The following is a 118,229-nucleotide window of genomic DNA, read 5'->3' as shown; positions in this document are numbered from 1 at the left end:
GAGCATGGCTATGTGATATTGCGGGGCTGTACTTGGGATATATGAGGTTGTCATGGGGTTGGTTTGCTCTTATTATTTAATGTTATTGTGAGCTGCCTAGAATTATCTGTTCTAAGATAGGCATCCATGTAAGTTTCTAAGTTAAGTAAATGATGTGGTCAGGGACAGCAATCTGCTGAACTCCAGTTGGCCCAGCAAGTCTTTTGTGGAAATGCCCCTCCATGGCCATTGTGACTTTGGCTGGTCTTTTTCTATTTACACTGGACTATCAAAATCCCAGAAAACTGATAGATCTGTCATCAAGAAACCCTACCATTTGGTATGTTTATGTTTATGTTTATGTGTTGTGTGTGTGTGTGTGTGTTGGGAAGACTGTAAAGTATGGAAAGCACATAAGACACACACTCACATGCACACACAAATGTGGGGTGGGGATCCCAGGATTAAAAAGAGGCTCTTTGCTTGAGCAAAAATGAGTCACAGGGAAACTGACTTCAAGAGGGAGAAGGGGAAAGAAAAGGAAGAGCAATAGAACAGAATAGCACTGAGAGATCTCTGGTTTGGGGTTCTCTGCTTTGTAGCAGAATTGGGTCTTCTGATAATTCAGGGTTTTTTCCTGGAGGGCGCTTGTTTGATATAGATTTATCGATCTTCTGTTTATTTAAGAGGACTATCCATCTCCCAGGTCCTGCAATAATCCTGATAGCCTCTAGATGGCAGCATCCATAAAGTAATTTCATAGGACTATCAGTCTCATGGGAGATCAATAGTTGTGTCAAAATAAGCATACAATAGTAAAAGTTAAGGCTTGGATCCCCAATTCTGCCATAGCACACGTTCAGAAAAGCAATTCCTGTGTTTGGTGACATTGGGTGGGTAGGTAAAAGTTGCCAGAGAATCCACTAATTGTAATCCTGCCCCACATTAAATTGAGTGAGAGCAACCACAGTCTGGTTTCATTGTGGAGGCATGGTAAAGATAGGCTCTTGGGGCAGCACAATTTATATTGATACATTTCCTTTCAACCAAATGACAGAAGCAAAACACATTCATGTGGCCATCGAAAGCAGTCCATCATCTTCACCCTAACACTGCAGCTGGCAAGTCTGCATAATAGATTGCTACCTACTCAAATGAGTATTCCTATACATATATGTCTCTTTTTCCATGTGTAAGGATTTTTAAAAAATGCATCCAATCTCACAATTCCTCAGTCTCAATTTGAAGTGGTTTATTTTCTCATCTGTGAAAATTGCACCGAAAATTAAAGTTCCTAGACCCTTGAATGGGAACTTTTAAAAAACATAGAAATGTTTTTTCTATGTTTTTTAAAAGTTCCCATTCAAGGAGCATTCAGTGAACCCAGGCATGTGAGTTGGTCTTCGTAGCTGGCCTTGTGGCTTATATTAAAAGTTCCAATCAAATGAAGATAAATCAGCAGGCTACAGGGTGTTCTGAGAAGCTGCTGTGTTCATAAATGGCTTCTATAAAAGCCATCCATTTTAAATAGGGGACATCTGGTATCCTGTTTCAAAGTTGCTTTCAGTCAAATGATCTCCCATGATGAAGTTGTGTCACTGGGAGACAAGTGACAAAATTTTTAAGATCAGTTTGTGAAGCCTGTTCAAAAGGCTTTTCCTCCAAACCACATTGTAATCAATTCCACGGCACATTTGCTGTTACACAAGGCCAGCTGTTGCATCTGTTTGTCTTCTCCCTTAGTATCCTCACACAAAAGCAAATAAAGAAAACACACACACACTTTCTGAAACTCCACATCACCTGATACTTCTTTCTTTCGTGTATGTGTGGGAGGGAAAGGATATGGCTTGAAGGTTAAATACCAGATACAGAAAGATATAATTGTTGCATCATGTTTATAGTACACCATGTACGTAACGATTAGGTCTAATTCATGTTACATTACACTGTAATAGGTTTAACAGCATTTAGGAATATTTATGCAAATTACATTAATAAATATGCCACTAAAGAAAGGAGAGAAATAATGAAAAAACAATCTCAATTTCTTTACAACATTCTTTGTGGATGTTAAAACCCATGTAGGAGATTAGTGATTATACTTTTCTGGATAATATTGGATAATAAAAAATGTATTATCTAATATTATCCAGAAAAATATAAGGCAAAAAACAAGGCAAAAATACGTTTGTGTATAATTTTATAGCCCTGACAATTGCCAGAAGAACTGTTTCATTCTAATCTTTTCATAATTTTTGAAGCCAACTAAGAAACAGTAATTCAGAGGCACGCTCTCTCTCTCTCTCACACACACACACACACACATCATAAAAACAAGAATCCAGAAAACACTGGAAAAGCCTTGTCCTACTCACTTCTACTATTGTATAATTCGCTTCGTTTTGCAACTCAAAGGGTTCGGACCTTACCTTGCACTTTCCTCTGGCCCAAGGATTCCAGACTTTTGAGATGCCATCTAATCATACAGTGTCCTTACCTAACCTTGGAAGGGCCAGGAGACAGTAACCGTCCCAGCCAACTCCTCTGGTTGGCCAGCTGCCTTATCAATATGAAAAAAGCTTTCTGGCAGAACAGAAGGCAGTCGAGACCCTTTTCCCAATGATGATTAATGAGAAGGGGATGTTGCAGATTCACAGTGGATTCCAAAGTATGAGACACAATAGACTGCCCTATGTTTAGGAGCAAAGGAAGCGACTTCAAAAGCTGGCTGATGTTGGTAATTTCAGAATGTAAGGACTCCAATTCTATTCTGACTTGAGCAGCTGGGTGATAGGGAGAAATTTAGCTTCCTCTTTCTCAGTAATTGCTATCCTACTTCAGACACATTATGTGAAGACCCAGCTGTCTGGAAAAGGCTCTAATGAGGGAAAGGTGGAAGGAGACAGAAGATGACAACGACCAGTAGCAAGGTGCATGGACTCAGTTATGGTGGTGTTGAGGGCACTGTTGGGAGACTTGAAAGAACAAGTTAGCAATAGACCATCATGGAGAAAATCTGTCTATGTGATTACTAGGAGTCGAAAATGACTTGATGGTACATAATCAATCAATCATCTGTAGTTATAAGCCATCCCCGCTTTCTGAACCTCATCTCTTAGTCTCTGCAGAATGCTGACCTATTTGCAAGCCCAGAAATCTTCTGGTCGCTCCAAGCAAACTTAATAAAAATGGTTTGAAAACAAATGTCCCATTTCATAATTGCACTAGTTTGAGTCTCCTTGGAGCACGTACATATGGAGCCGGGATGGGGGGGGGGGTGCACATGTCTTACCTATCAGAACAAGCTACCTGGCTGCCCTTCTCCAAAACGCTTGGGCGTTTTTAAAGTAAGTACTGAATTATATCTTGCAGTGACCCTATAACGCTTGTTCCCGGCGCATAAGAGGCAGGGATTTCGTCAGCTCCACATTTTAACTTTTGAGATTCAGTACTGGGGTCGGGAAGAACTTCCTCTGTTGCATTTCTTCCGACCGAGCAGCTTTCGAAGGCCGAAGAGCTTTTCCCGGAAAGAACCGGGTTTAATCCAGCTGGATGCTCTCTGGGCTCAGCACCAGTAAATTTCTTCGAGGGCCGATGAAAGGGTTAATTTTAGAAGAGGGAGGAGAGGGGCGAAGGCTGGAAGAGTTGCCTCGGCACCCGCACCCGCGCGTGCGGAGGTGGCGCGCGCGCGGTCGGGGGGGGACCGGGCAACCTGGCTTCGCCTGTTGTTCTCCGACGTCCTAGCCCAGCCTGTGCAGCCTCGGGGCAAGAACGAGAAGAAGGCAAGGCCGCGTGCGCTCCCGAAGAGCGCTCAGCCCAGCTGCTGGCAGCAACACATGCGCATTGCAGAGCGCCCTCTCACCCCGCTCAGTTATGCCAAGTATGTGAGCCCGAGCAGCAGCGGCGGCGGCAGCAGTGAAGAGCGAGAGGCGCCCAAGGACCAACTAGATCATGGCGTGCTCCAGCCGGCCGTGCTCCAAGCTGCTGCGCTTGTCGTTGCCGCCGCCGTCGCCGCCACCGCCTCCGCCTCATTCAAGGCGCCACCAAGCAGCAGCACCCTTGCACTCGACGGCAGTTAACTGAGGGAGACGACCAGGCATGGCTGACCCTCTGCGCAGGACTTTCTCCAAGCTGCGAGGTAGGAGGTCGCAGCGAGTGGCGACCGGCGCCGGTGAAACTGCCGGGGACCCGAGCGAGAGCGGTAGCAGGGGCGTCGGAGTCCCTCGAGGGAGAGCCCAGCAGAACCTGCACCACCATCGCCCCTGCCGAGGAAACGGAGCGGCTACAGAACCGCCCGCTGGGCTGGAAAGCCAGGTGGGCGGCTGTGAGGTCCTCCTCATGTCCCCACTGGAGGAGCCGGGTCTGCGGGCGTCGGCTGCTTGGTCCCGGTGGGGAAGGGCGGAGATGCCTGGAGAAAGGTTGCCTGGAGCCGCCGTAGCCCGGGCTTGCCCTCCGAGAAAGCGCGCGGAAGGCGCTGCGCTGCAGAAGCTTAGCCCCCCGGAACTCCGTGCGCCTCCGCTGGCTGCCGAGCTCTGCTTCTCCTCTTCCTCCTTTTTCCCGAGGGGCGCGGAGCCTCGACCGGCCCTGGAGTGCGGTGGCGGGAGCGAAGAAGACGATTACTACGATAACCAGAGGCTGCCTGGCTGGGTCTGCCAAGGAACGTCCAGAGCGCCAGAAGAAGCAGCGCGGGGAAACAAGGAAGGCAGCGCGGCCGCCGTTCCGGGCGCTGGCGGTGGCGCCAGGGCCAGGGCCAGAGAAAGCACCGGCAAACTGCGAAGCCAGCTCCAGGAGGCCTATTACCTGTTGATCCACGCCATGCATGACCTGCCTCCAGCCAGTCCCACCATTGGAGGTCATTCGCCCCAGCCTGCTAGCCACCCACCCTCCTCTGAGGCTTCAGGGAGTGATGCTCTATGCTGGTCTTTCTCCTGCGGGGACAGATGCTCCCAGCTGCAAAGATCTGATCCCGGTGCCCAAGGCTCAGCCAAGAATCCCATCTGGCGCCAGGGCATCAGCAAGAGTCTGGAGAGCCTGTGCTTTGCCCAGCCTTCCACCTCCAAAGTGCTGTCTCTGCCAAGATGTAGGAGCGATGGCGCACTCCAATCTCTGCCTCAAGAGCCACTGGAGCCCCGCAGCCACCTGCTGCTTGAACCTCAGGAACTTGGCACTGGGCAGGAAGCCTGCTTCCTTGCAGCTGCCACACATGGCTCTGGCGACAGCAGCTGTGAGAAGAGCCTCAGTAGCCAAGGCCTTTGTGAGCTGCATCCATCAGGGCTCCGGGAAGACTTGGAGCAGCTGTTGGTCCCAGAGTTGTGTGCTGCCCAGGGCAAAATGGTGGATCCGGCAACAGCAACCAGGTGTGGCCATGAGGGAAGTCCCCAGCACTCCTCAGCAGATGTCCCCCCAGGCACCTTCAAGCCACCCACTGTGACGGTTCGGAAGCTGCAGAAGTGGATGTACAAAGGACGCCTGCTCTCGCTGGGCACGAAAGGCCGGGGTGGGACAGCTGGGATGTCCTCCCCATCTTCCCCCGCCAAAGTCACCGGAGACTGCAGGCCACTTCTTGGCAGAGGAGAGGGGCTCACGCTTTCGCCCCCTGCCCACCTGAACGGCCCAGGGGGCAAGGTCCCAGTTTCCCCTTCAGACCAAAGAATCTTGCTGACAGGTAATGATTTCTGTGCTTTCCTGTTTTCCTTTCAGGGGCCTTGTGAGCCTGTGGGCTTTCTCCCATTTTTACTGTTAAGAGTTTCCCTCTTTCTTGTGTCTCCTTGGTTGTGAAAGAGTTTGCTTGTTGAATGACTGCTAGGCTTAGGAAACCAGCCATTTGGGAAGCTGATAGCCATACCGAAGCCTCATGTAGTCTGTGGTCTTTTGCCAATTGGCTTACCTCTTCAGTAGCCTCCAGAGGCAAAAGATAGCCTCTCTTTTCCAGTCTGTAATACATGACTTATGCACTGAAGTTGATTGAACCTTGTATGCACAGTATTATACAAACCCCCTAAATTTTAACCTAGAAGTCATGCAAAGTTCTATGCCAAATCCTAAACTGCAGATAGCATGCTAAGTTTGCAGGAGAGAAGATGACTCAGAATGTTTGTAGAGCGCAGCTAGATGTTTTCTTTATGGAATCTCCCACAGTTGAGTTACTTCGGGCATAACTTGCTGCATGATATAAACTGGCTAAATGTTAATATTTGTGTAAACTGCTCTTATTCAATTTTGGCGGTTTAAATACGTTTTTCTTTGGCTGCATTATTATAGATTTTTTAAAAAAGCATATGGTATCATGCTTCTGGAACTCTTACTGCTCAGAGTGCAAGTGAGGATGAGAAATCAGCGTATTTGAGAATCCTTATGCAGTTAGTATCATTACCTGTGAAAAATTGCCACGACAGCAACGTATTCTCTCTCCAACATGTATCATGTGCAGAAGTTGCTGTTGTTTTAGGAATTTGCATACGAGGTAGAGGGAGTTAGGGTTTCCGCACAGTATTTGCTATACAGCAGCTCATGTAGTGTGCCTTAATTCCCTCCATTAATATGAGTTCACAAATGATTTCTGCGTATGGATACTTCAGCCTTCCCTAATTAGATGACCTCTAGATTAAACATACTGCAGTTAAATGTGGCCAATGGCCATGCTGGCTAGGCATTCTTTGACCTGCCATTAACACACTTGGGGGACAGCAGATTGGAAAAGGATGGTGCTGACAGAAAGCTGCATTGCCTTGTGCATTCTTCACAAGCGGCCGAGAAAAAAAGCAGCTGTGGTAACAGGTTGCCCTTGTATTGGACTACAACTTACATCACTCCCATGGAAGCTGGTGATAATGAACATTATAGTCCAACACAGCTAGAGTGTGTCTTTCACATACAGTTAGGCAAGTGGTTTTAGAAGTTGAAATAAAGGCTGCATGAATGCTTGATTTGCAGGTTCAGTTGAAAAAGCTGATTTGGATCAAACTGATTTGTTTTGAATTGATTTTGATTATTTTGGACCTTCTGCACATCCATACAGGAACTTGTCAAGTATGTTTCATAACAGAATATACAATTAGGCAAGTAGTTTCAGAAGTTGAAATAAAGGCTGCACGAATGCTTGATTTGCAGGTTAAGTTCAGAAAGCTGATTTGGATCAAACTGATTTGATCTGACTCGGTTTTGATTATTTTGGACATCCTGCACATCCACATAGGAACTTTTTAAAAACTGAATTGACTTTTTGATTTTCATAGCTACTGGAAGTATCAGTGGCATATAAATAAAGACCCTCCTCATCTCCTTTTTCTCAAACCCTCTGCTTCAAGTAGCAGTAGAGATTTTAAAAACTCTGGTGAAGCCCTGTGGCCTCATTTTATTCTATTTCTCCTGAGGGGTGAGACGTTCCAGGAAGAGTTGCCAACTCAGCATGGCCATTTCTAGAAAATGGCTCCCTTTATATATTAATTGTGGATGTGTGGCTAAAGTGAGTTAATAACTCACTTATTCAAGTACCCATATGTGAAGCAATCTTTCTAAGTCTCACTGCATTTATTTCTTTTAACCCAACATTATTGCAGTATTTCAGCATAAGCCTGAATCTCACCAAATGTTAACAAAGCAGGATGGGAGAGGATGATGGGACAAACAAAGTAGGAGGAACTTTATCTCTTCTTTTAATGATGAAATTACAATGCAGAAAAAAAAATTGGGGGAGAACCTTCCCAACCACCTCTTGACTCCAGGTCTGGCCCACTATTATGTGCAGAAATTAGAAGTGCAGGGTTTTTTATGGCAATCTGCTTAATTGCTAGTTGGGATAATGATTTTTATTATGCATGCTTATATCATCATCATCATTCTGAAACAGTCCATTGCAATATGAAGATGTGTTCATTGAACTTTATGGACTGTAATCTATAAGTCTAGTTCAGTGCAGATTGTTAGACAGATGTTTGTTTGACTTCATAGGTTAGGGCTGAGAGAGAGTGACTGGCCCCAAGTCACCCAGTCAGCTTAAACTGGCAGGCCTAGTGTACTCTTCGCCTTTTTTTCTACAGCAATCTGTGACACAGGTTGGGCTGAGCTAGAGTGGCTGGCCCAAAGTCATCTAGGAAGTTTCCATAGCTAAGGGTAGGCTTGAACCTGGGTCTCCCCAGTGCCAGTCCAACACTTTAACCACAACACCATAGCAGCTTTCACACTGGAGTTAAAACTGAAAATATCCAGAGGACATCAGATTGATTGATTACTGTATCCACATCTCAGAAGCATTCATATTGCATTTGCTTAATCCATCATGCTTAATCGTAAAAAAGGTTAAGTAATAGATGCATGGGTGTCCCATATCCACACTCTTATTCCTTCTGTGATTGAGTAGAGAAATATGGCTTCCAAGCCACCTTAGCTTGGCAACGATAATGTATTTTCTGGGGGGGGGGGGCTGATACTACAATACTTTTGGCCAATTTGCTTAGCTTGCCCAAATTATGGTTACTTTCTTCATAGACTAATTGGAAGCAATACTCAATGGTTTCAGTGAGGTCTTCCAAATAAGGTGCTTAGAGTTGTTGCTATAGGGCTGTTGCACTGCCTTTAGCCTGGAAAACTGTATAAAATTAATAATTTTATTTAAGAGAGCAGTTAGAAAAAGGGACTAGAGAAAGGAAATTCAGCTAGTGCACCTGCCTACAAAGCTTACTGAACTTCCAGGAATTTTATTCACCTTTGTATAAATTCTCTCAGGGTGTTGCTGGAAAATCCAAGTGCTTAAGCAAACCTGCCGTATTATTCAGGACCCTTCCCCCAACATTACTCTGTTCAGGTGAAAAGGCTCCTTAGCAGGTGTTTATGCTTTTCATAATGTTTGAAGAAAGACTAAATTACATTAATAGGCATTCCTTATCTTGCCCTTTTAGCAGTGTGTGGTCTCTGGTTAACCATAGAAGCAGTTTTAATATGGTTTCTTTTTCTTTCATGTTACAACTTTTCCATGTCAGTACATACTAAATTACTGTAGTAGAAAATGCTTTTCAAGCATGCACCCACATTTTGTTTTAAGTTCTGTTTTAGGATTATACCAGGTTTAAAGTTTCATTGCTTTAAATCCTCCTAGATTTATTACAAAACGCTCCTTCAGAAAAATATAATTAGCAAAAGCAATCTAAGTGTTGGTTGCAAAATATTATTATATTCTAGGCATTGTTTTACAGGCATAGGGAGGTTACAGTGCATATAATTAAAACGTATCTTTTAATTATACAGACTTGAATAGGCACAGTGAAAGAAGCATTCAAGAAGTAAGGGTTGCTATGTTGTGAACAGTTCTTCTTGCCATGTAGAGTAGTAGCATCTTGCTTAGAATTACTACTTAAAGCAGAATATGAAAACTAGCACAGTGAGCAATTAAAAGATAAAAAACATAAATACGTTTTTAAAAATTTAGTCTGGATTATATTGAAACAAGGAGTTCTCTACCTTTAAAAAAGACTTAGAAGAGCTTATTATGAAAATAAAAATGGAAAGTGAAAAATCTGTGTTAATGTTAAATAGAAAGAAGGCAAAGGTAATATCAGCATGCACAAGCTTACTCTTGACAGTGAAGACATGAAGATGGAAAATGTTTTCTTAAGCTGAAGAACAGATAAAGATGGGCATTGAGTTTGGGAAGCAGAGGAGCTTTGTTCTAAGGAAGAATGGAGAACAAATGAAGGCAAGATCAAAAAGGATAAGGACATTTTAGTAAGAATAAAGATTAGACTGGTTAAAGCAGGGGTCTTACAATGGTAATCTACAATTGTGAAAGCTGTTCGCTGTTTACTCCAGATTATGGTTTTGAAGATGGCTACTACAAGTATCGTGGTGAACAAGAAGGACCAATCAGTCAGTCCCAGAGCAAATGATGTCAAACTGCTCTCTTGAAATCAGCAAGCAGAAACTTACATATATTGGGCATATAATTCTGCCTGTATCATGTGGGCATATAAATCATCCTGCTAAAGGGAATTTGAAGAAGGAGACAGAGCTATAAGTTATTACTAAAAACAGTTCATGACAATGAGCATGGTCGATACATTCATCAGGAGTCATTCATTAGCATTAATATATTGGAATGGATTGAATTTAAATTCTATTGTGAATAGAATATAATGGAATGGAATGGAATGGAATGGAATGGAATGGAATGGAATAGAATAGTTTATTGGCCAAGTATGATTGGACATACAAGGAATTTGACTTCGGTGGAAGAGCTCTCAATATATTTACATAACATTAAAAATAAACAATAGTAAAGTAATGTTATTTACTAAAACTATACAATCAAGAAAGAAAAAAATGAAGGGAATAATACTACAGCTATTAACTAACACACACTCATATTTAAAAGGAGAATTAAGGGACAATATACTGCATCTGTGGTCTAACATATGTTCACCTTTAACAGAGCATTACCAGTCACATCTTAGCAGTCATGTCTTACCATACATTGTCAATCATTATATCATGCTACATTAATTAGGAGTTCAGCAGAGCAATGGCACGAGGGAAAAAACTGTTTCAATGTCTGTATGTTTTGACATACGGTACTCTGTAGCGCCGTCCTGATGGTAGAAGTTGAAACAGTTTATGTCCATGGTGCGAAGGGTCTGCAGGTATCTTCTCTGCCCTCCTTTTGACCCTTGCAATATACAGGTCTTCTATAGAAGGCAGGCGGATTGCAATAATTCTTTCTGCAGACTTAACTACCCGTTGAAGTCTACATTTGTCCTGCTTGGTTGCGGAACCAAACCAGATAGTTATAGAAGAACAGATAACAGATTCAATAAATCCTCTGTAAAACTATACCAAAAGCTTCTGAGGTAGATTGAACTTCCTGAGTTGACGTGGGAAGAACATCCTTTGTTGTGCTTTTTTGATGATAGTTCTGATGTTAAGCATCCATTTCAGGTCTTGAGAAATTATGGAGCCCCAAAACTTAAAGGACTCTACTACTAATGCTGGGCTATCGAAAATGGTAAGAAGAGGGAAGTTAGAAGGATTCTTTCTAAAATCCACAACCATCTCTACAGTTTTGAGCGTATTCAGTTCCAAGTTATAACTACACCACAGGGGCAGTTGTTGTACTTCCCATCCATATGCTGACTCATCACCATTCCGAATGAGACCAATAACAGTTGTATCATCATAATTAAAACCTTAGCTTTGATTGTATGGTGAAAACTATTACTTGAATTTCCCTCTTAGGTAAATGCAATCATTAAACCTTAAGCTTTGCAGTTAACAAACTTCCTTTGTTGTAAACCTCCCAGAGTCCCCCCTTTGGGGGGAGATGGGCGGTGGCTAAATTTAATAAATAAATAAATAAACTTAAAGGAGCTCACTGAATTGAATATCTGAACAGTGGCAAGGTCTCAATTTTGTGCTTAAGATACTGAACTTGAAGGATCCAGATTCAAGTCCTTGATAAACCATGGAGCTCACTAGGTAACATTGAACCAGTCATTCTCTGCCTAACCTGTCATGGAGATAAAATTACAGAAGATCCATCATGTATGCTACCTTACCCTTCCAGAGGAAATGGTAAAAGTTATGCATTCTATTCATTCAAGCATGATTCTTGATGATCTGATGGACATATCCAGATAGTATTCTTGGCAACAAAGTGGAAGGGATTTGCTAGTGCCACCTTTTAAGATTTTTTTTTTCTTTCTAGTCTAGCCCAAATACTTGAGATTTTCTTACTGTGTCCCATCAGAATCCTAATCAGGTCTGAACCTGTTTAGTTTTATTTATATTATTTTATTTATTTGTCATATTTCTCTACCGCCCATCTCCTATTACGACAACTCTGGGCGTTTGAGATCAGCCAAGGTCAGCTAGGTGCTGCTTAACAGAGCCCACATATGTCTGCATTGGCTTAAAAAAGGTTGTCTAACCCTGCTGTACATGGTTATACAATTTTCTTTGTCTATGTTTTGTGTGAATAACAAAGATTTTTAAATGTTTCTAAAAGTGATCTGTTCCTATATTTGTTTGATTAGAAGCAGGAGGAATAAATTTATTAAAAATACATCTTAAAAATATCTAGTTTGGTAAGAATATCTTTCTCCCAGAAAAGTGAAAGCCACCGCAGTCAAGAATCTTGCTGTTTTGTTGGCTTTGGTGGCTGAAGCAGAGCATCCTTACCGAATGAGCACTTATTGAGCATTTATTAAAGGATATAAAGGACTTCTAATATGCATTGTTGTTAGTAAAGAGGGAGGGAGGGAGATCCCCCGTTTTTTGTATTATCAGTATTCTTGGAAAATGATACAAGTTCTGACATTATCATAGTATAATTCCTAGTTACTATATATCATGCCTATTACTGCTGTCAGTGTATCAAATTATGTAGTTTATTTCCTATCTTTCTCTCCTTTTGCTGCCACCCCTGATGCTGAACCTGCATGATGGAGTTCCTGTATTGTGAAATATGTAGCATATATAATAATACATATATAAAATGTGTATTGTTCTTTAATAAAAAAGAAGAGATGAAAAGTCATAAATTAAGAGATTGCATCTCTTGAGTCAAGCTTGTCCTTTCTCAGCTTGGTGCCTTCCATAAATAGTGGGATTAGAATTACAACCATCTTGGATTTATTGTTTTATATGTAAAACTGGCATTTTTAGACTTTCTAGGTAGATGTGGTGTGCTGTTTCTCTTATCACTGTGGGTTGATTTTGCCCTCCCCCTCACCATTTTTTAAAAATCCTTTCCAGCCTGTATAATCAATTAAGTAGCATTTATTTTAAATCCTGAAGTGGAACACAAGTAAATGCATATACACAAATAAACTATACTGTATCCATAGTGACCAGTGGTAAGTAAATATGCTGCATGAAAAGCATGTCAAATACAATGCACAGGTGCAATATGTTGATTTGAGTATTCATTGGCTTCTAATATACTCCTTTTCGTGCTTTACTTTACATGCTGTTTTTCAGTTTACTCTAAAATTTAGATGTCTTAAATTCAGTGCTGTAAGTTTATGCATAGTCTGCCTGTGATAAGGCTTTGTTGGGCACATCAAGGCTTACTTTTGATTAAACATGTCTAGCATTAAGCTATAGTTTGATATAATCCTCACATACAGTATAGTATATCTAGCTAAAATCAGGCTGACTTCCAACTAAACATAGAGTGATTTGTACAATCTGTGCTCTGTATATTTTTGAAATGAATTTCCTGGTAGCTTCAGGCAACATATGCAATGGTGAATATATGGGGATATCTGTACTTTTGCAATATCATTCAGGCCACAGATTTTTCACTCTTGGATTACAGATATATATATATATCCTTCTTATTCAATATTTCCTTGGAATTAAATCCCAATGAGCTCAATGGCATTTAAAGGACTATTAATCCTTTTAAAGGAAGCTGAATTACCCTCAGATTAAACATACTTTGCAATTGCTCACAACAGTATTGCACAATTTTAAAATAATTTTAGATAGGGAGAAATAGAAATAAATCTATGTAATCAGCTTGTGATGTATATTATCAGGCAGTTGAGAAATACCTACATGTATTGGGTTTTAGCTAGATTTAATCAAATTTGCCATAGATTCATTAAAATGGATAGGTATAAAGGTAGTCAAGGTTAAGACTGGATCCAATGTGTTAAGTTGACCATGTCCTGAAAAAAAATCTATACCAAATATGTAAATGTTTTTGTGTAGGATTCTATAACATATGAGCGAAAAAATACAATGACTCTACCAGCCATGCATAATGGAGCACCTGAGAGTTAATAACTGGTCTTTTTGACACTATAAAGTTGCATGGATGGCTGTAGAGAACGCATTATCATGATCTTGGTGACAATTTGGCCATTGTCTTGATGGGCAGCTAGCTTTGCAAGTTCCTTGTCTGTCGTAGTTTACATTTCGTAGTTGTCTGTGGTTCATTTGGATTTTATCTTTGAAACGGCCTGGTGTATTTCCTTTAGCACATTTTATCATGCAGTATTTATTCATACCACACTTGATCCCGTTACGCAGTCAGATTAAGTTTGGCCATTTTGCAGCTGGACTGTTATTGTCTTCATGGATGAAATCTGATTGCATTGTGTCATGTTATGGCTCTTGTTTGTGTCACAAAATTTTATGTACACTTGATACCAGTATGAATACTTGAAATCTGGAATAATGCTCTAGTATTCTCTTTTCTCCCCTCTTCCACTTCACAGATCTGATCGAAAATGTTTACATACCTTCTGTGAGCAGAAGAGAACTTAAGAACTTGAAATCCAGTGAAGTTTCTGAGTGCAGGCCTCGGATTGCTAGCATTACTGTGTCCAAGAAGCGGAACTGGTTACATCAAAGTTCTCTGAGAGTACCTAGTTTGGAAAAAGGAAACTCTTACAAGAAAATTTCAGGAGAAAATTACCAGGTACTGAAATCTCCCAATCCTTTCTTTGAGCCAAAAATGCCTCAGACTTTTTCCAAATTTCTAGGGCAAGAAAGCCCTAAAGGAAGAGTCAGTTCTGTACATGCTGCTGAGAATGGAACGAGATCCTTGGCACTACAAAACTGTACTTTAGATTTTGGTGAAGATAATGATGCAGATGATGAAGGAGAAATATGGTACAATCCTATCCCTGAAGATGATGAGCCTGAGTTCCCTTGTTTTCTAAGTGGCAATACTAATCATTTGGACTCCCAAGCCCTGAATTACAAAATAGCACCTGGGAATGATTTAATCAAAGTCACAGGGCATAATGAAGATCTTCCTCAATTCTTAGACTGCTTTGGAAATGGTCAGCCTAGGGAAATGAATCAAATAGATAATGTGCATTCAATGGAATATTTGCAAACACACAAGCAAAAGCCTGTATGCAATACTCTGACTGGGTTTGCTGTGGAGGAAGGTCCGCTTAAAGCTACTACAGGAGGTAAGAGCAATGTAAACATTTAACTTACAGTTATGTTTGGCATCCCTACCAATGTGATACTAGATACGTTTTAGAGAGCTGAAAATTCAAATCTTAATGTGGAACTAGTTATGTGCAGATGTCTGATTCATATGAGTAGCATATTCAGCTTAAATAATTATTTGTACATCTAATGATATATGCATCTGCTAATAATGTGTATGCATCAGGGTACACATTTTTAAGATTCCACTATATCTCAGACCTGTGGGAAATCTTGATGTCCTACTCTGTCAGACTGGACAGATAGCAAATCTGTGAATCACAACTGGTTTCCTAAGCTTCACTTCAAGTCCTGGCTTCATTTTTTTTGTTTGTTTAAATTGCACATAATACTAAGGTGCCAAACTATAGTTTAATTTGTTAGTATTACAAAAATCATTAAAATGTAAATGTTCTGAGAGCTGGAAGGCAGTTTATTTGGTGCCATTACTGTGAAGTGGTTCATTAAGAATCAGTAACTGCTGCAAACATGCTGATCTTTTTTTTTTCTACCATGGAAAAGGTAAATCGCATTTCTAAAATAGGTTCTGCAGTTAAGAAATATTATGCCTACCTTTAACCTGTACAAGGAGTCCTCAGTTACCAATGATAATTGGGACTGGGACTCCGTCACTAAGTGATGCAGTCATAAGGCGCAATGTCATATGACCTACAACAGCAGTATCGGCAGTCCCGGTTGCCATTGTTAGGTGAATCCTGTGCAGTCACAGCATCCCATGGTCACATGATCACCATATGCCAGGTCCTCCTGCCAGTTTCCCCATTGATTTACTCATTGGAAGCTGGCAGCGAAAGTTGTAAATGGTGATAATGTGACCATGGGATGCTGAAACGTTGTAATTGTGAGCTGGTTGCCAAGTGCCCGAATCACAATTATGTGACCGTGGGGATGCTGTAACGGCCACAACTACAAAGACCCATTGTAAGTCTCCCTTGTTCAGTGCCGTCATAACTTTGAACAGTCGCTGAACAAGTGGACATTAAGCAAGGACTACCTGTATTCGTTACTTACAACAGAATGGTACAACTTGGTGTATTGACAGCTTCCCTCCAAAATTAAACTGGATTTCATTTTACCTACATTTATTTAAAATATATTTATATTTAATATGATTATTCTCTAGTCATATATTTAATCATTTCCCCTTTCTGTAACATTACAGATTATAATTTAATAACAACTTTAGAGGTTTCAGGGGTCTGTACCCAAAAATTTCTGGCCCTACATGGAGCAGCCTTGAGGCCTCAAGTGGTGCAGTGTTGACACTGTGGTATACAGAAAACTCTGAACTCCATTAAAATGGGAAGCATTTCTCCTTTGGATTCATAAGTCATAGAAATGGGAATATTTACAGGTCAGCACCACAAGTAATGCTACTTACATGCTAGTCATTTCAAAGGGATATGATGCTCTTTAAGAGGGCAGTTCTGTACTTGTTTAATCAAAAATGTATCCCATGAATTAAATGGAGCCTATCTCAGGTCAATGGGCATAAAACCAAAAGTCTCATTTTCTGTCATGATGAGTTGGACATTCTCATTGAGAACAATATTTAACTATTTTGAATTAGGATTTTAATGCCACTGGTAAGTAGAAAGGTAACATTTCCTGAAATTTTGAAGCAACAGGGAAAAAATTCACTCAAGTTTTCCCTTCTGAAGAAAATGGAGATGGGGGTGGGGGATGTGCCATTCTTATTTTTTAGCACTCTTTACAGGTAGAAAACATGTTGGGATTTAAAATGTTTTACTGAAAATGGAGCTGCAAGCTGTTAAAATCTAGATTGTACTATTTAGTAAATGTTACTGTTAAAGTGAAGCAAGAGACAAAAGTCTGTGTTGAACAGAGAAGAAACCATAAACATTGTCATGAAACAAAATAAATTAATATATCTTGGCCCTTGTCCTCTGCTGTAAGAAACAGATACAGGAGGTTTCTGGGAAAAAAATTCCCTAGCTCTAACCCTGAAAAGTGGTAAGGGGAAAAGGCTTAGAATACATATATTATTGCATGAAACACCAACTAGCCACTCTCTCTTTTTGAATCTTAAATACTATTAGGAATCTGTCCTTCTATTGATTTATTTTATCATTTTCATAGCTTGACAGTTTACCTGCCTTGAGATAAGTTTCTCTACCCTTTTACATGTTAATTTGTCTTCAAGCAGAGACCTGTTTTTTTACATTTTAAGCAATTGAGTTATAATCTTAAAATAATTAGGACATATTTTTTTAATTTGATTTTTCGGGAAACCCCACCTCCCCACCCCCACACAAAAGCCCTGGAAAAGAGTAGAGCCGGAATTACTCATTTTTATATTGACTTATTACTCAGGCTTGAACTTACATGCTATGCCAATCACAATTTTGATTTATTTAATTTAAATTGTGGCTTTGGGGGCAGAGTTTGAAGGAGATCACATCTCAGTAGAGATTCCATTGTGTACTTAAATGTTATTCCTATAAGTTATATTAAGCCTGAAGAACTTGATATATCTGTGAACTTCTGACTTCAAGTATGGAAGTTCATGGACCTTAAATTTTATCTTACAATATTAAAGAGAGGATGTCCATGGAAGACGTATCAGGATAATTTACATTATTTTCTACATGTTATCCTCATTGTCCGATAAGTAAATCAGAAAGAAATTTGCTTAATACAGTCTAGTACACATCACAATTGTATAAAGCGCTAAGCCACTCTGATCTATTTTATCTGACTTCTAAATGCTTCATATAAACAATAGATCTCTGCAGATCTTTCAGAAAAGATATGGAATACATACTGTAGATACAGCCATGTCTTTTTCCAGGCTCATATGACTGTTTTGGAGATTGTTCCAGACAGTCTGCATATATGTGTGCATGAATTGCCACTTCATTTTTTTTTTCCTTAGCAAAATGTCTGTACATGTACTCATATGCATAGAACAGCCAGGACTGGTTTCCAAGAGTGGATGTGGCACCTTAAATGAATCCAGAAGAGAAGAATCCTTCTCATTCCAAAATACCTCTTTCAATACATTATTTAAATCAGTTATAACTTTGGTAAGATTGAAACAATTTTGTGGGCATCATACTTCTGCTGTTTCTTATTCATTCTAAATTTTCATGTCATCTTTTTATAGTTATGTAATGGTCTCTGCTTTATCTTTAGATGTCTCCTCTTATGTAAAGGCAAATGAAATGTCTTTTAATGAGTCTTCAAATTGTTTTGGGGGGAGTACTGCATCTTTTGTCATGCTTTGAAACTGAATAAGGTTTATAATAGAGGTTGGACTCAGTGTTATTACTCAATATATTTCTTCATAAGCTGGCAGAAAGTGTATCCAATACGTGTGTGTGTTTTCAGAAGTAGGTCTCATGAAGTTCAGGGAAACTTTACTCCTAAACAATGAATATAGCACTGTAGTCTCAGGGTTGGTATGTTTGAGGGGAGATGATTAATTTTAAGGAGACTCACATTTTCTGTAGCTGCACTGTTACATTTTTGTTGGCACATGGTCATTTTTATGGCTTTTGCTAAAATGTTAATGATGGATTTTATTTGCTAACTGGGATATTGTAAGCTGCATGCATTTATATTGCACTGTACTTCAGTGAATATTCTCTAGTTTTAATGGAGGCCTGTAACGCATCCCTGCCTTTACCTAAGATTACTAGAGAAAATTAAATAGGAGCTTTCATATCATAGGTGAAAAGTCATTGCTTTATTGAATGTTTTGGTTATGATACTGTAATGAACCCTGGTGACATTTTTGTGAGTTTATTCTATACTGTTTCTTATGTATGGAGTTAATGAAGCTGTTTTAAGTGCAGCTTTGCCTCTTGGGGTTTTGTGTATGTTGAATAAGGATCACAATGAATAAAATAATTGATGAGGATACTCCCCACTGTTAAGTAATTGGCTTTATTGCTAAGGAGCACTTAAGATTTCTTTTAATCCTGTTAAGCTATCTTCTGTTAATTTTAGTTAAACTTAAAATGACAGCTCATCCAGGCAAAATGACTACATAAAGGACATCAGGCCAAGCAAGCTCACATAGTATGAATGTGAAGCAGTGGCAAAATATGAAGCAGTGTTAGGCTTATATGGATTTAAGCTGTAGCTGATAGTTCTTTTTGCTACAATGATCTTTTAAACAAAATAAGGTAGAATCATTCTAAGATGAGAAAAGAAGTGCTAATATCAATTTGTATGCTGGGTTTCTGTGATCTAGAATAATTTTGTAATCCTGCTTCACCATTCTAGTAATATCACACACACACACACACATACCTGTGCCTTGGAGTCCGTGTTGACTCCTGGCGACTGCCTGAATGAGTCCCTGCAGTTTTCTTGGCAAGATCTTTCAGAAGTGGTTTGCCATTGCCTTCTTCCTGTGGCTGAGAGAAAGTGACTGGCCCAAGGTCACCCAGCTGGCTTTGTGCCCGAGGTGAGAATAGAACTCATGGTCTCCAGTTTCTAGCCTGATGCCTTAACCACTACACCAAATTGGTTCTCTAAAATAATATATACTAGCAACTATATTACTGAAACTGTTTCTTCAAATTTAATCAGTAATAAAAACCTATGTCCTGTGTTGATGAAGAGCCAGTAAATATGTTCACAAGTACAGGCAGTCCTCAGCTTATGACGGCATTTGGGATCGGAATTGCTGTCACTAAGCAATGTAGTCATAAAGCACAATGACGTGACTGTGTTGCTTAGCGATGGCAATTCCTGCAGTCCTGGCTGTCATTAAGTGAGGACCTCATGTGACCATGACTTCTGACTTTCTGCTGGCTTCCCCACTGGCTTTGCTTGTGGAAAGCCGGCAGGGAACATTGGAAATTGAAATCACATGACCACAGGACGCTGCGACAGCCGGAACTCTGACAGCCCGTCATAAGTCCCCCTCATTCGGTGCCGCTGTAACTTTGAACGGTCGCTGAACGAATGGTTGTAAGTCAAGGACTATCTGTATGGTCCTTACTGCTGCTTTTCCACAAGTGTGATAGACCTTAGGGCAACCATAAAAATTAATGTGCTATGTCTGGTTTTTCATCCTACACAGAAACTCACATACATTGGGCATACCATTCTGCCTGCATTATATGCCCAAAGTCATCCTGATAAAGGGAAGTTGAAGGATGGGAAAGAGCTTTGAGCTGTTAATAAAAACAGTAGTTCAGGACAATGAGAATTTGTCTATACAGTAATCAGGAGATAACCCAGAGTCAGGGCATCTAGCAACCAATGGAAACATTAATATATTGGAATGGATTGAATTTAAATTCCATTGTTCATTATAACCTTAAATTTGATTTTGTGGTGAAAACTTCTGCTTGAATTTCTTCCTTGGATAAACTGATAATATAAACTGTGCTGTATCTGGTTTTTCATCCTATGCAACATACAAGGAAATCTATTCCAGTTCACATACTGTACATTTGCCTGCCGTATTTGTTGGTAGAGAAGTAGGAAAAAAATGCACTGTGGAGATATTAGGGCACCTGAAAAAAATTGTTAAATACAGGTAGTTCTCCTTTAGTGACTGCCTCGTTTAGCAACTGTTCACAGATACAACAGTAATGAAAAAGTAACTTTATGATCAATCCTCGCATTTATAACCTTTGCAGGCCTGTAAAGTGAGTGAAAGCTGAAGTAAGATCATAAGCACAGTCGTGGTTTCACTTAGCAACTCCTTTGCTTAATGACCAAGTTGCTGGTCCCAATTGTGGTTGCTGAATGAGGACTACCCGTATTATAGAACAATGAACTCAACATGAGAATGCTCTCATCGTGCTTTCCCCATTTACTCTATTCCACTTCCCCCCCTCTCCTGCACTATCCCCCGTTCACAGCCAACTATAGTAATGACGGAGTAACAAAAGGTGCACTGGTGACATCATGATGCAAGCTCTGCCTTTTTTTTTTTACTCACATTGCAACATTACATGCAAGTCCGGAAGGGGCAGTTTGTTTTGCAATGTCACAATGCATGTTTCATCACTTGCTCTCCTTTGTGACTTCTCTGCTGATGCGCATTCTCCACCCTCCCCCCCCCAAAAGTTCTGGGTACTAAGGTGACTTACTGACTCCTCTTTATAAAGAAAGTAGATTTGTCTTTCAACGCTTTGACTTTGTGTGGATATCTAAATCTGGTACCAGAACTGTTCCTCTTGAAGAATTACTAAAAACAGGTCTTGAACTATGTGGCACTGAAGTACTTCATGAATTCCATTCCCAGAAGGTGGCACAATGCTTAAATTGCTGCAGAGTCATAAGTCCCTTAGAATTTATTGTTTTATTATGCCTAATGCAGCGATTTCGCATAACCTGTGCCGTTAAAAAAAAATTCTAGAGTGAAGGAACAGCTTTTTCTTATCACAAAGTATAAGCACTGCTTGTCCTAGCAGAACCCCCTTTTTAGGCAATTGCAAGCCTTCTCAAAATAAGCTTGTCTTTTCATTGCAGTTGCTATTTCCATCTTAACTACAGTGTTTAATGGTGAGGCTTTTGGAGATAATGTTTATAGAACTATGCCGAGTTCCTTTCAGACTTCCTTTAAAAAATAGAGAAGGTAGTATTTTAAGTTAAGGGAGAGACTAAAATGAACTGGAGTCTATCTTGAACTTCCTGAAGTTTAGTAGTTCATATTTGGATAAATTGCCTGTAATTTTTATCTTAGGTAAAGGTAAAGGTTTCCCTTGACGTAAAGTCCAGTCGTGTCCGACTCTAGGGGGCGGTGCTCATCTCCGTTTCAAAGCCTTGGAGCCGGCGTTGTCCATAGGACACTTCCGGGTCATGTGGCCAGCATGACTCACGGAACGCCGTTACCTTCCCGCCGAAGCGGTACCAATTAATCTACTCACATTTGCATGTTTTCGAACTGCTTGGTGTGCAGAAGCTGGGACGAGCAACGGGAGCTCACCCCGCCGCGCGGTTTCGAACCGCCGACCTTCCGATCGACAGCTCAGCGGTTTAACCCGCAGCGCCACCGCGTCCCTATTTTTTATCTTACTGTCTCCTTTTTTTGTATAAGAGTTGTGGCTCTCTTGAATTTTTAAGGCTTTTGTAGTGGGAGGAGAAACATACAGCTTTGGCCTTCTGAAATAATGGGAAAACATTTTTGGCCACATTGCCTCACTGGAAACTTGTCAGGAGCTGCTTGCTCACAGTGAGGACAGCCGGAGCCCACGTGCCTAGAATGATTACACATAAGTGGATACGCATAGAGACAGGCAAATAGCATTCACATGTGATTCAGGTGCCTGGAGGTGAAAGTTCCTTATGGAGCTGACTCTTCTTATAGGAAAACCCCTATTCTGGAAGCATTGCTCCAGTTACCTGTTGGCAGGTAGGGCTGTGCAGTATTTTGGATTCAAAGGTAAAAAGTTGGCAGCACTTCGTGGATGGGGGCATAACACCTGTCTGCAAATCCTTAAAACAGTGGCGTCTTTTCCTGGGATTGTATGGCTGTCCTCTGCAATTGCAGTGCAATTCTGGGGAAAAGACAGTTTAAGTAGCTGAAGACAGGTGCTGCATGCACAGTCGTGGGCACCGCAAAGCACCTCTTTTGCGTCTGTGTGTGTGTGTGTGCAGTCAAAGGGCTGCACAGTTGTTTGCCTGTAACAGGGCCATGGGATGAGACTTCAAAGAAGGGAGGGACTGAGCTGATCAGACAAGACCTTTTAGTTCAGAGCTTTCTCAATGTGAGCTTACAGACTTCTTTTGAAAGGAGAAAAACTTGTTAATAACACTTTTATATGCAAGTTTAAGCTAGGCAAAATAAAAGTGCTCAATTCAAGGCAATAGATCTATTGATGTAGTATTACAGAGGAAGATTATTGGCAATAGTATTGACTTACGAGATTAATTTGAGCATGTCCATCTCTGGGCAGCATTGGATAACGTTAATTGAATTAGAATTGGTTTGCTAGATTAAATGGACTTTCATTTAGTAGATACAGGAGGAGATTATTTATTCATTTAGCAGATTCCAAGCTTGCATGAAAATAGTCAGTCTAAGTGTCCTGATTACCAGGAAATACACTGAGACAATGACTTGGTCTCTAATATTTATTAGTAGTACTTAACAAGAATCCTAACAAACTGAGGAAGCGTGGGAAAACCCCGCCATATAAACCCCAAAGGTTAAGGCGGTCCCGATCTGTGTCTCTTTGAATGGCTGAACAGTTCCTCAGTGCTACGCATGCGCTTGACAGTCTGGGTGGGAGCCCCCTGCTCTCCATCCTTACTCATGACACTAAGTGTATGAAATACTTTGATTCCTAAGCAGGCATGACAAAAATAATGCATATGTGTATGCATGCAATTATCCTATTGCAAAAACCTTATATTTTTTAACTACATAAAGCAGACATAATTATGCAACACAATATATACTCTTTGAAAAGAATTGTCATCTAAGAAAGCTTTAGAATATCAAACAGTGAATTTAAACTGATCACCAAAACAGTATTTTCTTTCTCCATTTTTTTGTGTATAAGTAACTGTATGTGTCTTCAGCAAAGGATCGTTACCTTGTCGTGGTGCTAGAGCTTGAGCACCTCAGTGATGCCATGAGCTAAACCGTGAAGGGCTACCCAAGACAGGAAGGTCATGACAGAGAGGTCAGACTAAATGCGATCCCTGGGGAAGATAATGGCAACCCACCCCAGTCTTCTTGCCGTGAAAACTAAATGGATCAGTACAACCAGAGATATGTCGGTATACCATCGGAAGATGAGACCCCCAGGTTGGAAGATGGTCAAAATGCTACTGGGGAGGAACAGAGGATGAGTTCAACTAGCCTCAGATGTGATGACGCGGCTAGCTCAAAGCCGAAAGGACGGCTAGTGGCCGACGGTGCTGGTGGTGAACGGCGAATCCGATGTTCTAAGGATCAACACACCATTGGAACCTGGAATGTAAGATCTATGAGCCAGGGCAGATTGGATGTGGTTATTGGTGAGATGTCAAGATTAAAGATAGACATTTGGGGCGTCAGTGAACTGAAATGGACTGGAATGGGCCACTTCACATCAAATGACCACCAGATCTACTACTGTGGACAAGAGGACCACAGAAGAAATGGAGTAGCCTTCATAATTAATCGTAAAGTGGCTAAAGCAGTGCTTGGATACAATCCAAAAAATGATAGAGTGATCTCAATTCGAATTCAGGGCAAGCCATCTAACATCACAGTGATCCAAATATATGCCCCAACCACAGATGCTGAAGAAGCTGAAGTAGAGCAGTTCTATGAGGATCTGCAGCACCTACTGGACAACATGCCTAAAAGAGATGTTATTTTCATCCCGGGAGACTGGAATGCTAAGGTGGGCAGTCAAATGACACCTGGAATTACAGGTAAGCATGGCCTGGGAGAACAAAACGAGGCAGGACATAGGCTGATAGAATCTTGCCAAGACAACTCAATGTGCATAACAAACACTCTCTTCCAGCAACCTAAGAGACGGCTTTATACATGGACTTCCCCAGATGGACAACACCGAAATCAGATTGATTACATCCTTTGCAGCCAAAGGTGGCGGACATCTATACAGTCGGTAAAAACAAGACCTGGAGCTGACTGTAGTTCTGATCACGAACTTCTTATTGCACAATTTAGGATCTGACTAAAGAGATTAGGGAAGACCCACAGATCAGCTAGATATGAGCTCACTAAAATTCCTAAGGAATATGCAGTGGAGGTGAAGAATAGATTTAAGGGACTGGACTTAATAGATAGGGTCCCGGAAGAACTATGGACAGAAGTTCGCAACATTGTTCAGGAGGCGGCAACAAAATACATCCCAAAGAAAGAGAAAACCAGGAAGGCAAAATGGCTGTCTGCTGAGACACTAGAAGTAGCCCAAGAAAGAAGGACAGCAAAAGGCAACAATGATAGGGGAAGATATGCCCAATTAAACGCAAAATTCCAGAGGTTAGCCAGAAGAGATAAGGAATTATTTTTAAACAAGCAATGTGTGGAAGTGGAAGAAGACAATAGAATAGGAAGGACAAGAGACCTCTTCCAGAAAATTAGAAACATTGGAGGTAAATTCCAGTCAAAAATGGGTATGATCAAAAACAAAGATGGCAAGGACCTAACAGAAGAAGAAGAGATCAAGAAAAGGTGGCAAGAATATACAGAAGACCTGTATAGGAAGGATAACAATATCGGGGATAGCTTTGACGGTGTGGTCAGTGAGCTAGAGCCAGACATCCTGAAGAGTGAGGTTGAATGCATTGCTTAAGAAGCATTGCTAATAACAAGGCAGCAGGAGACGATGGCATCCCAGCTGAACTGTTCAAAATCTTGCAAGATGATGCTGTCAAGGCAATGCATGCTATATGCCAGCAAATTTGGAAAACACAAGAATGGCCATCAGAGTGGAAAAAATCAACTTATATCCCCATACCAAAAAAGGGGAACACTAAAGAATGTTCAAACTATGGAACAGTGGCACTCATTTCACATGCCAGTAAGGTAATGCTCAAGATCCTGCAAGGTAGACTTCAGCAATTTATGGAGCGAGAATTGCCAGATGTACAAGCTGGGTTTAGAAAAGGCAGAGGAACTCGGGACCAAATTGCCAATATCCGCTGGATAATGGAAAAAGCCAGGGAGTTTCAGAAAAACATCTATTTCTGTTTTATTGACTATTCTAAAGCCTTTGACTGTGTGGACCATAACAAATTGTGGCAAGTTCTTAGTGGTATGGGGATACCAAGTCATCTTGTCTGCCTCCTGAAGAATCTGTATAACGACCAAGTAGCAACAGTAAGAACAGACCACGGAACAACGGTTTAAGATTGGGAAAGGAGTACGGCAGGGCTGTATACTCTCACCCTACCTATTCAACTTGTACGCAGAACACATCATGTGACAAGCTGGGCTTGAGGAATCCAAGGCTGGAGCTAAAATTGCTGGAAGAAACATTAAGAATCTCAGATATGCAGATGATACCACTTTGATGGCTGAAAGCGAAGAGGAACTGAGGAGCCATATGATGAAGGTGAAAGAAGAAAGTGCAAAAGCTGGCTTGCAGCTAAACCTAAAAAAACCCAAGATTATGGCAACCAGCTTGATTGATAACTGGCAAATAGAGGGAGAAAATGTAGAAGCAGTGAAAGACTTTGTATTTCTAGGTGCGAAGATTACTGCGGATGCTGACTGCAGTCAGGAAATCAGAAGACGCTTAATCCTTGGGAGAAGAGCAATGACAAATCTCAATAAAATAATTAAGAGCAGAGACATCACACTGACAACAAAGGTCTGCATAGTTAAAGCAATGGTGTTCCCCGTAGTAACATATGGCTGCGAGAGCTGGACCATAAGGAAGGCTGAGCGAAGGAAGATCAATGCTTTTGAACTGTGGTGTTGGAGGAAAATTCTGAGAGTGCCTTGGACTGCAAGAAGATCAAACCAGTCCATCCTCCAGGAAATAAAGCCAGACTGCTCACTTGAGGGAATGATATTAAAGGCAAAACTGAAATACTTTGGCCACATAATGAGAAGACAGGGCACCCTGGAGAAGATGCTGATGCTAGGGAGAGTGGAGGGCAAAAGGAAGAGGGGCCGACCAAGGGCAAGATGGATGGATGATATTCTAGAGGTGATGGACTCGTCCCTGGGGGAACTGGGGGTGTTGACAACTGACAGGAAGCTCTGGCGTGGGCTGGTCCATGAAGTCACGAAGAGTCAGAAGCAACTAAACGAATAAACTGTATGTGTATTTACAAATGAAAAAGCTAGCAAAGTTGGTTTGTGAAGATACTAGTAGCTGCAGATATTTCATTGCAGATTTTCATTGCAGATATTTAATAATAGGCACAAACCCACTGAAACAATGAGAATGGATTAACTGCAGGCAGTTTCCATTAGATTTAATGAGGATTGTGTAAAATAATTCTTACATGTACATACACACACATACACAGGCAAGAGAACCATACAGTGCTTTAGAAATTATTTGGAAGAACTTCAGGTGTTTGCACAGCTGCATTCTGCAGCTGCCAGATGTTTCAGGGAAAAATGTGGCTGCTTAAAGAGTTGCAGACCAGTGCTACATTTGTCTTTTTGGAATTGATTCTGAAGCATTGCACTAGAGATAAACAGATAGGCATAGACAGACAGACAGATTATAGATATCACTTATGCAGACTTCTGTCAATACATTGGACAAATTGGGGCTTGTTCGGTAATAAAGTTATAGGACTATATGACAAATGGCTCTTCACAGTTATTTTTTCAGGGAAATTTTAATATCTGGGAATGCAAATGTGAATTATTCCAACAAAGCAGTACTAAGAATGCTGAACCATTTCATAATTCTCCATTCTGTCTGTATATCATTTTTATTAATTACTACTTTTAGTCATTAAGACTTTTGGCCTTTAGAAGCTGTGGTGGATGTAAATCCTTAAAAAAATAGGAATCTATTGAATAAATGCTATGGAAGTGTGTACAGAAGGAACAGGCACACTTGTTACAAAATTTTTAACATGCTGTGTTCAAAATTGTTCATGCTGTAAGGAGATTTTCTGAATTGATCAGTAATGACCATATGACTTAATGGAGAAAACACCTATTTTCTTTTTAGTAGGATTTAAAAATAATTTGTATAGTAGAATACAGAGTTAGAAATACCAAATGCTCACAGCCTATAGTGATAATATCACTTACAATTGCTGGTTGGTAAAACAGTTTCAGTGGATCACAGAAAGTTGTCTGTGCCACCCGTGTATGTAATATATAGTTGCTATACTGCCAAGAAAGATTCCAGTGTCCTTTTGAGATCATTTATCATTCTGCCAATTAAAGAATAGGAAGACTTGCTGAAGCCACCGGAAGTTAGACGTAAAATGTCAGGAATGTTAGATTGACTTCGCAGTTTTTAATATTTTGGCTTGCTTTTCTAAGCCTTTGCCAGAGGCTTCTGACAGAAAAAGAAGATTAATGTTAATTAATTAAAACTTTGCCCTGATGACTATGGAATGCTTCAGACCAACCCACCAGTGAGACTGTGCTGTGATTTGCAGCACAAGGGAAGCCTTTGTCCAGTTTTATCAAATACCACATTTTTTATGAACTGCTTGCCAGAAAAGCACAGCGGGTGTGCTAGAAATAGTCTATTCCATGTAAGGAAATAACCTCAATAGAAGCATAGCAGCTGAGCAAAACAAGAACTTTCACTGAGGCTCTGGAAAACATACTTTGTCCAGTATAACCATCTTCATCATCATTTTTAAAAAACAAAATGTTGTGAATTTCTGTCAAGGAAGAGAGTTACCTAGCTTCTGTTTAAGAAAATAACAGGGGTTCTGTAGATGTGGATGGATGCTATTCCTTTGAGCCTCAGTTTCTAATTGGGTGGGGTGCGAGAAAATGGAATGATTTGTGTGATGTTGTAGAAGCACAGTGCTTGCTTAGTCACTAAGTAATGTCCCTTAGTTCTCAGTAATGTCCTAAAATTTATGTGTCTCAGTAGTTATAGGAGTTTTGATAGTGTTTTCATAAGCACTCACTTAGATTTTGTTCAGAGTTTTTTTTTTCTTGAGTTGGAATATCTAAGCTAGGCAGTCAGACCTGGTTGGTTGTTGGTAGATGACACCCAGAAAGACTGAAAAATCAAAAAACCAGGATCCTAGAACAGTGTTTCTCAACCTCAGCAACTTTAAGCTGACTTCAACTCCCAGAATTCCCCAGCCAGGATTTGGAAACTTTGTAGAAGTGTCAATGCAGCTACCAGGAGTTGAGTTCCTTCCCCCACCCCACCCCTTTACCATGAAGCCCAGGGAACGAAGAATTGAAGGAAGTGGTAGATGTATGACTGCTTTATTTTTAGTGAGCAAATGTAATCATTGTAGTATAGGGTATGGATGAGCAAACGATGGTCTTGAGGCCCAGTCCAGTCTCTTTAGTGATTGATTATGCTAGGATCTGTGCTTTCCATATATTACTTCTTGTCCCTTTGGGCATAGTTTAGAATGCTAGAGGAAAAAGGATATATTAAAAGAATAATTCTTCCTTGTTTTCTCCTAATTCTACAGGAAAAAATGGCTTCATATTTTGAGGGTTAAGGTGAAATGTGTCCATAAAGCATTCTGTAGTCCTTTTATTTTTGCCATACACACATAAGATACCTTCTAGAAAAACTGCACTGCTGAAAGTCTGCATTTCTGTTCTCCATATGGTGGTAATGTGGTCTGGTGATGTCCTGTTGTCTCAGAAGTGATGCTAGGGTAACTGCCTCTGAGCTGTAGCGCCCCCCCCCATTATAATAAATTACAGTTTACAGTCTGCCCTGAACATCTGTTTTTAACACTTAGATATATGAAATTGCTGAATTTTTAACACAGTTGAGACATACGACTTTGTAGAATTATTGAATATTTCTAGTAGAATTAGAATTTCATAGACATATTGGACAATAAACATGGTTATGATGTGAAGATGTCTAGGTGAACCTTAGGTTTTGTATGTTTTCCACTTCCCCAAGGTAGGAACCATGAACCAAAGTTTGTAGAGGCTCACCATGATGTATAAAATGCTACTATTATATGCTGTATTTCAGTTTTATATTTTTATTTAATTTTTTTAAAAAAAATACCTTGAATAAGCAAATAACTAATTCTTTATGAATCTAATGTCTTATTTCCTTGGTGGTTGTTCACGATGTTCAGTTTTCTTTGATTAAATATAACAAGCATTGTGTAAGAAAGGAATTATTAGGGGGCTCAAAGAGATAAGCCATGCTGGAACTTTGGGGAGAATTGATTCCAAATATATTGTAAGCTCACTCTGCCATAATGAGAAGAGGTACACATGTTTGTTTGCCAAGGAAAAAAAACCCAGAAAAAAGCAAATTACTGTGAAATTAAAACCTGGACCACCTTTGAAATGATAGTAAAAGGCCAGGGCACAGCTATTAAACATGTAGATGCTAAAGCAAAGTGGTTCCATTTATTTTCCAATCTTCCAGAACTTGGGAGTGTAGACAAGACATAGAATTCCATTTTCAGAAGAGTTGCTGAAACAAAGCAGTTGCATTCAACACCTTCTCCTTTGAAAGACATCAGTTTAACGTATGTGAGACAACAAAACAGGCAGCAGGGATGTGTCAGTGATTCCTAGGCAGCATCTGCCTCCTTTGTCTCCTAAGGAAAGGAAGAGACATGTTCTTAGTTGTTCTGGCTAGTGCACACAGGAAGGGGTGTTTATGGAAGTAGTGTAGCTGATGATGAGCACCTTTCTAAATAGACTACTTTTTCAGATCATGAGAAAGAAGCAATTTCTTATTTCCAAGTATTCTTTTTTGATATTTCCTTTCTTTTCTTTTTTCAAAGGTCTTGGAATCATGTCTGCAAACAAGGCTGAGACAGGAATAGCAGAATATTCTCCTCCAAGCCCAAGTCCATTGAAAAAAGGTGGCTCGATAAACTGGCCTTTCCCTGATAAAATAAAATCCCCAAGAACCGTCAGGAAACTTTCCATGAAGATGAAAAAATTGCCAGAACTCAGCAGGAAGCTCAGTGTCAAAGGAAATTCAAGCCATAATAGCTCAGACAATTCTTTGTTGCTTAAAAATAATTGCCAGGAGGTAGGCCATGTACCATTAGCTTCTTCTGGGAATGTAACGGCAGCTGCTAGCAGGAATGTTATAAGCCGGTATCATCTTGATAGCAGTGTATCCTCTCAACACAGCTACAAAAAGAAAAACAGTGGGACTTCCAAATCCTCCAGTAAAGGGGGCTACCTCAGTGATGGGGACTCTCCTGAGCTTATAACAAAATCAGGGAAATATGCAGCTGAAAGCAGGGCTGGGAAAGGAAAAGAAGTATTCCCAGGTAACATGGGTAATAAATCAGAAATAGATATTGATGCTTTTCGACACTACTCGTTTGCTGACCAACCCAAATGTTCGCAGTACATATCTGGACTCATGAGCATTCACTTCTATGGTGCAGAGGATCTTAAACCACCACGGATGGACTCAAAAGATGTCTTCTGTGCAATTCAGGTAGATTCAGTAAATAAAGCAAGGACTGCCTTGCTGACTTGCAGAACAACTTTTTTGGATATGGATCACACTTTCAACATAGAAATAGAAAATGCTCAGCATTTAAAGTTAGTGGTTTTTAGCTGGGAGCCCATGCCAAGGAAAAATCGGGTCTGCTGCCATGGTACAGTAGTTCTTCCTGCCCTTTTTCGAGTGACGAGGACTCATCAGTTGGCAGTAAAACTGGAGCCTAGAGGTCTTATTTATGTCAAGCTAACCCTTCTGGAACAGTGGGAGAACTCCCTCTGTGGAACAGATGGAGAACGAGAACCAATACTCTTTGGAGTTGATGCTCGGAAAGTTGTTGAGAAGGAAAATGAAGGTTTGATGGTGCCTCTCTTGATGAAGAAGTGCATTACGGAGATTGAAAAAAGAGGCTGCCAGGTAAAATCTGCCTCTGTCAGTGTTGCATTTTTGTTGTGCTATGCAGTTATTTAAATACAAAGAATAAAACATCCTGTGGTCCTTCATTTTCTTCATTTGGATAGCTGGCCATCATTATTGGCTTCATAACATTAGGGTACAAGATGCAAAGGAATAAAAAGAATCAGCACTTTTTGAGAAGCCTGCAGTCCTATTGTATTTGCTAAATTTTAGGTGGCTGGCATTTAGGATTTCTAAACCTTTAGTGTAATGGTGGCTTTGTGTTTATAAAGATAGAAAATCTCAAAGAGGATATGAAAGTTATACTGTAGTTAAACAAAACTGAGGGTAGAGGGCTTTTCTTATAGGGTAACTTTATATGTTGCTTCTGTGGGAATTGTAGGCATTGTCTCCAAATGTTGCTGCTATCACAGCAGGCTGTTGCATCATTCAGTCATAATAGGCTGAATTTATATCTGATTTTTCCTCCATCTCAAATGCTCAAAGCTGCTGAAACCATGAAGCCCATTAGACTTTTTTAAAAGTCTCTCTCTTTCTTCTCCCTGACTTCCTGAAGCTCATGGAAGGCCAACTGATTTTAAAAAGATGTCTAACATGGTTATAGAAAATGTTTGGCATGAGATGTAGGGAATTCATTTCTAAGTATAACAGCCAGCCTGTCAGCCACCATGTGGTTGGAATCCCAGTGTGGATGCTTGATAGGATTAAGAAGATGCTCCTGGGCAGCCCTAGGGATAAAGATATATTCAGCATATACACATGAGGGTTAAAAATATAAGTGGGTAAGAGGGTCCAGGAACACCCACAAACCCTATCCCAGTATTCAGTACATGGGTACCACTGAAAATCTTTATGCATTAAGAGCAAGATTCCCTATTATGGGAAAGTTAAATACCTTGTGTGTAGATCTTTAGTATTCAGGTTGTAAGAGCAGCCAGATTTTCAATGTTCTTTACCTTGTCCCTTAACCCATGAGAATTTACTGCTTTTAAAGACCATTAATCTAGCAATTTCCAAAAGGGATTGAAAAAAATAACAAAAGACTAGCAAATACATTGTGGTATGAACTTTTGTGCACTAGGTTCTGGGGGAAGATGTAATAAATGAGTTAGGTATTTATAGTACCATAATACTCTTTGGTATTTAATGTTGACGACTGAAGCTTTTTCATACTGCTTTAGTTTAGATTACAAAAGAATTGTATATCCATCTTCTCCATTTGTTAGAGAAAATGTAATCCTGAATTTCAAGTAGCATGTAAACATTTTGTTCTGGTTTGGACTCTACCACTGTAACAGGATGCTTTTAGATGAGAAATATTTGGATTTTTAAAGAATTAATACCAGATATATTCAGCATCTGACTCCCATACATTGCATCAGGCAGTAATGATGCTTTGTCCTATAACTGAAGTAACATTCATTTGTATTAATGGTGCATCCAAAAAGAGGGCTACACATAGTTTGCACATGAGGTGCTATTGTTATTGATTACATTTCTATTCCACCTTTCCATTAAAAATGCTAAGACAATACAACTTTCTTGCTGTAACTTATTTTCTCTTTTATCTTACCTGTAATGAAATTGCCTTCTGAAAAAAACACTTAAAGATTAATTCTACTTTTGCTATGAAAGAAGCAATGACACCCTTTCACAGTATGATTTAGAATTTTGTTTATTTTGGTCTATGTTGGTCCATTCCTTAAGGCATATCTGTTAAACTTTTGAATAAACTTATTTAAAAGATCCTTTTAAATAAGTTTTAGTGCTAGCAAATTGCCTGCATGAGATTTCTTGAGGATTATGTTTGGAAGGAAATACTTTGTGCGGAAGGAAATCTTTGCCTCTATAAAAACTGACCAAGCATCTTTGTAAAACCAAGTTGCAATAAATGCATAACCATCATTTAATTAATATAATTAATTTATTATTAAGAAGACAATGCACCATTTTGTCCCCACATATCAGGTGTGGTAGGTCAAGGGATCAAGACTGGGTTTGCATATTGTGGTAAGCCATGGTTTGTTTAGCCCATAGTTTGTTTAACCCCAGTTTATTAAATAACCCACAAATGTCTAGTTTTGCATAGCATATTAATCCATAAACCATGTTTTACAACTCACATTCAGTGCATACAACACTTTAAGAATGGGGAAGGGGCCACCCTCATTTCAGGAGTAAAGCTATTCCAAAGCAAGTAGCTGTTCCCAGGAAAGCCCCTCCAGGATCTTCCTCCTTGACCTCTTGGGGAGGAATTCAAATAGAGTAGGCAGGCAGACTCTCTAGGTTAGATAATGCTGAAGGTAAGGAGGACCTGAGCCATTAGGGCAGTGTTTCTCAACCATGGCAACTTTGAGATGTGTGGACTTCAACTCCCAGAATTCTGTGAGTTGAAGTCCACACATCTCAAAAGTTGCTAAGGTTGAGAAACACTGCATTAGGGTGATGACTAGTACCTTGAATTGAATGTGAAGTCACTCTGTAAGCTTCTGTGGGTGAATATGAATGAACTTGGGTCTCCCCTGTCACATTATTAACACCTTATTCATTACAATTAAAATAGCTATCACCCCTACATCACCACGTTTGTTTAGCACAGTCAATATACTTTATGCAACATGGATAATCTTGCTTTCTTTTTCTGGTAAAAGACTTTATTTCATAAAGATTGGCTTCCAGTCCTTTTAGAGTCTTTCATGGACACCTTGGTAGTAAAGGTAAAGGTTTCCCTTGACGTAAAGTCCAGTCGAGTCCGACTCTAGGGGGCGGTGCTCATCTCCGTTTCTAAGCCTTGGAGCCGGCGTTGTCCATAGGACACTTCCGGGTCATGTGGCCAGCATGACGACACGGAACGCCGTTACCTTCCCGCCGAAGCGGTACCTATTGATCTACTCACATTTGCATGTTTTCGAACTGCTAGGTGAGCAGGGGCTGGGACGAGCAACGGGAGCTCACCCCGCCGCGCGGTTTCGAACCGCCGACCTTCCGATCGACAGCTCAGCGGTTTAACCCGCAGCGCCACCGCATCCCTTGGACACCTTGGTACATTGAGCATATTTAAAATTGGATTTTCTGTATGATATTTGCTTTATTGATATTCTAGAGGTGACGGACTCGTCCCTGGGGGAGCTGGGGGTGTTGACGACCGACAGGAAGCTCTGGCGTGGGCTGGTCCATGAAGTCACGAAGAGTCGGAAGCGACTAAACGAATAAACAACAATTTGCTTTATATTTTAGTATTCATTGTACTGAGGTTGCTCTGGTAAGATCTATATTTCGTTTCTAGGTTGTGGGCCTGTACCGTTTATGTGGGTCGGCAGCTGTGAAGAAAGAGCTCCGAGAGGCATTTGAGAAGGATAGCAAAGCAGTTACTCTCTGTGAAACTCAGTACCCAGATATAAATGTGATAACAGGTAACAAATTTGCTTTTTATAGAAGAGATAAATAAATGCCCCAAATGCTCAGAATGTCATTAGGGTTTATGTACTGTACTGTATAAGCAAATCCTGAAAATAGTTTTTAACAGTCAATGTCCTAAAAGAGAGCCTTTTGCACTGGCATCTGCCTACTAAGGTAACCTTGTCACTAATACATGTTGAGGGTGTTTTTGTCTTTGTAAGAGTAATAGTCATTTTTGTTCTAGATTCCAGAATCATTCTTGTTCTAGATCAGTGCTGGCTGGGGAATTCTGGGAGTTGACAACCACGCGCCTTAAAGTTGCCAAGGTTGAGAAACACTGTCCTAGATTCTAATCAATATGTATGAATGGAACCTGAGCATGGGCACAGGGACAAGAGCATGGGAGGTGCCTTATTGTAGCATTATCTGCTCTCAGATAATGCTCACAGCTTAATAAAAAAGCACGTAGCAATTAATGTTTAATGGCTTCTGCATCTTGATGAAAAGAATAAATCGGCTGTAAGATCCTTATGAAAGATATTTTTAATGAAGAAAATAGTGATTTGTTATTTTCTTAATAAGAGCAGAAATTCTAAAGGTATGAGCCAATGAGTCTTCTGATTTCAGTTGCTAACCCCCAGTACAGCAGATGGGAAGCTTCTCTGTACATAGCTTGTCTATTACATATGTATAGCCTTTGCTTTTCCCCCTAAGGCTCTGGCCTCAGATTGCTTAAAGTGTGCATGGAAGACTTAGCTGAAGAGGAGAAAAGGTGGCTACTTTAGGGCTCCAATTAAGTGCTGTGACTGTTTCTTTGGACTATTTCCCAATGTCTCACCCCTTTCCTCTCCCCAGTTCCAAACTGAACAGTGTCTGAGGGAGGTAGCTGCACACAGGTTGGTTCAGTTTTCTTTTCACAGCTAGGAAATGAGCTGGCTCTAGTGAACAAAGAAACCAATGTAAATTATTTTCCATTCTTTTCTGTTGAAACCAATGTAAGCTTTGTGTAAATCCAGAACTATTTTGCTTAAGAAGGTCTTGGAGCTATGAATTAGTAGGAATACTGGAAAACCTCTTTCACATCTAGCAAGGTTAGAATTTATTATTTCTCTGAGATGCCTAACATATAAGCCACACGCACACTGAAAAATAGTACATGTTCATAGTACCTATTGCCTTATAAATCAGAAGGGGGAAATTTAAATAATCCTATTCCATATTATGTCCCAAATAGCTTCCCTACCCTGTGCTATAAGTTTGCAGGAGTCTTATTTAAGTATTCATTATGCCTGAGTTTATGCAGTGGTACATTTGTTTCAGGAAAGTGCACATTCTTTGTTTCTTATGCAAGAAAGTTAATTATTTCTGCCGTTTGAAATGTTCAGACTGTGAGTACCATTGCTTACGTACCTCAACAATGTTCAAGAGGTTTTAGAGAGCTCATAGATGTGCAAAGTTCAAAAGGTCTTGGTGGGGAAATGTCTCAATAGGATTTTGCCTCCCAGAAGAACTCAGGACTGAGCATGCACTGTTGTAATGAAAAGTGGATACGTGTGCAGGCAAGAAACAGAGGTGGAGGATCTGCAACCCTGAGCAGCAGAACTCTGCCCAGCAGTATAGATGAACAGAAATGCCTTCCTTGGGATACCATCTTGAGTCATCTGCTAAATTTTCTTCGTGTTTTTACATTGTCACACTGTTGAATAAAATGCTCATAGCTTCCTTTTTATGGAAAATTCCTGTTTTACTCTCTTTGGATGACAAGAAGGTCTCAAGAGTGGAATTTCCTGTGGGATGGACAGTTTCAAGCAACATTGTATGAATTACAGCTGTTTTGGAATTAGAAAGTCTCTTATAATCTTGCCTCTTTTAGTTTGAGTTGTCGCAGCTGCTTTTATTTATATGCACAGATTTTGCGTTGTAGCGTTCCCCATAATGAGGAGTTTTGCTCTCTTAGAACAAGCATTCATCCCTAGAACTAGTATCCTATTTACACCAGTGGCCAGTCAATTGCTTGTGGGAAGCCTACACACAGCACTTCTGAGGAACAGAACATGCTCCTTGCAAGTCCTTAGCTTCTGTTACTCAACTCTGAACATGACAGAGTTATTAGACATACAGCTAATAACTCTTGATATATAAGACTTCTAAAAAAAGGCCCTGAAGACTAATGGCCATAATGTAATATGTGAGGGTTAATGCAATTATTTTGGCCCTTTAAAACCACGGCATAGAAACATTTGGCCCAGTCAGTGAGCCCTGCAACCCTCAGAAGTAAAACAAAGAAATCAGTCAGTGCAGATGGTTTCCCATCCTTATATCAAAATATGATTTTGTAGCCGAGAATGGGTGAAAATAGCACATTTTCTGTCTGCCACACATACTGAAGTGTCTGAATGCTTAATATATAAGACTACTGAATTGTTAATCTTCAAAGCCAATTATTTATGGTTTATTTTGGGCATGTAGCAATGCTAGGATAGTTTTATGCAGTAGCAAGAATAGAGGCTGGAATCAGCTGTAGAGTTTCATGTCCTAAAAACCTCAGCTTTCAAGTTTAAAAAGATACCTCTCAGTCATCATTAATCTTAGTTTCCAAACAGCACCTGTTGAAAGCTCAAAAACTGGAGGGAGTTGACTTTATTATTTATTTGTCATAGCAAGTAGAGTTCTGCTCTTTGGTGAGAATGCCAAGCAATCAGACTTTTCCCAACTTCAAAGCTGCAGAGACTTTCCCCACAGTTCCCACCATTCCCTAATATCAGAGCTGGAAAAAAGGGCATGGATTGTTCAGCAGCTGCTTGGCTAATGCACAAGGTGCCTCTGCCTTAGGGGCCAAACTGATAAACTCCCCATCCAACCTTTTCTGCTTTGGAATAGGATCATTAGTAATGAAATTTACTTGAGTACTGCTGCTCTGTGGGTGGCAGAGCTTTTGTTGGCATTGCTCATATGGGGCCCTCTCTCCTGACTTTCCAGCAGAAAAAGCTCATGAGATGCTTGGTAGGAGGGAAGAGATGACAACTTGATTTTTTGGTTTGGTCTTCAAGACTAATTTTAAAAAACCCTGTAATAAAAAAAGCAGAGAACCTAAACACTGAAGCATATACTGTAAATTGTACTGGAAAAACAAGGAATCATGATAAGAACTAATAGTCAAGAAAGTGATTAAGGAGTCACCCTACAATTCCTTCAAGATCCTGGTTAGTTTTTGTTTGAGTTCTCAGCTTTCTAGACACTTTCTAGGAATTGCAGAGGTGCCTGTAGGGGTGTCAAAAAAGTAAAGATGGTGGTCTCAGCAGCAGAATCTAAAGCCTGCCCCTTTCTACATGCATGTGTCGTAGGTGCACATACAAAAGGAATGGGGTTTCAATTGCTATTTTGATTTTTTTTAACTTTTCCTGCAGATGCTACTAGAAGTATAGTAAAAAAAGGCTAGAAGTGTGCCTTGTAAACACAAGTATCTGGCTCTTTGGATGCCTTTGGATAAATCCTGTTCTTAGAATATGTCTCTAACTGACTTGGGCAAGTAAGAGGGAAGAAAATATCTCTGTTGATCTAATTAAAATAAGAACTGCTGGGGAAAGGACATTTTAATGTCTACATTGCAAAGGTTAGGCTGGAGTATAGTGTTAGGTCTTTTTTTTTGCCTGCTGTCCTAGGAGGGCTTTGAAGCAGCAGATCAAACAGTGGCTTCTGGGCATCGAGGAAGGTCTCTCAAGGGGCACTTTGCTGAAAGAGAAGCACCTTGTTAAGTGATTTGCACCACTCCTGTAAACAAAGTAATGGGCACTGTTCTTGGTACCAGTCTTGCCGAATTGTCAGAATTCCTCTTTGCTGAAAAAACACTTACCATTTTCCTTTTAAAGTCAAATATCATAGAAGTTTACTGACCATTTTTCCAAGACTTGTCTCTAAAAGTATTCTTTTGTTGCTCTTTTGAAGAACTATTCTCCTGGTCAGGAAATGCACATTTAATTATTAAACCTTGATTCAGAAATGCTTCTGTGGCTGGCACTGGCTTACATACAGTGAAATGCACATGTCATTCAGAATAATGTGCCTTAGCAAATTTAGCAGCTGGCTGATTTCTGATATTTCTGCATCATGTCTGCTTCCAGCCATGTGAACTCTCTTGTAGTAAAGCATATCATATAGTTGACAGTTCAGTGGGTTAGGAAAATGAGAAATTAATGAGGTGGATTGGAAAAGTATGTGTTTTCTGTTGCTGCCTATATTAGTTCTGTGCTAGCAATGGTTGGAACAAAAAAAATAGAGCTGTCAGGAGATGTCAGTCCATAAAAATAACTGCCCTGTCTTAGAGGGCTTGGTTAGTAAGAGGAGACAGTGGAGGGTCAGAGGGCTCAAAACTTATTTTGTAGAGGAATGAAGCAGGAGAAAGTGTTTTGAAAAGGACAGACCAGGTGACTTGATTGCATAGCTTAGTGTTGATTCTGTTACAAGACACTTCTAAAAGTGGCTTCCTATTGAACACTTCTAAAAATCTATAGCAGGATCCTTTCCTCTTGTTTAGGAATTTTGTGCTGTCTGCAAAGCAGATCCTTTGCTATCAAGGTGGTAGTTGACTAGTTCCCCTCCTCCAGTCTTCAAAATATCCCAGCCTGGATGTATTCTCTACATTTCATCCTGCTGTTGATTTGGGCACTTGCTAAATTGGGATCCCCTAAACTTTTGGATTATGGAATGTCTGGGGAATATAGGGGGGCTAGCTGAAGCCATCTGCAGGGCATCAGGTTGAGGAAAGGCTGGTTTGAGTTGCTGGTTTGTGGACTACCTTTGCTTGAAATACTTATAGAAAAAGCAGCCTTTTGACCTGCAAGATTCTGAGGGTGCCCCTGAAATTATGCAGTCCTTGGGGCTTTTTGAATTCCCCTTTCTGAAGAGTAGAAATGGAGCCCCTTGCTTTACTCTTAAAAATTCTGTTCTTAACAAAGTCTTCAGTTAACACAGTTCACATTACAGTTGGGTCACAGGGCAGGATTTGTGGTAGGCACACTAAGGCTTACAACAAGTCTTGCTTTGTTAAGAAACATTCAGCAGTGGTATTTCTGTCATGGTTTGGGGATTAACAAGGCCTTTATTTGGCAGATACTTAAATTGGTATCTCAGCTTCCTACTTTCAGCTCTTTGTTTTCATTCTTCATTAAACCGTACTATTTATTAAGGCATAACTTACGTTCAGCGGGTTGCATGAACAAAATGAAAGCAAAGCAATTAAAATCTGAGCTTAGATTTTAATAATTTGTGAAAATGATGTAGCTGTTTTTGTGCCTTGACATTTTATAGCACAAAATGTAGCATGGGATTGAAGAGATTCCTGAAAAATTTAATGGAAATTAAATTAACTAAATCCAGTACATATGACAACTCCCTGTGTAGTTAATAATTTCTAACTTCTGTTAAATTAAAAATTATAATTCATTGCAACTTTTGGAGATCATGCCCATGGTTTGAGAGGGACTGCATCTGATCCAGGAATTGTTGGTTAAGCACTGGAGCAGGCTTGCACAACTTGTAGAGGAGAAAGGGCCAGGCTGATAAATTAAAAATAATCGTGGGCCACAGAGGAATAGCTGGTACACTGATCAGCTGTTTGGCAGGCAGCGGCAGTGTTGGTGAGGCTTGGAGGCACTTGGCAGCATGTCTTTTGAGGTGCCAGTGGCAGATCTTTTTTAGGGGCTGTGACGTTTGGCAACAGTGAATGTACTGAGTTTTTAAAAAATGCCAGTGAGCTGCACAAGGCTGGTTGGTGGGCTGTGTGTTGTGCAGGCCTGCCCTAGAGGAACCAGAATAGATGGGGTGTGTGAAGGGAGGAGAGTTAAGATTTTCCAACAGAGCGGGGGGGGGGGGGAAAGCAGCTTTGTCCTGAATTTCCAGTTCTGAAGATAAATAAGAGTCAATAGAATATTTGCAACAGTTCTGAGCTGGGGAAGAGAGAAACCTTTACTCGCTTGTGGTAATGGTTACAGCGATGCATTATACTTAAAATACTTTGATAATAAAATGTTAAGTATTATTAGAATAAGAAGTGATGTAATGCTATGACTACTGTTCTCAATGAATTTATATTGTATTGATGTTGGCATTTCCTCTAAGGAGCACACCATGTAGATAGAATAAAAGAAAGAAGAGTTAACATTCACATTCACATTTGGAAATGATTTTCAGATTTGAGAAACAGAGTAAATTGCCATATCTATCTATCTATCTATCTATCTATCTATCTATCTATCATCTATCTATCTATCTATCTATCTACAAGATACCCAATTTTGAGATAATTTCTGCATGAGCCCAACTGATTGTCCTGCTGAAATGTGACTTTCTGGTAAATTCATTACATTTTGTTTGCTCTGCATGTCTTATTAAGGTGTCCTCAAAGATTATTTAAGGGAGTTGCCTTCTCCATTGATAACCAAACAACTTTATGAAGCAGTGTTGGATGCCATGGTGAAAAAGCCTTTGAAAATGACAGCAAATGGATGTGAAAATGATTCTAATGATTCAGAATATACAGTGGCACTTTTGGATTGCCTGCCAGAAGTTGAGAAAGTAAGTATTGTTGGCCCATTGATCTAGTTCATGGTTTAAGGAATATCACATCTCTTTCTTCCTCCTCCTCTCCCTCTTTCAGTATAAAAGTTTGACTTGACTTTTGTCTAACGTTGGCTAAGTAGGCTTAATGGATTTATTCACAAGATGTTAGACTACATGAGGGATTCTCAATATTTATGATACCATGATCTCCTAAAATGATAAATGCATTTGTGTGCCCACCCTCATGAATAACACTAATGATTTCATTGGAGTTAGTTTGGCAAGAAATAAATATACCACTTACTTTTAATAATTAACATTTAATCTCTATATCACATACTACAATGATAGAACCTTGCAACTTTATAAGTAATTTTTTTCATTGAAATAATGAGTGACATTAAAACCCTATTTTTAATAGGAAAGATGAATTTGGTTAATTTTTCATCATTGCTGAAATCTGGGCTTTATTTTTGAGAAAGTCACTCTCATTTCATGTTCTACATTTATTTTGGATTGATTTTTGCTTTTTATAACAGCAGTTGTAGAAAATGAGGACTCTGCTGCCATCTTGTTGAAGGGGCAAATTCTGACAATGATCTGGACTTGCATGCCCATTGCTGGATCCCTGTAAGAATTTGCTTTGGCTTGTCCAGGAAGTACTGCCAGTGATTCAGTTTTGCACATGTAAGCCATCAGACCATATTCAAAGCTTTGCTCTATGTGTTGCTTCAGCAAGTTGGCTGCCAGCTTGTCCAAGCAGAATGGGGGCAAGTTCTGGTAATAACTCAACTTTGCAAATATAAGCCATTAGGCTTGCAAGGTCACTCTGTTAAGGAGATTTGTTGGAAATATTCCATAACTAAGCCAGTCTATATGCTATAGCAGGATATAGGGCATGTCCTTACAGACCCAGCCCAAAACTTGCATGCAGTTGCACTGAAAGAAGGACCACTCAAATATTCCTTTAAAACGATTCACCAGCCTGCCTAAACCTAATCCTTCCAAACCCTCAGTGAATTGTTTAATTCCCTTCTCTCTAACAAGTACGATTTAAGGAAGTGAGGTGAACAGTGAGATTTTGGGATTTTCCTTTACTGCGGTTGTCTGATGCCAGCTGAAGGTAAACAGCTGTGTAACCATTCCTCTCCTTGAACTGTTTGCTGCTGCAACCTCCAGAAAAAAAGGTACAGATTGACACTAAAACATTGCCTGAAAGTCAGGGTTGTCTTTGATAATAGCACACTGGCTGGCAGGCCACTAAACACAGTTGTTCAATTATTGAGGCAAATTGGATTTTGTTGGTAAATTAGCAAAGGTTACTAGCTCTACAAAGATCCAGATGACCATGATATAGCCTAAAACTAATGCTTTAGTTTAGTTTTACTTTAGTCTTCCAGTGTCTTTGTGTGGAGAATTGCAACCCAGATCTGATAGCTCCAGTTAGAACAGATTGTGAGCTGACTATCTGGGGTGTGAGCTAGTGTGTGTGCATGGAAAAACAAGAAAGTAAACTTCTCTTTGGCGTAAGAGATGAAGTCAGCAGTGGCCATCAAGCAAATACAAAGACGCATTATGAAGATTCCCCCACCTCATTTTGGTAAGCAATCTTACTTTGGAGGCACTTCACTTGACCTCCTTTGATGTTAGAAAAGTGTAGATATGCTGGAGGTGAGCGAAAGATGCATCATTAATGGCCCAGGACACCATGAATTAATATAGGTATGAGGTTATTCTCCCAGATTGTGGATGTTTAATGTTTTATATCCCCTGAAAGCTAGGCTGAGGGGAAATACCCATTTTAGCATTTTAGCTGGCTGTGGAATTTTGGAAGTTGAAGTCCACACATCTTAAAGTTGCTACGGTTGAGAAACACTGACCTAGAGCCATTTCTCCTCACTCCTTCAGCCTGTTTGTGCAGCCTCTTTCAACCCTGTTGCTGAGCTTATTCATTGCCAGAAATCACAACTTTTCTGTGCTTCCATGTCTTCACACCGCAGGTCCCACGTAATAAGCAACGGAAAGCACATGAAAGGGACCTTGTGCCTTTAAGAGCTCCTGCTTGGCAGTTCTGATCAGGAGTCCAAAGTGGGGCAAGCCTTGTGGATTTGGATTAGAGGGCATTTATCCTGGACAGTGTGGGGAGGACAGATTTGCTATGCATGTGCAGAGCAGTCAGATGATCAGATCAGTTTGGAGGTAATAATTTGATCCAGCAAGTTGCTGAAATCCAATCTCCAAAGCATGTCTTTGCACTGCTTTATAATACAGAAGGTGCACGCTTGAAACAAATGGTTTTCAAGCAGAGTAGAACACAGTGAATATTTAATGAATATTATTTAAAAATAATGCTATTAATTTGATAATAATAATTTATTAATGTGCTGCCTGACTCCCAGTGACTCTGGGCGATAAGTTACTATACACATGCTTTTTATCCTGGCGAGCTACCAGTTTCAGGCAACTCTACCTAAAACATGCTCCTTAATTAATTTTATATGCTGTCATAATATGCTGAACTACAATGTGGAAACTTAACCTTCTGTCAAGGAGAACTCAGTGAAGGAAACCAGCTGTACCCTTTTATGGGCAAACAGCTAGACAAAACATTTTTCTAAGCAGAATTGGTTCCCTCAAATCTTACAAAAAGGTGGTTTTATTTATCATCAGCACCTTTCCCATTCTTTTTGACTATGCTTTGACTTTAATCCTAGACACGGTTACTTGACAATACATTCCTCTTTCTCAGTAATTTTGGTTATGACAGGGCACTTCATAAACTATTGCTTTCAGCTGATAAAGACTAAGTGGCTAGCTTGCTTAATAGCAAAAAACTCTGAATGTTGATTAAATTACCTTCTGGCTTTGCAATGGAATGCCAACATAGATTTTATATCTGCTTTCACTAGAATGGTACCTTCAAAACAAGAGTGAAAATTTATTCACCTGGCAGTCTTAAAGATCTTCAATAGCTGTTGCAAATAAAGGACTATAAATCACAGTAAAGCAAAAAAGAAAAAAATCGAATTGGGCTGAGTTTTTCTGAATCTCCAGAGTGCCTAATCAGATAATAATTTTGAGCTGGATTGTTCAGTATTCTGATTTTGGTAATGCAGCTTCCTGTGTTCTTAATTAAATGGTGGAAATCTCTTACGATGTTTGTTGGTTTTGGCACAGCAAAAATTATCTGATAGTATCTGAGAAAGGGAAAGTTTGACTATGATCCCAAAAAGCAAACAGATTGGGGGAAGGGAATGTTTTTGCAGAAGAGATGAGCCCAACCAAATATTGCCAGCCATTTAATTCAATACCAATGGTGGAGCAGAATTTCTGTGCTATTTAATTTTATTGAAATGTTGTGCTATTAAATTGGTCCATTGAACCAGGCTGATTGTTAAAGCCTTTCTCCAAGACTGAAGATTGGTATTTTGTGTGGTTTACTCCCAGGTAAGTATGCAGAGAATTACAGTTCATTGGCCTTTGCAAAATATTTCCTTAAGGATATGTACAGAATATTGATCAGCTGCAAAATTCCCAGATCTGTGTGCTCTTCTGCTTCAAAAAGATGTATTCTTGAAATATCATCTTCTGTGGACACTGCTACTGGGCATGAATGATGATGTTGTGACTGCATTAAGAGGACAAGGCCTTCAATATTACTGCCCCCATCTTCTTAATTAAACATTTTTTTCCTGTGGATAAATTAACCAATGCCCCTCCTTTCTTCTTTATTTTAGGCAACCCTAAAGATGCTCTTGGACCATCTGAAACTGGTGGCTTCATACCATGAAGTAAATAGAATGACTTGCCAGAATTTAGCTGTGTGTTTTGGGCCCGTCTTACTTAGTCAGTGGCAGGAAACTACCAGCCACAACAACAGAGTGTTCACGGATTCAGAAGAGCTTGCCAGTGCCTTGGATTTCAAAAAACATATAGAAGTTTTACATTACCTGCTCCAGTTGTGGCCAGGTAAAAATTCTTGGTGGAGTTGTAAATGGAGAACATTTAATTTCTTTCAAAGCAATCTGTTAATCTGTTGCACTAAAAGCAATGGATCTTGCATTTAACCTTTTACTGTAGCATAAGCTTACAAAGACAAATTTATTATGCCATATTATTTGTACCTATAATTATGGCAAATCAATTGTATTATAACTTTATGCTGCTGTAACCATTTCTTCACTTCATTAGATATATAAAGTATTACTTGCTAATGTATCCTTTCATTTTTGCACCCATTCCAGGCTTGTGTAGTTTATCTTTAAATTTCTTTGAAATAAAGATGGATGAGATTTTTTTTTTGCACCCATGGTAAGAAGATAAGATCCACCCATCCAAAACATCTAGAACTGCATGTTTATTACCAGTGCCCTGAAGTGTCCCTGTTGACTTATTCATGGACTATACTCCTTGCCCCTGTGGCTCTGTATGTCCAAAAAGCATCTCCTGTTCATGAACCTTGTTTCCCTCCCTCCCTCCCTCCCTCCCTCCCTCCCTCCCTCCCTCCCTCCCTTTTGTCTCTGGTATTGGGAGCTTCTGCCATTCTCTTCTTTTCCTCCACTTCTTATTTGATAACCTTGTTCTAGCTGCTACTCCTCTCAGGGAGATAATTAGGGGCTTAACTTTTGGCCTTGCGTTAGCTTAAGCAGCTAATTTTCAAACCGATATGAACAGGTTAGACTGAAAGGCCCGAAGTGTTTTTGGAGCAGTGGATCTCTGCTTTAGCAATAGCATCTTCTGGTGGTCAACATGTATAATTCCACCGTTTGGAAAGACAAACTTACTTGCAGACTTACTTTGAAGACTTGCTGCTATCCTGATGGCCAGGTTGTCAGTTGAATGAAAGCCGAGATTTTTTTTTTTGCAGTATGTGGACAAATTATATTGTCTCTCAAGCAAAACATATAGAATTAAGCAATATAGCTGCTTGACTGGTGATTCAGAATTGAGTTATTAACAATTAGGTCCTTAAGGAAGGTTTTTCTCTATATAAGTATCATCTGAATGACCGGGTGTGTATTGTCAAAGAATTGAACTAGCATAAACTTAAGAATTTCAGCCCCATCTGTAACTACAGGATATCATGCCAAGTCCTTTGACTTTTCAAAAATTTAAACATTGAACTCTGTTCTTGTGAATGAGTAAAGCCAAGCATGAGCTCTCAAAAATTAATCCACTGATGAATTTGGAAAACTTGATAACTATGCTTGTGACCAGCTTCTCATTTATTTATTTATAAATAGAAAACATAATAATGCTGGCACTTAAGGTTTAACACACGAGCCCTTTGTTTTAAAGAATAAAGCCTAAACAGAAGAGCTTTTGTTGATGTGTGTGTTTTCTCCTTTTTTTTTTTTTTAAGCAACCCAGAATTTAAATAAGATATACTCACTTCCAGGAAGATATTTGAGCCGTAGTGAAAGTTTACTCATAGGATTATCTAAGGAAGTGGCAGGTCGCATATGTTGGCTCTTACCTTGTTATGTGCAGGAGTTAGCTTTTTATATCACAGGATGTTCCCTTAAGCTTCTAAAGGAAAATCAGGATTAAATATAATGAATACATAAAATAATACGATAACATCTGGCAGATACTATTAGAAATGGCACAGCAACTGCAGTCTATGATGGGGCTTTGAAGAGAGATCCCACATAAAGCCTCTCAGGATAGACAGGTCAGCCCAGTAGGAGAGAGAGGTCTGGTAGACTAGATATTTTCCATCTCTAACATAAGAGGCTGAATATATAAGTTTTAAGTCTTGAAAGTGCAATCTTCTTTTGTGAACTGTCCACCCATTACAATGGCACTTACTCCTTACTCGTTTTTTCACCTTATGGCCTCCATGTCATACAGGATCTTGACTTAGCCCCATTATCTTCCTTCTACATTCTTTACAGTAAGCTTCCCCTGCACATTCTTCAGTTTTTGCATCTTCTGAAAAGACTAGCTAGGGAGATACAACTTCCTCCACTGAGTACTGTGAGACAGTTCAAAGGTCCCCCAGCTTCTTTTGGACCTTGAGGACTTTCCATTAGTCTGTGCTGCCGTTTTCTTTCCATTCCTTATCAAGTCTTACTGACAGAGTTAAGCCTTTTTGGATGGAATGGTGTCACTTCTGTGTTCCATGAAGCAGCCAGAATATTGCTGTAAGCAAAAGTAATAGGACAGAACCATTAGTGCAGGGAAATGCACGGAACAGAAACTTTTGCAGTTGAAATATGTAGCGGTTGGTGAATAAAACATTTGTACTGTTTACCATAGGAAGGCGATAACAAGAGGAGACTCTTAGTTTCTAGAGCTGTAAAACCATGAGTTCAGGTAACAAAAGTACCGAATGTGTGTTTGTTCTGCCTGCTTTTTCTTACATAGTTGATTGTAGATCGCATTTGGAAGCTCTTCTTTGAACTGTACTGTGATTTTGGACTGTGATTAACTTGCAAAATTAACTTGCAAAGTTAATCAAGGGACTTGCAGTTTTAATAGATTCCTCCAATGGCAGTAGACAAAGGCATGGTAGTTTTAAGATGAAATGTTTACTAGTTGGCTTTTCCTTTTCAATATAACTTGACTGGCTGGTACCAAAATCAGTACAATAGAATTATTGGCTGTTCAGTGTGCATGCATAAACGCATATTCCAAGTCATTGACCAGTGGAAAAAAATAATGTTATATTACCACTTCCTTTTAAGACTTACTGCTAAGCTAACATGAATTCCAATTATTCTTTATCATAGTGCAACAGTCATCTGTCGAAGAGTCAGTGTTGCTGGAGCAGCAGTCCTCCGTGAACTATCTGAGGCCTAAGAAACAGCGGCCTCAAATGTTAGATTTAAGCAGTACTGAAGTGTCAGGGATCTTGCGATCCAGGCCAGCCAGACTGGACAGCCCTTCAAGCAACCGCTATGCAGGAGACTGGACTGCTTGCGGGGAGAACTACTTCGTCAGTCCCAGAGAAGCTCTGAATGAAGCAGACTATGATGATGTCCCTTCTGAAGAGGCAGAAAGTGGGGACGATGGCAACAAAGTGGATGCTTCCAGAACGCCACTCCGGCGGCCCATTTGTGTGTCCAAAGAACATACCTTTCAGGCCTATCTGACCATGCAAACAATGGATTCTGCAGTGAACCATCAAGTTAACCTCAAAAACTTGCAAGAAAGTATTGATACTCTGATAGGAAACCTGGAACGGGAACTCAATAAAAACAAGCTTAATATTAGTTATTGATCATGTTGCTCCGCCATGGCTCCTGTTTAGTACTGTATGTCTCTTCCCTTGTTTTTCCCCAAGAGAGAATAAGGAAAAGGATGAGGTTTGGATGGGGGTCTGTATTGTAGTAGTTGTGCTGGGCAGTCTTGGAGTCACCGTATAGGTTAGTGCATTTGTATTACAGTCTCTGCTTTCTCCACCATTTGAAAACATGTTACTTTTTATGAAATGATTCTATGATATTCAGTTCCTCGTCAACGTACTATGCACTTAGGAAATTTGAACAGTTTATCGATGTATAATGCACCATCTCTGTCTTTGTTACACAGGAACAGCACAGTTTGTTCCTGAAACCTTAGCCCTGGTACGGATGTTCTCCCAGAAGAGAGAAAATTAATGTTGCTATGTATGTGATAATACGTGGCACAAACTGTAGGTAGATCATGTTCTGTTCTATTGAGACGTTTTCACTTGCAGTGCAAAGGCTGCTATGAAAAAAAGGCTTTTGATAGTTAAGTTGTATGAATATACATGTATTCCTATATTAACACCTTGAAGCAACTATTTAAAACTGCAAAAATATTTTTCTAACTTTTGTTTTGTACATATTTATATGTGAAAAAGATTACGTGTGATTTGGTCTATTCTAGTTGCAGCAAGTCTTGTACAGCAAAACAGTTTCTTCTCTCTTCTTCAACCTGTGCTCTGAAGATACCTTAGGTTACAATTCTGTCATTTCCCAGACAGCATAGTGATCATGGTGTGTGTGTGTGTGTGTGAGTGTATATGTGCATGTGAGAGAGAGATGGAAATTATAGTCCAGCAGGTGGGGGTGGGTTAGCATAGGAAATATCATTCCTTCCTAGAGAGCAGATGCTTGGACGCAGCCCCTGGTACTGTATCAGATGGTTGTGGAAAATGAGATGATTGTGCACCACTCCTATACCTTGCCCAGCCTTCCCCATGCCAGTCAAGCAGAGCTGCTGGTGGGCGGTTCATGTTTTTTATTCCCTATGGGAGATGTTATACATGAGAGCACTGTAGAAGAGAATATCTGTAGCTCAGGGTTGAACTGTGGAGTCCTTGGTGCTCTCTGAGCTTGGTTGTTTGCTTGCAGACGTTTCATTACCCATTACAGTGCTGATGTTACCTAGGCGGGCAATGAAACATCTGCAAGCAAACAACCAAGCTCAGAGAGCACCAAGGACTCCACATGAGAGCAGCACTGTGCCTGTCTGGGACATTCTAGATTTGTGTAAGGAGAGCTGAAAAGAGACTTGTCCATTGTGGTGTCTGATTAAACAATCACATAAGCAGTTGTGTGATACATGGGACAAGAGAGTGGTTGTACTGAGATATTTGAGGGCTGCAACTAAAAACGTACAGATTTCTTTAAGGCATCTAAAATCAAAAATTGTCTAGACAGCATGGCCTGCTTGTCACACCTTTCTGCAATTCCCATTGTGAAACTAAAAATACATGCTTCTAGAGATGCTTTGGAGCTTGATTGCTTGGTGGAGTCCATAGTAGCTATTCTACCCAACTGTCCACATTTTTAAAAAATGTAATGTCCTTAAGTGCAGATCTGTAGCCTGATCAGTCTAATGTTATCATTGTGCATGAACAATAATTAATGCACAGTCAAGGGAGCTGACTTTGTTAACGCCTCCCCAGATACGGTGAACCATGCTTGGGCGTTATCATGTCAGTGCCCTCGGACTGGAAATGTAGAGGCCTAACTCTGTACATGGTTGCTGTGTCCCTTCTCCAATTTTTTTCCCTGCATAGAGAGTTTTGCCTTCTGCCATGCTACTGGGAAGCTCCTCAATTTGGACAGTTTTGCTGCTTATTACCACCTATTATGTACTTTAGGCCTGTGTCCCTAGTTCACTTCTACAAGTTTCTCAACTGTAGGGAGACCCCAGAGAGTTCACCTCTCTTTCGAAGGCTGGCAAGAATGAAGAAAGTGCCTTTTAAAATAATGTGTTCCAACGGCCTGAAACGTTTTGAAGGTCTTCATTCCAATTGGTCTAGCTGCTTCTTTAATCCCAAGAACGTTAAGTGCTAAGATGATCAATTTATTGTTTGTCTTGCCGGTTTCCTTAAATGAGTATTGGCAGCTCCTCAGGCCTGCTCTAAGAAGGGTGAATGTAATAAATGCTGATTGGATTGGTTTGCAGATCTTTGATATCCACCATGAACCAAAAAGCCTGATGCAAATTTAAGTCCTGTCTGCAGTCACTAAGACCCAAGCAATAATGAATACACCCAGGTGCCTCTTAAAACACAAACACTGTTAGCAGTGTAGTAGGGTACTCTTTAAAATACCAGTTAGCAAGTGGGGGAAGCCATTATTATTTTGAATCATGTCTATTTGCTTTCAATCCGCCTTCACCAACTGATGCCTCCAGTTGTTTGGAGGTCACAACTCCCTGCATTCCAGCTAGGAATTCTGGGAATTATAGTCTTAAGCTAACTGGAGGAAAAGGAAAGGGTACTCTGTATTATAGATCTGGTTTTCTTCTGTTTATTTACATTATCAGTTCTCAGTGTTTTCTTCTGGACCTGGTATAAGTGCTATTTAATTTGTTCCTTGATATTCTTTATTATAATTATTTTAGCTATTTATTTACACTAGGATGACTGAGTTTGGTGCATGATTTTTGCCACATTTTTCCCTAAAGAAATATTTCAGCATTTTATACAGTCTTATTAATTTATTATGATGATGATTATTAGTGTGGCAGTACACAACTACAGTCATTTCAATATAGTGGTATAGTTTGAAAAACATATATTTTAACCTGAATCATTTATTGATAAGCTGATGTATTTTTTTAAAAGCATATGTACAGGAAGTGAATTATTTTTGAACGGTAAATGTTAATTCTGAATAAAACCCAAAATATGAAAAATAACTTGATCGTATTTTGTAAAATGTTACCATTATTTTAAGAAATACGTTTTAAAGATAAGTCTGTTAACTTGTGTTTGTAATTTTGGTTTCAAATAATAGATTGGAAAAATTGGAAAAAGTTGCCACAGGTGTGAAGAATTTATATTTTCAGGGTTGTTACTATGAAATGGGAAGAACACAGACTTAATCATATGCATAAGTTTGGATGATGACTTGGAGGGGCAGAGCTTTCACAGTTAATAAAAACAGATGGCTCTTTTATCAGGTCAGAGGTCCATTTTGTCTAGAACCCTGTTTCTATGGAGGCCAAGCAGATGCCAATGGGAAGATCACAACCGTGACTTAAGTACATATTTTCCCTCACCTGATTTCTCCAGCAAATGTTTGGAGGGGGATAAAAAGTGGAGCCAGGTCTCCTTCAGGTCTTCTTGACTTGGGGGCGCCCATGTTGTTTCGTGGAGCAGCAGTATGGAAGCACTTTGTCATTGTATTCTTCGGACTTCTTTCAGCTTCCCTGAGTGCTCAAGTCAGGGTGGTGTTTAGGATCCCCTACTTCCCTCTGTGGGTGATTTACCAACTGCAGTTTTTTTGGAGAGGGCTGACCAGCCATGTGTTGTTAGCCATGTGTTGGTTACTTCCCAATTAGTCTATTACAACGGGCTCTAGGTAAGGATGCCCCTGAAGCAGGTCCAGAAATAGCAGTGGATCCAAAATGCAGCAGGAAGGGTTCTGCTGGAATATCCCAGCTGGAGCATATAATAGTTGCCCTGGCTAGGCTGCATTGGCTGCCGTTTGTTTTAGCCAAATTCAAGGAGCTTGTTATTTATATAAATCCATATATGGCTCAGGCCTCTTCTAGTGAAGAGATTCCTCCATATGTTGCTACCTACTGACAAGGACCTTTAGCATGAGCTACCTTAGATAATCCCAAAATGATGAGATATGCATCGTGACATCACACAAGCTTCTTTTGATACTTGTGTTGCAAGTCAGTGTGCATGTGACATTGCAACACATTTCGTCATTTATGTCCTTTGTCTCCTCCTCGTCAATGCCCATAAGCTAGGGACTTTTCAGTGGTGATACTAACACTGGAATTTTGAACCATGGTTAATTTGCTGCCAGTTATTAATTACTGACACCTTGTAACTTCTATGTACTTTTAATTGCTTTTGGTTCATTGTTTTGATTTTCTAGCTTTGTAATAGATATGATGCTATATGTCAGTATTTTATTTTGGGATTTTAATTTTTGATCATTATTTATGGATTCTATTGTTAACTGCCCCAGATGGGCCTGTAGGTTGGGTGTTTGTGGGTGCATAAGTGAACTAACTAAATACCTCCAGTATTGAACATTACAATACATGCACATACACACACATGTGCATGTGCACCTCTGAGTCTCTACTCAGATGTAAGCTCCACTGAACTCAAAAGAGTTAGTCTCAAGCATGCAGCCTAAATTCATCAATGTTATAGCACATGCACAAAATATGTTGAGTTCTAACATAATGTAAAGGAGGAAAAGTCTCTCAAATGGGAATTTGTATAATCACATAAAATGCAATGATGTGTTTGTTAAAATGGAGTTATTGGAACAAACTATATTTATTTACTTCAATGAATATTGAAGTTTTTTTTAAAAAAAATGCTTGGTATATTCCTACTTCAGGACAGACTGTGTCTGCATGTCAACTTAAGTAGGTGGGGAATTTAAATGTGTGATGATTCACTATGATGCTCTGATGCTTATTTGCTTTTTAGAATATTCTGTCCATATAAAATAGTGTTATTAAGATAAATGCCAGACTTTCATGCCTGCTAAAGCATGCTGCATTTTGCAAAGATAAATGCATTGCTTGCTGGCAGTATAACCTTGAAAACAGACTGATTAAATATAGGAATACATAATGGAGTCTTATATTTCTGACTGTCGTATTTTCTTATTAATTGCATACAAATGTTATTTTTAAAAAGTATGATAGTGTATAATAATTTGTGATATTACAGTGTGGTGTGGTGATTAAGGTGTTGGAGTAGGACTAGGAGATCCAGGTTCAGTCATGGAACCTCACTTTGGCCTTTGGATGAACTGGTTGGAAATTGTGAGGATTGAAGTCAAGCGCAGCTGTGGAGGAGGCAAAGAAATGTCAAGGTGGCAGCCATGACCATGTGATTGAAATCCCACCCCCTTTTTAATGAATGTGATACATGTATGGATCTAAAAAGTAGTGGGGGGTTAATTGTGCAGTTGTAGCTACCATCTTAACTTTTTTGATATCCTCCAGTGGTTGAATGCTCCTTGAAGTCCAACACATCTGGAAGGCTTCTGGTCTTTGGAAGTGTCACAGTATGACAGGGTTCTTTTTTGAACTGGAGATACATTGTGGAAGCTGTTAAGCTTTTTGTGACATTATTTGCAGCAATATTTACTGTACAACAAGTATATAGAACACAGTCCCTGTGTTCACCCAGTGTCAGGTTTCCTCTTAAATCTCCCTCCCAGGGACTATTGCTCTCTGGCTATCCTGCTCCCTCCCCCTTCCTCTCCATCTCCCTCCCCCATTTCTGGGCTTGCCAAGAGAGTGTGAAGAGAAAGGAATGGGCTGAAATTTACTGTAGGGTGCTCAGAGTGGCTTGACCTCTTGGAACCACTCAGCTGAACACCTGCTTCTCTGCTGGGGGGAGAACGTCTCTCACAGCCTTCTTCCCAGGGCTTCCCCAGAGACCAGGGCTTCCCCACCAACAGGGGATCCCCTCCTTTCCTTCTGCGGTCTTGTGTGAAGCCGCTGCCTGCAGCCAGCCAGGTCTCTCATTCTTGTGTCTTGGGTGGAGTTCACGTCCCTCTGAGTCTTCATTTCCCTTCTTCCAAGGAAGCCTCCACTGGACCTTTCTTCTCCCTTCCTGATCAGGAACTGACAACTGCTCTGCACACTTAACTTTTCTAACCACTCCATACACTCCATTTTCTTTTCCTCTCCTCTCTTTTCCTCTCTCTGTCTTCACTTTTTAGTCAGACTGGCAGCATGTCCCCCAGGAACTGAAGAGATGGGTGTCCCATCCCCAGGGCTCTAATCCCCAACACCTATATACCAGGCTGGACCAATGGGACTGCTGTCTCCACTTCTCACCACACCAGCCCTGGCTAGCGGCCAGGTCAGCTCATCAGGCCTTGTGACAGCACAGCTGCCCTTCAAGGTCAGAATTGTGCTGCTTTTTCTCCTTTTACTCACTCCAATGCAGTGTTTCTCAGTCTTGGCAACTTAAAGATGTGTGGATTTCAACTTCCAGAATTCCCCAGCCAATGGCTGGCTTATGCCAGCAGAACAGCAGCCATGCCAGGCCCCTAAAACCTATATGCCACAGGAGGCTAGCCTACATTAAATCTCTCTTCCTTTTGATATGATAGCAATTCATCAGAGAGATTGTAAAAATAATGCTTCACAGGATGCAACTACAGTGGTGTTCACATGAGTTTATATACAGCAATGAATCTGCGTGCTAAGTGCTATAATTGTTACGTGAAATAATTTTTTCAAGTATCTCTGCTCCAATGCTGCAAAGGCCAGATTTATTTATTTTTTATTTCATCAAAAATGAATGGATGATAAGCTCTAGCTTTTTGTTAGTAGCCTCTCTTGGTGTATATATCTTGTTACTTTTTCTTCAGCCTTCCATCCTTTGACATATACAGTAAATAGTACATTTTGGGACAGGAAAGCCAAAGGCTAGTTACTCTCAAGGCTGAAATATTAGGGAATACGTTGAAAAGGAATACTGTATATTTTTGTGTTCACCGGATGTGAGTGAATTCTGTTTTATGATGGGGTATACAGACGAAGGCGCCAGTGCTACATGTATTCCAGTAATGCTTCAAATGAGCTTCCAGAGCCCCATCAAACTGTAATTCTTAATGGACCAAAGGGAGAAGTTATTGAATAAACTGTGAGCAATCATATTAACAGAATTTTAATTTAATTTAATATTAAATCAAGACTAAACCAAAGTTTTGCCTTCATCTTGATCACATTTGAGAAGTCATGTCACAAACATATATGGGCCTCGGTCTTTGTTGGGCATCATCCCTGTTTCAGAGGGCAACTTATGTATCTTTCCAACATTTTAAAATAAGTTTTCAGAATGGTGCATGATACTATGAGCTTCCCAAATGTGAAGCCTTCTAGATTTGATAGACTATAACTTCTAAAATACCATGGTAGTGTTGTAGTCCAACACATCCAGTGGGTACTAGGTTAAGACAGAGTTATAAGCTTCAGTATTCCCTGCCTTCCTCGTGATCCGTTCATGTTTGTAGGAGAGGATACATCTAAAGGATGTTACTTAAAGATGCTATTTGCATATCTCTTATGAGAGACAATATGGTGTAATGTAGGGAAACTCTTGAGTTCTAGTCCTGCCTTAGGTACAGAAGCCAGGTGGATAGCTTTGGGCCAATCACTCTGTCATTCCTAGGAAAAGGGCAATAGCAAACCACTTTTAAAAATCTTGCCAAGAAAACTGCAAAAACTTGTCCATATAATCGCCAGGAGTTAACTGACCTGAAGGCAAAAAATATTTTAACAATACATAAATTTAGTCATCAGCCTTGTTCTCATAGCATGTTTAACTAAGCTAATGGCAGTGCTGGGGAAATAGGGTAGTGTTAGGAACTCAGAAAAATCTAGATTTAGAGTTAGCCCTAAACAGAACCAACCATTCACAGAATTGCCCCATGATGACCCATGTTGCATGATTAACTAAACCTTACCCAAAAATCAGAGTGACAGCCTAATGAAAAAATGGGGTCTCTCTCAAAGTACCATACTCAGTCTTGCTTTGGTCTTTACCAGTGTCTTGACTGTAGAAATGGTGGGTGGGAAGTAACAACATTCCCACTCCCCAGATCTATCTATTGTGATGCAGATCCTGATTGCACTACCATTTCTTTATTTGTCTCTGGGTTGGGAAATAAACAAAAAATGGGGCAGGCAATGAGTGCTTCCCAGCCTCTCATGTGACAAAAAGAAGGACTATAAAAGGGAACTCAGTCACCTCTGATTGGATGCTGCTGCTGCATGATGAGTCTATTGACTGGAAGAGGGTATAACAGGTTTGTTGACATCATTGGAACAGGGTCAACTTTTTTTAGAGTTTAAAAAACTATTTTTAATCATTACTTTGTTATAAATCAAGGAGGATGTCATATCTTGGATTATTGGATTCCTACAATAACCATTAACCTCAATCAAACCAGGGTAGGATCCCTAGATATCATAAATGGGCAAATCTACTTTTAAAAAAACAGGCTTTTTTCTTAGCATTTTGATTTACACTATTGCTACCACATGGGAACATTTGACAGGGCCTTTTCATCCATTTTAATCAATTCTCCAATGCTATCCTTTGATTTCTATTTGATGGCCTCTGCTTGGTTACAAGGTGTCTGTCCAGGCCCTGGAAACATAGCAACAGGCGGTATCCTGATGAAGGAGCTGTGTTAATATTGAGGAGTAACTCTCTATTGATATAGGAAAATACTGAATCTGCTAGATACCAACTTGAAGATAATTGCTTTGAAGCTATAATATAAAGTCGACATCCGCTTTGGTGTGTGCCAAGACTCCTCCCAGTGATGTTTGTTGACAGCCTGGAACATAACCTGTATCCAGACTTCACAATAGTGACATTTCATTGGCTACTGATGCAGTTTATAATTTGATTAACAAAACGATGGCATCAGTTCAGCACGTTTTAAAAAATCCATAATTGTGGTTGAGGTTGGGTGGGAGAACACAGAAGACAGAGTATGGTCTTGCTGAAGCCATTTTATTTATAAAAGAGTTATCCAGTCTGAAGTCAGCAACCTTTATGATTGCAATTTTGAAAAGCTCTATTTAGTTGCATGGATTCCCTACCCACCCATTTCCTGAGGATCTAGGGAAATGATCTGCGTTTTCATTTAAAAGAAAGAATATTTATTTTTAAGAATTGTGCAATATACCAAAAGTCACATGAAGTTAAATTAGTTAAACTGAACAAACAATGAATTATCAATGCACTGGATAAATACAGGAGTCAAACTGTAATTTAAACAGTACTAGGTGATTAAATTTACCTCCCACATATACCTACTGAAAGCTATCTTAAGGCTAACAATGTGCTTATTCATTCTGTCCAGCAGATGTTTACAAATAGTCCCCTTCTTTCTTTTCAGCAAAGCCAATATTGTAAGTTGTAGCTGAAAACTTAAAAGGTAAATTTTATTTTATGAGCTCAATAAAACACATTTGGATAAAAGACCTAGAATTTTAATTAAGCTATTTGACTAATAGTCCAGCTGGTTGTTAAAGTTTTCATTTTAGTTTGGCTGATGGTTCTTTAGCGTCCTGCCCCCAGATTCTGGACAAAAGGCATCTTCATTCAAATGGTAGGCAATTCATACTGATCATGACCCTGAAATTTGGCCATTTCCCAAGGAAAGTCACTATTCCCCGCTTAAAAAATAGTGGTGTAATTTTCTGTTTCCAGACAAAAAAATTCACTACTTCCACTCAGGGAGATGTCACTTTATATCAATGCCCCACATGTTGTAGTCCTTGGTGTCAAATAGGTGCACCTGATGGCTTGAACAAAATTGGCAAGTCTACTTCAAATTGTCCTAGTGTTACTGAATGTTCTTTAAAAAGGATGGTCTTGATTCATCCTGGGCTTATTCACTCCTTAACATGCTTACATTTGAACTCCTCTTAAGTTAGAAGCCAGGATCTAACAGCTGTGCACAAATCAAACAAGCCCCACCTTCATTTTCAGTGGTCCCTAACTTTTTAGAGATGCCCGGGATAAGACAGTGACTACCAAGCTTACTGATGCAGTGTGACTTCCCAATTTTCCTTCTATACTATGACTTATGACATGACTTTATGCAATTACTGTAATTGGCAAAACAAACGTATTGTCTTAAAAATTTCTGTCCCCGTCTGCAAAAGTGCAGCATCCAACTGTCTTATAAATAAATAATACACTGTTGCATTGTAGCAGCTGCATGAGGGGAAAAAAATCCAGCATAGGGGTGCTTTCAACACAAAGTAGCTCCATTCTTCATCCTGTAGCCCTATTGAAATATTATCAAGGATTGTACCTCCTGCTATACTTTCAAACATGGAAACTATAATATGAGCATGGCTGTGTTTGAACTCAAATGTTGACCCGGGTGAAAGGTGAGACCTGCTTGTAAGTTGATAATATAAAATGCAGCCTTGAATTGGTTTGGGGTTTTTTGCTTTCTGTTTTTTACACGGCAGCTTCCACAATGCCGTATTTTACAAAGAAATAGGCATTTATAATACCTGCATTATGACACTACAGTGAATTGACAATAAATGTTGCTTAAGTATACATTTATTATACATAATGTAGGGATAGGGAAGAACAGCGCATGCATTTTTAACTGCTATCTTTGGTCATTCCCATTGACAAAGGCACAAGTAGCAGTGAAATAAAAATAGAAATAGCTGGGTGTCTGTTTGGTGGTAGGACTTGCAGCATTGTAAATTATATATGCTTGGAGTCACAGCTATTCTGAAGTTGCTCATTATTGTTAAGTAGTCAGTCACAAAACTAGAAGTTTCTCGACGGGCTAAATTTATCTGCTCCCTTGAGTAATCCAAGTCGAACCATCATGTTTTTTTCCAAATCCAAAAATTCTACATAATTTTGACTGGTCTGTTCTTCCATTAGCTCTCTTGATCGCTGACCACCAGGCACTTTCTGCTACAGGGAACAATGGAGGAGGAGGGGGAGAGATGATAATCTATTTTACAGAAAAGGCATTTTTCCAAGTCCTGCCAGATTACATCTTTGCATTCCTCAGGATAATTTTACTTTCAAACTAGCCATCAATATTTTAAGCTAAATGTTATTTTTAAAGTAGCTTAGTACTCAATAGGAATCCTATGAGTGGGCGGCTACAATAAATTTAAATTAATAGTAAAAGTAATATTTTAGAACAGCCTTCCCAGCTTGATGTCTCCAGAAGCGTTGGGAATACAACTACCACAATTCCCAACCAGCATGGTTATGGGATAGCTGGGAATTCTAAATTCTAAATGGGCTAGAAACCAGGAGGCGGAGAGTTCTAGTCCTGCCTTAGGCATGAAAGCCGGCTGGGTGACCTTGGGCCAGTCCCTCTCTCTCAGCCCAACTCACCTCACAGGGTTGTTGTTGTGGGGAAAATAGGAGGAAGAAAGGAGTATTAGGTATGTTCTCCGCCTTGAGTTATTTATAAAAATAATAAAGGCAGGACAGAAAATAAAATAAACAAATAAATAAATTTGTAGATCTGGTGTAACTGGAGGGCATCATAGTGGGGAAGATCACTTCACTGAATTTCCTGTCTTCAAAAGTTGCACAGTTCTCTGGATGCTAAGGTTGAGACTACAACCTTTTTTGGCTGAAGAGTGGGATAGAAAGCCTTGTAAAAAATAATAATTAATAAAGGGCTAGGGGCAGTGACAATATTCTTCATTACAGAAGACATGGATCCAGAGGAAATTCAATTGGCCACAATCCCATACACATTCACTTGGGAGTAAATCCACTCATTTTAACTTGATTTCTTTCCTAGTTAATTTGCCCAAGACGTTTGTCAATTAAATAACTGATTAACAGCCATAGGTTAGCTTTTCTTACTCTAGAGAAGATCTTACCATTTTCTTCATCAGCTTTTCATGTTCAAGCACTACCCTTTCTTGATCTCTGAATTCCCGCCGCTTCTCAAAATACTCCAAGTGTTTGACTTCTCGCTCAAAGTAATGAAGAACACTGGAACCCTGACATTTCCAATGTATGGTTAGTTTGATGAGCATGGTTTGTCCATTAATAAAACTTGCTTACCTTTACACAGCCAAAGGAACTTTTCTTGTAACACAAGCATAAAAAAATGGCAGAAGGGAAGAAACCTGAGTGCTATCTGGCCTGCACTTCACAGTGGAAGAATAGGATATAAATGTAAGAAATAACAATGGATGGCTGCTTTTGTTAGGGTTGGAGAGTAGGCAAACACGGGCCATCCAGATGTTTTCAACAAAAGTCTTACATGGGCTGGCCAGTAACCATGATGATGGATGTTGAAATCCAGAATATCTGGAGAGCACCATTTTCCAAACCCAAGTGTAATTCTTCCCCAAATCCAGCTGCTGCAAATGTGATAATGCTATTAATCATTTGATGCTCTTCAGATACTATTCAGGCACTGAAGTCCCTTTCTTACTGCACATGACTGATACTAGTTTATATGTAACGAAAGTCTTCATCTTTTCTGATCTTGGCAATTGTTCTGTGGGACTTCAGATTTGTTGCTGGGGAGTGCACAGTTGCATTTGTGTCACCCTATTGTCGTTCTCAGATTGAATGTCTCTTGCCCAATGTGCCCCACATCTCATTTTGTTTGCTAGATGGCAGAGTGCCACAAGTTGGCCAAAGCCACTCTATTCTGCAACTTTTAATACCCATCAACAGAGACTTATGGGTTACAAACCTCATTGCTGGAAGGGTGAATTAATGTCCATGAAATTTCTAAAATATGCAGAGTGCCAAAATCATCAGTAACTGCTAGGAAGTGTTGCTTTGCTGTAGGAGAAAATAGAAAATAGAAAGTATTATTGCTGGAGTAAACACACAACTTCTAACCAATGATAGAATATTTGCTTTCCTTATTTATGTGATGAATGGGTGTGAAATGCTCACTTTCAGGATGCATTCTTCTACTTCTTCCCCAACCAAATGGTACTAAAACCTGCTAGATTGAAAAATAATACTGGTCCATGACTTTGGCATATCTCCTATGATTATGATCACTTCACCCACTTTATTTTGCTCATCACTAAAATCTTTCACACAGGAATCCCAATTATAAGTAAATCTGATCTATGCTGTAGAGCATTAAATTGAAAGCAAATATTTTATCATGAATACATAGCATATATAATTGTTATGCCCTAAACCTAAGTTTCAATTGTTGAAAAATGACAGAGGCTAACTCATGAATGAATATCAGGTAGACCTCAAGTTATGATGGCAATTGGGACTGGAATTTCCGTCACTATGCAATGCGGTCGTAAAGCACAATGCCACGTGACCTCATTGCCAAGGGCTGGCAATCCCCATTGCTGTGGTTAACTGAATCCCACTGGTTGTTAGCTGAGGACCCACCCCGATCCAAGCCATTCCTGGCTTGGTCCCTCCAGCCCTGAGCTTTGATTTTTCCAAGGTAAGGGACTGCCTTCCCTTCAACTCCCCCCCAACCGCCTATTTCCCCCTCATCTTGCCCCCTTTGGCTGCCTTGCACCCTGCCTTACAGAGCATCAAGCAGTCCCAGAACCACACGACTCTGGGGCTGCTTGCCATGCTGCAGGTCTGGGGCTGCAAGAAGCCCCTGAGCCGCAGCCGCCCCAGCCCAGTCCAGCAGCACAGTGTGAAACCCTAGCCAGCCACAGCTGCCCTCACTGCTCTGCACTCCGAGGCCCCTGCCACCCTGCCCTCTGCTGCCCCAGCTGACCTTTGCCATCTTCTCGCTGCTGATGAGGTGTGCCCAGCCTGGCCCTTCACGAGGCAGGTGCTGGCCACGCAAGGCCTGCTTCCCCAGGTCTTGCAAGGAAATCACTGCGCGTGACCTCAGGAAGAAAGCCTCATGTAGCCAGCAGCTGCTTCGCGAAGGACCAGGCCAGGTGTGCTTGGTCAGCAGTGGGAGCAAGAAGATGGTGAAGTTCAGATGTGGGCCACGGAGTGCAGGGGGCCAAAAGGGCAGAGATGGGAGGAGATAGGCAGGGGGGGTAGTTGAAGCAACCCTGTGGTCATAAATATGGGCAGGCTGCCAAGAGCCTGAATTTTGATTACGTGACTATGGGGGTGCTGCAACAGATACAAATTCAGGGACCGGGCATAACTACCATTCATTCAGCGAATGGTTGTAATTCAAGGACTGCCTATATGCCTAACATGTTAAGCCAGGAAGATGAACTATTAACAAATGCATTGATTCTCACCCTCTGTCTCTGTTCACGGGTTGGTTAGCTAAACTTCCTATGTTTACAAAGTCATATTTTAGTTTTAGTTTCTTAATGGTTTTGTTCTTCTGGTCAAATGGCACCAACATCCCAGATTTATAGATTTTGCTAAGCCTAACTATGGAACTCAGAGATGGCTCAGTATCACTTTTTTATAGATTAGGCTAAGGCAATGTTTCTCAATCTCCGCAACTTTAAGATGTGCTGACTAGGGAATTCTGGGAGTTGAAGTCTATACATCTTAAAGTTGCCAAGGTTGAGAAACACCGGGTTAGGGCATATTTGCTACTAAGTCAGCCTCATGACTTATTATGGCATTCGGTATAAATTAGCCTTTGACCACGAGATACTATTGCATTCTACATCATCGCTGTTATATTGTAACTGAGTTTCAGTATCTTTTTTTTTTAAGTGAAAAGTCAGTCGGATAGAGTGAAAGCTAATGCTAAATCAGACTTAACACTTCAGTTTTCCAGATTTTCTCTGCTTATTGCCTCCCCCTTCTCAGCATAGGAGTCAAGATAGCATTTCTGCTAGCAAAATTGCTAGTAACTTCTGAAGCACCATTGTAAAGTCATTTTATCAAGCTTTTATTACATGTATGTGTTTGTAATATATAGCTTAGCTCTAGGCTTAGTTTGTAAGACTCATATCTGGCTTAGATCTCTATTACTACTACTACTACTACTACTACTACTACTACTACTACTATTGCCGTTGTTATTTGCCAAAATTAGTCACTGCCTTCCTTGCTTGCTTTTTTAGCAGCTCAAATCCATCTTATAATCATCTAAGAATTTGTACGGTTGGTATTTTCTGACCAGCCTTCAGATTCTTTTTTCAAACGTTGTCTTGGTACTTGGCAGCGCCTCTTTATGCACATGCTGCTAATTGCTAAAGAAAGACCCACCGCAACATTACAATTTAAGTAGGGAAATACAATGATAGTGTACTGCATTGACATACAAGAATAGATCCAGGGCTTGATACAAGTAATGAGTGCAATACAGACATTTTGGGTCTGAGATGCTTCGTGTGTTTTCTCCAATAGGTCCCAAATGTCAATATTTCCATCTTCTCTTCCAATAAAGAAAACACCTGGTCTTGATAAGGACCAATGTCCAGTGGTATACCGCTTTGCTGCACAGCTTGATTTAAGCAGCGGTCCATACTGAATTAAAAACATAAGGGGAAAAAAATGATAAATTCCAAAAACTGATCACCTCAAATTTACTTCACCAATTTGTTCCTATACTTTAAGAATTTTAAATATTTTCTCAACTTGTTAAAAAAACCGCAACTATTTGCAATTACAGTTCTCAAAAATCTTACACTGTACAATCAGATACAATTCTATATACAAGTACTTTTTTCAGTTTTGCTAATCTAATTATCACAAGCTCTATTGATTTCAGTTAGTAAATGAGTCTGCTCTTATGACAGCAAGTTTGTAAAAAAGGGAATTAATTTAGCAAGAAGGCAACATTTGCCCAAAACCACTATTAATACAAAGCTGCTTGCTTCTACGTAATATATATAACTTCAAGAAAATGAAGCCCTGGCAAGCAAGCAACGTCTGTTTTTTAAAATCTCAGTGGATTTAATTACCAGCAGATTCTGTCACATCCTCTGTAAGTATTGTGCTATAGTGAAAAGTTTAAGTAAGTTTTTCTGGTGCAAAGCTGAGTTCAAAAGTGGCTGCAACTTGTTTCTGCACCTCCAAGTTGCCTTCTGTTATAAACTTTGATCTGCAACTTCTTTTTGGAGATTTCTGATTCCAAAAGGACACTTACCGTAACACCTTCTTTCCATAGTGCAAAATTCCAGCCTCCGACTGTGAGAATTATATCTTTGAAAAATGGAGATCTTTGTACAGTGTGGACAAGTCCATCATGGATGCTGTGTATGTTAGTTGGTTTCTGACCTTAAGCAGGGGGAAAAAAGGTAAGCTTTTGTACATGAATACAAAATTGTATTATTTGTATTTACTTGTTACATTTATATCACACCTTTCCTCCAGGGACTTAAGGGTCACCCTCGCCCTTCTAATTTTCTCTCACAGGTTTGGGCTAAGAGGCTGGCCCAAATTTACTCAATGCATCTCCTGGTTGAAGGTGGATATGAACCCTGATCTCTATTCCTAGTCCAGTACCTTAACCATGGCATTACATCTTCCTAGTACACATGGTTGTTATGAAATGTTCAACATAGTTGAGGCATTTCCCATCATGGGAAATCAGGATGAGTTCTCATCCAAATCAGCCTCTAGTAACTTTATAATTATTTTAATTGACAATCAAGTATTGAAAAAACAGGTTGTCAATTCTTTCTAGTCTAGACTCTTTGGGACTACAGCAAAAGACATTGGCCATGCAGTTGTCTTAAAAAGAGATAATATACTGAATGTTTTTTGCTCTATTATTTTTCACTTCTTCCATGGGATCCATGGGAATTTGAAGACTGTTTAATTGTTTTAAGTCAGCCTTCACCAAACTTGTGCTCACAAATGTGTTGAATTTCAAGTCTATGCTGACTGTGGGATTACATGAATTGAAATCCACCACTTCTAACAACCAGGTTGGGAGAAGCTGCTATAAGCTTTCACTATTGTTTATTCCTCTTTCTATCTCTCTCTCTGACATATATATACCAACAAACACCACACACAAAATATATCACTCTCTAAATTTATTATCTGTCATTACCTACCTACCTACCTACCTACCTACCTAGTCTATCATCTATCTATCTATGTCTCTAGGCACTTACAAGTAAAAAAGAGAGAAAGAGAGAGAGATCATAAACAGCTCAAAGACAACATATAACCAACATCACTCCCACCCCTCATCTAGCATGGGCTCAACCTTCACTCTGTCCCAGGGCTTGGGAGAAAAGCCAGGTTTTAATAGCTTCCTGAATGTCATTAGGAGAGCCAGTTTGGTGTAGTGGTTAAGGCACCAGGCTAGAAACCAGGAGGCTGTTAGTTCTAGTCCCTCCTTAGGCATGAAAGCCAGGTCTGTGACCTCGGGCCAGTCACTCTCTCTCAGCCCTATGAAGGAGGCAATGGCAAACTGCTTCTGAAAATTCTTGCCAAGAAAACTGCAGGGACTAGTCCAGGCAGTCACCAGGAGTTAAAAAAAAGAAACAAACAAACCTGACTCAAAGGGTCCAAAAAAAAAAAGTATGTAAGATCTCTGGAGAGATACCATTCTACAAGGAAGGCTTGCCTCCTGGTCCCACTAGATGACACTGCTTGATTCACAGGACCCAAAGTATGGCCGGTCTAGCTGATCTCACTGGATATCACCAGTTGGCAGAAACCACCAGAGACATATGGTCCCTGAAATAATCAGACCCTAGGCCATTTACTAGTGTGTTCATACAACCAATCTTTAATACTAATTCAGAACAAGGTGATCAGTGTTTACAGAAATCCAACATATATGTTGTGTTTTAAAGGTCAATTTTTATCTCTGAAAAACTCACTACCTGGGTCCCACAGCAGTCTTTAGAAACATTGAGAAATTTAAGACATACTAAGCAGTCTTCCTGAGTCACCATCTTTTTCCATCTTCCAGTCTGAATAAAGAACTTCGCCATCCTACAATGCCACAAAAATGTAATTAGTAGGGACAGCAGAAGTTTAGATGAAATGTTGGTTATAGACTTTGATCTCCTTTGGAGTTTACAAAACTGCTTGCAAATGGAAAGTATTTTCAGCATTATCTCGACATTTAGATCTTTTCAGTCTGAAAGCTACCACAGTGCAGAACTGTTTGACGCTTTAAAAAGAATTTTTTAAACATGCTTTATAATGTAACCCTTTCTTTTAAAGAATTTTTGGCAAGTCACTTATATTTGTGGCCCAAATAACAAAGCTTTAATCTATTCTATAGACTGTCTGAAAGCTCAGTTTTCTCAAATCTGATAAAAAGCTCTTTTCACCTTGGATACATCCTCATTAACTTTTTAATCTGCTGCATTATTTACTTATACTTCTGGAACATCACATTTTCAAAATAGTGAATTTTGCTATTGCTTGTTTAAATGGTTAAACCGATTTAAACAGGTAATAGCAAAATTTACTATTTTGAAAAAAATAGCAAAACAATGTGAAAAAAATAACAAAACAAGTTTACAACCTATTTTAGTTATATTTACAATATGATTTTTTCCATGTTTACATGGAAGTAAGTCTCATTGTGTTCTATGGAGAAAGTCTGCAGGGGTTGATACTGTGAGATTTATTGCCAGGAATTAGCCAAAGTCTTTGAGGAAGGGATAGCTTTGAAAGAAGAGAGGGCTGTCTTATTTTTTAAAAAATAGATAACATTCTTCTTTACTAATTCTTTGCATTGTGATAATGAAGATGTAGATTCCACTTACAAAAAGGCTGGATCATTACAGAGAATGACAAAATATAGTTTGGGTACCCCAACTGGGATGGTTACTCTCTATTTCCATGCAGAAAATCTACTGCTGAGATTCCAACTATCTATAAATTAGACTAAAATCAAGTTTGTTTTGAGAACATGCCAGATAACATGTTATGAGAACATGCCAAGTTTCCAAAAATCACAAAAATATTTCAGAGAGAGAGAGAGAGAGATCATACCTGCTGTGTTGCTACAAAGAATCTCGTATCTGTCTAGACAGATCAGAGTGGGCAATGTTTGAATAGTTGGGGGCCACATCTTAGCCTCACAACCAACTGGAAGTTTGGAGGCCATGTTGATGTTACAACATCAGTAGAAAGGGTGGAGCCAATTTTTCCAGCACTTTTTGGGAGAAGACTAGAGTGACAATGGCAGCTGGAAATCTATGGGAAGGAAACTGCTCAGTCTGAATCTTTAATCCCCCGCCCACTCCCCAAATTGTCAGAAATCACCAGCCATCTGCAAAAATGCCTGGCTGAACAACCTGCTTGTTAGTGGGGCTATGCGTGTTGCCTGGGGCTGTGCAAGCTGCCACATCACCAGCTGAGTTATGACCAAGTGCCATACATCACGCAAATAAAAATGCTTGTGTCACGAGTAGCTAGGAGGTGGGATAAGACAAGAGGGGCAACAGACCACACAGAGGTACCTGAGAGCTTAAAACAAAACGCTGCTACAATATCACATTCACTGCAACAACACTTTCAACGGATCAACTCAACCCCCAGACACAACCAGCACAGTGAGAATAGGTAGATTCAGAACTGATCTTAAACTCTTCAAAGGTTCCATGTGGAACTGCAGTAAGAGTCAGATTTGATTGACCAAGTATTCCAAAACCATATTCCTCTACCCCCAGTGTTTTTCATGAGAAAGATTTGATCCCAGTGTGACTACATGCTGATTCTTAGTAACCGCTTATAAGAACCATCTCAACAGATTTCCAATAGTACAGGCCTAACTAGAAAAGTCTGAATGTAACATCACTTTTACCTGTTGCTTTCTTTGCTAATCTGTGTATTTGTTGATGTGTTCTCAATAAAATGCATGTCCTAAACTGGAGTTGCTTTACAAGCTCAGTAACAATGTCACATGCTTTAGATTTTCCAGTAACGTTACAATGGCTGCAATGACTTTTATTCAGGATAACTTTTTTGAGCTATCTAATTGAATAATTACTCTTCTGTTCATAGGAAAAATAGCCAAAAGAACCTCGAAGTAGTGAACTGACCCCATGTTGAATTCCAGCAATGGCAATCGAGCCCACACATGAGCCTGCATAAATGGATTCATAGCAACTCATTTTTCGAATGATGCTGATTCGTGATAAGAACTCATTGATCAGCTTACAACTATCTGTTTGCCACATTCTGTCCTGCATTCTCCAGTTCTCCCATCTTTATGAATGTAAGCGATGAATTTGCACCCCAAAGAAAAACTTACTTCAGTTCCAACAAAAAAGCTGGTGTTTATATTTTCCAGCAGCTTAAGAGGTTTCATAGATGAGCTCTGTATTTGTGCATATGAAATTTTTTCTATGAATGCCTCTGGCTTGCTTTGGAGTAATGTTTTGTCTGCAAAAGAATTTGATTAAGATTATTGTGATGTAAAACTTACATAGTCAATTATTTTTGTCATTCATCAAAGTAGGTTAGCAGATGGCTGGGGGAAGAGAGATGTACCAAAAGAAGAGAATATCTGTAGCTCAGGGTTGAACTGTGGAGTCCTTGGTGCTCTCTGAGCTTGGATGTTTGCTTGCAGATATTTCATTACCCAACTAGGTAACATCATCAGTGCTCTTGATGTTATCATCAGAGATAGTCACCTAGTCGGGTAATGAAACATCTGCAAGCAAACAATCCAGCTCAGAGAGCACCAAGAACTCCATGGAAGAGAGATGTTTTAAAAATTATATAGGTTAATGGAAAACTAGTCAACTTTCTGTTCTGCCACATAAATAGCAGTGCATAAACTGAATGCTTACTAACTGAATGCTTCCAGGAAGCTCACAGGTTTCTGGCCTGGCAGAAAACAGAAATGAAGAAACTTCATGGTCTTCAGTTTACGAAAGTTATAAAGTAATTCTGTATTATCCACTAGATATAAGCTCAATGAAGCTAAAGTTCATAATATTATCTAGTGATTAGAAGGGACACCCCATACTTTTTGTATCATCTAGCCTAATAAAGAATTTGAACGCTTACATGTTCTTCTGTACCATTTTGGTTGGCTCTAATAACAGGCATCCCCCAACCCTTCTTCCTCTGTTAATTCATAAGAAAACACTTGATGTATATACATCAGAAGACAAATACATTTGCAAGCATCAATGTCAATTGTATGCATTCCTGAGCACCTGCCAGGGCTTATATATGCAGGAGGAAAAGGATGAATAAGAATGTCTTCAGCTAACGCTAGGATATTCTAAGTCATCCTCTATTTCCCACTTACTATCCTTTCCTTTATTTCTCTTACAGTCTCATGCTGGGTGTTGGTACAGATGGGGTTTGAGGCTATAAAGTTATGAATATATAATAAGGGGAAAAGTAAGGAGGAGACAAAGTTCTCAGAGGAGAAGTGAACTGAGGCAAAAGACTCCCCAAAACTGGAACAGACATTGCACTCAAGTAGATAAACGAAGTGTTGGCAGAGGTTTTAACTTAAAACTGGCCTTACAAATTTACAAAAACTCAGCTCCCGTTATTTATTAAGAAACAGAAGCATCCACAGAGGGAACCAAGGGGTCAAATGATGAATGTGGAATTGCACTGATGCAACGCAAGCTCCACCTCTTTTGTGCCCGCATCATGTTGCAGCAGATGCCATATTGAGCATTTGGGTAAGACTGTTCTCTTTTGCTATTCTCTCTGGTGCACAATTCTAAATTATGCTAATTATTGATACATTTTCCCCAAACATAAAAGCTGTTTACCTTGAATCTTGGTGTGATAGTGCTCTTCTCTGAAGCTAAGTTTTGTAGGACTGTATTCAGCACTTGTATCTGCCTTGGGCAGATTAATCTGTTTCAAGATTTTAAGAAGGCATTTGACAAGACACATCATGGAAAAGACTGAGGTAAGTTCATGATATTGAAAAGCAATGCGAGAAGCTTATCTATGCTAACACGGTCCTCTTAAAAACAGAAACAGTCCTCTTAAAAACAGCAGGGTTGCAAATATAGAATGCAATCCAACCAATGTTATTCTCAGATAATTCATGGTTCCTAGTTCATAATAGCCAGAGGCACACTATTAACTGATGTAACTAGCATCTGACTGCTTGATTAGTTTCAATTCTTAACAATACATTTTAAAACAATATGAAAGGGAAAACTCAGAAGAATTTAATACTACCAAGTCTTCTAGGATTAGTGTCAGTGTGCCTTTATTCTTATAATAAAGATTGGACATTTCCTGTTAAGATAAAGCTATTTTTTTGGCATTTTTATTGCATTTAAAAATGTTACTGTTAAATTTTCTTAAAAGACATTTCATATTAGTAAAAAGTAGTAACAAATATATATGTAAACTACATAATTATTGTAAAAGCAATTATAGGCTTTGAAAGCAAAAAATGAACTTAAATTAAACAAAACAAATAAAAGCTTTAACATATGTAATGACTTGAAACCAAAAAAGAGTCATGAATGGGCATGACCAAATCATATCAGTTAGAGAACTCTCTTGAAATACCAGCACAAAAAAATCTGATATCCAATTGTCTTAAAACATTCTTTAAGGAGTTCAGTAAACATGGTACAAGATTTTCTGATGGATTAATTTTATCCTGGTGGACTGGTTTTAACTTCATCACCAGTGAACTAATTTTAAAAAGGAGTGAAGAGAATACCTCAGAGAAAGAAAAATAGGAATGAAAAAAACCCAACCTGAAATGGATGTTTTTTAACCCATAACTTTCTTTATATTTGGTAAATGTTATAACTACTACACTAGTGTGACACTCTTATAATACTAGCTGTAGCAGAGATTAGGAAGCCAAACTTGGGAAAATGCAAGAAAAAAAATGTTTATTTTAAAGCTGATTGCTGGGTGTACACATGTTGGCATGTTGGTACTTTAACTTCATAAACAACATTTAGTTTTCTAATTGCTTTCCTGGCATGGAAGGTAGGAGGCCATAGCAACAGGGGAATTGTCCAGTGGGGGCTAGAGGAGCTGGTAGTCCAGACAACACCTTGTATGTCAGTACCACAGTATCCCAAGGACAGAATTTTCTTAAGTAGGCTTAGAGTCCAGCTGGCACAAGCATGGGACAGAAGTAGCTTATGGCTGTAATGTGGAAATGCCCTGATGCCTTCCAAAAAAGAAGTGTTAAAATACCACTTCCTATAGTTGGAATTCCCCCCTCCCCTTTTTCTGGGGATGATTGCATAAATTGCATGATCACAATTTGAAATTGAAACAATGCTGCATTTCTTGAACAAAGTGAGATATTAAAAAATAATCTAGTCTAGTACAAGCACCATGTGGAGCAGATGAAAAGGATCCTTTTGCATGTTTGGATTAAATTCTCCATATCTCCAGTAAGTTAAATTCCTGGTTGTATACACGGAGAACATTCCAATTTGGGGGGTTGATTTTTTTTCCCCCATGAAGCTTTATTCCAATTTGGTTCCAGAATCAAATTGAAATTCCCAACAACAATTATCTGGTTGACCTGTTACCCCCAAAGTTTTGCAAAACAGTTGTATAAAATAGAAGGTTTATCTTTAACTGAATCTGTAAAAATTAAATCCACACCATCTGGCAATTTCCATTTTTTAAAGAGAGAACTTGCATTGCCTTCTCTTTCTTGGTGCCTTTGGGGAAGCAAGATTGAGCACCTGGGTTTCTGGAATATGGAGATCAGACATGATATTCCATTGTGGCACTGTTTCAAGATAGTTCTTACATTAATTTGTTTATAACCATAGATTTCCTCCATCTAGCATGAAAGACAGCAAGACTTTGTATGCCCATTGCTGGTAAACTTATATATATATATAAAGAGAGTGTTTTGCCCCTTAGTCCAGCTTGTGTGCTTTTCATAGATACCCAGTTGATATAATGGAAACCAAGATTCTGGAGTAGATAAGCCTTGAATCTAACCTAATGTTGCTTATCTCATCTGTGTATTAGCCTCAGTTCCCCGAGTAAAATAATAATAAAAACATAATGTTCTGCTCCACATAATTGTTCATGTACAGAATAGTTCACACAATGAAAAAAAATCCATTTCTGGATTGATTGATTGATTGATTGATTTATATTTCAAATTTTTGTCACCACCCATCTCCCCCAAAGGGGGACTCTGGGCAATTTACAACAAAATAAACAAATTAAAACCATAAAACATAAATTACAATACAGATCATCATTATAAATATATAAATATAAGATCCCTGTGGCGAAAAGCTCTCATTCAATGGGGAGGGCACTACGACACCAACCACCCCCGGGAAGAACTATTGCCCTTCCCATCCCAAGCAAGGCGGCAGAACCAGGTTTTCAAATTCTTCCGAAAGGCCGGGAGCAAAGGTGTCTGCCTCACCTCCGGGGGCAGAATATTCCAAGCGGCAGGCGCCACTGCAGAGAAGGCTTGCCTTCTGGACCCCACTAGATGGAATTCCCTCACTGATGGGGTTCACAACATGCCCCCTCTGCATGACCGGGTGGGATGGGACGATGTAATGGGGATGAGATGGTCCCTCAGGTAGTCTGGCCCCATGCCATGTAGGGCTTTAAAGGTGATAACCAGCACCTTGAATTGGACCTGGAAGCAAACTGGTACCCAGTGCAGCTCACGCAGGAGTGGTGTCACATGTGCCGATCTAGAGGCACCAATAACTACCCACGTGGCCGCATTCTGGACCAGTTGTAGCTTCCGGATATATTGAACAATAATCATAATCGCTGTTACAAAATACTCCTATATTAGCCAATTTTTTCTTTTTGTAAACCGCCCAGAGTCCCTCCTTGAGGGGAGATGGGTGGTGATAAAATTTGATAAATAAATATAATAAATTTCATCAAGAGAAGAGAAGAGAAGAGAAAAGAGAAGAGAAGAGACACAGTGGAGGGAGACTAAAAATTAAGTTGAAAATGGTGCGTCCCTCCATCTTAGCCATTCTTTAAAGTTCTCTGCAGGGCTGTACCTTAATGAGAGGCCTCCAGGCAAGGTCTAGGTGTTTGAAGGTGGTGGGCACATCAGGTGGAACCTTAATAATGTTATCTTCCTTTTTCTTCTCAGCTGACAGTTGTAAAGCAGGCCTGTAAGCTCGGAGATCCCAAACATATATCATGCTGGACAGATGGGAATAATAATAGAATTGGGAGACTGCAGGGTTAGCTTCTGTATCTAAACTCAGTCCAATTACTTGAGCAGTTTCTGCTGTATCTAGACAATATCCAAACTAAGTAGATACAGGAGGGAAAAATATCCTGTGTTGTGGTTGTTTGGAAGTAAAGTCTGACAGTCAGAAAGGACATCAGTAGCCCTCATTAGGGCCTGCCAACCATTCTTCAATGCACCCTGGCTGTTGTCACAAGTTCCTGGAACCACCAGTAATTCATTTCCTCCTCAATCTGTCACATGTTATAAGTGCTGGGCTACCAAATCTGAACTGCAAAACTTCAGATGACCATGAGATGGCAACAGAGAGAGTTTTTTGTATCTCTTTCTTCCATGTATGGTCATCCAGACTTTTACAGGTCACATCTAGTAGCTCTGTTTAAGAGGGCAGCAGTGGCACTTTTGAAGGGAAGCTGAGCTAATGCTCAGCCACTTCATGCGCCAGGTAGCCTTCCTGATAGTTCCTTCAACATTTAATGCTTAAGGTGACATTGGAATCAGAAGGCCAGCACATGAATGGGGCAAGTGGGCTGAGCACTGGTTTGGGTGCTTTCAGAAGTGCCTTGACTGCTTCCAGGAACATTTTTCAGAATGGGTGAGTGAACTGAGAAGCTACTGTGGCAGGAGATGTCAGCAGTAGCAAGCGACAACCAGGATTCTAGTGGCTGTGACAGGCTCAATGGCAGCAGAGCAACAGAACTAGGCATAGGTCCTTCCGAGGTTCTGGACCTTCAGCAGCTACATGACCATGGAGACCTCTGACACTGGGGCTGCTGTTTCTGTGGTTCTGGGCAGGAAGCAAAACCCAAAAGGCTACCAAATCCCTGGTGATTTGCCATCTGTGACATGTGAACTGCAGTCATCTTGGTGCAGATGTAATTTTAATGGGAAAGTGGAGCAAAGTGAGAGTAAGCCAACCTTGAAAGTTTCTTTACTTGGGCAGCTATTTTGAATACCAGTGGAAGGGTGAAACATCTACCATCACTAGATCTCCCTTTGTTAGAATCTTAATAAAATAACGTCTGCTCAAATGTTTAGAAAACAAAAAACTTCTAGTCAGTAAGAGAAGTTGAAAAGTGGATCTCAGTGGTGGGAGCTCTGATTCACTGACTGTGTTCGAGTAGAGCCTGAACAGCCATCTGTCATGGGGGCTTCAGTCACCCAGAATAGGGGTTGGACTCAATGGTTTAAACTGCCCTTTTGAACTCTGGTTCTATAAGAGTCAAAGTTAAGAAAGACTCTGAACTCAGCTGCAAGGAGGCTCTTGAGTACGTGTTTTTGTCTAATAAATCAACAATTGTTCTCTAAAGGAAGATACTAGGTTCCATAACTAAGGTGTCTGCAGAGAAGGATTAAAAAAAGTCAAGATGGTCACCACCATGACCAGATGATAGAACTTCTGCCCCATTTTTATGTTACCCATGTAAAAAGGAGTAGGGCTTCAATCACATTTGCTCAGCCACTATCCTGACTTTTTTAACCACCCTACCCTGGCTGATGCTTTTTTTCCGTACGGCTGAACTTTGCAAGTAACATTTGTTTGAACTGTTCAATTGGTAATTCAGAACATTAAGATAGTCACACGTTCTATTTGTATTTGAATTGGAATTAGTATCTGCTAAACAAAAGAACGGTAATGGGGTGGGGAAGAGATGAAAAGCAACAAGGGAAGGGATATGAAATGAAAGAAACAATGAAGATTATTTATGTCCTATCTCCCAATTTAGACACCATGATTCAATAAATTACAATCATGGTTTGGAGATACAGTATATTTAAATCATAGTTTCCTGACTGAATCACTGGAAACAATCACATAAGAATCTAGAATACTTTTGCTAATTTGGGCACATAAGAAGAAGAATTAACAGCAGGAAGGAGTACTTGGGCATATATCACAACTGCATCTTGATATAATGAATTTTTGAATAAAATACTACCAGTCTGGTGAACAGGTCATCAGCTGCACACAAACTCCAGCTCTGTTTTCAAAAACAGTACCCATTCTGTTGATCTAAGAAAGACCAAGCAAAAGACCATTTCACATTAGAAGCAGAAGCATAAAAAAAAGCACTACAAATAGAGAAGTCTTCCAGGACAGCCAAACTCAGAAGTTGGAGGAAGCAGAGGCCAAGTGTGGAGATTTGTTTTTTTGGCCAACTAACACATTCTCTCAGTTTTATTCAAGATCGCATGGTGTTTCCGATTAAAAGAAAGCAAAAATCCTTACACAGATATACTAGAAACATTCATGTTCATTGACCACATTTAGTAACACCAGTTTTGCAAGAGGCTTGCTAATTCGTTCAATAGCCAGTTGTTCTTGGTTCACTAATACGTTCACTGCTCTGGATTCTTACTTTAGTAAAGAGTACTATAAAAGTAACATCAATTCCCAATTGTTAAATAAAAAATGAACACACCACATATTACTTAGTGAGTACTCAGGAGAAAAAATGCTACATACATGCATCAGTGTAGCTGGGCACAAGTGAAAATTATTTGAATGCTTACAGTATTTTTCTGAAATTTTATGTACAGTATGTGATTTTTTTTCTTCCATAAATTTATACCCATGTGCAAGAAATATTCTTGTGAATCAGCCCTTAGGTTCCACAGGAATAAATAATGCTGGGATTGTTATTTATTGCTTACTGAGAAATGGAGACTGTATTTTAAGTATTTATTTGTTAGATTTATATCCCACCTTTCTTTCAAGAGCTTGAAGTGGCAGAGAGAACACTTTGTCTTCTAGGTGTACCCCCACAACCCACTGAAGTCATTTGCTTTGAAGATACCAAGTGAGCTTCTATGGCAGTCTGTGGAACTAATGCTGGGTCTCTCTGACCTCTTCTAGTACTGCAATCTAGGAATTGTCTGGGACCTCCTTAGTTATCACTAATGAATGTGTGCAAATCCCACCCCCTTAAACTAAAGAATAAAGCATAAAGAATGAATGAATGAATGAATGAATGAATGAATGAATGAATCTGCTCTGATTTGTGAATGTACCTTTGCTTTAGGCTTCTCTCAAAATTAGCTTAGGGGCGCTCCCTGCCTGCTGTAAGCTTGTCCAGACAAAATCAGGACCAAGTTTTGACAGTCCTTTTCCTTCACAAGCACAATCAGGTTTACAATTTTTGTGTGTGATCCCCTCCAAATTGCTCACGATTCCCCAGGGGTGGGGTCACAACCCATGATTTGCAAACCTACAAGATATTCCATGAAAAATATTCATTTGGATTACATTTATATCCAATTTTTCCTCAAGGCAACACGCAGGTGGTTCTCTCATTTTGCCTTCACAACAACCACCTCTTGACGTAAGATGGGCTAACAAGTCAGGTGGGGTTTGGATTTTTTCCCATTAGTGGCCCAAGCAAGAAAGAGTAATATTTGAATCTTACCTCAAAAAATTCTGGCAGCCACTGTATATCAGTTATTACAGATTTATGGCCATATTCTATAGACGAGACTGCGCAGTACCTCACCAAGTGTGGCTCCTTTCCAGTTTGTTGTTCCAGAATGAAACTGGGCTAAAATTGAACATGACCCATTAACACTTAGGAAGAAGGTAGTTATTTAAAAACCAAAACCAAAATTATATATTCCTTTCTTCAAGGTATAAGGATCCTCTGAAGTTCACAGAGATTGATGACATATATGCCATAAAAAGGGAGGAAATACGGAAAATGTATTGCTTTCAGGGAGCCCCTGAACCACTCAAATGTACAAAAAGCCATGATTTCTTGTTACACAGGCACAGCTGTACAAGCCTCAGATTCTTCTCCTGTCTTTCATCTCCTGTCAAAGAGCCATAACGTTTGAAACAGAAACCACAGTTCTCTGTTGTGTCAAACTGAGATTTGTTTAAACAATGGTACGTTAGAACCAACCCTTGGTTTTCTGGCTTATTCTATAGACCTAACTTGGAACTTATGTTTGTTTAAAAGTGCAAGTGAAAATTTCTCATCTCCTCTTAGCCTATTGGAGGAGGAGGAGTGGGAGGCCCACAAGCCCAAGGCACTTGCAAGCTTATTCACTTAGTGGTATTCAGATATCTAGGAGTAAATGCCATTCATTTCATGTCTATACTACCCAAATGATACAACTCCATTTCACTCAACAGGGTTTAGATGAGACCAGGCAAGTATAGGATTGCACTGTTAATGTGTAAACAGAGTAAACAAATTGTTTCCAGTTGTCTTAAAGCAGGGATTCTAACAGTTGTACTGTACTGGTTGACTTATTCCAACTTTACATGTAGGTCCTTTCAAATAAGCGTGCTATAGGACTAATATCCATGTGCAGAAGGACCAGCTCCCAGGTCCATCAGTCTTAAATCAGCACAATATCATTAGTCAGTTGACAGCATGGGAGGAGAACAAGTACAGAGTACTCACCATATTAACTGACGTGCCTTTGCCTGCAGTGGAGCCTGACTTCGCGGTTTTTAACCTTTCTTCATAATCTGAAATGTCCCACAACACAACCTGGCATTGGAGCAGAACAACAGATTTAACAGATCTAGTGCAGGAGAGGTGTTCTGAACCCTTCTACATACTATTCCTCCCATGATGAAGTTGTCCCTTCCAGTTGTGTTGGGACTATTAAATCCCCCAAATTCTATTGAGAGTAAGGAAGGGCCTTTCCTGTCCCTTGGGACACCAGATTAGCAAAGGCAGGAAACTACAATGCTGGGATTCTATTTGTGGATACAGAACTGAAGGATTTTTTTGTTTAAATAACAGGAAGGTAGAAGTTTTAAAAGTGGAAATGTAGCAGATACTGAAGAGTTCTCCACAGTAGACTAATCCCCTGATGTGGAAATATGGTACGGTTTTATCCTCTGGACCAAATGTTCTGGAAGTTTGAGAGCAGGCCTGGTCATCTGCAGCCCCAGATTCTCTCAACCCCCCTTTCTGGGGGAGCCTCTTTAAACTTTATTAGGAAAAAATGGGGATGTACTTTCCAACATGTTCAGGCAAGAATTATATCTGGCAGGAAGAATGTGAAAACTGTGGTATACATTCCAGAATGAGTTTCCTGTTATTTAAAAAACAAAGAACCCTCCTCCCAGGAGAAAAACACCATCTTGTCTCTGCCCTTGGAAAATGCTGTCTGACCAAATTGTTAAGGGTCTCTCAGTTCCACAAGGTTGCTCAGCCCTCTTTTTTCAAAGTATTCCCAAGATAGCAAGGAATTTTCCCTTCATATCTGATTTCTTCCCCATAGTCAAAATTGTATATTACAGAAGATGGGTCTCAATCTATCAATATATGGCTATCTCTCTGGGTTTCCTTTTCTTTTGTTTATTAAACTGTATAAAGCATTATCTCTAAGAATGTTTGAGGGCAAATTCTAGCCAGAAATCTTTCCATTTCTATTACCAACAATGCAAGCCGGGGGGGTGGGGGTCAAGAAAGTCAAAATGACAGTCACAATCATGTGATCAAAGCCTAGCCCCTTTCAACGTGCATCACACTGTATTGGGGGGTTGCACAAATTCACAACAAACATTAAAAGGGGTGGGGCATTGATCACATCTTGACTTTTTAGACCACCCTCTCTGCAGATCCCCGGAATCTAAGCATTTGTTCTCATGTGAAAGGGAGGAAAGTTGGGGCAGATATAAGAATCAGACTATGGCTAAGCTCCCCCATCAGAGACCAGACTAGATCCATGTGTAACCATGACAGGACCACTCTAAGGCTAGTCTGTGGTTGGTAAAGTCCTTCATATTCAGAAACCTCATTGCCTGTGAAATTTATTCAACTATGTGAATACCGTAATGTCCCATGTGTCTTGGCTCTAAACTGATCTTTTAGAGGAACATGAAGGAGCAAACAAATGTGGTATAATTGGTGAAGGTATGAAATTAGGGCTGGGAAGACCCAGGTCAAATCCACCCTCAGCCATGGCAATTCACTGAGGGACTTTAGGCTAATCACTCTGTCTCAGCCTAGCCTACTTCCCCCATTGCTGTTGCTGGGGTAAAATGAAAAATGAAAGGTAATCCCAATGTCATCAGCCTTGAGCATTTACAAAAAAAGGTGGGAGGAGGAGAATCTCTATGGGGCCCGTCTTCTTCGTTGTGGTGGATGCATAGCAGGGGTTTTCTGGACTCATTTAAGAGCTTTGGAGATATTAGACTAGGCGCATTATTGCCAGCTAACTCCCACAAAGGAAACTGGCATTAGGCATAATTCCAATTATGTCAATCTCCAAATAAGTAATCATGGACATTTCTGCTCTGCTATAGGTGCTTTTTAGCTTCATTTAGAAATGAACTGGACAAGTGAACTGAATCAACATGGACCTGAGTAAGAGGTGAGGCTTTAAGTTTCAGAGATGCACATCACTAAGGTCCTTGTTGTGATGCAGTTGGATCATGCAACTCATTCCTCAGTTTAGCACAGCTAAAAAACACATAAAAATGTTCTGCTTACACTGCTTACTCCAAAAAGGAATAGCATGATGGGTATGTATAGATGTGTGCACATCCATATATGGGCCATCCTAGCATGACTTATTATCTATAGAAAGGCCAAATTCTGCAAGTTAATAGGCTCCTTGGTCTTATTCCATGTTGGCCTCCTGAACTACAGATTTGCAGAAAACAACTTGTTACATAATGCAGACAATATACACAGTACATGCAAACATATGTTGGCAGATTTCTAGGAAAGCATTTGGCCCAGGAGAGATCAGAAAAGTCACACACCAGGCATTTCTATAAAAATAATTTTATTTACAGAAAACAAACATATTTAAAGGCTGTTTGCTGAGAGGAGAGATTTCTCTCAGCTGCATATTCTTTGCAAGCCTACACAGAAGGAAAGCTGAAACAAGTCCAGGCAAGTTCCTCCCCTTAGGCAGTGCAACCATTAACACGTGAAAAGGGGACAATTAAATTCAACCTCTTCACCTGGCCAAAATGATTAGTTACCATAGTAACCTTAATCTGTAGTAGAGAACATATTAACACTCCCCTTTTTATGCTACGGAATAAGACACAAACCAATTTTCTTTGACAACTCTGTATGTCTTTCCATTCACATTATTTTAACATTATCTCCCCTTTGGTTTAACAGAAAGCTACCATCCTTCTTCCTGTGTATTTCCAAACCTAGGTTATTTGTTACAGTTCCAAGGCTTTTTAATGTGAAATGGCTTTTCATGCAGGCTTCAAAATCAAGCCTTTGTTTTTCTGTTGATGTGAACAGCAGCAAATCATCAACATAAATGCACAGATACATACAGCCTTGTTCGTCTTTCTTCATATATACACATGGATCTGCTTTTCCTTTTTCAAAACCAAAATTTTGCAGTTTTTCATCTAATTTTTGGTTCCAGGATCTAGCAGCTTGTTTTAACCCATAGATTGACTTCTGCAGTTCACAGGCTAGATTCTCCCCTTTTTCATAGCCAGGGGGTTGCTGCATATATAATTTGTGGTCTAAATCACCATAGAGAAATGCAGTTTGAATGTCATAGTGGTGAACTGACATTCCTTTGAGTGCAGCAATTTTTAACAGTAATCTAATTGATTCACCTTTAGTAACTGGTGCAAAAGTCTTGTCAAAGTCTAAATCTTTCCTTTGAGTGAACCCTTTTGCAACTAACCTTGCTTTATATTTTTGGATTTTGCCATCAGCATCCCTTTTCAGTTTGAAAACCCACCTACAGCCTAGACAGCATTCATTGGGAGGTAGATTTACCAGTTTCCATCTTTTATTTTCTTTCAAGGATGCTAACTCCTGTTGCATGGCCGAATGCCAATTTTGTGCAATCTCAGGTGGTAAAGCATTCACTTGTTCTAAAGACTCAGGTTCTGTGAATATGTGAAAAGCCTTTACTGTTTCAGCCTGAAAACATGATGGAGGAACGCCTTTATTACTCCTCTGAGATCTGCGAGGTAATAGAGGGCTTAAATTTTGACTACTATCACTTTCCTGAGAAGCATCTGTCTCATCAGACAGATCTTCAGTTTGCTTTTCTGGTTTAATGTTCTCATCAGGCAAAAGATCACTATCAGCAAGTCCTTGCTGTTCTCTTGTGGTGGTCAGATCAACTGGAGAGCTAGAATTTAATGTCCCCCAGTTTTGTTCAGCAAAAGAAGTGCTTTTGCTAATTATTAATTTCTCTCCCATTATGAACCTGTAGCTCCTTTGGCTTTGTTCATAGCCAACAAAGATGGCTTTCTTTGTTGTGGGGCCTCCTTTCCTTCTCTGTTGTTTTGGAATATGAACCCAAGCAGTGCTACCAAACACTCTAAGATGGTTTACCTTTGGTTTCACACCATAAAACAAATGGAATGGAGTGTCCTGAATCACAGAGTTATACAATCTGTTTTGTACATAACAGGCAGTAGATATTGCCTCTCCTCAATACTTAAAAGATAAATGTGAATCTTTAAGCATACATTCCATCACATTTTGCAAGGTTCTGCCCTTTCTTTTAGCAACACCATTTTGCTGAGGGGTGTAAGGGTTAGAAAGAATTTGTTCTATCCCTTTTTCCACTAGGAACCTTTTGAATTTGTGAGAAAGGTACTCTCCTCCTCTATCACATTGGAGTGCAGATACAGGCCTACGGAATTTTCTATTTGCCCATGTCACAAAACCTTTAAATTTCTCAAATGCCTCATCTTTGTGTTTTAAGATGTAGATAAATGTGTATCAATGATGGTCATTGCATACCTTGTTTGTCCAAGACTTGGAGCAAAAGGACCAATAATGTCAGAGTGTACAATTTCCAAAGGTCTAGTTGTAACTCTGTTACTGTGCTTACTCACAGGAGCTTTTAGTGTTTTGCATTCTTTGCAAACTACACAATCTAAGTATTTGTCACAGGGTTTTATCTTTAGGTCAGCACACAGCTGTGGCATTTGTGCTATATACTTGAAATTAGCATGACCAAATCTCCTGTGCATCAGGTGTACACACTGGTCATGATATGGCGTGTTGCCAACTGCAGCTTTGCAGCTTGGCTTTCTTGCATTTTGCACAATGTACAAGGAGTCTTTTAATATACCAGTAGCACACAATTTTCCATTTTTACGTATCTCACAACCATTTTTCTTAAATGTTATGACATACCCTGTTGCAGCTAATTGTGCCACAGATAAAAGGTTTGATTGTAAATTTGGCACATACAACAAACCTTTTACAGTTTCTCCCAAGCAGGATAAATACAAGTCACCTTGTCCCATAATTTTGGTCCTGTAGACTGGCAGTTGCTAGAAAATCTCCAGGTGGCTCCAAAGAAAATCTTCACAGGTCTTTGCTACTTGCCTTTAAATTGTGCATGAGGTGTGGAGCTGATCTCTCTATTCTCTCTGGGTTTTACTGGGCTTACTGGGTTTTCTGGGCTGTTTACTGGGCCCATAACCTGTTGGCAGAGTGGTAGAAAGCCTTTGGCCCAGGAGAGATCAGAAAAGTCACACATCAGGCATTTCTATAAAAATAATTTTATTTACAGAAAACAAACATATTTAAAGGCTGTTTGCTGAGAGGAGAGATTTCTCTCAGCTGCATATTCTCTGCAAGCCTACACAGAAGGGAAACTGAAACAAGTCCAGGCAAGTTCCTCCCCTTAGGCAGTGCAACCATTAACACGTGAAAAGGGGACAATTAAATTCAACCTCTTCACCTGGCCAAAATGATTAGTTACATAGTAACCTTAATCTGTAGTAGAAAACATATTAACAATATATAGCTCAATGTTAATTTAAAGAAGGCAGGGATAGAAAGAGAGAGGAATGAAATGAATTGTGCAGATCCAATATCTAACCTGTCCATTCAGACAGCCTCCAGCAATGATGTTGGGATCACTTGGAGAAAACTGAAAGCAATAAATATCTTCAGGGCACTCCAGCATTAGCTAGAAAGAACATTGGGAAGAAGGGAGAAATCCATCAGTTTTTAACCCCATCACAAACAGAAGTGATTGTTTCTCTGTTGGTTAAGCAATGTTCAGAAATATTCAAGTCGTCAGAAAAAGAAAATACCTGGGGATGAATTGGGTCGGCAAAACTCCAGAACAGAATTGGTGCTTTCCATAAAAGCAGTTTCCCAGACTGTGCCACTCGGTCCTCGTAAGTGAGTCGCTCTGTCACTGCTATGGCAATTATCCCTAAATGAAGACCAAATACATTTATATCTTTAGTACAGCAGAGAAGAGAAATCTTTTTCTAGGTGAAGGTTGCATTTCCACTCCCACCCTGCTTCTCTCTCTCTCTCTTCTTGTTTTGCATTTGTTTTTAGCAGCCAAGGCTCATAGGCTTGGGGATGTGATGACATCATCAGAGGGGCGGTGTTAAATTTTTCAGTTTTTTTCCTTTCCTCTTAGTCAAACAAAGGCTTAATGTATCCATCTTATTCCCTTTTTTTCTCACTCCTTCTGATTTTTTTTTAAGAACAACAGAAAATTGTTTTTCTTTGGCTGACCATCCAAAATTTAAACATTTCCATTCTTTTAAAAAAGCTCTCTCCAGATTTTACTCAATAATTGCTTTCAGAATTTATCAAAGATGTTTTAGGAAAGATGTACACAATCAGCCAACACTCATCACTAGTTATGATGGCAATTCGGATTCCACAGTATTATAAAGTAGTTGCTAGAATATTTCAAGCTCCTTGCTTGCTGCACTTCCTGTTTGCTTTTTCAGAGTAGTCAGATTTGATAAAATACAAGAGCCACTACTTTTTAAAGATTTCCAAATACACCTCACAATATTTGTAAACATGAAGCCATTTTTCGTAAACCTTACCATAAATGGTTGGGTGCCAGCAGATGCAGCTAACAGTTCTGTCCTTGAGATAATGCAGATCTGTAAATGACTGATATTCCTTCATTGTAACATCAGATTTATCTGCAAAGCCACTTTCTTCTTCTGCAAGAGCTTTCCAGTCATCAAAAAAAACATTCATTATTTCATTTTGTTGCAGTGCCACTTCAACTCTGTGGCATGGGAAAATGAGAAAGAGAGAGACAGAGAGACAGAGAGAGAAATTAAAATACCTGGGTTATTATCTACATTAGGCAACAAGGGGTTCTGATGATAATTTGAAGGGTAGGGCCATCCTGCCAGCCATGTGATCCCTGCAAATGCTCTCACTATTTGAGGCTGCTGGTGCTATTGTCTGCAACTGGCAAAGGTGGGTCCCTGGCTGAGCAGACAACCCGAATTCTCCCTCCCATTTACTTCACGAAGGTCAGCACTAGTGAATCCAGAGGAGCAAATCAGGCAATGCTTGTGGTAAGCCATCAGCAGGGTTCACCCCATGCAACTTACTGGCAGAGCCAGACCGAGATCCCTCCACTTTTTTTTTTTCAGGGGATGCCTCATTAGTTTAATAACTGCAAATCACACCAAACCAACATTGCTCAAATCAGAGTATAAAGTCAGTGAACTAATTCTGAAAAGTTGCATCTACCACTAAAGCAGTATAGAACTTTTTTTTTCATATAATGAATGCAAAATGGCAAAATAGGTGCCATTTAAGAATGAGGAGATTTGAAAGGAAGTGCATCAGAACTCCTTCCACCATACCTTTCTACAGTCAGGCAGTTATAAACACTGGTTAACTCAAAAGGAGATAGGCTGTCTTGAAGGCTCCAGACCGCAACTCTGGAATTTGGCTACAGTTATTCAACAGTGAAGGACCTGCATTCTGTACATAGCCACTCCTTTGAAGTATTGCACATGTATTTAAGAGATTAGGTTTGTCACTTGGAAATTCTTAAGGGGATAAATATTAGGAAGCCATGGCTCAAATTTAAATCTACCTCAGGATAAATGAAATGTCTTTTTGGATACAAGCTAAGATATCTGATGCTCAAAAGAGAGGTATGTTCTGAGTGTAAGGGAAGATAAATATTATAATGTAATATACTAATTTCTTTGTCTGTAATAATGTTGGATGTAAACTATATATCCTATCATTTTGTGCCAAGGTAAATTTTGACTGGGGCTGTACTGTGCTTCAGATCTAAATCCAAAACAGCGGGCACCACACCTGTTGGTGCCTCCTTAAAGAAACTGCATATATGCCTGGGTTCACATGGTAACCATCCAAGCCCAGGAAAATACATATGTGAGTTTGAGGTGTGGACAAGCACCTTGCTGCGCCCTGTCAGCACCTCCTTAACTCAAAATACATATTTTCCTGGGATCAGGCAGGCACCATGCGATCCCAGGAAAAGATGCCGCTTCTTTATGGGGGCACTGATCAGCGGGATGCACATGTTCTAACCCACCCTGAAGCACTTTTCACCTGAAGTGCAGCACATCCCTACTTTTACCATATCCATATCTGGAGAAGAAAAAACTTTTCAATTTTATATTAATAACTAAACAACCAAAAATTAATGCAGATTTAAATTGCTACAAGTTTCATGGACTCCAGCTGAACTAAACAGATGAATAATGTATTAATTCTGGCACCCAATCGTTGGGACTAAAAAGGCAGGATGTTAAACAGAGTATACTTACTGCCCAAAATCTTGATACATCTCAGTATGTTACATTTAGTGGAGCATGATACTAACCGTAAAGCCACTGATACGAGAAAGTTTTTCAGCTCTTCTGATGACAAGTACATCTCCTTTTCGTTTTCTGAAAATTCTCTAGGGTAATATTGCGTCATTGCATTTTTGGGATAGGTCCTAAAGGACATGAATTGCATTGTTTAAAAATGGGGAGTGGGAGAAAAAGATGTTCCCAACACTAAAGGCTAGATACCATAATTTAAATGATGTTTCTCCTATAGCATTGACTTACTCCCCAGAATTTTGGCAACCACGCCACAGTATTGGCTGATGCTACAGGGCGGAGGAAACATAAGTAAATCTAACTGAAAAAGAGGGAGAGATATGGGTGCCATTTTTTGTGGCACATTCAGTTGTGGATTCGTTCATCTGCTTTTTGCTTAGCATGGTATATGGTTTATAAAGCATGGTTTTCGTGTTGGTGCTAAGTGTGTATGGGAGTAATATAGCTTATCCAATAAACCAAGGTCTATTGGTCTGATGCCCCCCTCATCGGTTAGATTTCAGTTTCCATAATCCCCAACTGAAGACTCATGGTGTATTTCCTTGGGTGTGAGCCAGACCCTGAACCCACATAATACAGCAACCTTACTGAATTTAAATAAATCTGAGTCCTATCAGTAACCACTGAATGGAAAACCACTCAGACCTCCATGAACATTGCTCTGAACCCTATCACAGACAAAAGGCAGAATACAGATGGAATAAATATATCCGAAATCTCTCACACACATTCCTCCTAGGTTGAAGGAAGTAGACGTTGTTACTGCCCCCCAGATCCTCTGCCCCCCAAAAACCAGACACAATTTTCCTTCTTCTTTTTTTAAAAAATTAAATAATAAGTTTTATACCATTTTGTCTGAGTTCCTGTATCTTCTTCTTCTGGAACTACCTGAGTGCCAACATGTTTCTCAAGCTGCCGGAGGGTGAAGTTCTTGTCTTGATAGGACATACACTCCACATAGGCATGTTTCTCCGCTGTCGCATTTCGGTTATGGAACCTAACCCGAACCCCAAATTCTTTGTGTGGCCGAGAAATCATATATTTAATCTGAAATTCCAATAAAAATATATCTTAATGAAAGGATTTATTTGGAGCAGTGTCAGTCCTAGATGTTAGGATCTGCCAGTTACATTATACGGCTTGGCTTTTTTAGTGCTTGCTTTTAATCTGATATTATATATTTAATGCTGCACTGACAGGACAACTCAAAAGGAATAAGGATTCATCTTTCTAATGGGTCCTTATGATTTGTAAGGTATCTGTATTTGATGGGAATTTTAAAAAGAGTCATATTGAAAACATTTCTTATCTCCCATGGGAAGAACAACTGAACTCTTAGATCATATAGGACAACGTAAGTCTACTAGGATAAATAATCCTTATACCAGAAGAAATATTTGTTATCTGTATTTTAAAATTACTTTAGTACTAACTGTACATAAGGATACCCTTTAATTTGTTCTGTAAGGTAAAATTTAACTGCAACAATATATTACCCATTGTTTCCTGTCTTGTGCATGATATAATTAACAGCAAGTCTATACATGCATACTCAGAAATTAACTGAGCATATTCTTAAATTAGTATGCAAAGGAACACAGATTGAATTTAGTGATTTTGATTATTAAACAAACATCCCAAAATGGCATGCAAGGTGACCCACTAGGCCTACCTAAATGCCGTATAAAATTATCGAGAAAGAGGAAGTATAAATAAAAAATACGGAAGGTGTAAATGTGGATGAGAAATGCATACAGATGTTCTCCCCCAGTTATCTGGAGGTATGTTTGTCATGGAACCAGTGTGCTGAGATTTTCAAGAGGCTCATTAAACCTTCTCATAAATATCTGCAATCAAATTCTACAGAATTTTTTCTCTAGAAAAAATTAAGTCTTCCGACCTTCCTTGTTGATTCCTTAACTGATTCCTCCTCAATTTCCTTTTCACTTCCAAGTGACACCCAAGGTTTGCGCACAGGAGGTTTATAAATTTCTTCAGAGATTCCTTCTTTAACTTCTTCCTCTTCCTCTGGCTCTGGCGGCTATCGGGAAAAATGGTAAGGTGTTAATATTTAATTTATTTGAATATTTTAAGATAAAGGTAAAGACAATATTGTGACACAATTGTATCACTCTTTATTCAGAAGACTGTTCTGACCATCTATGATGCACATATCAAATAACTGAAAAATCTCTTACATTTAAGATGTTTTCTTTGGCTTCCTCAGTTGCAATAAGATAAAAGATTTGTCCATATTTTAGTTCTCTGTCAAAGACAATCAGGAGTTCTTCGCCAGGATAATCCTGCGTGAATACGGATAATTGAATTTTTGTAATTAGAAAAAATACCAACCTCCAAATATGACTGAGAGAACAGAAGGGAGGAAGACTTCTACCATTAGCAAAGATCTCAGACATCTGCCCAGAGATTTTTTTGGAGTGGGACAGTTGTAATAAATACAACAACATGTCAAGCTACCTCTAGTAACACAGTGGGAGTTTCCTTTCCCTTCTTTTTTCTTGGAGTTTCCATTCTGCCCTGGAGCATCCTCAAAACCTCTAGAAAATATTTTGGTAAGCATAGAGGTTGCAGGGGGAAGGGAACAATACATTGGCAGAATCTGTTCAGCTTACAGAAAGTCACCCTAAAATACAACTTTATTTCCTGATTGAAATTTGGACACAAATACATTGCTGTTATTTAGCAGCTCTTGCTGAATTTTGATAGGGCAATTTCAGGGATTTCTATGTGGGTACAGAAAAGAGCATCATGGGGCTCATGTAGTCTTGCCAAACCCTGCTTTAAGGTAATGTAAACATTTCTTTTTAACCAAATAATTCATTCTTAAAAATGGACTTATACAATCTGTTTCCAAAATCAGTGATTTCCCTTTTACAAAGAAGAGCTAATGTTGTATCTGCCTGCTTACTCAGAATATAACATTATATCTCAGCTCTATGTCAGTTGCTATCCATTGTTTAGCAGTCCATCCTTTCCTGCCTTTGAATTTATATTTTTCACATGCATAACAGAGATAGATATCCTCTTTTGCAATATAGCGTAGTCTTTTTACCAGCACTTTTAGGCTGACCATTTTTAATCCAAGGATCTCAAGTGTCATTAAAAGTCCAATACAATGCAATGTAGAATAATTGAAAGTGATATAGTCAAGTATACCAAGTTCCAACAGAGAATCACAAGTACAACATGCCTTGAAGGGTAACTTACTGATACAATTTTTTTGATAGGGTGGAAGTCAGAAATTGCAGCTCTTGTCTTCATATCATTAATAATATCTTCCTTTTTAATGAGCTTGTAAGGATTTTCGGCGGTTACATCTACATCAGCAAGGCAATTAAATATTTCCTGTGTTTTTTCAGTGAGGACCAAGGGAAAGATTTCTGGGTGGCCTGAAAAAGTACAAAAGTTTCTTCAATGTGTGTGTGTGTGTGTGTGTGTGAGAGAGAGAGTCTATTTTCTCAAAAGTTTCACAGCATCACAAGCATTCTAAAACTATAATGTATTTCTCAACAAGCATCCATACACTTTCCCTACACTTAAAGGACACTGCCTGCAATAAAGTGGTATCAAAATGAAGTTATGGTCAGTCCTCTAGTATTGTAAAACAAGAGTAAATCACTAAGAAAATGGAAGATGTTTGCATTATATTCCAGAAGAGCTTTATATTGTGGTGGATTCTCTTTTCTTTTTTGACAGATTAGCTGTGTAATAAAGGAAATCATGGACTTCAATGAGAACCAGATGTTGTCTTCCCCTTGGATGACTCTCTTCAGATAAAAATCTAGAATTCCCTGGAGAAAGTTCTTTAGAAAATGTTGGTTACATGAATTAAGAGGCTCTTAGTCCCTTAGACTCAGGCTGCAAAAAACTATCTTTTGATATGGAACCACCAACTGAACTACCTCAATCCTAGGAAACTGTCAACCCTTTGAAGACCAAGGTAGGAAACAGACACTGCAAGGATTACAAGAACGCAATTAGCCAGTTTTCCTCTCTTTCCTCTTACACCAAACAGAGACAGGTACATGTGAAACCTGCTGCCTCAATTAAGTATAAATGATCAAAGGAAATGTACAAAAGTTAAGATGGGCAAAATTTCAATAGATCATGGACAGTTATATCTGTTAAATAAAAATGACAGGCAAAACTTAGGCTATTAACATATAAGACATGTTAGATCTAAAGTTGAGAATACTGATCTGTTCAGCAAAACCTACTTTGGAAATGTCTTCACCTACTTAATCCTGTATTTAAATAGACAGAGCTATAAATGCTATCTTGATCTCTCTCATTCCAAAATCACCTCTATATTACATCTGGTAAATCATAGTTGTTTTGTAAGTCTTTTCACTGCTAGTCCTCCAGGACATCTGTTTAACTACAATTACTCTTTCAAATATATGCAAGGATGCAAAGTGGTTGAGATGTTTGAGACTCTGGTGACAATAACTTCAAGAGGCAATGAGAAATTAATGGCAAGTTTTTTCTGTGAGGAAAAAAAAATTTCCACTGAAAGCTCCAAATAGTCTTGTGAATGTTTAAAGTTAAAAGTCTTTTAACTTTGCATCAAGTTTCCTTAGCAATGTTATGGAAATGGTTTTGCCATTGTTGTCTTCCAGAATATTTTTTTTAAACTTCTCAGTCTACCCAACAGTCCTGAAATTCCCAGGCAGGCCCCCTTCCATGTACTTACCAGACTGAACCCTGCTTAGCTTTTGAAATCAGCCACTGGGATCTAGGTAATGCAAGGAGCCAAAGAGGGCTGTGGTTTTTGCCCACAACATTAAATACCTTAGCATTCCATGTAATTCTGGAGTTCACAATCTGGTGCCCATGGGCACCATGTATGTGCTAACACTTCCCTTAGCACCTGGCAGGATTCCACTCACCATCATTCACTTGACTTTTAAGAATGCTTCTAGGCCCTGCATACTCTGCCTCAAGGCATATTAAAAAAATACAAAGAGCAGGTGGCCACAACAGTACTTAATTTAGAAAGTATCCACTTGCCCAGAAAAAAGATGAGGTAAATTGGAGGAAGCAAATCTAGGAGGTTTATCAGGCAAGTCAGGGATAATTCTCACCTGTTTGCCTTCTGGGTGTTTTCTGCCTGGGCATTTCCATGGAAATCATTTTGTGACCATGACAGTAACGATATAATCCAAATTTTTGGATGCACCCTCCACATGAGGACTCTCATCCTGTTCTGTGTTCTCCCCACAATAACTTAAAGTTTATTAGTTCTAGATAATGTATTTGTTCTCCAAAACACTTTTGTGCTTTCTTTTATTCACTCCACAAGCTCCTCTAATGCTGAGTAAATATAATTTTTTGTTGTGCTTTCATGTCACTTATGGCTGGCATGATTATACATACTTTATCTACTTATTTTTTCTTTAATATTGAACTTACCCATGCTTGCCATAGATAGATCAGGCTCTTCATCTTTTTTAGCTGAAATAAGAGAAAAGGGTCTTAATGTAAGTTTTTCTGAACCAGGTAGGATGTGCTTTGTGCTTTTAATCTGTATGTACAATTCACTTTACAAACAATCATCAGGACTAGCAGCCACTGGTGAAAATTATCCTCTGCAAATGTGCTAAAATTCCTATTAAGGCTAAACTGCTAGGGTATCACCATGTATTTTATGTACTGTACTTCTATTGTCCCTGGCCTGAAATATTATTTGATTTTGTCAGTGAATTTCATTTGATGAGTTATAATATTATGACAGAAGAGGAAGTAGAAACACCCTCCCAATGATGATATTATAAACTTCTGTGGTGCAGAGTGGTAGGCGGCAGTATTGCAACTGAAACTCTCCCCACAACCCAAGTTCGATCCCAGCGGAGGCTGGCTCAGGTCGACTCAGCCTGCCATCCTTCCGAGGTCGTTAAAATGAGCACCCAGCTTGCTGGGGAAGGTGACAACTGGGAAGGCAATGGCAAACCACCCTGCTCTATAGTCTGCCAAGAGAACGTCGCGAAAGCGGCGTCTCCCCCAAAGGGTCAGGCATGACTGGGTGCTTGCACAGGGGACCTTTCACCTTTTTTTTTCACAACTCCATACCAGGAATAATTTCTCCCCTCACCCCATCACACAACTAAAAAGCTCCAAACACTTTAAACTTTCCTTATTTAGAAGATGGGCTAGTATCATGATGATGATGATGATGATGATGATGATGATGACGACAATGATGATTTATTAAATTTGTCTGCTGCCTGACTCCCAACAATTCTGATCCAAATTTTCATAGCTGTATATTTCTTTTAAAAAGTAATAAAAATTGTATGTACGTAATATATAATAAGGAGCAATATATATGTCTCTGTGTGGCTGTGTTGTTATTCTAACACAAAAGAGTTGTATTCAGAAAAACCCAAAGGGAAAGAAGTTCTACTCCTGAGGAATCCTCTAAAATGGGCAGAATGGAGCATGGGTAGGGAATGATCCAAAAATCACATGACAGCATCATGCGTAATCTCTTCTTTGCTTATACATAGTGTATTCACCAATTTTGATCAGTGCTTTCCTGCCTGACATGACCCCATTTCAGAAAATCCTCTGAGCCTTAGTAAAAGCTTTTGGGAAGCTGAAAGTGCTGCTGTGGGAGGAAGTAAAGAAAAGATCCCTTCCAAAAGCTTTCTTCCATTTCTGAATCTCAGGATCCATCCACAGTATTTTGGTGCTGCATGCTGATTTTATCCATTCTTTCCCAATAAGCGATCTATGGGCCTTTCCCTGTGGCTCAGTTAAAGTGGTATTTATCTATACTATAATTGAGCCAGTCATAAAATTTCCAGTCCCCGCTGCTGTCTGGCCTCTATAGCTTCTGGTCTGGTTTGCCATCAGATCTTGGTGTCCTGATTTCAGGTTTGCAGATTGCCTTAAACAAAGCCATTCATTTAACCTTCTGGATGCTGCCTCCCACTTCTGAAAGTAATCAACCAGCATGAAACTAGGAAGGGAGGGAGGGAGTGTCAGTGTCCAAGAATCTTTCAATAAATACACACAAACATTGGCAATGCATTATTTGCATTCATCCATTCTTGAATATTTTTGTTTTCATATTTAGATTGAGACATATGCCTTTCTTCAGTTCTACATAATATTACACTTACCAGGAGATTTTGGCTTTCCTTTGGCTGACCCCTTAGGACTTCTTTTTGCTTTTGGTGATCCTTTTGCTTTTGGTGATCCTTTTCCTTTTCCTTTTGGTGATTTTCCTTTCCCTTTCCCTTTTTTTGCTGAACCATCACCACCAGGTGAGGAACGTGGTTCAGTAGATGTTGGACTTTCAGACATCTTTTAGATGTTTCTGAAAAGTGGACAACAGAAAAATCAGATAATGAGACAGAACCCAAATGAGACCTCTCATTGTCTGTATTTATAACTAAGCCAACTGAGTGCACTGAAGATGTTGCCTAGCCTGGCAATGAAACATCTGCAAGAAAACAACAAGGCTCAGAGAGCACCAAGGACTCCACAGTTCAACCCTCAGCTACAAATATTCGCTTCGATTGGCAAGCCAATTGATTATGATTAATTCTTACATAACGTTGGAGCAGAATGGGATTTACCTAGATGACTTCAAGTCATTTCTTTCATTGAGGATGTGGTTTTGGATCAACTAAGAATTGGTTTTGAAAAAATACAGAGAATACTTCAATGGAGCTAAGGTGTGAGAAATTCAAGTGCCAGTCTGAAGCTCTGCAAGGTATCTTGAGTGAAATATTGTGGGGACTCCTGAAAATATTACATGCCCAGTTGTGCTAGAGTTATTCGTGCTTTTCATCCCAATTGATCCTTAAATTTTGTTTCAGAAAGTTGAAGCAGGGGAATGAATTGTATGAGGAAGGGAAGGGGAAATTACATGTAGTGCTAAGCGCTAATCAATGCACAAATGGAGTACAATCTTCACCTTTACCCTCCAATTAAGGGCACTGTCATACTATCACCATTTGCATTTCCCAAATCCTCAGAAGCAGTTAGAAAACTATTTGTGATTGCCTTAATTTCTGCTTCATTTCTTCAGTATTAAAATCCTGGAAAAAAAGGAAAAATCACTGTTTATTCCAGGCTGTTGTAGGTCCCCTCATTTACACAAGATGGAAAAAAAACCCAAGCTCATTAACTTGATATTTTGGCTTGTCCAAAGCTGAAAAAAAAGGGGAATTTGACAGAACATGTCAATTTTAGCTATGTTATGCCAGAAATAAATTGGCTCAACTTGCCAAGGCTACTGCTGTTGTGGGAACACCAAGCTCTGGAGTTATTTTCAAACATGTATAGAAACTTTGTGTTAAAAAGTTCCCAAAGTTTCACATTCTGCAGGGACTTCTACAGGGAGAGGGGATCAGAATCTGCAAGATGGTGGGCACAGTGCTACAATTCAAACCCTGTCTGTTTTGTGTGTGTGTGTGTGTGTGTGATCAACACAAGTACTAAAAGGGAAGGGCTTGGATCACAACACCATGCCTCCTGTCTTTCAGAATTTTAACACTCCCCCTGAATATGCCACTGATATGCTGAAATACTCTACAGTATGTTTTTCCTTAGTGTTATCAATTTTCTAGTCTTTTGTTGATATGGATTGTGTTTAAAAGAGAAATAAGAGAAGAGAAATAAGTTTTACCCAACAAGACTTAGACTGACCTGAAAGTGGATTTAAAAATGACAGGCTACAAGAACGATATGGAAAAAATGCTATACTGGACATACAAAAGAAACCAGCTGATGTCTGAATAATTCAAAGGGATATACAAATAACAAACAAAGAGACTGACCTGGATAATTTTCCCATTTTGATTTATGAAACAGGCTTGTTAAAGCTTTGAAGAATTTTGTGAGAAGGGACAAAGAAAAAATGAAAAGAAATCAAGTTCTAGAACATTATTTGAAGGGACAAAAGATCAACTGTTAAAAGTAAAAGGAAGGAATATACAGTAAAGTTGGCTTATTTGATCAAGGTTCAAATAGATATATTGTTATCTCTGGTAACCCTTAATGGACTTTTACTGATCAGGACTGAAATGATGAGGCTTTAAGGATTTGTTTATAGATAAGAGATGGGATACAGGAAGAAGAGATCATCTGTTGTATTTTAAGAGAGGATGATAAGTTACTAAAATTGTTTATACTTGTTGTGATGAAAGGGGAAGTCATTTCTTTATATATTTCTTTTCTTTTTCTTTACTATATTCTTACTTTTTCTTTCTTTTCTATTGCTTTCTATTTTTCTTTTCTACACCTTCTTTTTTTCTTTTCTTTTTTTTAGTTTGTATTAGTTTTTTATCATTGTAATTTTTAATAAAAACTATGAAAAAAAATAAACTAGAAATGCCAGAGGCAAAATGATAGAATGAATGCAAAAGTTAATCCATTAAGGTTTATTAACTTTAAAAGGCATTTCCTGCAAGACACAGAAACTCCTATAGAAAAACTGGTAGAAAAACACAAGATAATACTTATGATTATAAGTGAAGGATGATTTTATCTTCTTTTGTCAAACGGTATCAAAAATACAAAAAAAGCAGCTAGCTAAGATGAAAAATTCCTAACCATTATTTTCAAGGGACCTGAGATTGAGTTAGAAAAAAATTAAGCAGGTGACTGTGTTTCCTATTGAAATAATGGTGTTAGCTGGATTATGGCCAAAATGCTCTGAAGAAGTGTCCATTCTCTCTGAACTCTGAAATAGTGGTTGGGCATCCATGAGTGCCCTGGAGAGATACGGAAGCTACAGTCTCCACTGTGCACACTTCACTCATCAAGGACTAACGCCTGGCTAAAGGCATCATCGACGCAAATGCTGCTCGTCAAATGCCAAGGAAAACTGCACTAGTTAAACTACTTTTTCAGTGACATGGCTGGAAAGAAGAGTGGGAGTCTGCAGTGATGAGGATCATCTCTATGCCATGCTGTTCAGAGAAGATTTCACAGAACGATATGGGGAACCTTCTCATCAGAATGGAAGGATCAAAGAGTCAGCCAAGATGAACTTTCAAGGGACCACCCAAGACCTTCCCTTGGAATCCAGGGACATACCTGCAGGAATTGTAGTTGGAGCAGAGTAACCTGAGTAACCAGATTCAAACAACCAAATAAATTAGTGTGGTAGATGCATAAATACCTCTAGAAACAGACAATGGATCAGCCCACTCAGACATGTAACTTCTAGCCAAGAAGTTATTAGAGGTGCCTTAACTGACATCATGAATGCTTCTCTGAAGGAGAGCAGGATAGCAAATTCTTCAAAGAAGGCGAATATTAGACCTTTTCTTAAGAAGCCTGCCTTGGGTCCTCTAGATATGGGCAATTATAGACCGGTCTCTAACCTTCCATGATTGGGCAAGGTGACTGAGAGTGGGTGATTTTTCTATTGCAAGCAGTCCTGGCAGAAGCAGATTATCTTGACCCATTCCATACTGCTTTCAGGACAGGCAACAGGAGTGCCTTTATCAGTTTTGGCTGTTTTACCAACAATGTCCCTTTATGGAAAATAATGACCTTAAACCTGGAGGTGTCCTCAGGAGAAGCAAATGAGAAAAGCAGAATCGCATTGTCATGATGCAAACTCCGCTCCTTTGGTACAAGCATCACAACATCACACGGACATACAGAAGTGGCAGAGTTTGTGTGGTGACAGTGCAATGCTGCTTTCATCATCCTGCAGACACCTCTGCTTCAAACTATGGGGCACATGCTGGTAACCTGCAAACTTGATAGCTTCTACATCAGGCTGACTTTATGTCTAATACAAACAGTTCAATTGATATAAAACTATAGCTAAGCTGATCTTGGGAAGAATGATACATGCCCATTTTGCACATAAGATTAAAGCCCTGTAATGGTTTTCAATTTGTTTTCTAGCAAAATATGTCGGATCTGGCAGGATGGACATGCTCTGGGTCCCTCAGTGAAGCAGTGTCATCTGATAGTGTTCGTACTCATGGTTTTGGTTTCTCATCTGGACTACCTCGAAGGGCTGACAGCCCTTCTCTCTCATGGTACCTGCTTTATAGAACAGCCTTCCCACAAAGATTCAGACAGTCCTGATCTTGCTGGTCTTCCATAACAGCATGAAGACCTGGATTTTCCTCCAGACACGGGGCCAGGATGTTAGTGGAGGCCAGCAAAGATTTGTTCGGTGGATAAGGAGATTTTTACATGGCCCTGTATTATAGCCATTTAATGCTATTAAAATGTTAGTGTCAGAAATCATAACTCTGTTGAAATGGTTCTTTTGTTCCTTAGCATAAATGGTCAGATAAGGGGGGGGAGGGAGATAAGAGTAAAGAATAACTGTAGCACCATTGTGTGGAAATGGCCTACATCACACGGCAAATGTAACTGCAGTGGCATAAATTGGAAGGAGACAAGTTTTCTTTCCAAAGTTTCCCAGAAGTAGCATTAACTATTTCAAAATTAGCATTAGTATTAATTTAATTAACAGACCTTAACTTTGCTTGGATTTCTTCCCTGCATCTCTCTATTACAGGGCAGGCATCCAATAAAAGTAAGTGCTAAATCTGATTTAAGAGCAGATTTCAGAAAGTGGAAAAAAAGCACAGAATTGCTCAATAGTCCTAAATACAAAAAATGGGTTATTAAAAAACATGGTCTATTGCTCGGACAGTAAGGAACTGAAATAAAAACGGATTGGAAAATGTGATTGTTTCTATCAAGTCATCCAAACTTTTGAATCACATGAACAACACTGAAATTTCAGAGATTAATCATCAAGCTATTTTTAGAAAACAGTTTACAAAACGAGGCAGAAAGTTCCTTTAAAAGACTACTTATTGCTAGGGATTGCTCTCACTTAGTTAAAATGAATATTTTCAAAGTAACTTAAGTTACATGTAAAACTTTTACATGAGGAAAAGGTGGCGAGCTAGAGTGAATTAATTAACTGGCAGATGATTATGATTCATAATAAAACCTGGTGAATAAAATGAAAACAAGAGGAAAAATAGGATTAACTTTCTATATAACTGTAACATTTTCAGGGTTAGACTGGAAACAATTGTATATCAAAACAAACAAACAAACAAGAAGTCTTTACTGTTGCTAAACCACTGGTTTTTAAACCACTAACGCGAAATAAAAATAAATAGGGTTTTATATCACATTTAATGCAATGCTACATTCCCCTATAAAAATCCTGCAGTGCCCTTCATACTAATAAGATCCTAACTAATAACTATATTTACTGGAAAAGCTCATCTAAGTCTGAATCAGCAAGGAGTTACAGTTAGAAATCAACCTTTTAGACCCAGCTGTTGGGAGGGAGATGAAACTAAAAAAAAAAATGTTTTATTTAACCAGTTCATGGAGTGTGTCAGAGTGGCAAAATACCACTTATAAGAGAAGGGTATTTAATTTCACTGATGCAGTGAAACCAGGAAATGTAGACCAAAGAATGAAGAGATAGATATTTTCTGTCCCCAATAGGCCAATAGGTAGATGCTGCCATTGCATTTAAGATCAGAAAAATGTACACAAATTGAGATTGTAAAGGTGTGATGCTGTGAACAAAATATAAAATCTCCTCCAGGTAGGTTTGAAAAGGCCATATCCCTTGGTAACAATATGGGTTTTCCAACCTTTTTCTGAGATTTTTTTTTTAAATTTCCCAATCTAGACTATAGTCCCACGATTCCCTAGTAATTTCTCATCCAAGTATTAACCAGGTCCTACCTTGCTTGCTTTCTGAGCTTCAACAAGGGTGTCATGGTGCCACAATTAATTGTTGTATCTACTTTTCTGCACAGGAATTTTTGCATATGTATTTAACAAAAATAGGTGTACTCTATCATAAAGAACACTCCAGACTCCAGACTGCAACCGGGGTCTGTAGAGCTGTTAATGATCACCTACATGTGATTTTCAAACAACTGCTACTTCTCCCCCACTTATAACACTCTGCATTTGTGGGCAACTTGTGCTCTCAAAGTAAACACAGAAAGCCTGTACTCATTGTCATGTGCCCACTGAGCAGCAATAATTTTGAAACAAATACTGGGTGCAACAGTACCTCCCTCTCATATGAAAGGACTGGAGTGCTTTTCTGTTCTTTGTCTGTGTCCAGGGAAAGAAAAGAGGATGGAAGGGAAGGGAAGGGAGTCTGAGCTGGGGGATAGGACAAGAGTGTAGAAGGCCAAGAATGTCTTTTAGTGATCTGCCCATGGGTGTAGGAGGCACAGGGCAGATTTCTTTGCAATTAACAAATATTAATTTAGCTCAATCTGAGTAGATACTAAGTCACAGTTTTGCAACAACAGAAAAAGGGAAAATGGTAATGAAATGTGAATGACTCACATCTGAACACAGCCTTTGGCTGAAGAGTGAAGAGCTGCTTTTTATTACAGAACTATGAGACATTGATATATAGATGATACAGATATACAGTAGACATAGATATACAGTATGTATATACCCACATACATACACACACATACACACACAGTAGATATAGATATATATAGTAGATATAGATATAGATATAGATATCATAACAACTGCATGCTCTCAGCCTTTCAGAATGTGTAGGAATTAAGACCATTACAGGGACAGCTTGGAGGGACATAAAAATGTAAAGTGCCTTCAACTTTTTAATTTGAACCACTGATATTGGCTAACGAACACTTGGAGCAACAAGTGAAATTTTCTCCTGCCCTTTGTGAAATGAATGGAAGTTTTGGTGGAGCACAATAATTGGGTTGTGTGTCAGCTGTGCCCATTCCTGGACAGGGAGGCCCTGTTTGTTGGCATTTCTTTGTTTTTGCTCTGAGCAAGCCACTAGGTTACCATGGTAATTGAGTACTTCCTTAAGTATCGGCAGGGTGAAGAGGTCGAACTTAATTGTTCTCAATTTGGGTGTTAAAAGCTGCATTGCCTGGGGGAGAAACCTTGCCTGGACTTGTTTTAGTTTCAGTTTCCTTCTTTCTACATAGCCTCTCTTCCTGGTGCTCTCTGAGCGCACGTGTGAATGCACAGCTTGTAAAATATGTTTTTGTGCTTTCTGTAAATACATTTATTTTTATAGAAATGCCTGGTGTGTGATTTTTCTGATCTCTCTGGCCAAAAGTTCTCCAGCACACTCTGCCACACTGTTCACTGTCACTCATGTCCTTGTGACTTCCCATCCAGATGCAATGCACTCTAGATGGGAAGAACATCCAAAAGCTTTAACTGGTGTAGAACGCGGCAGCACAGGTAGTAAATGGCACCAGTTATTCAGCGCATGTAACACCACTACTCTGTGAGCTGCTTCTGGGTGCAATTCAAGGTGCTGATTGACACATTTAAAGTCCTTCATGGTTTAGGACCAGGTTACTTGAGGGACTCTGTCTCTCCCCAGTTGTTTCTACCCATCCAATCTGGTCAAACAGGATGGGCATGCTTCATGTTTCATCAGCCAAAGAATGCCAGTTGGTGGGGCCTAGAAGATGTGCGTTTTCTGCTGCAGCGCCCACCCCATTCTCCCTCCAGAGATCAGGATGGTCCTGACTCTGCTGCCCTTTCATAAGACCCTAAAGACCTGGTTCCGTGGCCAGGCCTGGGGCCCCAAGTGTGTGCAGGGACCTGCTTCTTGGTTCTACTAGTGATTTGTGTTTGATCTTTCTCAGCTGCTTTGTATTTTAATTTTTGTAATTGTTTTAATTTTATTTTAATTTTGTTCACCATCCAGAGTCACTTGTTGAGATGGGTGGCCATATAAATTGAATAAATAAATAGTCCTTTAACTCATTTGGAGAGGAGAATTTCCTGGCAGACTGCATCAAAGCTTCCACAAGCTGTGACTTTAGCCATAAGGCAACATTTTGTGTTTTGGAACAAGAAAATATAATTCCATCTTTCCAATCACCTTTTATTTGACCAAAAGGGCAGCTATCTTTTTCTTTTATTTTTAAAGCTGGGGTGGATTGATTTGTGCATTCAACCCCACTCATTCCAGTATTAAAAAACGACTGACAGATGCTTGTTAATTTAGAAAATTAAAAGTTAGCTTAGTCCAGAAAGGAGAAAAATAGAATTAAGAGCAAAACATTCTTGTAATTATCTAATGGGGTGAAATATTTAATGTTACAAACTGAACCATCATGTTGCTAGGTATACAAGGATGGGGATAGTTAATTAGTTATCAGCAAAGACACGAACGTTGTCTGTTCCAGGAAGGAAGAATGATTAATTGGTGCTCAGACTGAACGGTTTAAATGTCGTGTGCATGCACTGTACTCATTAAAGATTGTAATTTATTTCTGGACAAAAGAACTGAATCGTCGAAAGACACAGTGCAAAAAATCCTTTCTTAACCCACAAAGGAACAACAACATCAGGAGAACCTCAGAGAAAGAGATGCTTCAACCTTTAGGGTTCCCTGTTTCTTTCACAAGGCAGATGCCTTCTGCTGTTACGCTAAATCTAAAAAGGGTCTAGTATTAATTTATTTTAAGATTTAGATTTAAGTCTGCCAAGAAAACGTCGCGAAAGCAGAGTCCCCCCAAAGAGTCAGACAGGACTCCGTGCTTGCCCAGAGGACCTTTCACATTCATTAAGTTAAAAAACATTATTATGTTTTTTACTCTTTGACATTGTTTCTAAATGGCAGTAATTTTGAAAACTAGTTCACTTTAACTGTATTCTGTAGGGGTTAATGGGGCTTTCAGTAAACACCAAAACCTTAGTTAAGTATTATTTTTTAAAAGTGAAAAACAGGAATATCTATGGATGCCCCTCTAGTCTCCTGTATTAGGTTACTGTTGTTCCTGCTTATTATATACTGTATATAGCAATCGATCTGTTTTAAAATGCTGCAGAGTTGCTACCCTTTGAATCTGCCTAGGTTTTAGGAAGCTCACTTGAGATCCTTCTCTGGACATCCACCATATAGCCTTCTCTGTTCTAGTTAACTTTGTCTTCAAAACGCTCTCTCTAGGGAGATCTGCGTGGCACCAGTTTTATTTCTTTTTTTTCGCTGGGTGGCTTTTTTTTATTTACCCATGCCTTTGACTACATTTCATCCATAAGATTATAATTCTACTTGGCCTTGGTGTTTTTTTATGATTATTTGTTCTTCTAGCTGTTGAGTTTTGCTTTATATATTTTTATGGTTCCTGATTTTATACCCATTCCAAAATTTCATTTCAGTGAACAACATGCAAAGCTAAACTGTCTTGGTGTGCAGCTGTTATGAAAAAGACACATCCCATACCAGAGACTAAGGCTGCATAAGTTGTCAGTTCCAGTGTTACCACACATTACACAAACCTTGGATTACTACATCTTAGACTGCTAGATATCAATCTTCCAGAATATTGCATTTTTTCTTATGAGGAAATATTGTTTGAGCCTTCTTTATTTAAAAAAATGAATAAGAAAGGACAGAATAGAGGTATGGGAATATGGTGGGGAGAAAATGGATGCAGAGGACTTTTTCTCCCTCTCTCATAAAATTTCAACCTATGTTCTTCCAGTGAAGTTGAACGGTAGTAGATTCATCATAGCTAAAGGGAATTGCTTTTTAATATATAAAACACATAGTTATATGATAACATTCACTGCCACAGAATATTTGCTTGTTTTATAATATTCGCAGACTGTCCAAACAGTTAGGACTCTGGATGCTGAACAACAAAGCAGAGATGAAACCAAAGCCACAGTAAGCAAAGTAGTAAAACTATGACACACATACAAACTCTTGATGCGTGATCACAATCAGTTCAGGCCATGGTGGAATAATACAGTTTTTACTGCTGTGCAAAATGCAAGGAAAGAGAATGAGAACTGAATGTACCTCTGGAGGGAATGTGTTCCAAAGCTTGGGGTCTACTATAGAAAAAGCCTGCTGCTTAACTTGCACCCTTCCTATTTTTGCTATTATAATCATGAACTTTCTAGGTGCAAAGATTACTGCGGATGCTGACTGCAGTCAGGAAATCAGAAGACGCTTAATCCTTGGGAGAAGAGCAATGACAAATCTCGATAAAATAGTTAAGAGCAGAGACATCACACTGACAACAAAGGCCCGCATAGTTAAAGCAATGGTGTTCCCTGTAGTAACATATGGCTGCGAGAGCTGGACCATAAGGAAGGCTGAGAGAAGGAAGATCGATGCTTTTGAACTGTGGTGTTGGAGGACAATTCTGAGAGTGCCTTGGACTGCCAGAAGATCCAACCAGTCCATCCTCCAGGAAATAAAGCCAGACTGCTCACTTGAGGGAATGATATTAAAGGCAAAACTGAAATACTTTGGCCACATCATGAGAAGACAGGACACCCTGGAGAAGATGCTGATGCTAGGGAGAGTGGAGGGCAAAAGGAAGAGGGGCCGACCAAGGGCAAGGTGGATGGATGATATTCTAGAGGTGACGGACTCGTCCTTGGGGAAGCTGGGAGTGTTGATGAATGACAGGAAGGTCTGGCATGGGCTGGTCCATGAAGTCATGAAGAGTCAGAAGTGACTGAACAAATAAACAACAACAACAACAATCATGAACTTGCACAGCTTTAAGAGTGGATTAGAAAAATTCACAGAGAATAAAAATATTAATAAGTGATGATGTAACGGTTGCCTATTTTAAAACACTATCAGACTCATGAGCAGGAATTCAAAGATATCTGATTTATTAAAGAATAGTATGCAGGATCACAGAGAAAGCTGAGAATGATAAAAGCGCGCCAAATGCAAACTACAAACCCTCGGTGCAAATGAAATCCCTCCCCCTGTAGAATCTTCCCAAGTTCACAATCCCAGGTGCTCCTAACGGTTTCTGATGGTCTGCGGGAAAAGTCCTTGAACAGAGAACATAACCCAAACACATTCCATTGTACTGATTCCATATACAGAGCTTGGTACAAGGTTTCACAGCAGCTCCCTCCCAAACAGCAGCGCGCGTCAGCGCCATGGCATGTGAATCATTACGATGTATACTGTACATTGAAACAGTGAACATGACATACTGCCCCCCCAAAAGAAAGAAAACACTAAGCAGCAGGCTTCAAAGGGTAAGCAAGGTGGAAACGGTGAACTAAATCAGGAGCATTAACATGGCAGACATATACCCATTCAGGATGAGGAAAGTGTTTCCATCGGACCAGTTACTGGAGGGTGCCTCGAAGCTTGCAAGAATCAACAACCTCCTTGACCTCAAAGTGCTGTTGGCCGTCAATCATGATCGGAGCAGGAGGAGGAGGTTGAGGATGCCAGTGGGAGCAGTGGTGGACAGGCTTGAGCAAGCTGCAATGGAAAACAGGGTCCAAGCGTTTCAAATTGTGAGGCAGGTCCAACTTAACAGTACTGGATTGGTAAGACCAACAATAGGGAAAGGACCAATGAACTTGGGAGCAAGTTGTTTAGAGGGTTGTGGTGACTTGATAAATTTGGTAGATAGATACACCTGATCCCCAATCTTGAAGTCGTGTTGCAAGGAACAATGCTTATCATCTTGAAACTTGTAAGCAGCCTGGGCATCAGCCAAAGCTTGTTGAATCACCAGCCAGGAGTCAGCCAGCTTAACAGCCCAGTCAGATGCAGAACATGTTTGGGAAGCGGGTTGTGGCAGTTCAGGGATGGGAACAAAGTCGTGACCAGAAACCACACAAAAAGGGGTTTGCCTAGTACTTTGATGGACAGCATTGTTGTAAGCCACTTCAGCAAAAGGCAGTAACTCCACCCAATTGTCCTGATGGTAGTTAATGTATGCTCTAAGAAACTGTTCAAGAGTGGAGTTTAAAATCTCAGTAGAACCATCAGTCTCAAGATGGGAAGACGTGGATAGCACTTGTTTGGTGCCAATCAATTTTAAAAATGATTTCCCAAACTGGGAAGTGAACTCTGTCTTGCGGTCGCTGACCAAATGGGAGGGGCTACCGTGGAGGCGGTAGATGTGGATGAGAAATAGGCACGCCAATTGCGGGGCCGACGGGATGGATGCACATGGAATTAAATGTGCTTGTTTGGAAAAAAAATCTTTTACAACCCAAATGACAGTTTTCTTCTGACTGGTAGGAAGATCCACAATAAAATCCATAGAAATCTCGTCCCAGGGACGGGACGGGCTGGCCACTGGCTGTAGAAGCCCCTGTGGTTTCCCCCCCACCTTTCGTTTTGACATTGCACAAACAGGACAGGAAGCAACATAGTCTTTTACATCGCGTCTCAAGGTAGGCCACCAGAATTGATGATGAACCAAATGCAATGTTTTGACAAAACCAAAGTGCCCAGCAAGTTTATCATCATGGGAACGCTGTAAAATCTCAGCTCTTAAAGTTTCGGGTACATAAAGGCGGTGTTCCACCCATGCCAGACCGTTTTCAAAAGAAACAGTGTCTTTATTAGCTAGCAACCAAGTGTCAGATTTCAGCGCCTGGAGAAAGTCCTTCTGTAACTGACAAGGAACTTGCACTTTCCGCTTCCCAGACTGGGCTGGGGCAGGGTTGCTTGCACACGGGTCTGGCTCCGAGTGACAGCAACCAAACCCAGTTGTGGTTCAGTGAGAACAGTCCCAATCACATCTGTCCCCTGGTCAAAATCCTGAGGTAAACATGACAAAGCATTGGCCAGAAAGTTTTTCTTTCCTGGGATAAATTTTAACTGGAAGTTGAAACGACTGAAAAACTGAGCCCAGCAAATTTGTTTAGGACTGAGACGCCGGGTGGTGCGGAGGGCTTCCAAATTCCTGTGATCGGTCCAAACCTCGAAAGGGCATTTAGCGCCTTCAAGGAGGTGACGCCAGACTTCCAAAGTGGCTTTTACAGCAAACGCCTCCTTTTCCCAAACATGCCACTGGCGTTCGGTTTCAGAAAATTTTCTGGACAGATAAGCGCAGGGTTTTAAGTGATTTTCAGAATCTCTCTGTAACAAAATAGCCCCAACTGAGGAGTCAGAAGCATCAACTTGGACCACAAAGGGGCGTTCAGGATCGGGGTGCTGTAGAATAGGCTCAGCAGTGAAAAGGGATTTCAGTTTTTCGAACACTCCCTGGCATTCAGGCATCCAATTCAGCACTGCTCCAGGATGTTTTACCTTGAGTGTCTCCCCCAAGCCCTTGGTATGGAGTAAATCAGTGAGGGGCAAGGCAATCTCAGCGAACCCCTGGATAAATTGGCGATAGTAATTACTGAACCTGAGGAAACTTTGCAATTGCCTCCGGGTGCGGGGATGTTCCCAACTTAAAATTGCCTGGATTTTTGCAGGGTCCATTTCAATGCCCTTGTCAGACACCCTATAGCCCAGATAGTCAAGTTGGGTCTTGTGGAATTCACATTTGGAGAGTTTGGCATAGAGTTTGGCATTTCTAAGCTTGCATAACACCTGTTTGAGGAAGCGTTCGTGTTCCTCCTCGGTTTCAGTGTAAATGAGAACATCATCTAAATAAACCAGGACCCCTTTAAACAAATGATCATGTAATACTTCATTAATCAATTGCATGAAGACTTCAGGTGCCCCTGCCAACTCAAAAGGGAGGACTTTGTACTGAAATGAACCCAGTGGGCAATTAAAAGCAGTTTTCCACTCATCCCCAGCTCATACGTGGATGCGGAAATAGGCTTCGTGGAGATCGAGCTTGGAGAAAATCTTGCCCTTAGACAAATGAGCTAACATGTCCTTCATGAGTGGAAGAGGGTACTTGTTGAGAATTGAGATGGAATTAAACCCTCGATAGTCCATACAGAGTCGAAGCGTGCCATCTTTCTTCTCCCAGAATAGCACAGGGGCCCCAACTGGGGAATTTGCAGGTTCAATAAACCCCCTTGAGAGATTTTTGTCAATAAAGTCCCGTAATGCCTCAAGCTCCTTCTGAGTCATTGGATAAATTTTTGGCTTGGGCAATTGAGCATTGGGAACCAACTCTATTGCACAGTCAGTTTTTTGATGGGGGGGTAGCTGATCTGCTTCCATTTCCCCAAATACATCTGCAAAGTCTTGGTATTGATCAGGCAAGCCTTCTAAATGTGCCAAGTTAGGGCACGGCGTGGCGGTCGCAGCCCTTCCAACCCCCACACGTGCAGCTCTCTCCACTGTAGGAGCTTGGTAAAACCCATCCTTAAAAGTCATAGTTCTGTGTTCCCAGTTTATATATGGGCTTCGATAGGTCAACCAGGGGATCCCCAGAATTACCAAGGGATTGCCAACAGGTGCTACAATGAATTTTAAAGTCTCACGGTGGCTGCCCATTTGCATTGCGACAGTTCCAGTGAAATGGGTTGCCTGCCCCCCCCCCACCATTGAACCATCCAACTGTGTGAAGATCAAAGGCTGCTGGAGGGGGAAGCTAGGCAGATCCAAAGCAGCAACCAGATCAGGGTGAATTAAACACCTGGAACACCCAGAGTCAACCAAAGCCCAGACCTCTGTAGTTTTTGTGCGGGAGCCCAATTTCACTTTTACTGCTAAAGTGGGACAGTCAGCACTCACCATAGCATCCTCGCACCCATCCTCCTCCACCTGCCTGCAGGTGCTCTTCATGGCAGGTGTCTGGCATTTCCCGCCGGTTCCTTAGAGTCGTCTTCAGCCTCTCCCGAGTAGAATACTTCCTCAGCATCGGCTGCGCCCTTGGCTGCTGTCATCTGCCGTGAGGGGGGGGCGATTTGGCTGGTGGCTTGCCCACTCAATGTCCAGCCTTGGCTTTTGGGCAATCAGCTGCTCGATGCCCTTCCTTTCCGCATTGGAGACACTGACCCCTCGCGTAGCGCTGATCTCTCTCCTCATCCCAGGCTCTATAGTTTGTCCAGGGAGCAACCGCAGCACTTCGGGGTGCCCTCATGGTGGCGTGTGGTCTTTCAGATCTTCTAGCTTGCATGAAGGTATGCTGAGTGTGCTCAGCCTTGCCTGCCAGACAGATCCATTCATACAATGACTCTGGGTCGTCCCTACACAACGCCCACCGTAGGACGTCCCGGTTGAGTCCCTCTTTAAACCGTTCTATTAAGGTTGACTGAGACCAGTCGGGGATTTTCCCAGCTAGAGCCTTAAACTCCAGGGCGTAATCAGCTACAGACAGTTGGCCCCGAGTAAGATCCTTCAGCACCTTCTTAGCTCTTGCCTTGGCCATAGGATCCTCAAAATGCAGCTTTAATGCCCACATGAAGTCCTCAAAATAATCAAGTGCAGGGGAGTCAGCCTCACTTAATTGAACATACCAGTCAGCCGCTCGACCCTTCAACTTGGTGGCAATGGCAGTTATCTTAGCCTCTTTGGAAGGGAAGTATGCTCCAAACTGCCTCATGTAACTTTTAGCATTAGTTAGAAAGAAAGATAACTTGGTTGGATCCCCATCAAACTTGACAGAAAAGTCTCTCACCCCCACTCCAGTTGGAGCGGAATCAGCGGCTGCTTGAGTGGTTGGGCCCCAGGTTATAGTAGCTCTCCCTCTTTGGGGTGGGGACACTGGTGATCAAGCCCTGCAGGGTGGAGATTCATCCCGGAGCCATCTCCAGCCCTGCTCCGCTGGCGGTCCAGATGGGAGGGTGGGGGATGGTTGCGTGAAGCTGGAATCTTCTCCGCACCTCCCCTGCCACCCCCCCAATGACAGAGACAGGTTTCTTAGCATGTACTCCATCGATTCTATTTTGGCCTCCATCACTCTTAGCCTTTCAGGGGGTTGAGATTCCTCCTTCCCTCGCATGTTAGGCTGTCTCTCTGTTGATACCGTGGTAGATTCTACATCTGGGGTCAGCGGGAACCAATACTTCAAGGACGCCTGGGACATCCCTGGATGGGGTTCTCCCACTTCATCCCAGGTGATCAACTCTGCGGGTGATTTGCTGGGTGCCGGTTGCTCTGGTTCCCCCCCATCGTCAGATTCCTCCACCTCAGGACTGGAACTCAATTCCTCCCGGAAATCTGAAGGTTCTGGGATGAGGCTCAGTTCTCCGCTCTTGACCGTTGACTCGGGCATCAAGCTAGCTGTCTCCTCAAGTCCCCTGATCGTGAGCTTGGACTCGGCCATCGTTAACTATTTCCCTCACAAGAAACTAATCTTGGTAGGAGCTAACGGAACAACTTTGGTGATTCTCAGCTTTATGTAACGGTTGCCTATTTTAAAACACTATCAGACTCATGAGGAGGCATTCAAAGATATCTGATTTATTAAAGAATAGTATGCAGGATCACAGAGAAAGCTGAGAATGATAAAAACACGCCAAATGCAAACTAAAAACCCTCGGTGCAAATGAAATCCCTCCCCCTGTAGAATCTTCCCAAGTTCACAATCCCAGGTGCTCCTAACCATTTCTGATGGTCTGCGGGAAAAGGCCTTGAACAGATAACATAATTCCAAACACATTCCATTGTACTGATTCCATATACAGAGCTTGGTACAAGGTTTCACAGTAGCTCCCTCCCAAACAGCAACACGTGTCAGCACCAAGGCATGTGAAACGTTACTATGTATACTGTACATTGAAACAGTGAACATGACAGATGGTCACGATGGCCTATCTTGCCACCAATATCAGCAGTATCATTTTAAGAATAATATGAGCAGATGTTGCTACCCTTGTCAACTTGTGGGCTTTTCATAAGTATCTAACTGGCCTCTGTGTGAGCAGAATATTGGGCTAGAAAAAACCTTTGGTCCTCTTCAGCCTGCCTCTTTCTATATCTTTATGGCAGAAGGTGAGGCAATTGTTATTGTGAAAGATGCAAGGAAATAGTTGAATGTTATGAATGTTTGCATTAGAATAAATATTAATTTATTTAATATTTGACACAAGTGAATAAAAATAGAAACTGGTAAAAATGTTTCTGTTACATTACTGTATCCAGACAGTTGTATGCTTAAGATAATAATAGTATTTTAAATTATTCATTCAAGGTTTTGCATTACATGGACATGACAGATGACATTCCTAACCATGGTTTGTATCATATTTCACATGATTATGGCCTTTTAGCAATTCAGGATACAATCCCCCACAGTTATCTATTTAGTAGACAGTCAAGCAGTATAGAAAAAGATTACTTATTGATTGGACCAACACATCACTCCAAGCTATTATTTAATTAACCATGCTTTATTGAACAAAGTACAATTGACTAGGTTCACACATCATGCTAAGCCAAAATGATAATGTACAACACATAATGGCTGACTTGCGTAACATGCTAAATTACACTCAAAATGCTTGCATGCAATGTAAAAAACTGGTCACTGTATGAACAGTAGTTTAGTAAGTATTGATTCTACCATGCTGCGTAGGTGAAAAACTGTCTCTTGGCTTCCAAGCTCAGCTGCTCTGAGTCAAAGAGTCTTGAACAAATCTTGAAAAAGTCCCTAGCACTTGTGCTGCCATTCCCCATATTTCTTCCCTTATCTCTTTCCGGATACTTCTGCAAGAAGATGACATAACCCAGAGGTTGCACAAATCTTTCCCATCTTGGAGGCATAAAGCTATTAGAAGGAAATTTCTAAAGAAAATGGTCTAATAAGGACTTTTAACACAAGTCAATTGTATTAGATTAAGGAAAATATAAAGTCATCTTTGAGTCAAATTTGACTCCTGGTGATTCCAGGAAAATGCCTATATAACGTTCTTGGCAGCAATACAGAAGTGATTTGCTCCTGCCTTCTCCAAGGATCTTTTTTTTCCACTTCTCAGTTGAACAAATAGCCCTGGGATTTTCTAGTGGTCTCCCATCCAAATATGACTAGGTCCAACCACGCATATTTTTAAACCAACCAAAGTCAGCTAAATATTGCCACCTGATGGTCAGTATTATTCATCTCTTTCACAGCCAGATAGTACCTGGGTTCACGCATCACACTAAGTCAGGAATTTAAAATCTCAGTTTATCAAATAAGCTAAATGTCAGATGATCTGGAATGTCATGAAAGCCAGCCTGCCTGCCTGCCTGCCTGCCTGCCTGCTTGCCTGGATTTTTACACTCAGGGAGAAGAAAGAGGTATTTCTGAGACTTTCTGCCTCAGATGCCAAAAGAATTTGAATGCCCTTTGGTTGTAGGCACGAGCTGGAGAAAGAAAGAACGTTTAGCCTCTGCAACAAAATGACTTGGGCGGGTCCTGAACAGGGTAAAACAACTCTTTCTTCTTTCAGTTCCTCCCGCCTCCCTCTGCCCCAGGTTCGCCTAAACAAAAAGCCAGCAACGCTGCAAAACCATTATGAATGAGACGGAGGTTCATACAACTGTTTTGCACTGGATAAGATGGAAGGAAGTCACTATTTCCCTACCTATGCAGTGGGCGCACAAAAAAATACCTAGCTTTAGTCCTGGCACAATTAAGGGAGGAATGTTGAAGCCATTCTTGCCAGCCTGGTTCCCCTCATTCAGAGCGGGCTACAACTCCCATAATGCCCAGTCAGCACACCCCGTGAACGTGTCGTTGTGTAGTCGAGCTTTTCGAGAGGGCTCTAGGCGGGGAAAGGATGCTTTGGTTCGGGACAAGGTATTCCCCTGATTGTTTCGTACTTGAAGCAGCTTGTACCTCCCGATGGGGCTTTACTCCAAGTAAGCCACCCGTCCCTCTCCCAGAGGATCACTGCTTACCCGCTTGCGAAAGTATTTTCCCTCTTTTCCCTTTTTTCTCTTTCGACTCCTAAGGCACCTTTCCGCTACAGGCGTCGTTCAGTTGCTATGGTCAACAGCCACCCAAGATTGGCGTTTCCAAGAACGAATGAGCATTCTCTACGCTTAACCCTCCCCTCTTGCAGAAAAGAGCCATTGGGCACTTCGGGACAAAAGCGTCGAGTGAACTACAAGTTCCAGCATGCTCTGCCTCAGCATGCTCATGAGCTGTTGCTGTATAAGAGAGAACACTGCGTACAGTATTCGGATTTGTTGGGTTCCGAATCCCTTTGAGGTTCGGATCGTTGTTGTGGTTGTAGGTGCGCAGGAATGCCACCAATATTGCTTTCCAGTAATCATTCCCCTCTGTTCTCTTGCCCGCCCTCAGTATTGGGGGTTTTTTTTCTTGAAAAACGATTGCATTCCCTGGCTTTGTAATTCTTTTGGAACAGAATCTCCTCTGTCTTCGGATCTGTGGCTGACTTTTTTTCTTTAAACCTGTCTAATCACTTTAATAGCTTAATTACACTTTGGCTTTACTTTGGCTTCATTTGCTGAGGTACTACTGTACAGTAGTTCTTCCTCAGGACTGAAAGATTTTATTAGAGATTCAGGGGCTCACAAATTGCTGCGCATATAGTCACCGGAGAGCGCTGATAAATGATGCCATTTTCTCTAAAGATTGGCAAAGTCTCTTAACGTTTCAGTACAATGCAATATGTGTAGTATCTGTACAACATCAGTGGATTTTAAGGGATTTTTTCTGATGGCATTTGGTAGCTATATTTCAAAGTCATGGCCACTTCTGACGATGAATATTGTGATGCATATGAAGCTGATTTAAATTTTCTAAATGCCATCATAATTTTTGTTCACTTGAGTGCCTATCTTAAAAATTGCTTTTCTGTTCAATTAGCATTTGAAGCAATCTATACTTAAAAAACACCCAAGAATAAAATACAAAACCTCAGATATGGATGCTGGGAAATTGAAGTTCCAAAGATATCTCAAGAGCTCCTCTGGAGAACAGAGAGTTACCTATGCTGTCTGGGGAAGGAAGTCCTGACAAGATGCTGTTGCAGACAAGAGTTTCCCACTAACTCCCAACTTACCCAGTTTAACAGTTGGTATATGCAACTGGGCTTCAGATGGTGACTTCAGATTACAGTCAAATTCATATGTGAAGAGGTAATTTTTCAGAATTCTTAGTCTTAAAATATTTATAATTGTACTGGTAAGAAGCAGAAATCTCAACTGGATTTAGAAACAAACGGGAAAAAGCTACAGCGTAACTTTAAAACTCACATTGTACAACTAGAATGCCAGATGTATGGCTTGTAATTCACAGGTCTTGTAGTAACCATGGTTTTCAAGCACAAAATCATCTAGTATATAAAGTCAGCGAATGTGTCCTTAGTCTTTGCTATCATCTGAACATTAGGAAGCTGGGGCAAAACTAACAGCATCCCCAGTCTGCACAACTGATCGTTCAAGTAGAATGGAACCCTATCCAAACAGGTTATATTCCCAACTCTGGCTTAGGTTGTTGATGACTTATTGGATAATTGTTCTGTTTGAAATGAGCCTTTGTCCATCAATGCGCAGTTGTTAACTCTGCCAGACTTCCAAATTAAATGTTTTTATGGACTCTTTGGCACAGGTAGGTGTTTGGCTTAATATGATAACCATAAGGTAATAGTAGTAATTTTCATATAGTGTGGAGTGTCTTACCATTATCATTCAATAACTGTTATGAAATCTAGCACCAAGGATCTGAAATAAAATTTCCCAGAACACAGAATAAGTATATGGAACTTTGTGTACCCCTTGAGTCAAGAGCTCAGTTTCTAAAGTGCGACATGGTCAGGTTGAATAGTCCCCAAAGTATCTCTTTTGCCCGAAGAAACCCATTGTCGTAACTTGTACTTTCATTTGAGTATGGGATTTATAGTCCAGGACAACTGGTGGGAAGAAAGCAAATCCATTGGTTGGTCTCATTCACCCTGCATTTCTCCGATTTGCCTCTTTGGGGTATTTTTGGATCCGTAGAACAGCTCGGAAGCTCAAGTGGTCTGGGTGGCCAGTTGTGCATTTCAGAAAGAGAACTCCTCAGTGCTTCTGAACAGGCTTCCACAACGGGGTCCCCTCCAGGTAAGATGTGTGGGGAATTCTTCGAGTTCCTGGAGGGCACCAGATTGGGCAGAGATTTGTTATCACCTTAAACTTAAAGCTTAACTGCAGTATCTTGATAGATTATATGTAATATTTTAGCTTTTATTAAATCTTGACTGCCTCTGGCACAGTATCTATGCTTTGTTTTTTATAGATTTTGTCCTGTTCCTCAGTCGCTTGAAAGTGTGCTCCTTTGTTGTAGATTGTGTGTGTACTGAACTATAGAGCAGAAAACTGAAAACACCGGGGGCAAATTTCAGGTGGGCACTAGTAAGACTAACAAACCAGGGTTAATAGCACGTTTAATAACAAGTCACTTTGCTCCAGTAGCGAGTTACAGAGGTGGGGTGGGGAAAAGGTTTCCCGGTGCGTACGGCTTCATTCAAACTCTGGTAGCCAGGTCTCCTGCTCTGGATATAAGCCCCGAAGTCCTGCTCTGGCGACCCCACTCTTCGGGCGCTGAATGGTCGACCTTGGTCTGGGGAGAGGAGAAGCCAGCTGCGAAGTGGTCGACCGAGAAGACACGGGGCGGCGGAGGGGAGGCTGCCTCCTCCTCCACGTGCCGCCCGTCAGGCCTGGCGCAGTCTGCGGGCGACCGGGCGAGGCGGCCGGCCTCTGATCACGGCGCCTTGGGGCGAGGAGCCTGAGGCAGAAGCTGTCCTCGGTCACGTGGCGCCGGCGCAGTGGAGCTGCTCTCCTCCCCGCCGGCCCCAACTGCTGCTCTTCGCCCGGCTTCTGGGGATGCTCCCCAGGCGCGGCTATGAAAGCGGAGTCGGGCTGAAGCTGCCACGTCCTGCGCCGCCTCGTCCTTGCCGCGAGGCTCAGGTGACTCTTCGCCCCTGCGGCGATGTGAGGCAGTCCCTGGCGCTTCCTCGCCCGCCGGCTTGCTTGCTCTGAGGAAGGCGGCTTCGAAAAGGCAGCTTGACCCGCCGGGGCTCAAGTAGGACTAAACAAGCGCCCCCTTCCCCAGCTAGGCAGGGCGCCCTGCCAACGAGCGGCGCCCCTTTTCCTGGAAAGGTGAGTCTGCGGTCGCAGGCGCTTCTTAGCTCCCCGTTGGGTGTTGAGAGGAAAGCTGCCTGAGCAGAGAGAGGAGACAGTTGGTTGCCGCATGTGGGATCTGATTGCCTGATTCCGCGCTTCTGAATTATGGAACTAGGCCAGGGGGACGGTCCCAACCGTGTTTTTAAAACAGACCCTTCGTGCTACGGGGCTTGCTTTTCGCGGATGCCCCGGGAACCTTTGCTTTCCACCTCAAAGGACGAAGCGATAAAGGGAAAGATTTTGCACGTTCCAGGACAGAGCTGCTGCTGGAAAGAGGGAGGGCGAAATCTTTAACCACTTCATTAATTAGATTGAAGCCTTTCTACTGGGCTAAAAAGCTGTTCTTCTATTTAACTGGGGATCTTGGAATATTTTTTAAAAAATATTATTTAATGCTTATTTATATCAGCTTTGTTTTTTCTCAAAAGGGATGCTACTGTACTTGGGACAAATAAGTGGCACCCCTCTATTGCTCTCGTGTGAGGGAACGATTTTTCTAAAACTGCACATACTAAGTATATGCATATGCCATCTAAACACAAAGACAGCATATTTTTTCCTTCAAAATTATAGTTTTAGTCAAATACCAAATAGAAGTGATCAATTAACTGTTAAAACCTAATTTAATCCATCAGTGTAAGCCTATGTTTGCTTAATGGAAATACTCACTATTCTAATTAAAGTTAACTTCTTAGATAGGTGGGCATATTTTAGAATTCCCCTTAGGTAAATTGGTATTCTTTACATTTCTTCCATTGGACAACTTAGTGAAGAGTTCTTGAATAAGGAATCCTGGATCATACTAAAATCTTTTCCTTCCTGTGAAATGAAATGTTTTATGGGGTTATTGCTACCTTATGTTTTATTGTGGAGGTAATGTTAATTATATATGCCCTTTCTTTAAAGTCATTTTAGTGAATGACACTGTGTTATGGGATGTGCAGATGAGTCATGGCTATTTATCATTCTCACAAGAATGATCACGCTACATACTTACAAGGATAAAAAAACATCTTTCTGGAGGCTGTTTTTTTTATTTGAAGGATATTTGAATAATTTTCTATATTGTGGAAAAAGCCAAAATGCTTGTATATGCTAGTGAATGAACAAAAACTTTCGAGAACTTTTTTTTTAACTTCAGCTGAGTGGTGCAAGGTTAATCAAAGACACTTTTTCAATTTTATTCAATTGGCTTTTCAATTTTAGCTTATAGAACAGTTCAGTTGCTTGCAGTGGATTTTAGTTACAGGGTATGGTATAATTAGAAGGGACACGGTGGCGCTGCAGGTTAAACTGCTGAGATGCTGAGCTTGCCGATCGGAAGCTCGGCTGTTCAAATCCACGTGACGGGGTGGGCTCCCGTTGCTAGTCCCAGCTCCTGCCAACCTAGCAGTTTGAAAACATGCAAATGTGAGTAGATGAATAGGTACCGCTTTGGCGGGCAGGTAACGGCGTTCCATTTAGTCATGCCGGCCACATGACCACGGAAGTGTCTACGGACAAACGCTGGCTCTTCAGCTTTGAAACGGAGGTGAGCACCACTCCCTAGGGTCGGACACGACTGGACTTAATGTCAAGGGAAACCTTTACCTTTACCTATGGTATAATTGGTCAGTGGCTAGAATAATTGAGACTCAGAAACTTAGATTCAGATTCTGCTTCCTTGAGACACTCATCTAGTAGTGTTGGCAAGTCATAGATGCCCAACTAAATCTACCTTGCTAAGTTCTTATAAAGCTACTTTGAGCAACTTAAGAAGAAAGTAAATACAAGTGCAATAAATACCTGGAAAATACTAATTGCTTTATTGAATGAGTAATGTGGCCAACTAAATCAATAGTTTCAACAGGTGATTGTCTAGTTGAGAAGTGGGGTCTGCTTAGTATTTGGATGGAAAACTATCAGGAATCTCAAGATATAGACTAGACTAGGAAAAAAAATCCTAGAAGGCAACAGCAAGACAATTTCCATATTATGAATAGACCTATGTTGTCACCAGGAATAAAATTCAATTCAAGGACATGATTACATTACTGGCTTCCAGCTCTTTGTGAGATTTTTCTGAACTCTGATCACCTTCAAATGAAGGTACCAAGAATGGAATCTGGGATCTTATTTTTCACCAGTTAACTGTATGTGTACTGATACTTCCTCTGGTTCTGATTTGGCAATTTAAGGGTGAGTCAATAACTAAAGAAAGATTATATTTGTTTAAGTGGACTGCAACATTTGTGCAAATAAGTTGGATTCAGGTCCGGTTTTGCATGGGCCCTGCCTTGTGAGATTGTGAGCATCCCTATTGTGTTGATAATATTACAGGATCTATACAACTTTAATAAGTGCGCAAGAGTAGACAGTCACCTTGCACAAATGTGATTGGTCCCACTGAATGATTTCATCTCTGAAAATTGTAACATTCTCTTATTAAATATTAAATATGACAACAGAATAAATGTGGAAAACATGGACATGCATGTTCTAAAAAATTAGAATTGACACAGACTGACACATTAGGATTTTTAGCTGCATCTGACAAAAATATACTATTGGCTAAGAAATTCTTGGTCCATAATAGCCACATATTTTTATATTGCTTTAAAATTAACAGAAAACCAGTTCTGGCTTAAATGCCAGTGTCAAATGAGATACCTTATAATGATTTTCACCCCATTCAGCTGCACTGTATGTAGTAAAATATAGTTGATACAGAAGTTTCTGACATGGATACCTTTTGTGGTTTTGCACATCTACTGATGTGATTTTATGTGTTACTGCTTTTTGAGAGAGAAAGAGAGGTAAATTGAGGAATCTAACACATAATATAGATCCTGGATTGACAAAAGAAAAGAAAGTTACTACACTATAGATTAGCTACTTTATCCTTCTTTGTATGCATAGGAGCTTGTTCTCCAAATAGTGTCTCTCTTATTTTTCATAGCAATACCAATAGTACATTTATAAGCAATTATAAGCACATACAGTACTCAGCAGTAAATTCACTGGGTTTAGTGGACTGGTTTCTTAATATCTTCAGTATATTTCCCTTGGCAACATTCACACAGTGGATCTGCTTCCTACCCAAACTTGAATGGGAAAAAGCACCTTTGGACAGATGTGGGACCTGCCTCTGAGCACACATGCTTAGGAATGGAGCTGCACCTGCTTTTAATGTGCTGCAGGCTATCAACACACTTGTGACATATTAAGGCTGCTGCTGCAAATAAAGCACTAAATAATTCACATGCCTTGTGCAAAGGAGAGGAGCAATAGAACTACAAGGAAGGTCAAGCAGACAATGTGACGTTTGTACTCTAAGAGCAAACAGGATATATTGCAATTTCTAGGGTTCCCAGTACTGAGAAGCCGAGAGAATCGTTATGGAACTCTCCCAGTGTGCTAAAGTTTCCTGGCTCATAGCATTTCCAAAAGTTGGATTTAGTAATTGGTTTGTTCAGTGACTTTTTTCTGAAAGGGTGATCCACACGAAGGTAAGAAACAGAATGGGTTTCCGTATAATACATATGTCCTAAGGAACACAGACGTATTTATTTATTGCACTTCTAGACCACTCAGAAGCAGTAATT

At 40.1% G+C, this 118,229-nt stretch overlaps 2 protein-coding genes across 3 annotated transcripts; one reads left to right on the top strand and one right to left on the bottom strand.

Annotated features, from left to right (window-relative positions):
- The first annotated feature begins 3,809 nt into the window (after positions 1–3,809).
- SYDE2 (synapse defective Rho GTPase homolog 2) lies at positions 3,810–51,464 on the top strand. 2 transcript variants are annotated; one of them, XM_063298205.1, is made up of 8 exons: positions 3,810–5,647; positions 14,196–14,900; positions 30,286–31,382; positions 34,669–34,795; positions 41,173–41,354; positions 45,077–45,308; positions 47,601–47,657; positions 48,074–48,172. In XM_063298205.1, exons 1-7 carry the CDS (start codon positions 4,081–4,083, stop codon positions 47,609–47,611), a joined length of 3,921 nt encoding a protein of 1,306 aa, XP_063154275.1. In that variant the 5' UTR covers positions 3,810–4,080; the 3' UTR covers positions 47,612–47,657; positions 48,074–48,172. The 2 variants fall into 2 exon arrangements, with proteins under 2 accessions (XP_063154275.1, XP_063154274.1); XM_063298204.1 differs by lacking the exon at positions 47,601–47,657 and having other exon boundaries at positions 3,824–5,647; positions 48,074–51,464.
- A 7,102-nt stretch (positions 51,465–58,566) lies between these two features.
- DNAI3 (dynein axonemal intermediate chain 3) lies at positions 58,567–95,698 on the bottom strand. Its single transcript, XM_063299868.1, has 23 exons — positions 95,680–95,698; positions 92,361–92,390; positions 91,308–91,349; positions 89,103–89,284; positions 88,073–88,177; positions 87,775–87,915; positions 86,722–86,921; positions 85,871–85,987; positions 84,090–84,280; positions 83,328–83,452; positions 83,111–83,200; positions 77,719–77,808; positions 76,723–76,851; positions 75,256–75,329; positions 73,119–73,266; positions 69,897–69,984; positions 68,408–68,538; positions 66,066–66,129; positions 64,322–64,452; positions 63,495–63,699; positions 61,001–61,092; positions 60,171–60,293; positions 58,567–59,235 (listed from the first exon to the last, which is right to left on the bottom strand). Exons 1-23 carry the CDS (start codon positions 95,696–95,698, stop codon positions 59,083–59,085), a joined length of 2,670 nt encoding a protein of 889 aa, XP_063155938.1. The 3' UTR covers positions 58,567–59,082.
- Between the last annotated feature and the right edge of the window lie 22,531 nt (positions 95,699–118,229).

The sequence above is a fragment of the Candoia aspera genome, chromosome 3, assembly GCF_035149785.1.
Source record: "Candoia aspera isolate rCanAsp1 chromosome 3, rCanAsp1.hap2, whole genome shotgun sequence".
Lineage (NCBI taxonomy): Eukaryota > Metazoa > Chordata > Lepidosauria > Squamata > Boidae > Candoia > Candoia aspera.
Note: the sequence above shows the minus strand (reverse complement) of the source record. Positions and strands in the feature narration are given on the sequence as shown.

Bases quoted from the DNA above. Each gene is read 5' to 3' on its own strand.
- DNAI3 (XM_063299868.1), bottom strand. The intron at 83,201-83,327 runs GTATTTTCTTTT...TGTTCTTTCTAG, and splicing joins CCGACCCAATTCATCCCCAG to CTAATGCTGGAGTGCCCTGA. The intron at 64,453-66,065 runs GTATGTCTTAAA...CCCCTGCTTAAG, and splicing joins TGACTCAGGAAGACTGCTTA to GTCAGAAACCAACTAACATA.
- SYDE2 (XM_063298204.1), top strand. From the start codon at position 4,081: ATGGCTGACCCTCTGCGCAGGACTTTCTCCAAGCTGCGAGGTAGGAGG. The intron at 31,383-34,668 runs GTAAAATCTGCC...TTTCGTTTCTAG, and splicing joins TTGAAAAAAGAGGCTGCCAG to GTTGTGGGCCTGTACCGTTT. The intron at 41,355-45,076 runs GTAAGTATTGTT...TCTTTATTTTAG, and splicing joins GCCTGCCAGAAGTTGAGAAA to GCAACCCTAAAGATGCTCTT.